This window comes from Hibiscus syriacus, unplaced genomic scaffold (genome assembly GCF_006381635.1).
Source record: "Hibiscus syriacus cultivar Baekdansim isolate YM2019G1 unplaced genomic scaffold, ASM638163v2 tig00109926_pilon, whole genome shotgun sequence".
In the NCBI taxonomy this organism is placed as follows: domain Eukaryota; kingdom Viridiplantae; phylum Streptophyta; class Magnoliopsida; order Malvales; family Malvaceae; genus Hibiscus; species Hibiscus syriacus.
The window spans coordinates 69,523-213,701 of NW_024062532.1; the positions used below are offsets into that span (position 1 = coordinate 69,523).

At 36.3% G+C, this 144,179-nt stretch overlaps 5 protein-coding genes, 1 long non-coding RNA gene and 3 pseudogenes across 7 annotated transcripts; 4 read left to right on the top strand and 5 right to left on the bottom strand.

Annotated features, from left to right (window-relative positions):
- Positions 1-10,485: 10,485 nt before the first annotated feature.
- Positions 10,486-20,985, bottom strand: LOC120210595 (annotated as a pseudogene).
- An 11,661-nt stretch (positions 20,986-32,646) lies between these two features.
- On the top strand, positions 32,647-33,385 carry LOC120210727 (subtilisin-like protease SBT3.10; the record flags this gene model as incomplete). The annotated part of the gene is given in 3 exon segments (XM_039209429.1): positions 32,647-32,669; positions 32,671-32,753; positions 32,820-33,385. Coding segments are annotated over 3 exon segments (672 nt in total), but the record flags the coding sequence as incomplete, so codon positions are not given.
- Positions 33,386-38,129: 4,744 nt separating this feature from the next.
- On the top strand, positions 38,130-44,401 carry LOC120210726. The gene is made up of 3 exons (XR_005524522.1): positions 38,130-38,325; positions 41,383-41,384; positions 44,391-44,401. It is a non-coding gene; the product is annotated as an uncharacterized LOC120210726 (long non-coding RNA).
- A 10,076-nt stretch (positions 44,402-54,477) lies between these two features.
- LOC120210603 (two-component response regulator-like APRR5) lies at positions 54,478-58,149 on the top strand. Of its 2 annotated transcripts, none has more exons than XM_039209297.1 (8): positions 54,478-54,947; positions 55,248-55,409; positions 55,497-55,609; positions 55,730-55,885; positions 56,119-56,284; positions 56,375-56,684; positions 56,824-57,598; positions 57,814-58,149. In XM_039209297.1, the coding sequence occupies exons 1-8, from the start codon at positions 54,704-54,706 to the stop codon at positions 57,949-57,951; spliced, it is 2,064 nt and encodes a 687-aa protein (XP_039065228.1). In that variant the 5' UTR covers positions 54,478-54,703; the 3' UTR covers positions 57,952-58,149. The 2 variants fall into 2 exon arrangements, with proteins under 2 accessions (XP_039065228.1, XP_039065227.1); XM_039209296.1 differs by having other exon boundaries at positions 54,481-54,947; positions 55,497-55,627.
- A 4,740-nt stretch (positions 58,150-62,889) lies between these two features.
- On the top strand, positions 62,890-65,742 carry LOC120210728. Its single transcript, XM_039209430.1, has 6 exons — positions 62,890-63,203; positions 63,276-63,600; positions 63,671-63,802; positions 64,290-64,389; positions 64,474-65,116; positions 65,640-65,742. Exons 1-6 carry the CDS (start codon positions 62,890-62,892, stop codon positions 65,740-65,742), a joined length of 1,617 nt encoding a protein of 538 aa, XP_039065361.1.
- Positions 65,743-83,204: 17,462 nt separating this feature from the next.
- LOC120210604 (heavy metal-associated isoprenylated plant protein 9-like) lies at positions 83,205-85,326 on the bottom strand. Its single transcript, XM_039209298.1, has 3 exons — positions 84,922-85,326; positions 84,588-84,851; positions 83,205-83,851 (listed from the first exon to the last, which is right to left on the bottom strand). Exons 1-3 carry the CDS (start codon positions 85,121-85,123, stop codon positions 83,406-83,408), a joined length of 912 nt encoding a protein of 303 aa, XP_039065229.1. The 5' UTR covers positions 85,124-85,326; the 3' UTR covers positions 83,205-83,405.
- A 5,220-nt stretch (positions 85,327-90,546) lies between these two features.
- Positions 90,547-92,689, bottom strand: LOC120210605 (IAA-amino acid hydrolase ILR1-like 3). The gene is made up of 5 exons (XM_039209299.1): positions 92,313-92,689; positions 92,111-92,236; positions 91,673-91,987; positions 91,393-91,521; positions 90,547-91,002 (listed from the first exon to the last, which is right to left on the bottom strand). Exons 1-5 carry the CDS (start codon positions 92,661-92,663, stop codon positions 90,613-90,615), a joined length of 1,311 nt encoding a protein of 436 aa, XP_039065230.1. The 5' UTR covers positions 92,664-92,689; the 3' UTR covers positions 90,547-90,612.
- A 3,516-nt stretch (positions 92,690-96,205) lies between these two features.
- On the bottom strand, positions 96,206-102,285 carry LOC120210572 (annotated as a pseudogene).
- A 26,234-nt stretch (positions 102,286-128,519) lies between these two features.
- Positions 128,520-135,672, bottom strand: LOC120210729 (annotated as a pseudogene).
- Positions 135,673-144,179: the final 8,507 nt, after the last annotated feature.

Genomic DNA, 144,179 nt, shown 5'->3' on the forward strand with positions numbered 1-144,179 from the left:
GAAAGATGATTGTTTTGATACAAAGGAAGACTTGAAGATAACTTTGTATACGAAATGTGTGGAAGATGGCTATCAATTAAAAGTTAACAAATCAAGTAAAGATCGTTTCGAAACAAAGTGTATGATTGACAAAAACTGTACGTGGCGTATGATTGCAAAGAGGAAAAAAGATTGTGAAATGTTTCAAGTTAGGACTTTTATTGATAAACATACATGTTCAAGAACCCAAGTTTTTCCTCACCATAGACAGGCAAACAAAAAGGTGTTAGGTGGTTTTCTGGATGAGTTAATGTTTTTGAATGACAGGGTATATCGGGGACATGAAATTATGACTGGCATGAATGCTCGGTTCAAGATTAGTATCTCATATTCTCAAGCTTGGAGAGCCAAATGTTATGCCTTGGAATTGTTGAGGGGTCGCCAGAAGCATCGTTTGCCCAACTGTCGGCTTATTGTAACAATTTAAAGCTGAAAAATCTTGGGTCGGTAACTTATATCAAAACAGATAGAGATGGACGCTTTGAGTTGTTGCTTATCGCCATTAGTGTTGCAGTTAGTAAATCAATATAATTTTGTTGAGTCATTTTTGTTAGTTACATGCATTTCACATTTAAATGATTATATTTCTTGTGTATATTATTTTGTAGATTTGTTCGTTTATTACTTGCATGCACCCAGTTATTATAGTTGACGGAGCACATTTGAAAGGTCGATACCTTGGAGTAAACATATTAGTAGTAGTCATGGATGCTAACAATGTGATACTGCCAATAGCCTACGGGGTTAGCAAATCTGAAACCTCTGATTTATGGACATGGTTTATGGGGCATCTTAGGGATTGCATAGGTCCTATTAGCAATCTGACAATCATATCCGATAGGGCAAACTCAATTGACAACGCTGTTAGAAGGTGTTTCCCATATGCTTTTCATTAGGGGTGGGAATAGGCCAGGCCAGGCTTTAATAGGCCTGAGCCCGGCCTACGATGATATTTGTAAGCCTGAGCCTGGCCTGTAGCCTGTCAAAGGCTTTTATTTCGGCTCGGCCTGGCCTTTTTAAAAGCCTGGCCTGGCCTGATAGCCTTTTTAAAAGCCTACATAAAATATCTTCAATCCCCCATGTTTATCTTCACTGATCCATGTTTATATTTCCCCTCCCTTTTTGCCGTTCACCTAGGGTTTTAATTTTTTAAGTATGAATATCCCAACCAACTATTTCCTTTTATTTGATTTGGTATTACTTTTCCAAACTTTGGCTAGTAATATACTATACATTCATTTTTAGCGCCCCAAAAAATATTATAATAAATGAATAAATATATGACGCGTTATCTTCAAAGCATATAAAAGAATAGTAATAAATGAATAAATATATGTAGATGCACTATCTTCAGTTTAACTTGACATAAATTTGGTACATTCGTATTCTTTAAACCAACTGAGATTAGAAAGGTAAACAAGGGTGCATGAAAAGAATAGTGGGTGGCCGACAGATATGGATGGGCTCGGTAGATTCGCGCTCCAGTGGCGCACAGTTTCGGTCAGAGTGCCAGCAGGGTCTGTCTGTACTGTTCAATGCAATTATAACAATATATATCGGTACCAAAAATATAATATTAGTATATAATATATACATAAGTGTATATAGATATCTATATAGGTTGGCCTATCAGGCTTATAAGGCTTTATAATAAGCCTAAGCCTGGCCTTTTTAAGTTAATAGGCTTTTAAAAAAATTTGAGCCTGATCTTTTTATTAAATAGGCCAGGCCAGGCTTTATGTAGGCCAGGCCATAGGCCCCTGTAGGTCGACCTAGCCTATTCCCACCCCTACTTTTCATGGACTTTGTGGTGTTCATTTGTACAGAAATCTAAATTCAAGGTCTGTTGGTATAAAAAATCACAAATAGACATACTGGAAGGCTGTAAAAGCTTATCGAGAAGTGGATTTTAATAAGCATATAAATTGTTTAAGACGTGTTTTGCCTCAATGTGCTCAAATACTAGAAGATGTTGGGTTTGAAACATGGTCAAGAGTACATCAACTTGGAGCAAGATATGGTTTCATGACGTCTAATAGTGCAGAATCAATCAACGCTCTAAGTCGTCATTCCCAAAAATTACCCATTACTATGTTAATGGAGTTTTTTCGAGCCTTTATTCAACAGTGGTACTACAAGAAAAGAAACCATGCAGATATTATTTCTTTAAATTCGTAACTTATCATATTTAATATATTTTACTAAGTATTATTTATTTAAATTTACAGGAACATTGGAACGTCGTGTTACACCATGGACTGAAAAAAAAAATAACAAAACGTGTTGTGAAGTCAACGTCATGGAGAGTTGAACCATGTTCAAACACTTTGTTTGAAGTATTGGATAATAACTTAAATGGGCTTGTCGATCTAAATGCAAAGACGTGTAGATGTATGAAATTGCAAACATCTGGTTATCCGTGTGGCCATGTTATAAAAGTTGCTCTTCATCTAAACCAAGATGATTCAAGCGCATACGCTATGGATTGCTACACTACAGAAGTATATCGACAGACTTATGTCGAGATTGTCTACCTTATTCCACATCCTTCTGAGTGGGACATACCAGATGACTTACAAACAGTTTTGCCACCAGTCATGGACAGCAGGCTACCTGGCCGACCAAAAAATATGATCGTATACCGTCTAAGGGTGAAGAGAAGACGATATCGACATGTAGTCGGTACAAGGAAAGTGGTCATACAAGGTTGACCTACGGATCACCAGTGCCATCACAATCATCTTTTCCTCTACCAAAATATGGATCCTAATCAAAATCCAAAGCTCATATGGTGTCAAGCAAAAGGAAATCAAAATCAAAATCGCAATCAAAATCAAAATCCCAATCACAACCGGCTTCACCTTTTGGGACTTATTAACTTAGGTGATTTTTACATGCAAACGTTGTATTTTGTGTATTTTATGTGTGAATGCATACATTTTCAGTTAGACATGCATTAGTAACTTGAGTTTGAACATTGCTATAATATGTTCAGTTGTTATCACTTATCAGATTGTTGTTTGTTTTTTTGAAGGTGTTTTCATTGAATTCGCAACGCGAAAGTCAAATTCGCAATGCAAAAGTCAAATTCACATTGCGATTTTCGCGTTGCGATTGTTGCAAAAGTCAAATTCGTGTTGCGAAAGTGTACATTCAACATGTCTTTTTTACCTTCAACAAGTCTTTTTTGCCTTCAACATAATGCAGAAGATTGTTCATTAAACAACAAATCAATTAAACAAAAAAAAATTATTATTTACACTTGACAGCACATTGATACAATTAGCCCCAGACATTACATCCAAATGCTCCTAACAATAGGGAGCTTACATCCAAATACATCAATTTCACGTAGCTCACTTCAGGATTAACCTGCAGAAACGTTATGGCCATTAGATTTTCTACACATCTAAAACCAACAAACAGCAAATTATTGAATTCTAGGTACTTAACCAAACATTTTCAAACCAACAAAGAGTATATATGTTAACAACACTTGCTCAAACTTACCAATAACAAATGGTTGTTTATGCACACTTTCAGCATGCGGATGCAGGTAGGACACGTCTCGCATATATCTCTCTAGCCATAAAATGCCGAAACCACAACCCTACTGCACCTCTATCTCTATTTGTGGGAGGTAAAAACTGTTTACCTCCTGTCGTCATACGTTCCAAGCACATGCATACAAGAGGACCACAATCCCCTCTGGCTCCCATCGTTTGTTGTGGCGTTGTCTCGTCTCTCATCATTGTAACTTTTAACTTATTTGGCTTCTTGTTTCCTGAATTAGTCCAATAATCAATCGCATCCAAGTATTTAGCCAAATGAGCGCTCCATCCCTTACAAATAATATCTTTCAAATCAGACAATGGTATGCAATTCAACATGCTGTCATATACTATCGTCTTCAGGGATGGGAGCTGAAGCTCGACGAGAAGCCAATGACGACGTTCCATAACAGGGATAAACACCTGCAATCATAAATAATTAATAATTCAATTGCGTATATCAAATAAAATTTATGAACACCTTTAAATATGTAAAAATAAATACTAACCTTATTGACCTCCCACCACGCAGGATAAAGGATAGCTTTTCCATTACCCAACGCATATGAAGCGTCTCTCTGATCCTTCAAGTGAGCTACGTGAAAAGACGAAGGCATAATAGTCCATCGTGTCTTTTTTATTTTCTTCAATTTCCTTATAATCAGAAGACGTGACACCCATGCATCAATATATTGTTTTATAAAAAAATACATATATTAGTGAATTTAATAAATTTAAAAAAAAATCAAAATGCAATATAATAATAATATAAGACTTACCCCCCATTCGAAATAGCAATTCTCTTCAACCCCTAATAAAACACCTCACCAAGACCGATCAAGAAACAAATGCATATTATCGTCGATTTTGCATATGTCAGCATAGCACCCCTGGCTCCGCTCATGTAGATAAAAATCAACTGCGGTCTTAGCTCAAAGGGTATTATCCATAATTGTGTCCGGTAGTGTTCTCCTCTCCTGCTGAGGAATGGTACTGACCGATAACTTATACGAAAGCCAACTTTGATCCATCATACCGGGCACGAGAGGGGGTTTATGAATATGTCGACATAGTATGCCATGTGAATCGGGCTCTTGAACGGTGGGAGGGGGCTCTTGAACGATGAAAGGGGCCTCTTGAACGATGAGAGGGGCCTCTTGAACGATAGGAGTGGCCTCTTGAACGATATGAGGGGCCTCTTGAACGATAGGAGGGGCCTCTTGAACGATGACAGGTGAATCGGGCTTCTTCTTACGCAGTCTTGGAACTAATGGGGTGAAAGGAGACGTAATGACACGTGCACGACGTCTTATGCGTGAACCCGTCGTGCAAGAAAAACCCGACGTAAAGCATCTACCTTATCGGGCCGCTAAAAATAAATTAATACATAAATCAATAAATAAATAATACCGAAAAAAGGTTATTTGCATTTTTAGTATAGTATTAAACAAACTTACCTCATTGTATAGAGTATGAACCTCATTTTGCAACGATGAAACAATCTCACGTAGAGCAGCTACCTCATCACGTAAAGTAGATACCTCACCACGTAGAGCATCACTGTCATCGCGTAAAACATCTACCTAACCACGTAAAGATCGTACCTCATCACGCCATGCACCATTGTCGTCACGTAAAGTACCGACCTCATCACGCAAAACACTGACATCATCACGTAACTCCCCTAACTCATCCCGTAGAGGTGGATAACGGGGAGATAAATGTCGTGGCATCTTTGATGGTCGTCTATCATGAGGTGGTGGTGGAGAAGAGGCTCGATGATGTGATGGAATAGGTGATGGCTCTCGGTGTGGAGGTGTATAATCGGCTCGATCAGGTGATGGCTCTCAATGTCGAGCTGTAGAATTGGCTTGATCAGGTGATGGCTCTCGAAGTGGGGGGTACTCATCATCCGTCCCATAAAAAAACGCTTACGAGCTTGCCACCAATCAGTGGGTGTCAACCTCTGTAATGGATAGTTTGTCTCCTAACAATATAAGAACTCAAACAAAGTCAAACGTCTACTAGTAATAACTTGTTTATATATGGTAGTATTTATGTTAACTTACATCATTCATCTTCGTATATGGTAGTAAATCTTCCTAATCCAACAGCTGGATCCTCCTCCAGGTAATAGCCCTAGGAATATCATTTGATTTTTTGATTGCATATGTCCGCATGCTGGGAAAAGCCTCAAATATCCAAATCTACAAACAATATAATACACAAACATTAATTTTAGTAATTGTTAAATTTAATTATAATTTTTGAAATATTATATAGAAATTCTTACCTTAAAGGCCCAAATAAAGCATACCAAAGTATATTTGGAACCATGGCCATGCAAACTACGACGGTCCTCAAAGGCAGACGACAACTTTTTTCAGGTAGCTTTCCATAGATATGAACCCCACGGAAACACGTTCCATGCATTTAGGTCATCTACCAATAATATTAAATCCTCAAAAATAGGTTGTTTGACCTCTTTGCCTAAAAAGTTGACATTAAAAAGTAATAAAAGGCATACTCGGACAACATCAAGGTCATCCATCCGAGTAAAACCATCCTTAAGAAGTAATCTTTTCAAATCGTCGACGTGTAAACTAGTCTTCGCCTTTGCCAGCTCAGGAAAAACCTGAAATAACCATGATGGGCGGGCGATATGACTAGTGTACCGACCTACTTCATCGTGTCATCCAAAACGTAGACCAGTGATTAAGCAAAACTCCTCCCGCCCAAAAGAAGTACACACTGGTGGAAAATGAAACCATATCTCTTCATTACCACGTTGTATCCTCTCGGTAGATCGTTAGTCATGGTCTGAAGAAACAAATGGGTCAATATAGCATCTCCACTTGGATGTTGTACTTTCAGCCATGGCCCGAAACAAGTATTCTCAAACAATTTTCTTTGTACAGGTGTAAGTGTCGACGCACTTGTAGTGGCTAGGCTTAATTTATTCCTTAAAGTCAATGAAGTCGAAAAAAATTCCTAACAAAAACAATAAACATACCAAGTTAGATATACCAAAAACTACAAATTATACACTATAAACAGACATGATATTAAACAGGGAAAATATAGCCAAATATGTTTCAAACTAGCACGGTATTCACCCAAGTCATAGTTCACAAAATGCATCAGATAACATTCCAGAAGTAAGCACTTATATAAACATTTAAAATGACAACAATGCAGGTTCAAGGACAACATAAAGAGTAGTAGTTTATTCTTGAAACTTAAATTCGAAACACTGTGAAGTTATTATTTGTCTTTGTTTTTTGGTTGAAGTAATGCAATTCATTCAAGTTTCAATTTGCAGAAGAAGAGTAGTTTTTGAAACTTAAATTCGTAACACGAAAATGAAAATCGCAACGCGAAAATGAAAATCGTAACGCGAAACTAAAATCGCGTTGCGATTTTTATTTTCGCATTGTGATTTTCGTGTTGCGAATTTAAGTTTCAAAAACTATTCTTCTGCAAATTGAAACTTGAATAAATTGCATTACTTCAACCAAAAGACAAATACTAACTTCACAAGGTTAAAGATTAAACAGTTTAGCAATATTGGCATCAACTGAATGAATTTACTAAGCAATCTAAGTGAAATGGTTAATCTATATATTGAAATTACCAGTAAATTTATCATCAATTTAAATATGAAAAATCTAATAATAATACAAAAATTTCAAAATAAAAATAATTAAAAAAACTAACCCTCGGTGGTTGATTTTCCATTTGTGGTCGTGAATGGTTGTGAGGGTGGCTCTGAGAGATGGAGATAGAGGGGGTCGTCGGATATGGGGATGGATTTCGTCGGAGATGGGGACGGATGCCGCCGTAGAGAGTGAGAAATGGAGATGGGACTGAGTTGTGATTTAGGGTTTTAGGTTATAAGTTATGATTATACTGTTTACATTTGTGTTGTGAAATTAATATTGTGTTTCGAATTCGAAAATAAAATTCGCGTTGCGAAAATAAACACGCTTTGCGAATTTGACTTATGTGTTGCGAATTACAAATTCGCGTTGCGGAAAAGAAATTCGAGTTGTGAATTTCAAAACTGAGTTGCGAAATTGGAGTTCACATTGTAAATTCGAGATCGCGTTGCGAATTTGTTGGTCATTTTCGCAAATCCAAAAAAAGTTGGTTAAATCGTATATTATAAGGTATTTTCGGTCACTGAAGTTATTTTCTCTTCATATTAATCCGTTAATAGTAATTAATGCTGAAAACATTGTTGTCAAATTAATGGAATGGATTGAACAAGGAATCCCTTTTATCGTCCCACTCTATTTGATTCATGACTATGTGTTAAACCTAATGCTATAGCATTACTAGGGATGGGCATGGGACTTGAAACCCGATGGGTTCTGACCTGACCTGACTCGATTTTTTTTAAAAAAATGGGTTCGGGTCAGGTCGTGTTGGATTTTTTAAAGGTGATGTTTGGGTCAGGTCAGATTCGAGTTTAGGGTGAAAATACCCAACTCGACCTGACCCAAAAAATATAATTTTACATTATATATTTAGAAATAATTACAATAATACCCCTCTATGTATTATTTTTCAATTAAATAATTATTTTTATTGAATAAAAATAATATTTTTATTATTATTTTGAGTCAGGTCGGATATGGTTTGAATTTTATCTCAAAAAATCAGGTCGGGTACGGATCGGGTGGAGGGTATATATTTTTCGGGTAGGGTCGGGTCTGATGAATGATGTAAAACTTTCGGGTCAGGTCGGGTTGACCCAAACCCGACCCAAACCCAACCATGTCTATCCCTAGGCATTACCGTGCCTCTATTCCATTATATTCTCTCTTTTAATATTTGTTTCATTTATATGTCAATTCAATCAACACTTAATTTTCTAACTCAATTGTAAACTTTCTACTCCACTTTATTAATTGGTAACGATACGTATACTTGTGTGATTGCTATAGCATATTTTAGAGCATCCAGTTTTTGATGTCGTTGTCAGGGAGCAATTATTTACTTTTGAGTTTTATTTCAGTTTACTTACTCTTTTCTTTTCTTTTTGTAGGCATTTTCTATTGTATGTCCGATAGTGAGGACTAAGTAAAATTTGATCCTGAGATTGAGAGAACCTTTAGACGTCATCGACGTGAAACTAATCAAAACCGAATTGAAATGGGTGACCAACCAGAAGGTCGCAATGCCTTACCACCGCTGCAACATGTTGCGAAAGGAGAAATATCACACAACATTGGAGCTGAGCAACAACATTATTTCAATATGGATGATCGCAAGTGATCGATCAGGGAAAATGTTGTTCATACATTAGATGATCTACACCGTGGAATATTGCGATTAACCTTTAAAGCCACCAATTTTTAGCTAAAGCCGGTGATGTTCCAAATCATGTAGTCTATGGGGCAATATAGTGGATTGTTCATTGAAGATCCAAGAGCACACCTTAAAGCATTCATGGAGGTGTGTTATTCATTCGTTCAGCAAGAAGTCCCTAAAGAGGTGTTGAAGCTGAAGATATTTTCGTATTCGCTATGCGACATAACTAATGGCTCAATTCACCGCCACCAGGTGCTATAGCATCCTGGAATGAGCTTGCACAATTTTTTAATTTATTTTAATATCTTTAATGTATAATATTTTTAATGATTTAGTTTAATTTTTTAATGATTTAATTTTATTTTTGGTATTTTCATATTTATTTTTTAAATATTTAAATATTTTTATATTAAAATTTTAAAATAATTTTTATTTTTAAAAACATTAAATAGACCTTTAAATCTAAAAAAATTATTTGGCCCTCGAATAAGACTAAAAAATCAATTTAATACATTTGTTATATCATTTGTCATCGTAGATCGTAACGTTAACATCATGAATTATCACATCAATATCGTAATAATCAACAATTATAAACGTTGGTCAAAGGACTATGCCGAATTTGTTTTGAGTTGGAAGGCTAAAATAGTTCAACAGCTACATTATTTTTTTTAAAAGTACAAGAATCTCATATATATATATATATATATTTTCCTTTATTTTATTTTACGTAAAAATATAAAAAAATATGACTTATAAAAGAGTAATATTTAATAAATTTTTAATTTATTATAAATTTTAAATCCTTGAATCAAAATTTTAATTCAACTTTAGAAGATTATTAGTGTGAAACAAAAATAATAATGAAAACAATTTACGCAGAAAAATAAATATCATAAACTTCAGAAAAAGGGAGGAATAGGGACATGGAGAGGGCAAAGGATACAAGAAATTATAATCTAAAGAGTATTATTTTTCATAAAGGTTTTAGATTTAAAAAGTTGTGTGTGTTGTCGATTATTAAAGAAGATTTTACCAAATAATCGTTAGTAGAAAATAGTTTAGTAAACAGGGGATAAAGTATTATTTTTCATAAAGGTTTTAAATTTAAAAAGTTGTGTGTGCGTTGTCGATTATTAAAGAAGATTTTAACAAATAATAGTTAGCAGAAAATATTTGAACAATTCTGATTTTCAATCATATTTAAATTTAAGATTTTTGATAATTTACAATATGTTAATAATTATACGAATAACACACACATAATAAAGTATACAAGAAATTATAATCTAAAGAGTATTATTTTTCATAAAGGTTTTAGATTTAAAAAGTTGTGTGTGTTGTCGATTATTAAAGAAGATTTTAACAAATAATCGTTGGTAGAAAATAGTTTAGCAAACAATGGATAAACTTGCGACTCATTGTATCAGCATTTTCTTTCCAAATTCAGAAAGAAAGAAAGAACATTTGCATGCATAAGTAGCTCAAAAGTGGGTGTTTTAATGTCACATTTTGTCTTGCAGTTTAGCACATTCCTGGAGTAAAATATACATACTATATATATAAAACTGGGGTCATTATTGCCTTGTGTTTTGGGGTTCTAGTATTACACTACCATCAATCTGTTAAGAGTGCCAAAACCTCATTTTCATTGATACCTGATGCCAATGCCAGCTGAAGTGGAGTTTTACCTTCCCCATCTACAGCATGTGGGTCTGCTCCCCTGCAATTTTTGGAACATCATTCATACCACTGGGGTACATAACATAACCACTATGCATCATCAACACAAAAACATAAATCACCTTGCAATAAGCAGCTTTGCTATTGCGAAATTCCTGCCAACGATACAAAGGTGGAGTGGCCCCCGGCCTCTTGAATCCGATGCATTTACATTTGCGCCGTACTGAAGCAGTAGCTCCACCATGCTGATATCCGTGTTTAAGCAGGCGAGATGAAGCAACGAACAACCGTCAGAATGCTCCTCCTTGATCTCCTCTTTGCTTTCGTTTTTTGAGTTCAAGGATCTTGAGGACTGGTCCAGAGAGTAAACTGCGAAGCAATCAAATTGGTGTAATTAAAGGGTTTCTTTGGTTTTTCACATTAATCTGGATTAAGGGACAGGGGAGAGGGTGTACAATATGATGCATGACCAGATATACTGTTGACATCTGCTCCATAGCAAACAATGTGGCGGTATACGGCCTTCGGATTATTAGAACGAACACTTTGCCACACCTCTTCGGCTACTGAAAGCGGACTCGGATTATCTGTTATCTTAGAAACAAAAGCTTTCTCTGCATACTGAAATAATCGCAACCAAAAAGATTACACCTCTGCAGACATCATCGATGCAGTCTTATTTTGAAAGAAAAAAAAGAGAGGAAACAATAGGGAATTGCCTTTGCATGAATGAACAACTCCTTCACTGAAATCGGGTCATCCTGAGTAGGTTTCGCTTTGAGAAGCTGCTTTTGTCCTTCAGGCTTCGAAGAACTACAAGTAAAAAAAGTATCATTATAGGAAGATTACCCAAATGGAATCGAATAGTTTTACTTACCCCATAGGTATGACAGTTCTTGTATGTCCCGACTGCAACAAGTCCTCCCAGATTGTATTCACATAGATATTTCCCAGTGATTCAAACAAAGCCAAGACAGACGGTTCCCACACTTTAACATCAAGTGTCAGAGATCTTACCTGAGCAAGAGGTTATTCAAAAGCTGCATGAATACTCGACCGAAGAAAATAAAATTATAACAGAAATGAAAGATTTCTGTTAAGAAAATATTAAAGAATTTCCAATACATTTCTTAGTAGCACATAAGGTTCCTAGAGCACATTTCTAAGGCATACCTTGGATACATGTACGCCAAGATTGCGGTGAACTCCAGAACATTCAATGCATATGAGTAGACCAAGGTTTAAAGATGCCCAGTCTGGCTCTGGTGCTCCACAATCAGCACATTTATCGTTCCCAGCTACTTTTCTTAATATATCGATTGGCTTTTCACTCTTTGCAGAATATTCTTGATGCTGCGAACTTTTAGACATATCTAGCAGACTTCCAGTGGAGGGAACCTTAGGTATATGTTGTCCGGTTGCTGTCTGATAAGCATCAGGGGACTCCGCCTGTGAACTATCACTCTGAAATACACGTTGTAAGGTCATTTGAATGGAAAAAGAAGTCAGTGAGGAAAACTTGATCAATGCCTCCTACCCCTCCCCCAGTGAAGAAAATGTAATCAATTTACCTTTTCAGGTGTTTGTGAACTCAATAATGATGTAATCACCCCAGTTATTTTTTCAATCCAATTCCTCTGGTCTAGTGCATTTTCTGCCTGCATTGCCAACCTAGTCCTTTCAATAGTTTGCTCTTTTCCAAACTTAACCACAAAACATTACCCCCCCAAAAAAAGTCTCGAGTCAGAAATGAAATTGAAACATTGAACAAATACCTGCAATGTATAGATTTTGGTTGGCGAGATAATTCTGAAACAGAACATTAAATCTGACTGATCTGCGTCCACTTTGATTGTTGATGTCAACAAGTTTACTGTGTGACGTGTAACAGATTTTTCATCATGTACAGCACTCTGGTAATGGTTAGAAAGCCATCGACTCAGCAGCCCAGGACCATTTTCATAACTAGTCCTTTGTGTTGCACACTGATTTCCAGCTGCCTGAAAAAGTAACATTTAGCATGGACCATGAATAAAAAAGGAAAGAGGAAAATTTACAGCCTGTTGATCTTCATTTAGTTACTTACAGAAGAACAGACAAATGGTTTACGATAGTAGTACAGCATTCCTCGACTGTCAAGAACAAAAAACCTTCTCTTCCAATCACCTCTCAGATTTGAGGAACGTTTTGATAGATAACCTTGTCGTATGGTTTGGACCTATGTGAATAAACTCATTAAGAATACATAACCATTTAAATACATAACCATTTAAATTCAAACCAAGATTAAGAATTGTTAGGAAATAAACCGAGTACGAGTAATTTCCCTGTAGCCAGATTAGTGAAAATACGAAATAAAAGCGGAAAAATAATACTCGAAAATTGATAACGGAGTTCAGCCAATTGTGCTTACGTCTCCGGACTGCTGCAGATCTTTTACTAAGAGAGAAAATTTACAGGTGTTTACAAAAACTCACTACTCACAGGAAACTCTCTAGTATTGGGAGAAAGAAATGATTTGGGATTTTGGGATGATTTTGAAGCTAAATGAGCTAGGGTATTTATAGTTGAAACTTAAGGACTAATCTTTGAAAATACCCTAAAGTGCAATGACTAAAGTGAATTTACTCATTCATATTTTCAACAAACATCTACCAAATTTTACCAAACTTTGAAAAACATTTTTCAAACAAACATTTACCAAAATTTGAAAAACATTTTTCAAAGTTGGTTGCCAAACTTTGAAACTAACTTTTAACAATCTCCCACTTGAAGACTGATTTTAATCTGTCTTCACATCTCGATCAATGCAGCAGTATTTCTGGTATTGTTATTCTAGTATGCCAACTGAAGTTGAACACAACTTCAGTTTGTCTGTAGTCACCGTCTTTGTCAACATGTCTGTCGGATTTTGAGCTCCACTAATCTTTTCAAGTTTCAAAATCCCATCTTCCAGAAGAGATCGGATAAAATGATATCTCAATTGTATGTGCTTCGTCCTGGAATGAAAAGAAGGATTCTTTGCTAGATGGATAGCACTTTGGCTGTCAAAATACAAGACATTGTTTTCTTGTTTCTTGCCTAACTCTTCCAAGAAACTTTGGAGCCAAACCATCTCCTTGCTGGCTTCCATAACAGCGACATATTCTGCTTCAGTTGTGAAGAGAGCAACTATCTTCTGTAGTTGAGAAACCCAACTCACTGCAGTTCCTCCTAGAGTATAGACATACCCTGTAGTGCTTCTTCTGATGTCGACATTTCTGACTAAGTCAGCATCTACATAGCCTGTCAGTATCGTATCTCCACATTTGAAACAAAGTGCTTTGTTTGTGCTACCCCGCAGATATCTGAGGATCCATTTGACTGCTTCCCAGTGTACCTTACCTGGATTATTCATGTACCTGCTAACAGCTCCCACTGCATGAGCAATATCTGGTCTGGTACAAACCATGGCATACATTAGACTTCCAATTGCAGAGGCATACGACACCTTCACCATGTGTGCACATTCTTCCTCCGTCTTTGGTGACTATTCTTTGGAGAGTCTAAAATGAACACCTAAAGGTGTACTCACTGGTTTAGCATCTTGCATGTTAAACCTGAAGAGTACTTTGTTGATGTACTCAGCCTGTGATAACATCAAAGTCCTCGACTTTGTGTCTCTCTTAATCCTCATCCCAAGAATCTGCTTTGCAGCGCCCAGATCCTTCATAACAAACTGCTTCGACAATTTTTGCTTCAAGTTTATAATCTCTTACATATCTGAGCCTGCAACGAGCATGTCATCAACGTACAACAATAAAATAATGAAGCTATTGTCGAACCTCTTGATATAGCAATAATGATCTGCTTGGCATCTGGTAAAACCACTGCTACTCATGAAACTATCGAACTTCTTGTACCATTATCTAGGAGCTTGTTTTAAACCATACAAGCTCTTCTTCAACCTGCATACCAGGTTTTTCTTGCCTGCCTCTATAAAGCCTTCTGGCTGCCTCATATAGATTTCTTCCTCCAAATCACCATGAAGGAAAGCTGTCTTTACATCTAACTGCTCAAGATGTAAATTCTCTACAGCTACAATTTTCAACACCAGTCTGATTGTGGACAGTTTTATGACTGGTGAGAAAATTTCATTGTAGTCAATACCTTCTTTTTGTTGAAAACCTTTGACAACCAATCTTGCTTTGTAGCGTTTGCTCCCATCATGCTCTTCTTTGATCCTGTAAATCCACTTGTTGTGGAGCGCTTTCTTGCCTAGTGGTAATTCAGCTAATTCCCACGTCTGATTTGACATAAGCGAGTCCATCTCATCTTTCATGGAAGACTCCCACTTGACTGAATCCTCCACTTGCATTGCTTCATCATAGCACTCTGGTTCACCATTGTCAGTCAGCAACAAGTAGTGCAAAGAAGGATAATACCGTTGGGTTGGTTTAGGAATTCTGGTGGAGCATCTTAGTTTCGGTGTGCCTGGTTCTTCTTGAACTGCTTCAGGACTGATCTGAACATCATTTCCAGAAATCTCCTCGAACTCAATAAATTCCTTTGTTTCAGCTTCGATGTTTGAGCTACTTGATTCTATGGTTGATCTGTCTTTGTACATCACATTCTCATTGAAAATGACATCTCTGCTTCTGATGATCTTTCAATTTTCGTAGTCCCAAAACCGGTAACCGAACTCATCACCACCATAACCAACAAAGACACATTTGTTGGACTTGGCATCAAGTTTACTTCTTTCAGCAGAGTTTATGTGTACATAAGAAATACAACCAAACACTCTTAAGTGTGAAAGGTTTATTTCTTTCTTGCTCCAAACTTCCTCTGGTATTCTGTCATCCAAAGGAACCGAGGGCCCACGGTTGATCAAGTAAGCTGCAGTGTTGATAGCTTCAGCCCATAGAAATTTGGGAAATCCGGCATGTATCCTCATGCTTCTGGCACGTTCATTCAGAGTTTTGTTCATGCGCTCTGCTACGCCATTCTGCTGCGGTGTCATGGGAAATGTTGTCTCCATCTTGATCCCATTGTTTGCGCAGAAATCTCTGAATCTACGATTTCTGTACTCTCCTCCATTGTCAGACCTCAACCGCTTGACTTTCAGACCAGTCTCATTTTCCACCATGGCCTTCCATTTTCTGAAGGTATCAAAGACTTCTGATTTCTTCTTCAGAAAATAAACACACACCTTCCTTGTAGAATCATCGATGAAGGTGACATAATATAATGAGCCTGCAAGAGATAGAACTGGAGATGGTCCCCATACATTAGTATGAACCAACTCTAACTTTTCAGCCTTGGGTGTCTTACCAATCTTTGCAAAGCTGACTTTCTTTTGTTTGCCAAAGATGCAATCCTCGCATAGTCCGACATCTACATTTTTTAGATCCCGCAACTTCCCCTTTGACAAAAGTGTCTTCATCTCTTTCTCGCTCATATGGCCAAGCCTTTGGTGCCATAGGTTTGATTTTCCATCAGCATCTGCTACTGCAATGATATTCTCTAAATTTGAGGTTATATAGAGAGTACCAATTTTCTTACCACGAGCAATGACGAGTGCTCCTTTATTAATCTTCCATTCACAACCTGGAAAGGTTGTGCTAAATTCTTCACCATCAAGCTGTCCTACAGAAATCAAATTTCTTTTGAGGTCGGGAATATGTCTCACTCCTTTTAGCGTCCAGGTGGTCTGGTTTGGCAATTTTAATCGGATGTCTCCTTTTCCGACGATCTTCAAGGTTTCATCATCGGCTAGATGAACCTTCCCAAAATCACCATTGACATAATTTTCCATGATTTCTCGGCATGGGGTGGTGGAAAGATGCCCCTGAATCCAAGATCCATGATTCAATCGGACTGTTGACACTTAGAATCATGGCATCACCTGTCTCCTCTGTCACGTTGGCAGATTCTTGTGCACCGGTATTTTTCTTCAGTGCTCGACAATCTCTTTTAAGGTGACCCTTCTTGCCACAATTATAACAGGTAAAATCTTTCTTTCCCGTTCTGGATTTTCCCCGTCTGGATTTTGATCTGCCATGATTTGAATTTCTTTCTGAAGTTCTCCCTCTGGACTCCGTGTGCAAGGCTGAGGAGATTGATGCTTCACCCGATTCTCTCCGTCGAATTTCTTCGCTCAGTACCAGATCCCGAACATCGTCGAATTTCAATTTACTATTTTCCCGACGAGCTGCTAACTGCTGTAACAGTAGCATTCCAACTGTCTGGTAGAGATGATAAAAGAATTAAAGCTCGAACTTCATCATCAAATTCAATTTCCACTGAACTCAACTGAGTTGAGTTCATTTAGGTGTTGTGCCATCGATGCCCCTTCTGCCATCTGCAAATTGAATAATCGCCTCATCAAATGAACTTTGTTTGAGGCCGATGGCTTCTCATACATACTGGAGAGAGTCGCCATAAGACCCGTCGTGGTCTTTTCCTTTACTATGTTGAAAGCAACATTTCGGGACAACGTCAGTCGGATAACTCCGAGGGCTTGTCTATCGAGAAGAGCCCAGTCTTCATTCTTCATGCCCTCTGGTTGTTTTCCTGAGAGAGGTTGATATAGATTTTTCTGGTACAAAAAATCTTCAATCTGCATCTTCCAAAAGCCAAAGTCCGCACCATCGAACTTTTCAATTTTCACATTCCCTTCGTCTGCAGCCATCGCTTCCACTCGAATCTGGCTTCTTCAGATCGTTTCTGACAATTTGTGCGAACCACCGTATATTATAACACCTCCGTCGACAAACTCGTATCGCCGACAAAATTTTTACTATTCACGAAATTCACTATTCATGTGAATAGTAATGAATAGTAACTTCGCAAAAATTGACAAAATTCACAACCAAAAGCTCTTATTACCAGTTGTTAGGAAATAAACTGAGAACGAGTAATTTCCCTATAGCCAGATTAGTGAGAATACGAAATAAAAAGCGGAAAAATAATACCCGAAAATTGATAACGGAGTTCAGCCAATTGTGCTTACGTCTCCGGACTGCTGCAGATCTTTTATTAAGAGAGAAAATTTACAGGTGTTTACAAAACACTCACTACTCACAGGAAACTCTCTAGTATTTGGAGAAAGAAATGATTTGGGATTTTGGGATGATTTTGAAGCTAAATGAGCTAGGGTATTTATAGTTGAAATTTAGGGACTAATCTTTGAAAATACCCTAAAGTGCAATGACTAAAGTGAATTTATTCATTCCTATTTTCAACAAACATCTATCAAATTTTACCAGACTTTGAAAAACATTTTTTAAATAAATATTTACCAAACTTTGAAAAACATTTTTCAAAGTTGGTTGCCAAACTTTGAAACTAACTTTTAACAAGAATCTCAAGATGAGATGTCACCTTTCCCTTTGCGGCAGATTGCATAACAGCCTCAATAGCTTTTTGGGAGCCCCTTGTGATAGGTTGCATACCATCCGAAACAGTAGGACCGGTATAGCCCGTTAAGGACAGTTTACTCTCTCGATCAATCTGCCTGATATGTTCCTGCATCCTTTCACTTAGAGATTCCTGTTCATAGTTTGAACATTCCCTATACTGTTGTGCATAAGCTAAGACCTGTAACCCACATACACTAGTTTCTGAAATCCTCTGGATTAAGTGATATGAAAGATAGAAGAAACAAGTTTCTAGGGCAGAAAACTCGAGACAAACCTGGTTAACAAAGGGTTCCATATTATGTAAGAGTTCATATCCCTGCAAAGAAGAAAAGATCCAGACTCCAGAAGTTGAAAATATTAAAACGACACAAGTGGAAGCATATCAAATGTTCCAAACCTGTTTGAAGAATCGCAGGTGAGCACTCATCATCCCACTAACAGCCTCCACAAATTCAAACCTCCTTTTGGCTTCAAACTTGGATAGAGCACTAACCTGGAGGTGGCAGAACATGCACACTTACAGCTTCAAGTAAACAAATGAATGCCTTTGTTGGCAAAAGTACCTCACCAGATTGAAGCGGGCTAGCTCAAATGAGGTTTTAGCAGCAAGCAATTCCTGGAATGTTCCTCTACCAAATTAGATTTCGAAAGATAATGGTTAACCATAACAAAATGTTCAACAGTTTCTGCACTTGTAGGATAAATCTTTGGGTCAAGAAAAAGGTTAATATTATATATACCTCCTCTATGGCTGCAGCTACATCAGTCTTGGTGCTTTTCCTTAAAGACATAAACTTCTCCCGTGCCTGTATACCAAAACCAAATGTAATTATTTTTAAGAAAAACATCCATCCATTCTTTTATTTTAAACCTTTGTTTTTTAATTTGTAATTATTGATTACACAAACATGCCTTTCTAGCATGTAGCAAAGGAAACAACCAAGCAGAGGCTTTATGATAATATAGTACCATATTGTGGGGAAAGATTTTAACACTGTATACGAATCTTGAATCAACTATAAGACATGTTTGCATGGCCCTCGTCTTCCTTCTGGTTTTTTAGTGCATCATCAATAATCAACATCAGGGAAGTTTAGAAATGAGATTCTAGAATATTGTTGGTAACATCGTATTTTTTTATTTTCAACAAATTTTCCGAATTGTTTATCAACAAATTTAAATTAGCAATCATGATGCTTATAGATTAAAGGCATCCTTATTGTAGTAGAACTGGAAATCATGATGAAGGTTAAAAGAAGATTTGAAATTCACCTGATCATATGCAAGTGAAGCCTTGTCAAAAGGTTTTCGGGCATCCTGAAACAATGGTTTAACAGTGGGTCAGAAAATATGAGAGGCGCCACTTAACATACCGACACTTTCTCCTTTCCAACAGAAACAAAGAGATACATTCTGTTAAAATAAAAGTTAGCATTAATCTCTCCCAGTGTTGTTACATTAAATCATGTGAAAATAAATCCAGAAGAATGGAGAAATTCTAAATGATATCATATTATTGTTTCATAACAAAGAAAATACTCCAACTTCAGAGCCGAAACTAGTGATAACTAAGAAAATATAAAGTTGATGTCCCTAAAAAGTACAAAACCCTTAATTAAGATGACTGGAACTTCATTAAACATCTATCATATGATAAATAGTACCTTAATTTCTTGCAGATCAACATTGACAAACTGAAGCAACCTGTCATTTAGCATGCGCTCTATCTGAAAAAGGTAAAATACAAGTGTCAGGAGTGGGAAAATTAATTCAAAATCTTTCACCAGACCTCTTAAACTACTTTTCTAGGATGAAGAAACTTAGAAGTTTTCCGGTAAAAAATAAAAACACCTTATTGTAGCAGAAGAGCTCAGGCATATTTCTAGAGAATGGCCTACCTTATTGTAGCAGAAGATCTGCAGTATCCTTTTTGTTTGTAATTATTCATAATTTGCACTAAAACTGCTCAAGATGAAACTGGTTCTACAACTACAGATCTTAACAAAGAGCAGTTCTTACACTAAGGGGGGAAAAACGTACACCATTAAGTTATATCACCATATTCAGTTGTCAAATGTCAAAACCCTAAGGAAAATGTAAAGATCATACATGATGTTTTAGCAAGGCATCTCTAAAATCATAAAGTCACTACCTCTGAGCGAAGAACTTCCTTGTATGAGGCCATTTCTTTCAGTGCAACAGTGAACTGTGTCATGATTGGGCCTGGATTAAGAACACCAACTAATATGTTGAGAAATTTATTGCATTTCCAGACCTTACAAACCAAATTATCCCCTAACAAATCCAAGAGGGTATAGGAAGGCAGAACGTGTACCTCCAAAAGCAACACATGTAGGATCGTTTTGATCCCCTCCAAAAGTTTCGAGGGCGCTTACAAAAGCAATGTCGCCAGAATGCCCGTCTTGAAGCCCCTCTCTGGTATTTTCAAGGGTAGAGACCATGTGAGATCTCAATTAAAAGAAGAGTGTTTCATCTTTAGAAAGGGTGTGTGCAAACGATTGAAACAACAACAAAAATGTAGACCTACGTGTATTTTCGACATCCTTTATAAAACTTTAAACATCTTCCTCTCATCAACTCAGCATTCTCTTCCACGCATTGTATCTATTATTAAAAGAACAACGTTACGCAAACGAAAAAAGATGCAGCATTGCCATATGAGTGTATAAACAAGAAGAATAAGAAGAAGAAAACGAACCTCTTGCCGGAACATGGGCGTATCTTCGAGTTTGGAGAAATGCATCATTGGTGAAACGCAGATGTTTTCCTTCACGTAAAGGAAATTATATTTGATAAAGGAGAGTGAAGAATGGATTTGATTTGTGTTTAGTGCTTGGGACGGGAGGCTTTGAGAGAAGGGCGCAAACCGGAGAACTTCCATGGCCTCTCTCACTATTCTTTTTTAACAGAAACATAACCCCGCCTTTTCTGCTTCTCCCTCCGATTCTTCTCCTATAGGAGACCAATACCATTCGTCTTTTGATTTAAAATGGCTTAATTACTCATCTGGACCTTCTACTTAGCACTTTCCCTCAATTAGTATTTTTTACTTTCTTTCTTTTAGGTCCGCTGACATAATTTCAACCAGTTTAATCCATGAAAAAAAATTAATTTAAACTGGGTAGACAACATTTTGGTTAAATGGTCGGGTTGGTATACTTTTTGAATCAATGGGTCGAGTGGTTCGTTAATTAACTAACTTGGATTTGGATATTTTAAATTAGGGTAAATTAAATAGTTGATCACTTTAGTTTTATTTTTTTTAAAACGTATGGTCGTTCGATTCAAAAAAGTTAATTCGTGGTCACTCTCATTTTGTTTTAATTAAGATGTGATCAATGAAACATTTACTTTCGTTAGTTTGATGACATGACACGTTAGTGAAAGTGTTTAATTTTTACTTTAACTCTTGAACTTTAAATAGAATACTAATCAATGATCAATTTATAAATTCAAAGTAATTTAGGAACAAAGTTATAATTTACTCTTTTTTTAATAAACTATCTTCTTCCCCTACTTCCCCACTTGCTCGACAAAGTATTGGTCACATCTAAAACCCATGTTCGTTCGTAACGCCGATAACGGACTCCTTAAAGTTGTAAAACTCCGATGCTCTTTGTGCAACGGTGTTTTCTCAGCGTCTAATCCTTCACAAACAGCTTCAGAACATCTAAAGAGAGGAACATGTCCCAACTTTAATGCTTTTGCTAAACCCATTTCTTCTGTTTCTCCATCTCCGACGAAGGTAGTAGTTGGAACTCCTAGTGATAGAAAAAGACTTTCTTCTTCGGTCACGGTAACTGCCACTGAACAGGTCCTTGTCACATCCGGTTCTAGTCCGGGTTGCTCTTATCAAGCTGCTCAGTTGGCTATCGTTGATCCTTCAAGATCATTTGGGGAGTTAACTTACTCGTCGTCACCTGGGGCAGTTGTGACTACTAGTGATGAGGGTTTGGCGCCACAAAATCAACTCATTTGGTTTTATCTAGGGGTACAGAGGATTTAGGTGCTTTGGCTATGTTGGAAGATAGTGTAAAGAAGCTAAAAACTCCCAAAACATGACCTGGGCCAACATTAAGCAAATCCCAGATTGAGTGTGCAGTTGATTTGTTAGCTGATTGGATTTATGAGTGTTGTGAGTCGGCTTCATTTTCGAGTCTTCAACATCCAAAGTTTAGAGCTTTTCTTAATCAGGTCGGGTTGCCGCTAGTTTCAACCAGGAGCTTGCTGGAGTAGAATGGATGTTAACTATGAGGAAGTGAAAGCAGAATCCGAGGCCAGGATTCGAGATGTTATCTTCATCTGATGGGTGGAAAGTTAGGGAAAGACATGGGGTTGGGAAGCCATGGAAGTGTGCGGCACAAGAAAATGGAGTTGAGGAAGATAACATTAAAAAATGGGTAAATTATAACTCTGAAAATAAAGCTACCACTTTTATTTGAAGGTGGACGTGCTTTGCAAGATGGTGGGTATTTTATTTTCTTGTTTTGGATTTTTTCTTTCTTTTTTTCGTTTTTTTTAATGAAAAATCTCTTTTTCGATTCTTTCTCTCTTTTTTTCGTTACACCAAAAAACTTTCCCTTTTCTTTTTATTTCCTTTTTCTTTTTTTTCCTGTAATTTTTCTTTTCTATCCTTTTTTTTTCTCATTCTTTTCGAAAAACCGAATCTCTGCTTATATATTTCTCTTTACGTGTTGGTTGATCTTTTGGTCGGTGAGGAAAATCGAGACATTTAATGTCCCGAATTTTCCGGTATTAGGTAGGTTTAGGTGTTTCTTTTAAAAATGGATTTAGTAGGTTTTTCTGATTTGGTTTATTGCTTTCACTGTTTGCGAGATGATGATGATGATGGTTGAAACAGAGGCTGTCGGATGATGGGATCAATCGACTAGAATAGTGGCGATGACGGAAATGAACGATCGAAACAGTGGCAACAGAATCGGCGACGACGAACGAAGCTCTTGGCTACCAGCGGTGGTGGTTGGATCCTTAAGGTTTAGAAACCCTAAACTATATGGCCTAAAGTTTTACTATTGGGCCTGATTTGGGCCCACTGGGTCACTTGGTTTTGGGACGGACCAGTTGGGTTAGCTATGTTGTAATCATGGGTCGGGCCTATTGTAAAGGCCATCAAAAAGAAAATTAATATAAATAAAATAATAATAATATAAAAACGTCGGAACGAAAACCACTTTCGACAGCTACCCCTGTTTGCCCATTCTTGTGTTAACAAGAATAAGGCAAAGACGAAGAGACCATGAGTTTTTGTTTGGTTGACTTCATGCTTTGAAATATGATGAGAGATATTTTCCATTATTTCTCCAGGGAAAATTGAATCGAGGTAGACTTGTTCCACTATCACTTAGGGAATATCAAATCTTGAAAGAGAGGGATCTGTTCCGCTTCTTCTTAATGGAAAATCAGATATAGGGGCGTTGATTCATTCCACTGTCACTCATGGAAGATTGAATCGAGTCAGACTTGTTCCACTGTTACTTAGGGAATATCAAATCTTAAAAGAGATGTATATGTTCCACTTCTTCTTGAGGAAAAATCATATTTGTGGGAGTTGATTCATTCCATTGTTCTTCAGGGAAGACTGATTCGAGTTCGATTCTCTTCTCTTGTCTTCGAGAATAGCAAATCTACAAATTAAACATTATAAGTTGTTTGTATATGTTTGAAAATTTGAAAATCATACTTGAAGATTTGGATTTCAAGATAATCTTTGAAAATTGATTTTTTTGTGGAAACTTGTCTCGCAACCACCAAATATGAGTCTTTTTCGACTTGAGTGTCAATTGAATCTCTCGTTTTTTTTTTGTCTCTGAATCGGATACTTTTTATAAAAAAAAAATCATTTTTCAAAAATGATTTAAATGAGAAACTTTGGAAATTATTTTCTCATTTTTCAAAAAATCATGCGAAAACATATTGCCCGAAGGAATTATGGATGGCCCGGAAGACTTATCATCTTGCTCATGATACTTACTGATGGCCCAAAGGACTTACCAAATTTGAGAATAGTTTACTAGGTAAGAAACATTTCTTACTTTTTCAAAAAAAATCAATTTTCAGATTTAACTGAGAAACTTTTCTCATTCATTTTTTCCTTTGAAAAACATTTGAAAAAATCTCGCCCGAAGGTCTTATGGAAGGCCTGAATGACTTATCATCTTGCTCGAAAGACTTATAGATGATCCGAAGGGTTTAATCATCATGCTCGAAAGACTTACTGATGGCCCGAAGGACTTATAAATTTTGGAAATAGTTTACTAGGTAATAAACTTTTCTTACTTTTCAAAAATTTCAATTTTCAAATTTAAATGAGAAACCTTTCTCATTTTTCGAGAGACATGTTAAAACATCCTGCCCGAAGGTCATGTGGATGCCCCGAAGGACTTATCATCTTGCTCGAAAGACTTACTGATGGCCCGAATGATTTACCAACTTTGGAAATAGTTTACTAGGTAATAAATTTTTCTTACTTTTCAAAAATTTTAATTTTCAGATTTAAATGAGAAACCTTTTTCATTTTTTTGAAAGACATGTGAAAACATTATGCTCAAAGGTCTTATGGATGGTCCGAAGGACTTATCATCTTGCTCGAAAGACTTACAGATGACCTGAAGGATTTAAGCATCATGCTTGAAAGACTTACTGATGGCCCGTAAAAATAATTTACTAGGTAAGAAACTTTTCTTACTTTTCAAAAATTTCAATTTTCAGATTTAAATGAGAAACCTTTCTCATTTTTTGAGAGACATGTTAAAACATACTGCCCAAAGATCTTATGGATCCAATTTTTGAAATAGTTTACTAGGTAAAGTGCTTGGCATGAACATTGTCCACCATGCCTACTCAATAAGTCAAAGCGTTTGATGTGAAATAGAAACAAAGAAACTCAAATCATATGCCAAAACCAAACCATTTTTCTCTGATACGAAGTGTCATGAACATAACTTTTCTCCCCTTTTGTTATGTTGTGCGATACTCGAATAGGACTCATCCTATTCCACTCAGCCTTTCCCTTAATTATTCACGCCTTGGCTTTATTCATCTTAAAGCCTCGCCACACCTCATACGAGTCATCCCCTCGGAGTATAAGCTAATCCCACATCAGCATGTCCAAATAGACAAGCCTCGTATTAGTCCATAAGCAATAATAATTTCAAAGCCATAAGTTCTCTTGGAAAAGAGATCTCGCGAGGCATAGCAAATGCTAGGTTGCAATCCCACTCCTCTACCAAGTGCGCGATATGTGATCCACTGACCCCAAATCATCTCTATGTATCATCCTAGAGAGACATCGTACCATTCGCTTGGTCCCAATGCCACACACCTAGGTTCCACATGAACCTAGGAGAATGTCACTTACACCATGGTAACCCCACATGCTAGCTCAGGGTGAAGGGATGGTGGAGACTCAACACCAGTTCACTTCCCCTTAAAGAGCTAAATAAACTTACCAACTATAACACCAGTACAAGTTGGAATGTCTGAACTGAGGCCATTACCTTGACAGCCCCTCCATCTTCATTCTTCAAGCTTCTCCTTTGTTCACAGTCGCATCTATTAGGCTCATCAGGTTATTGTCAGGGTTATCTCATTGAAATGAGACGTCTGTGACACCTGACTCACTTAGATCAAAATGGAAGGACGTGGATTTCGATTCTGTCATATTCGTCCGTTTTACACTTCCCTGTCGTGTTTTACTTTATAACCAAAAAAATTAATTAAATGCTAGTTTTGATTTTTTTTAAAAAGTTTAAAAATCATTATAAAATATAAAAAAATAGAAAACTATAAAAAAATATAAAATCATTTGATAAATTACAATAAATTACAAAAAATGAAAATTAACTACTACTTGACAACCCATTGGTTAATTTCTTTAATTTTACATGTATCAAACTTAAAATATCTTACCAGGACGTTTTCTCTCTACTCTTAGGAGTACGTCTTCTCTTCTTGGTCTCTTCTCTGGTTTATTTTCCTAGTCCTTTCCATGGCCGGTGTTGAACAAGACTTGGCAAACCTCTCTATAGACAACGATGAGGAAGAAGGATTACTATTGTGTTATGTATGGCTCATAAAAAGTCTCGTTGTGGGGTTACGAATTATGTGGGTTGGGGGTGTGGGGGCGCAGCCCCCGCGGTACGGTACAGGGTTGATTTTGTAATTATGTACCAGGGTTTTCTATTATAAATAGAGATGTAACATAGACCTAAAATATCATTGAATAAAACTTCTAGCGCCGCCTAGGCACCGAGGACGTAAGCACATTGCCGAACCTCGTAAAATTCTCGTGTTCTTTCGTTTTCTTTACCCGTTTTCGTCAACTTTGCGACCTACAAAGCCGGCGTCGATAGATGAGGAAGATTGGGAAGAATTGCAGCAGCGAGCGGCAGGAACCATACGATTATGCTTGGCGGACGAGGTCATGTATCACGTCATGCATCTATCGTCTCCAGACGAAATTTGGAGGAAGTTGGAAAGTCAGTTTATGTCCAAATCCTTAACGACAAAACTGTATCTGAAGCAGCGGCTGTATGGGCTGAAGATGCAGGACGATCACGATTTGGCGCAACACGTGAATGTCTTCAATCAAATCGTTTCTGATCTGGCTCGGCTTGATGTGAAAATTGAGGATGAAGACAGAGCGATGATTCTGTTGTGTTCGTTGCCTTCCTCTTACGAACACATGGTGACTACTCTTACATATGGGAAAGACACTATCAACGTTGAGGAGATTACTGCAGCCTTGTTGGCTCACAACCAGCGGAAGCAGAATGCAGGGGAAAGCTCTCAAGCCGATAGCTTATATGTCAAGGGTAATCGAGATCGTGGACGGAAGCCAGAGAAGGCAGGGTCCGGGAAGCGGAATTCCAGATCCAAATCCAGGGATAAGAAGACGATTCACTGTTACAAGTGCAAGGAGGCGAGACATATGAAGCGAGACTGTCCGAAGTTGAAAAAGCAGACTGATGAGAAGCGTGATGGCTCATCCAAGTCTGTGAACGTGGTCGAGGATGATACTTCTGATTGCAGTGAGGGTGATATGCTTTCTATTTCAACGACACAATTGACGGATGCTTGGATTCTTGATTCTGGATGTTCTTATCACATCACGCCAAATAGGGAATGGTTTTCGACATACAAGCCGGTTAATTCTGGTTCGGTTTATTTGGGTGATGATCGATGTTGCAATATTGTTGGTATTGGTGATGTCAGAATTAAGATGCACGATGGCTCCGTTCGGACGTTGAGTGGTGTTCGACATATCCCAGACTTGAAGAAGAATTTGATTTCCTTGGGCACTTTGCACAAGAATGGTTTTATCCCTAAGGCTGACGAGGATAGGGAAACCATTCGGATTGTTAAAGGAGCATTGACTGTGATGAAAGGCAAGATGACTGCAGGGAATATCTACAGATTGTTAGGGAGTACCGTTGCAGGTGGAGTTCACTCTGTTGAGTCCTGTGATGATACGACAAAATTGTGGCATATGCGCCTTGCTCATCTTAGTGAACGTGGTATGGCAGAATTACACAAGAGAAACTTGTTGCATGGTGTCAAAAGCTGTAAGCTCGATTTTTGCAAGTATTGTGTTCTTGGTAAACAGACTAAAGTCCGTTTCAAGACTGCGAAGCACACAACTCAAGGGATTCTTGATTATGTGCATTCTGATGTATGGGGGCCTTCCACGACATCGTCTTTGGGTGGATCTAGGTACTATGTTACTTTTATTGATGATTTTTCACGGAAAGTTTGGGTGTATTTTTGAAACAGAAATCTGAAGTTTTTGAGAAGTTCAAGCTGTGGAAAGCTGAGGTAGAAAACCAAACAGGACGAAAAATCAAGTGTTTGCGGTCTGACAATGGTACGGAGTACACAGATTCACAGTTCCTACAATTCTGTAAGGAGCATGGGATTCAGAGGCATTTTACAGTGCGCAAGACACCACAACAGAATGGTGTTGCGGAACGAATGAACAGGTCGTTGAATGAAAGAGCCAGATGTTTGCGGTTGAATGCGGGGCTTCCCAAACACTTCTGGGCTGAGGCTGTTAACATGGCGTGTTACCTTATCAACAGATCGCCAAGGGCATCGCTGGCTGGGAAAGTTGCAGAAGAGGTATGGACTGGTCATGATGTTAGTTTTGATAACTTACGGATTTTTGGTTGTCCTGCTTATGTGCATGTACCTGCTGATGAGAGATCCAAACTTGATGCAAAATCGAAGGAGTGCATTTTTCTGGGTTACAAGAAAGGTGTCAAAGGATTCAAGTTCTGGGATCCAGTTGCGAAGAAAGTTGTGATTAGTAGAGATGTCGTTTTTGATGAACAGTCTATGTTGCAGCAGAAGCAAGACACGACAGTGGTAGATTTCGAGCAGTTTCCAGTTGAGAAACCAGAAACTTCTCAACCGACTTCTGGTGGTTCCACTACGGATGATTTGCAGGATTATAGTCTCGCCAGAGACAGGGTGAGACGGACGAATATAAAGCCTCCGAACAGATTGGGTTTTGAAGACTTGGTATCTTTTGCACTTATTGTTAGCAGTGATGATCCGGTTACTTTTCATGATGCCGTTACTAGTCAGGAAAACGACAAGTGGATGGCAGCCATGGTTGAGGAGATGGAGTCTTTGAATCACAATCGCACATGGGAGTTAGTTCCCCTTCCTGAGGGTAAGAAGCCGATTGGTTGCAAATGGGTGTATAAGAAGAAACCAGCAGTAACAGAAAAAGAGGGGAAGAAGTTCAAGGCTCGTTTGGTAGCGAAGGGTTTTTCACAGCAGAAAGGAGTTGATTATGATGAAATCTTTTCTCCTGTGGTCAGGCACACTTCAATCCGAGCAGTACTTGCATTGGTGGCTAGTTGGGATTTGCATTTAGAGCAGATGGATGTTAAAACTGCTTTTTTGCATGGTGATTTAGAGGAGCAGATCTACATGCGGCAACCTGAAGGTTTCACTCAACCTGGAAATGAGCATTTAGTTTGCAGATTGAAGAAATCTTTGTACGGGTTAAAACAGTCTCCGAGACAGTGGTATAAACGGTTTGACTCCTATATGATCAAGATTGGCTACAACCGATGTGAGTATGATTGTTGTGTCTATGTTAAGAGCCTTGATGATGGTTCTTTTATTTTTCTATTACTGTATGTTGATGATATGTTGATTGCTGCGAAGAACATGGATGATGTTATCGGTTTGAAAACTTTATTGAGTCGGGAATTTGATATGAAAGATTTAGGTGCTGCAAAGAAAATTCTTGGAATGGAAATTTGCAGGGACAGAGACTCAAGGAAACTGCGGCTATCTCAACGGGGTTATGTTGAGAAAATGCTAGAAAGGTTTGCGATGAGCAGCGCGAAACCAGTTAGCACTCCATTGGCGAATCACTTTAAGCTCTCATCAGAACAGTGCCCTAAGACAGATAAGGAAGCTGAAAATATGGCAAAGGTTCCGTATTCTAATGTTGTTGGCTGCTTGATGTATGCGATGGTATGTACTCGTCCTGATTTAGCTCATGCTGTTAGTCAAGTTTGTAAGTACATGTCTAAACCTGGTAAGCAACATTGGGATGCAGTCAAGTGGATCTTTCGGTACTTAAAGGGTACTGTGGGACATGGAATTGTTTTTGGGAGTCAGCGGGATAATCCTTTGGTTGTAGGATATATGGATTCAGATTATGCAGGTGACTTGGATAATAGAAGATCTACGACAGGGTATGTGTTTACTCTTGGTGGAGGGCCTATTTGCTGGAAGTCTACTGTTCAATCTGTCGTGGCACTATCTACAACTGAAGCTGAATACATGGCAGCGGCTGAAGCTGCAAAAGAAGCTTTATGGCTTACTGGTTTAGTGAAGGAGTTGGGTGTTCAACAAGGTGGAGTTCAGTTGCTTTGTGATAATCAAAGTGCTATTCACTTGGCTAAGAATCAGGTGTATCGTGCTAGAACTAAACATATTGATGTAAGGTTCCACAAGATCAGAGAGTTGGTTGCATCTGGAGAGGTTTTGTTTCAGAAGGTACATACTGATGAGAATGCCGCTGATATGTTCACCAAGCCAGTTACGACAGACAAGTTCAAGCATTGCTTGGACTTGTTGAATGTTTCGAGTTGTTAAAGAAGCAAGGTAACCCAACCCACATTGAAGTTTCCAAGGGGCAGGATATTCGCCAAGGTGGAGATTTGTTATGTATGGCTCATAAAAAGTCTCGTTGTGGGGTTACGAATTATGTGGGTTGGGGGTGTGGGGGCGCAGCCCCCGCGGTACGGTACAGGGTTGATTTTGTAATTATGTACCAGGGTTTTCTATTATAAATAGAGATGTAACATAGACCTAAAATATCATTGAATAAAACTTCTAGCGCCGCCTAGGCACCGAGGACGTAAGCACATTGCCGAACCTCGTAAAATTCTCGTGTTCTTTCGTTTTCTTTACCCGTTTTCGTCAACATGTTGGATATTGATTCCGAGACATCGGATGAGGATTATAAACATTGCTTTGTGGGGACTTTTCTTACATCGAGCGTTATCAATTTTCAGTCCATGAGGACTATTTTGGCTAACGTATGACACCCCATTGGAGGTCTATAGATCTCAGATTTAGGGGAGGGACGGTATCTATTTCGGTTTTATCATTCTGTAGATGTGGAACGTCTTGAAAGGGGAAGCCCTTGGAGTTTTAACTCTCACCTGCTCATTCTTCATAAGCTATTGGAAGGGGAAGATCCTTTGCAAGTGCCTATTTTTCATGTCAATTATTGGATTCTCGTCTACGATATTCCGTTTGGTTTATTGTTCGAGAAGGTGGCGAGAGTATTTGGTAACTTTATTGGAGTGTTCATAGAGTGTGATTCCTCTGCTATTCAACTGGTTTATAAACAAATAATGAAAATCCGGGTTCAAGTGGATATTCGTCAGCCATTAGAAAAAAGGAAGAAAATTTTACTCGCAAATGGCAAATCGCAATATGTTCATTCTGAATACGAAAAACTGTCGCTTTTTTGCTTCCTCTACGATAAATGGGGACATGGGGAAAGCTTTTGCCCCATAAGATTGAACAGTGATAAGCAAGATTTGGATTTGGCTTGGGATGTCTCCCTTCGAACACCGACCAGGCGATCAACGCAGCCAACCAGCCGATGGCTTCGAGAGAAGAACAGTAGTGGCTATACTAACCCATGGAATCAAGGCGAAAATTCAACAAAGTTCCTTAATTTTAGGAATGTGTTGCCTGAAATTCCAGTCAACACTATAAGGAATAATAACGAAAGAAATTCCTTAATTGGTGACAGTTCCAAAATTACGCGAGGTGAGGAATCAAGCAAATCTGGTGAAAAATTGCCTTCTTTTGCATCCCAAATTAATTCCAATCAGGAGCGGGTAAAAAGCAAAGAATCTAAACTGGAAATTAATAATTCCTTAATCGATGGCGATATGATGATAAGTGTGGAGGATGAAGACAATCCAATCACCCAGTCAGACGACTAAAAAACCCCCGTTTTCAGTCTGATATACCAGAATTTTCCAAGCACAAAGATTTGAATGGTAACTTCAGTGAACTATCGGCAGGCCCCGCTTAATGGGCCAGTCAGTCACAATGAAAATATTAAGATGGAACATTCAGGGGCTGGGTCTATCCCGGAATGTTCGTCGTCTACGACACATGGTGCGAGACATAGACCCTATAATTCTTTTCATTATAGAGACAACTTCCTAATTCTAAAATGGAAAGGATTCGTAAGTTATGTGGTTTTCATAATGGCGTAGATATCGGTTCGTCAGTCACCCTTGGTTCGTTTTCCGATAGGCACATTGATGTTCTGATTAGTAATGATCTCGATGGGAAATCTTGGAGATTCACGGTTTTTATGGGGGCCCTGAGGTGAATAATAGGGCTGATTTTTGGAACCTTCTTCATCTCAATGACCTGTCCCAAACTGCTTGGTGTGTGATGCGTGACTTCAACGAGATTCTAGAGTCCTCTGAAAGGCAAGGCGGTCTGCTACGGAATGAAACTCAAATGCTCAATTTCAAGAATGCTCTGATGGATTGTAATCTAGATGATATCGACTTCAAAGGTACTTGGTTTATTTGGGAAAGAAGCAGAACGGAAGTTGTCTTGACCGAAGGGTTGCTAATGCTGCTTTGGGGGAACTTTTTTTTTTGAATTAATCAATGGTATCTGATCTATTGACTGAGTAATCCAGATCGGGTACTAAAAAGGTGAGGGCGACCCTCCTAACCTAGTTTACTCCATCGGGAACTTCTTTCTAATTACCAACTAGAACACAAAGTCCATTCAATCTCGGAAAGGGAATTTTGAGTTTTGCTGCAATTTTGCGGTAATCCCCAAGTAAGGTTGAGCCCCTCAAGGACCCATATTGGCAAGCCTATTTTGACCTTCTCATCTCGAGGTCCGACTTCGAATGCCCCTGCTATACTTGAGGTTGTTCAGCTCAGCCTGTCCAAATAATTCTTTCACAATTATATCGATATGCTAAAAACTCATCTGATCTTTGCCAGGCACAGCCGGATATAGCGGCTCCTAGCGTGCAGATATTAGCAGCAATCCCTACTTTCGATGAAACAACGAATGGTGCATTCGTTTTTCTCTCAGGAACATCAATGGCTACTCCACGTGTCAGGAATTGTTGCTCTGTTGAAATAATTGTACCAGGATTGGTCACCTGCTGCTATTAAATCAGCTATTATCACCCCTGGTATATTCATTAAACTGTATTCACTTGGTTTGCCTTCTTGAACTGTTTTGATCTCTTTAACTACAGCATTGACTGCACAACAATCAGGAGGACCACTTTTCGCCGAGGGGGAACAACCGAAACTCGCCGATCCCTTCGATTTTGGAGGTGGAATTGTAAACCAGAACAACGCAGCAGATCCTGGCCTTGTTTACGACATGAATACAGATGATTATGTGCTATATCTTTGTGCCATGGGTTATAGTAACACTGATATAGTCCAGCTCGATGAACACACAATAAGTTTTCCTTCAAAACAACCCTCTATTTTGGACTTAAACCTTCCATCCATAACCATCCCAAGCCTTAAAAAACCAACCGTTCTTACCAGAACAGTCACAAATGTCGGACCTGTCAACTCCAAGTACAAGGCCAACATTGAGTCCATATCAGGCATAAACATAGCAGTGAAACCAGACAAATTGATCTCCAACTCCAAGACAAAGACAATCTCCTTCTCCGTGATGATTACATCAACCCACAACTTCAATGCCGGGTACTACTTTGGAAGCCTGACATGGTCCGATGGTGTTCACGCCGTAAGAAGTCTGATATCCGTGAGAACTGAGGTTGCAGAATGTTGTGGAAGATGACTATCGGATAGAGCAAAATCGCAACTGATAATTTGATAAATAAAAATGAATATAAAAGAGATACAAAATTTACTTGGAAAACCCCTAAATAATATAGGGTAAAAACCACGGGCAACGGTAGAAGAATTTCACTATGAGAAAATAGGAATTACAATTTCTCTCGATCTACCAAGGAGAAAACAATGATAATTATCTCTTAATAAAAAAAGAGAAAACAACTCTCAAGAAATTCTCTAAATTCTCTAGTATTGGGAGAAAGCTAGAATGATTTGAGATGGTTTTGAAGCTAAATGAGTTAGGGTATTTATAGTTGAAGCTTAAGGACTAATCTTGTAAATACCCTAAAAGTAAAGTGACTAAATTGGGTATTTTACCCTTACACATATCTTCATACCATTTTTTCTATCTTGTACCAACATGTTGCTTATGTTTCTGTCAGACCACAAGAGGATCGACACCAAGTAAATTTATCAGCATTGATCGGTTCGTCATGAAATCTACTATGTTGTCTTTGGTATGGATCTTCTGTATATTTATCATCCCTTCTTCCACCTTTTCACGAATGAAATGGTACTGAACTCGTATGTGCTTTGTCCTTGAATGAAATGTCGGATTCCTTGCTATATGCTAGGCACTTTGACTGTCACAAAACAGAGAGACATACTCTTGATTGTGCCCAAGCTCTTCCAATAACATCTTCAACCAAATTGCTTCTTTACTGGCTTGTGTAGCTGCTACATATTTTGCTTATGTTGTGGATGTAGCCACGTCTGACTGCAATTTTGAAACCCAACTTACAGCTCCACCAGCAACTTTGAACACATATAATGTAGTAGATTTACTTTTATCCAAATCCCCTGCATAGTCAGAATCGACATACTCATTTATAAGTAAGTTTGATCCTCCGTAACATAATGCAACATTTGAGGTCTCTTTGATGTATCTCAGGGTCCTCTTTACTGTATTCCAATGCTCTTTTCCTGAATTCGCCATGTACCGACTAACCACTCCCACTGCTTGTGCAATGTCTGGTCTTGTGCATATCATAGCAAACATTAAACTTCTCACTGCTGATGCATACGGTACTCGAGACATCTCCATCCTCTCTTCTTCACTGCTAGGACTCATACTGGAGGATAATTTGAAGTTAATAGGAAAAGGGGTAGAAATTGGCTTACAATCCTGCATGCTGAATCGTGACAAGATATTCTTCAAATAATTCTTTTGTGAAAGCCAAATCTTTATATTACTTCTGTCTCGGTGAATTTGCATCCCTAGAATCTTGTTTGCTGATCCCAAGTCCTTCATTTCAAATTCCCTAGCCAGATGTGCCTTCAATTCTTCAATATGATCTTTGTTGGATCCTGCAACCAACATGTCATCCACATACAACAGCAATATAACAAAATCGTTATCACTAGACCTCTTGAAATAAGCACAAGGGTTTGCATTAAGTATGTTATATCCAAGGCACATAATGAAGGAATCAAATCTCTTATATCAACACCTCGGCGCCTACTTTAGACCGTACAGAGATTTGTTCAACCTGCAAACCAAGTTCTTCTTTTCTTTTTCTTCAAAACCTTCAGGCTGGAGCATGTAAATTTCTTCTTCAAGATTTCTATGAAGAAAAGCTGTTTTAACATCTAGTTGCTCTAGATGTAAATTCAATGTATCACGCATTGCCAAGACTACTCGAACTGTTGTTAGTCGAACCACAGGAGAAAAGATTTCATTGAAATCAATACCTTCTTTTTGAGCATATCCTTTGAACACCAGTCTTGCATGATACCTCTCCACTTGATCGTCACCATTTCGGTTGATTTTGAAGACTCATTTGTTACAAATTGGCTTCCTTCCTTGTGGTAGTGGCACAAGGTCCCATGTATTATTTTTATGAAGGGCTTCAATTTCTTCTTGCATCGCCATTATCCATAGTGAAGCATATGAGCTGTTTATTGCCTCCTGGTATGTTGATGGCTCACCGTCCTCTGTTAAAAGGCATTATGCAACATTTCCTTCTATAACATAATTTGAGTGCCAATTGGGACGTCTTCTCACACGATCTGATTTTAGATCCATCTTTGAAATTTCTTGAGAGTTGTACATCACGTACACTATACTTCCAAATACATGGAGGTTTGAATAATTAGCTGGTTTACCAGTCCACATCTTCATTAGTGTCTTCAGCTCTATTGCAGTTGATGGAGCTCGATTCACCAAATAACAGGCAGTATTGATTGCTTCTGCCCAAAATAATTTTTCTAGGCCTGCATCCCTCAACATTGCTCTTGTTCTTTCTAACAAGGTTCTGTTCATCCGCTCTGCCACTCCATTTTTTTGAGGAGTGTTCGCCACTGTGAACTGTCTTTTGATGCTTTCTTTCCTACAAAAGTCATCAAATTCTTCACTTGTGTATTCTCCTCCATTATCTGTTCTGAAACACTTGATCTTATTTCCAGAATCAAGTTCCACCCGCGCTTTGAAGTTTTTGAAAGTGGAAAACACATCTGACTTCTTCTTAATAGGGTACACCCAACATCTCCTGGAGTAGTCATCAATAAATGAGACAAAATATTTTGCTCCGCCTAGGGATGTAACTGGTGCTTGCCATACGTCAGAATGAACCAATTCTAGAACACTTTTACCTCTAGAATTTGATGTGTTGAATTTTAACCGGTGCTGCTTTCTTGTTATGCAATACTAACACAAAGTAAGTGATACCTTTGTTAAGCTTGGAAGTAGCTTTTGCTCCACAAGGACTTTCATTCCTTGTTCTGACATATGTCCAAGTTTCTGATGTCATAGCATTGTAGAATCTGAACTACATGAGGCAATAGAGGCTTTTGCTTCTAGCAAAGTCTCTCCCTTCAGCATGTACAAGTTTGCAGCTATCTTTTCACCTTTCAGCACCACAAGCGCTCCACGAAACACCTTAATGATTCCTTTTCGTGTTTCAATCTTGCTTACTTTATTATCCAACAGTCCGTAGGATAATAAATTTTTCTTCAGGCCTTTCACGTGCCGTACATCTCGAACAACTTTAATTGTTCCATCATACATCTTCAATTTGATGGTTCCCACACCACCGATCTCTAAGGCATGATCTTTGCAACTATACACAGATCCTCCTGAGACAGGTTCATAATGATGGAACCATTCTCTTCTTGAGGTCATGTGATATGTTGCTCCCGAATCAATGAGTCATATATCTGCAAATCTTTTTCTGCCTTCCACGATGGTTGACGCTTCACAACATAGAGCATCTCCATCATCTGAAGTGTTTGCGATATTGCCTTATGGATTGGAGTTTTTATTTATACTCCAACAATCCTTCTTCAAGTGACCCTTCTTTCCACAGTTGTAGCACTTTAAATTCTTCTTGCTTCTCGACTTTGATCTACCATGTTTGTGACTGCTACTTTGGCCACGTTCTGTTGATCTCACTCTCATCGTTGTCAACGCTTCTGCTTGTTGCAGATTTACTTGTCTGTCTTCCTTGTTATTGTGCTGATTTTCTTCTTGTAGAACAACAGCTGCAACGTCATCGAAGACTAGACTGATGACATTACTGTTTGTTAAGTTGATGATGAGTTGATCATACGAATCAAGTAGACTTTGATGTATAAGTTCAGCACGTTCTTGTTCTCCTATTGTACATCTTAAGGATGTAAGCTGAGAAAATAAAGTGTTCAGCGTATTTAAGTGCTCCGTCATTGAAGTAGATTATGGCATCCGGAGAGTGTACAATTTCCTCTTAAGAAAAATGTTATTGTGCAACGATGTGGCCTCATACAATTTGGTGAGATGATCCCATATCTCTTTAGCTGTCTTCTTCTCATCGATGCTTGACAATACTTCATCTGCTAATCCTAGATGAAAGTTTGACATAGCATTCCCGTCCATTTCGATCCATTTGTTGTCATCTATGAAATCCACCGGTCTTTCACTGATAGCTACTAGACAACCGTCTTTCCTCAGGATTACCTTCATTTTTAATTTCCACAATGAGGAATTTCTCCCATTGAATTTTTCAATATCAAATTTTGTTGCCATAGCTTCTAATACCGATAGCTCCCACTATTTCATTATCGTGAATAGTTCTTTGGAACCTTCAAAGAATGGGTAATACCTTCTTACTTTCTTATGTTGGAGGATCCACCTTTTAATGGCAACCACAAAGACAATAAGCAGATATTACACACTCAAATCTGGCTCGGATACCAATTGTTGCGGAAGACGACTATCGGATAGAGCAAAATCGCAACTGATAATTTGAGAAAATAAAAATAAAGATAAAAGAGACACAAAATTTACGTGGAAACCCCTAAATAATATAGGGTAAAAACCACGGGCAACGGTAGAAGAATTTCACTATGAGAAAATAGGAATTACAACTTCTTTCGATCTACCAAGGAGAAAACAATGATAATTCTCTCTTGATAAAAAAAGGAGAAAACAACTCTCAAGAAACTCTCTAAATTCTCTAGTATTGAGAGAAAACTAGAATTATTTGAGATGGTTTTGAAACTAAATGGGTTACGATATTTATAGTTGAAGCTTAAGGACTAATCTTATAAATACCCTAAAAGTAAAGTGATTAAATTAGGTATTTTACCCTTGTACATTTTCAACAACAAAAAACAATTAATTTTTTCAGTGTCATTAATTTTACACCGAAAACACCCATTTACATCAAAATGGCCAGCCACTTTTGCTGACTTTTCAACACAGAAAGCATTTTCTGATGAAACATGTCGACTTCAAGCAGGGGAGCCTGTCCAACTGTTACAGCAATTTATAAAAGTGGTGATAAATAAAAGGAATAATTTATGGTATTTCCAAAGAATCTAAATGATGGAACAAATGAAGATGTAAAGCAAAACCCTATTCAACCATAAGCTTGCAATTGTAAAATATTGAACTTTAAGCCTTCACCAGTTCAGTGCCTGCTTGAAAAGGTTAGACATTGTAACAATATCAAAGGTTACTCTCCACAACCTGCATCAATCAAATAATTGTAAACATATATTTATTTATATAACAACCAATATCGTTTCAATTTATATTTCGATGTATTAAATATATTATTTAATAGGGTAAACTACACCTAATACCATCAAACTTTAAGCATTGATTCATTTATGCCATTAAACTTTTAATTTTGTCAATTTAACTCTAACATTTATTTTTTAGCTGCAATTATACCACTCCACCTTTTAATAGCTTAACGAGACATTGACATGGCAACTCGGGACCGTAATGTTGCTGTTGTGGTTGCTTAATCAAAACAACATCATTTTGGTGCGATTATTTTTACGTTCAAAAAGTTCAAAACGTTGTTTTGCTTGAATTTTTTCCCCTGAAAAGTTGTGTTTAGGGAGATAAGAACTCTAAAACATGTGGAAGTATAATTTATAGTTTAACCATTAAATCAACTTGAATTTTTATTATATTTTTATAAAATTATTAAAAATTTAAAATTGCATTTAAGATTAATTCTAAATTTTAAATACCCTAGTAACTAAACCTAAATTTTTGGATTGTACTTTTCTCTTCTTATCCTTTATCTTCATCTGTACACCCATTTTTCTATTCATTCACAAACTGATAATACATATTTCAATTCTTCTATTCATTCACAAACTGACAATACATATTTCAATTCTTGTTTACCATATAAAGAAAGTTTCTTATCCCGAAAAAAATTGTTTTCTTCTGATCTTGCTCAATGCTAGCAACAACTTCAACTTCTTATATCAACTCTTCGCCTAAAGTTCATTAGAAAAAATATTTAAAAAATTATCTCCAAATGAAATGAAATTTAAAGCTAAATATCTGATAACTTGATTGAAGTTCTCAACCCAAATAATATAAACAACTAAAATAATTTATTAAATAATTTTTTATTAAATACTATCAAATTTGTATCTCCTAAATATTACAATAATTATTCTAAATATTTTAAATTTTGTGATATTCATTACTATTCATGACCAGAGGTACAAATAAATATCATGTCTCACAAAGATGGGATCAAATAAGTATAAAAAAAAATAAGTATCCTGGAATATATTTCTTTATTTACTCGGTTGATAAATAATATTATTTTTAATAATGTAATATATATTTAAAGATAATTTTTAATCATTTAATATTGAACATTTACACCTTTAATATTCTTTTCATTGAACTTGAACCTAAAATATCAAAAAATAATAAAGATATCTTTTTGAATTAATCAACGGTATCTAATTTACTGACATAATAATCCAGATCAGATACTGTAGAGGTGAAGACATCCTTTTCAACTCAATTTACTTCATTCTCAAACGTCAGGGTTCTAACCCTTAAACTTATTTAAAAAATTTAATATCTCATCTCACTAAATTAACTAACTATCAATAATAACAATAATATTTTTATCAACTGAAATAATATTAAAGAAGTTATAATGGGATGTGATTGAGAGACTATGTTAAATAAAATGAAACAGATCCTGACACGTGACAAGAACTTAATGTAATTTCTTTTTATTGGTTGGGAATTCAAATGGATTTGCTCCATCTTATCCTCATATTAATTTATTATTTAATTTTTTTGTTATTTAAGTTTTTGAATTTCGTCATCATGCTTTCCGTACGAACCAATCAATAAATGATATGTGTTTATTATAAAAATAAAATTGTTATTGTACTGTCTTAGGGTAGGCGAGGTTAGGCTTTCGGACTTAAAACTATTTCAGTTACGTTATCTAATCACACAAACTTTGCTTAACTACTAATTTATATCAATAAACTAAAGAAATGTATATCAAAACTAAATAATTTATATCTTTAATTATGATTAGAGATAAATTAATTACTATTTACTTTTATAATTTAAATTAATATTTGAGACATGTGTATTAATAATATATATATTTTTATGAATAAATCATGAATTTGGTTGGAAAATTGTGTTTGAAACAAATAAATTAAAATATGATTGTACAAATACATTTTTACTAATATGTATTTAATGGTTAAATTTTTAAAAATAAATTTTATATCTTTTTCCTTTAATTAACGGTTATTTAATTAATTTATCAATATGCTTTTGTTCATGCCTCTCAGATTAATTTTCATTTATCGTCATAATCATCCTAGATATGTTACACTTGAATTGTAATAAAACTATTTTTTTTAATGACAAGGAGGCAAAAGCCTTGGACATTAGCAATAAGCTTCATGAAAGGAGGGTTGAGAATGTCCCTCTCAACTAGAGGCAAAATGGAAGCAGGGGCGTTAGAGAATCTATGTAGCATGTAGTCACAAGTAACAAGAAGTTTAGACATCCCGTCTGCAACCATGTTCCCTTAGCGAGGAACCCAAAGAAGATCAGTAACCCAAGAGTGATTGCGGAGAGCTGAGCCGGCACGCACGAGGGGAATCGGATCACTGGACACATTTGAGCTTTCAAGAAGCTTTGTAGCTGCAGATTATCAGATTGAATAAGCAGCAGCTCGGAACCATTAGGCCAAGCTTCTTGAAGCTCAATGTAAACACCTTAGAGCTCGACGTAAAGCAGAGAAGAAACACCAAGAGCCTTGTAAAAGCCAGTTTAGCCACCCTTCTGCACTAAAACGAAGCACACCACCCACAGAGCTAAAACCAGTTATTGGGTCAACTGCTGCATCCATATTAAGGTAGCACCATCGATCAGGAGGGGCCTTTCACATGATCGTTGTTTCATGGTAAGGTTTGGCTCGAGTTGAAAAGTGTCAGAAAGGCGCGAAGTACAAGGACCAATACACGCTCAGACGTGAAACATCCATGAAGATGCAAGAATCCGTAAAGACAAATTCCTTCATTTTCCGATTTTCCAGAGAAGCGTAGTAAAGAGAATTCCCTAAGGATGGACGTACCTGAGGCGGAAACAATGTGAAATAGGTTGGACTGTATCTAATCAATGAGTGAACTGGAGAAAAATGACTAAGAAGTAACATGAGGGAGAAGGCGTTCACAGGTGGTTCTGATTGCATGACAATCACGCAGGACGTGGAGTGAGGTCTCAAAATCCAAGCTATAAAAACGATAGACAGCATCGATAGTTAAACCACGACGATAATGATCATGGTTAGTCAAGATACGATAGCGGAGCACAAGCAAACCCCGTATGCATTGTGGAACCTACAAAGACCAAACCATTTTATAAAAAGGATAAACAACATCCCAAGAGCCTAAGTTCGTCTTGCAATAGGTGGAACTGACACTAAATCTTTACAGACTATCCCATTTCCAGATGCAAGAGTCTTCACTATGCTCAGCAGTTGGAGGAATGACACCCAAGACATAAGAGACCACAATGCTGGGAAGAACATAAAAAATCTTTCCTTCATCCAATTACCATTAGAGTCGAAGAGACTATAGAGATTATGGGCGTAGTTAAAAGCTTGAGGTGAAAGCACAAAGTCACAGAGAGGACCGAGCGAAGGAACCCAATTATCCTCCCATAAATGGAAGTTGCTGCCATTACCGAGGAGCCAGATCGAATTCTAAAGAAAAGGGGCCAAGAGTGAGTCAGAATCCTCCAAAGGGGTGAGGAAGCCGAACGATAAATAGAATGCGAGCAAAGATCAAGCATTGTGCACAATCTGATGATTAGCGCATGACCGAGCAAAAAACCGAGCAACCCACCGAAGGACTTTGATGCAGGGGATCCGAGACAGATGATGCTGAGCTGTCAGATTGCACGTTGATGGCGCTGAGATACCATGAGTTGGCAGATCAGCGCAAAGACGGGAATTGATTGTGACATGTTCCTCATTGGGGTCGTTTTGAGTATGTTTCAGTCTTTTGGCCATAACTTTGATACAGGTGTCAGAATCGCACATAAGACCCAATCCGGAAAGCTCTTTTCGACGCGCACGCTCTCCACATAGCTACGCTCCATGGCCTTTTTTTCAACCTCAAATTCTGCCGTTTTCCCCTCCGAATCACTAGATTTAGTTATTTTTTACTATTTATGGTAATATTTCGATTGTTAATTAGGAAGTCAATTTAAATCCGATTTAGGCCGGATTTTTGGGAGATTGCTTATTTTATTTCGAATTTCAATTTAGAGTGATTTTCGGGATTTTGCTATTTTTGGCAAAATTCGAATAAAGACGTTTTTGTTTGCTATAACAGTCCGGCTTGTGGACTGCTTTTTGACAGTTTTGATTTTATAATATTTTATTAAACCCTAGAGACTTTTTCTCTGGTTTTTGGGCGAATTTTCTCTTGTGAATCGTCTGTCTGAGCTAGCCTACAGGATAATCACTATTCTGTCTGGCGTCAGTTGGTGCGCTTCACATCTTCTTGGGAAATTTCACCAGTTTCAATGGCTGGAGGTCGTGGTCGTGGTCGTCGTGAGCAGGTTCCGAATGAGGAAGCCCAACGCCGTGATCGCAGCGTTCAGGATGTGATGATTGCGGATTTGCAGAGGCAAGTCGCAGAATTAACCCAGCGCCTGGCGGTGCAGGATTTAGAGGATCGTGAGGCCTCTGATCACGATACCAATTCCACTTTCGAAAACCCATATCACAATCACGCAGGATTCCGGGGCGCAGGATTCCGGGAGCACCGTGGTCGCGAGGAGCGTCATGGAGACCTCGGTTTTCGGGTCGATCTCCTGAGTTTTCTAGTACATTACAGGCCGAGGGATTGTGGATTGGATTAATGAGTGGAGCGTATTTTGAATATAAGGAAGTCCCCGATCGTGTGAAAGTGAAAACTGATCGCCATCAAACTCAAGGGCAGAGCATCTGCGTGGTGGGAACAGTTACGACGTTCACGAGAAAGACAGGGCAAAGCCAAGATCACTGATTGGGAGAAGATGAAAAAGAAGATGAAGGGCCACTTCCTTCCCTTCGGCTACACGTAAACCTTATTTCAGCGACTTCATGCGTTGAGGCAGGGCGCGCGATCAGTCAATGATTACACGGAGGAGTTTTACCAATTGGTCGCCCGGAACGATTTATCTGAGACGGAGGAGCAGATGGTGGCGCGATATTTGGGGGGTTTACGCCAGCCCTTGCAAGATGTCCTCAGCCTTCATTCATTGTGGAGTGTTTCGGAAGCATACCAGCGTGCACTTGCTGTTGAAAAACAGCAAAACAGGAGACCAGTGATCAGGAGCGATCACAACAGTCGACCAGTTCGCCCTCAAGAGTCCCGTCCTGCTCAGCAGCCACCGCAGGGTAATTCTAACCTACTATTAGATGTTTTCGTTGTGGTGAACAAGGGCATAGGGCGACTGATTGCAGGAAGCCTGCTAGTCAAGGGCAAAAATTTGTTGATTGAGGAAAACGGGAAGACGAGACTGAGGAGATTGGCGAACCCGTGTATGACGATGATGAGACTGATGATTGGCTGTATGGAGATGGTCATGAGACTCTGGTCGTTCGCAAGAGTCTACTTACCCCCAAGGGCGATTCAGGGGACGATTGGTTGAGAACCAATATTTTTCACACGACTTGCACAGTTGCAGATAAAGTCTGCAAAATGATCATTGACAGCAGTTGTGAGAATGTAGTGTCCGAGGAGGTTGTCCAGAAATTGCAGTTGAAGACGGACCGTCATCCTAAGCATACAAGTTGTCATGGCTAAATAAAGACAGTGAGGTAACAGTTGATAGGCGATGCCTCGTGTCTTTTTCAATTGGTAGAAAATATTTTGATAATGCCTGGTGTGATGTTGTGTTATGGATGCGTGTCATATTGTTGGGTCGACCTTGGCAGTATGATCGTAGTGTCATTCATGATGGACGGAAGAATACTATTCCCTTAGCATCAAGGGAAAAAAAAGTTGTGTTGGCACCCCGGCGGGAAGGACTTACTCCTACCCCAGTAACCCATAATACTAATCTGCTTTCTATGTCCAGGTTTTTAGATGAGATTGAGCATGGCGACGTGGTCTATGCCTTGCTACCTTGCGAGAACAATGCAGTAGACGTGGATACAGATTTACCAGTAGAGGTGCAGCGGTTGCTAGCAGAATTCTCTAACTTGATGCCAGAGGATCTTCCTCCTGGACTACCACCTATGAGGGATATTCAGCATCAAATTGACCTTGTTCCTGGGTCAAGTTTGTCAAATCGACCAGCATATCGCCTCAGTCCCATGGAGGCCGAAGAGTTGCAGCGACAGGTGGAAGAGTTGTTGGAGAGGGGCTATATCCGAGAGAGTATGAGCCCATGTGCAGTCCCTGCTTAGTGCCAAATAAAGATGGTTCTTGGCGTATGTGTGTTGACAGCCGAGCGATACAGAATTACAATGAAGTACCGGTTTCCAATTCCCGTCTAGATGATATGTTGGATCAGCTATCTGGTTCTAAGATCTTCTCAAAAATTGACCTTAAGAGCGGTTACCACCAAATCAGAATAAGGCCTGGAGATGAGTGGAAGACGGCGTTTAAAACGCCACAAGGGTTGTATGAGTGGATGGTCATGCCTTTTGGGTTATCCAATGCGCCCAGTACATTCATGAGATTTATGCATCAGGTCTTGCGGCCTTTTATGGGGAAATTTGTTGTAGTTTACTTCGATGATATCCTCGTTTTAGTCCGACATGGACTTCACACTTCGATCACCTCCGTGCTGTTTTTGAGATGCTGAAAACGGAGTGCTTGTTTGTCAATCAAAAGAAGTGTTCTTTCTTCACTACTTCTGTGACTTTTCTTGGTTTTGTTGTTTCTACTGATGGTGTTCATGCAGATCAGTCAAAGATAGATGCAGTCTTGGAGTGGCCCAGACCAAGAACCTTACATGACATCCGAAGTTTCCATGGCTTGGCGTCTTTTACCGTCGATTCATTAGAAATTTCAGTACTCTGATCGCCCCTATCACAGAGTGCCTCAAGGGGCGTGATTTCCAGTGGTCTGAGGAGGCAGAGGCCAGTTTTCAAATGGTCAAGCAGAAGATGACCGAGGCTCCAGTTTTGGCACTTCCAGATTTTGACAAAGTGTTCGAGGTAAATTGTGATGCATCTGGCGTTGGCATTGGTGGTGTTCTGAGTCAGGCAGGTCGTCCGGTTGCTTTTTTCAGTGAGAAGCTATTGGGATCAAAGAAAAATTATTCCACTTATGATCTGGAGTTCTATGCCATAGTTCAGTCCCTGAAGCATTGGCGTCACTACCTAGTACAGAAGGAGTTTATTCTGTTTACCGATCATGAGGCCTTGAAGTACATCAATGGCCAACACAAGCTGAGTAGACGTCATGCCAAGTGGGTAGCATACTTGCAAGAATTCACTTTTACGCTGAGGCACCAAGCAGGGAGTTTGAACCGCGTCGCAGATGCCCTGAGCCGTCATACCTTACTTCTCACCACCATGAGTACTAAAGTTGCAGGATTTGAGACGTTCACAGATATGTATGCAGTTGATCCTTCCTTTGGAAGGATATTTCAGGAGGTAACAGAGGGTCACCGTCATGATTTTGTTTTGCATAATGGGTATCTGTTTCGTGGATTACAATTGTGCATTCCAGATTGTTCATTGAGGCAGCAAATTATAAGTGAACTCCATAATGAGGGACACTTTGGTCGAGATAAGACATTGGCCCTTATCTCTTCTGAATTTTATTGGCCCAAGTTGACTAGTGATGTGGCCCATTATGTGGACCGTTGTTATGTGTGCCAGCGGTCTAAGGGAGTTCTCACCAATGCGGGATTGTACACTCCCTTACCTGTTCCTGAAGCTCCTTGGTTCGATGTCAGCATGGATTTTGTACTAGGCTTACCCCGCACCCAAAGGGCCTCTGATTCTATATTTGTTGTGGTTGACAGGTTTTCCAAGATGGCTCATTTTGTAGCCTGCAGAAAGACTATGGATGCTGACCGGATTGCCCATCTCTATTTCAAGGAGATTGTGCGTTTACATGGTGTTCCTCGATCCATCACTTCAGATCGTGATACTAAGTTCATCAGTCATTTCTGGAAGAGCCTGTGGGGGAAACTGGGAACGCAGTTGAATTTCAGTAGCGCCTACCACCCCCAAACGGATGGCCAGACTGAGGTGGTGAACCGAAGTTTGGGAAACCTTTTAAGGTGTTTGGCAGGAACGAAGCCGAAGCAGTGGGATTTGGCATTGCCTCAGGCAGAATTTGCCTACAACAGATCAAAAACAGAACCACAGGTTTAAGCCCATTTGAGATTGTCTATGGTCAGAACCCATCCGGGGTGTTGGACTTAGCCCCTATTCCACGTATAGGACGTTTCAGTCCTAAAGCAGATGAGAGGCAAAGTATCTTCGGGGTATCCATGAGCAGGTGAAACAGACCATTCATGAGAGCAATACCAAGTACAAGACTCGGGTTGACAATCATCGTCGTCAGGTACTTTTTGATGTTGGTGATTTTGTTTGGGTTGTATTAACTCGTGATCGTTTTCCTGTTGGTGAGTATAATAAGCTTAAGGATCGGAAGATTGGACCTTGTGAGGTCGTGCAGAAGATCAATGATAATGCTTACAGGTTGCGACTTCCCAGTCACTTGAAGACTCTGATGTCTTTAATGTGAAGCACCTGAGTCATTGTTTTGTGGATCCTGATGACACTACTCTGAACTCGAGGACGAGTTCTTTCCAACCCGGGGTGACTGATGCAGGGGATCCGAGACAGATGATGCTGAGCTGTCAGATTGCACGTTGATGGCGCTGAGATACCATGAGTTGGCAGATCAGCGCAAAGGCGGGAATTGATTGTGACATGTTCCTCATTGGGGTCGTTTTAAGTATGTTTCAGTCTTTTGGCCATAACTTTGGCTACAGGTGTCAGAATCGCGCATAAGACCCCAATCCGGAAAGCTCTTTTCGACGCGCACGCTCTCCACATGAGCTACGCTCCATGTGGCCTTTTTTCAACCTCAAATTCTGCCGTTTTCCCCTCCGAATCACTAGATTAGTTATTTTTTACTATTTATGGTAATATTTCGATTGTTAATTAGGAAGTCAATTTAAATCCGATTTAGGCCGGATTTTTGGGAGATTGCTTATTTTATTTCGAATTTCAATTTAGAGTGATTTTCGGGATTTTGCTATTTTTGGCAAAATTCGAATAAAGACGATTTTTTTTGCTATAACAGTCTGGCTTGTGGACTGCTTTTTGACAGTTTTGATTTTATAACATTTTATTAAACCCTAGAGACTTTTTCTCTGGTTTTTGGGCGAATTTTCTCTTGTGAATCGTCTGTCGGAGCTAGCCTACAGGATAATCACTATTCTGTCTGGCGTCAGACTTGTACCTGAAAAAGAGTGGGACGAGAAATAAGAGCATGACCGAGCTTCCAAAAGAAAGCCTCATTGCTATCACGTACGCGATGAATACCCAACCCACCATTGTACAAAGGTTGGCAAATCATGGACCAATCCACAAAAGAGATTTTACTGTCCTGAAGAGAGGACTCACAAATAAATTACCAAATAATTTTGTCAATTTCATTGTAAACTCCCTTCGGTAAACTAGTAATTTACATAAAGTAAGTATCAATAGTTGCCAAGACAAATTTGGCAAGAGTAATCCGACCTGCCAAAGACAAAGTATGAACAGACCAGCCATTAAGCCTTGCTTTCATCTTATCAAGAAAGAAGTCATAATCGGTACATCGAACCCTTCTGTGATTGACGTCCCTAGTGTGAGTGTGTCTAGGCCCCATCTAAAGTAATTTTGTTAATAGATTTGTAGGGTGTAAGTCCTGCAATGCTATGTGACCCCTAACTACACCATAAAGTCTTCCTGTGTAGTTAAATATGAGTTTGAGTTCTCGACCCCAAACTTTGTCCTCATTATCTTCGTGTTCGTATTAGAGCGTGATTTATATGCATGCCTAGTTTCATACGATGTCAAATAGCCACATGGATTTTAGTGCTTAAGGTTAAAGGAGACCAAGTACCTCAAGTGTTGTCTGACTAGAATTAGTTGACCTCAAATAGCGTGGTTGCAGTAAACTGTCGTGGGTACGTATGTAAAGTCATAGAACCCTTAAGTCAGAGTGAAGTTACGAGATATATCTTGTAATACCCAACCCGTACCCGATCCGGATACGAATTTGAGGTGTCACAGTGACTTTTCAACGCTTTTCTTCTTTGAAAATCTGTTTAAAATTTGAATTTTTACTTTTATTTTTGTGGTAAAGCCCTCATACAAAAGTTATTATCGAAAATTAATATTTCACGATGAAAATAAATACTTAATATATTTACATAAACTTTCAATAGTATAGCTACAAAATAGATCACAACATTTGCTATTTAAACTTTTGTAGTACATCCCAACAAAACTTCAAAATAACAAAACCACCAACTATTCAAATCGGTATGATCTGATTTGATCTTCACCAAAGATATGTTGTCCCGACCTAGTTTTACTCTTTTGTATTCTTTGAACATACGTGTGAAAACACTCAAACGCTAAGTCTTTGACTTAATGAGGCATAAATGAGTATAATAAAATAATAAAACACTTGATTAAATATTTCGGAGAAAACATTGAATACGGAAATCAGAATACATTTCATATAAATAACATATAATGTTATGCACTTTCAATCCATATCAATTTGCTTAATTAGCCCAATTCATATCACTGAGAACTCAATGTATGTGAGTACTTTGAGGTTGTGCACTATAATTGCAGTCGAAACTGTCACGTAGAATTTGCACCGATGTACCACGTAGAATATGCACAGAAGTGCCACATAGATTTGTCCCGAAAGACCACGTAGAATTGTTCCGAAGGACCACATAGAATTGTTCCGAAGGACCACATAGAATTGTCCAGAAGGACCGCATAGAACCCTTGACACTTGGCATGACAATTATACTTATAATTCTCATAGCACATACTTTAGGCTTTAAACACATAAGTATTCACATAGCATTCTTCAAATTATCATTCATTCGCACAGAACACATATACTCATAGTCATGAAATCAAAACAATGCTTATGAAGTACAATTTAAATAAAATAATAAAATTTAACATAAAATAATTTAAATAGTTTTTGATCAAAAACTTTTGAGGTTGGCTCATCGCAAGCCATCCTCATATATAATATAAAATAAGTAAATTGCACTCACCTAAGTAAATTTCGAGGATGAAATATCTTTTTAGGAGGATAGAGTTGTAACACCCCAATTTCTGGGCTAGTAGGTTCAAGTTTACCCGAGAGATTTGTAGATCTCGTGGAGTTCGTGATTAAAGTTGTTGGGCTGAGCGTGGGCTTAATTGGGTTGGATTTGAGCCCAATCAATAATAAAAATGAGGTTTTTATATTTTAGAAAGATGAGGAAGGATCTATAGTGCGATTATCCCATTTTAAACAAGATGAACGCTTTTATCTCTTCCATTTCATTATTCTCTTCATTTCTTCTTTTCCTTCTCATTTCTCTCATTTTTCCTTTCTATTTCCCATAGCTCAAATGTAAGTTCTTGAGACTTTTTCATACTTCAAATCCATCCACAATCCCTCTAGCAATATTGTTTTAAGGATTCAAGCTTTGAGTTTTTCATTTTTGTTAGAGAAAGTGGGGGTTTTATCATCCAAGACTAAAAGAGAGTGTTGGGTGGTTAAAGGAACTTTATTTCGGGATTCTAACATCAATGTAGTGTATTTCTAATCCTTTGTGGTGTTAAGGTTTTCATAATCATGAAGTTTTATTGAGATTTGGGTTTTAAGCATTTTTAGGGTTTATGTTTAATTTCATGATTAGATGACGAAATTAATGTAAACAAGGTATTTTATGGCACTTTAACACCCTAAATAACTTCTTAAAGATTTATCACATGTCTAGAAATCAAACTAAGACCCTTAGAGTGGTTTTTGGGTGTTTCTCGAGCTTAAATAAGACATTTATAGGTTCGAGTATCAATAATGGTTGAATAGTATCAATGTTGGATGAACTGGGTCGACTTTTTGGCATTTTATAAGGGGAATATCGATACTCTAGGGTGGAGTATCGATACTGCAACCCTGGTATCGATACTAAGGGTAATAATATCGATACTGGGGGTAAATTTTGCAATCCAATAGCCTTTTTGGTATTGATACTCAAAGGGCTATCGATAATGACCTAGAAGTATCGATATTGCATGTAGGGTATCAATACTACTCATTTTGGATGGTTAGATTCGACTTTGTTGATGTCTGTAAGACCTAAGGATGATCTAAAATGGTGACACTTAGTCCTTTAGGGACTTAATTGGCTAAAGAGGCCCAAAAACACTCATAGGAGTAGGTTACAACTGAATTAACCATACCAAGAGTAATACCTCCGAGTTTTTTCAATTGAACATGTATTGGGTAATCGTGAACGAAGGATCGTTTTGAAAGATGTACCAGCTGATGAGACGATGAACGATGTGACTAGCATGATAGAGGAAAATTAGTACCCCATGAATACCTATAATCAAATATGTGTAAGTTACCTTACCAGTTCAGTGGTGAACCGATGAAAAGTGCGATGGGAACGACTAGGGAGTTGTTGTCAATGAACTATACCGGAAGTGAGTGTTGGGCAAGTTATAATATACCAAGTGGGTAGCAATGGTTATGAATTGCCTTAAGAGCATAAAACACTAAAATACTAATAAGCTCTTGTATAACGTTATAGGAGAGAGAACGAATCAGATAGTAGTGAGTGAGAAAATGATCTCACCTACTTGTGTTGTAATTGATAATGTTGGGATTTTCGGAAGCTCGAATGGACAACCGGAACGGTTTGCAAATAGGGGTCGGAACGGTTTTTGAGTTTAGGGAGTAAGGAGATTGAAAGATAGAAAATTGCACAGCGATTTAGAGTGGTTCGACTTTCTAAACCAAAGTCTACGTCCACTACCTTAGCTCCTCACCAAGGATTTTCCAACAAATTCACTAATTTGTTCTTTCTTTTGAGGACAAAGAGATAACCTTACAACTCCCTAGTTTTTCCGGGCTAAACTAGAACTTTTCCCTAGCTTTTATACGGGATAAGCTAGAACCTTTCCCCTTTACAAAAGGATAAAAGATGTAAACAAGAAAACCTCTCTAAGGTAGGTGTTTACAAGATTGAGCTCACAAGAACAAAATATTTACAAGAGAAAGATGAAATAAGATTGAAAAACTCTTCTCTTGTGTTTGATTGCTTGGATAGTTGTTCCCTTACTTCTTCAAGTGTCCTTAGCTTGTATTTATAGCTTGGAATGTGTTTGATGTCGTATATAACCGTTGGGGATGTTTTGGAGTCGTTTGGGGATGATTTTTCTACTCAAAAAAGGCTGCCCATAACATGATGCATCGATGCATGATCAAGGTGCATCGATACCCCTTCATTAAATTCAAATAAACTAGCTGTTACTAGCCGTTGCAGCCTTGATGCATGGATGCATGGCAGGATGCATCGATGCATGACAAGGATGCATCGATGCACTAATTGCATTCGATGTTTGGATGCATGGATGCATCGATGCATTAGTGCAGATGCATGGATGCACTGCAGGGATGCATGGATGCACTGCAGGGATGCATGGATGCACTTTGACACCCTTTAGCATTTTTGCTCAAATCTGATTTTAATGGACTTTGAATTATTTTTGAAACCTTTTAAAACTTTGAATAAATTCAATTAAGTCCAAAAACATTTTGTAAATTCAATTCAAGTCCAAAAACCATTTTGTCTTAAATTGTTATATCAAAACATAGTTCAACAGATAATAATGACAAGATAACCATGTGATAATAATGTTACATGTGTGATAATCATAATAATCTTATGAGGTAAGATTCCATAAGACTTATGCCTTTGTTTGACACTCGAAAAACGATGAGGACACTCGAGTTACTTGTGTATGTGAGTGACGATCGTCTAATTGTTTGAGAAATATTTAGATATATCTAAGTCAGTGCGAGAGCATTTTAGTCACTAGTTAAACGTTGTATTGATGCTATATGACTCAGACACGTTCCTAGTACTTTAGAGTAGTAGACTAGCTTGACAAGGTGTCAATGTTGTGTAACCCGGACCTAGCCTTAGGTAAGAGGGAGATATTGATGTTGTGTGACCTAGATCTCGCCTAAGTTGTCAGTAGTAAGCAAATATGGGTGTGAGTTTCGTGATGCTATATGACCTCGAACTACATTATGATGCTTATTTGTTGTTGTATAATTGTACCTAGCATCTTTGTGATACCAGATACTATCATTGCGTGTTGCATAATGATGCATTGTAGGATGATATTGAGGTTAGAGACCTAGTATATGTTTGTTCATGGTGAGGTCCTTCATAGAGACTAAGGGAATCATGAGACTTACACTAAAAAGGTAGAACTGTCGAACCATAAGTAGGTAACAATTGATTAGGATCATGCATGTACCTACTACTTATTACCATGTCTTTTAGTATGCTTATGTTTATGAGATTTATGTTGCTCTAAATTAGCTATTATACTACTGGTTTTGTAAGCTCATCGTTAGGATGTTTTCTATTCGCATGTTAGTATATTGAGCAGTTCGAGGAGCTCCATCGCAACAAGATTTCCAACATTCCTCACAAAGTATTGTATGGTTACTTGTAGTGGGCATGTGTATCATATGACCCTTATGTATTATGATTTGTAAACATGAGTTGTATTAATTAATTTAAATTGTGTTATTAAGCTCCGATTTATAAAAGTATTTAATTACTGTTTTGAACTACTGATTTTTAAATTGTGATTATGAGTATTGATTTAAAAAATGGTTAACCACTTCAGTGGTTTCGTGTGACATTCAAATCTTTTGAATTTTAGATTGGATCGGATTATAATGTTACATAATAAAAATGACTAGAATAAGAGTTTTCATACGGTTAAAAACTCTTACAACCAATGATTAATTTCCTCACCACCCACTCACCAATGAGGTGATGATAATACTATAACTTCAAAAACAAAAATAAATAAAAAGATAATAAAACAAAAGGAAATTTATTGTAAGACATTAGGACAAGGTTACATTAAGGACTAATCATATGAAATATAATTAAGTTGATAAATATGAAGTGTATATAAGATAATATTTATATTGTCAAAAAAGATTATACATGTTTAAAGATTTTCAATTATTTGAGAATGAACGTTTATATTTTTTATATTTGCAGTGCTCAAATTTGAGACTATAAGATATAACAATAAATCTTTTAATCACTAAGATCGTTTAATTTGTATTATATTTTTATTATTAAAACTTGAGAAAATGTTTAGGAAATAATGGATTGACATTAGACAAAATAGGTGGAAATTGGAATATGCTTCATCACATTCAATGGTGAAAATCTTCTCTTATTTCCATAAATTGCTCTCACCCTCTAGAAAATTCCGTCAAATATTTGACACCGAGATTAAAGGAATCTGAATAACCCGTGATTTTATTCCCACAAGATTATGACAACCACACTCGCACAACTAGAATCTGACAACCAAACGCATTGAAGCAGATGCCCACGTGGACAATGTGTAAAAAGCATACTGCCACTGCCATTCAACAGAAGAGAGAGTAGAAGCTACGTATCTAAAATTAGCGCGTAGAGACCGAAGTAAAAGGGAACTGCTACTAAGTTGCCAAAAAATAAAAAAAAAAGCGACCAGTTGGGATGCCCCCACGTGTCGGGTTCCTGTCCAAGAACTAAATCCACTGGCAAGAGCACTCATGAAAAGATATCTTGCATTTGCACCTACTAGATTTTTAGCTACCGGGCCCCACACACAAAAATATCCCGATCTTAAAGTAAAACCAATCTCAAGGTCTTGCCTTTGTTTCTGAACCAAACCTTTGTTCAGCGTTGGGTTCGAATTGAGTTAAAGAAATGGTTTATTTAAATTGATATTACTTATTTTATAAAATAATTTTTATTTAAATAATTTTGAGTTGAATTTATAAAATTTAAGTTGAATTGATTTGAATTGAATTATTCGAATTTATATCTAGATTTAATAGTAGATAGTTATAATAATTATAAGATTAAACGAGAGCCCCAAAATGCAGTGACTTACAGATAGGTAGCTGACATGGCTTCCATAGGCCATACAAAACATGCTTCAAGAAATTTTCTTTGATTGTAAAGATGAGATATTTTTTCACCCTTTGATTGCAATTCAATTGCCGTCCCATGTAAGGGACTAGTTTTAGATATTTTTTTTATAGGTAGCAGCTGCTGTCCAAAATAGATTTTTAGCTTACCATGGTAATAGGTTTTCCATTTCTTTTGCTCTCTTTTAGCATTGCTTCAATTTCGGAGCTTCAAGCGAGGTGAATATTCTAATACTTGGGCTGATTCTGATTATAAAATATGGGTGAGGTTGTGGTGAGTATTGAGGAGGTGAGAATTGGGAATGAAACTGACAATCAAAACGGGGAGTCGGAAGGGAATATGGAGACGACGGCGACTGCGAAGGGTGGGGGTTCTTCTTCCGGAGCTGTAGTGAATTGGGGAAGGTTTTTACCCATACGGGCTTTGAGGGTTTTGTTGGTGGAAGCTGATGATTCAACCAGGCAGATTATATATGCTCTTCTCAGAAAATGCAGTTATAGAGGTTTGTTCTAATTCTATTTTCTACTCCAGATTATGGCCTTTTTTAATGTTGAATTTGTTTGATCCATTAGGAGTTCCAGCTAAACCTTTTTGTTTGATTCAATTTATTCCATCTGAGGATATCTTCATCATATATAAGATGTCCTACTTTATGACAGTTTATGATAAACATAGTTGTGGACTATGGTTCAAATTACATGTTGATTCTTGCTTCAAATGAGAAATCGTTTATGATTTTATCATGCTGCAGTTGGGAGTTGGCACTGAAAATAGTTTTGGTTCTCCTCTTTCTTTTGAGCAGTTGCTGCTGTTCCTGATGGCTTGAAGGCATGGGAGATGCTGAAAGGAAGACCTCATAACGTAGATCTCATTTTGACAGAAGTGGATTTGCCATCTATATCGGGATTCGCTCTTCTTACGCTAATCATGGAGCATGATGTTTGTAAAAACATCCCTGTTATAAGTATGATACGAAAGTTTCTATGATGTTTTCTACTATGTATCTACAAAAAGGCAATTTAGATAATTTTCTTTGGGTGTGATTGTGCAGTGATGTCCTCACAAGATTCAGTTAGCACAGTGTACAAATGCATGTTGACAGGGGCGGCCGACTACCTTGTTAAGCCGATAAGGAGAAATGAGCTGAAAAATTTATGGCAGCATGTATGGAGAAGACAATCAGTATGCTTACTTATGCTTTATTTCCCTCTCCATTTTACAGTTCTTTTGAAGATATAATTTACATCTTTCCAAATACTGATTTATATCTGTTTTTCAAACCAGTTAATAGCTGGAGGGAACTCCCCCCGGGATGAGAGCGTTGGACAGAAAACGGTTGAAGCTAGCTCTGAAAATGATGCTGCAAGCAATCATTCCATTGGTTGCTTGGCTGCCGTCCGGAAAAATAAGGAACAAACTGAGAAAGGTAGTGATGCTCAGGTCAGTACTCTTCATCTGTCATCTTTGTTTTATGTCGATGAGTGGATTAACCATATAGAAGATATGCTTGTCCTACACCTGTGTACCTTTTCTGGATTGGCGACATTTTTTGTGTATAGACAAGTTATGTTTATCTGGAATTACCAATTCTCATGGTCAAAAGGAGTTTTCTTCCGGTTTTAAGTTGGCTACTTGGAGTTTCATATAGACTGCATGTTTTATGTCTCTAGCAGAGCTCCTGTACGAAGCCAGATATGGAAGCTGAGAGTATCCACAAGGAAAATATACAGGAATTCTCGCACTTGATAAAGAGAAAATCTCTATCGATTGAACTGCAGGAGCATGAAGCTCATGCCAGTTTCAACCAGAACCTGCTCATGCATCAGACAGAAACTGAGGGTAAGTCTATTTTGAATGTTTGCATTGTCTTTTCTGTTCATTAGAGAGCAACTAACATTCTCTCAATGTCTCGGTCAACCTTATGAGTAGTTGCTGATTACTGCAAGGATGCTTACGCCACAATTGTGCACCAGGGCTTTGAACTGGAAAACCAAAAAAGGGATTCTAATATCTTGGTCGAGGCTGGTGAGGCGCTTCTTGGTTCACCAAGACAAGCTATCGACTTCATGGGAACATTTAGTAAAAATTGCATTTCTTCTTCAATAAATAGCTCAAGAAAGCTTGATTCTTCTCCATACTTGGATCTTTCCTTGAGAAGAAGTAATCCTAGTGTATTTGAGAATCATGTTACTCAAGAAAGGCCTACCCTCTGGCATCCTAATTCATCAGCCTTCACAAGGTTGGTTTCTGTTATATTTGTTGTTACCATCTTCAGATTCTTGCACAAAAAGGTTGAAGTGTTTTTGACGAAATGGATATACGATCATATTTGATACTTGCATTTTTTTTACTGATCATACCAATTATCGTTAATGCAGGTACACTAGAAGAGTATCACAGCCCTTGCAATCAACATTGATGAGTGCTGGTGATCAGAAGAAAGACTCCGAGACTAATTCTGAGAAGATATTGACCAATATTATTTCCGAGTATACTCCTACTCCTACTCCTACTCCTACACTAACTCCTCAAAGAAGCATGATTCCTTCGACCACTGGAGCTACTAGTGAATTGAAGCAAACTGCAGTAGATGCACCATGCACACAACAGAAAGTATTTCCTGTCCCAGTACCAGTGAAGGGTATACGACCGAATAATCCATGCAATGGTTATAACACTATAATTCCTCCAATCTTTTGTTCGCAGTCAAGGTCATCCATGCCAAGTCGAAGCTCAGCCAACCAGCAGGAACCTGCCTTTCGCGTGAATCTGTTTCGCCATTCCAGTTTTGAAGCCAACTCCTCTGGACAGTTGTTTGAGCAACTTGCCTCCAATACAAATCAGTCAACCAACCAGCCCTTGAGCGCGCTGGATTCAGTTGAAGATAGAGGACATATTTCTCCCACTACTGATCAGAGTACAAACAGCAGTTTTTGTAATGGCTCCTTAAGTCAACTTAACGGTATTGCATATGGAAGCACTGGTGCAAGTAACGGCAATGTTGATCAGGTTGCAATCCCCCGGGCTTCCACAGAGAGCAAGAACGATGAAAGTTTTCCTAGTCCTAGTGTAAATTCATGCCGTTCTATCCAAAGGGAAGCAGCTCTCATGAAGTTCCGCTTGAAGCGAAAGGATAGATGCTACGAGAAAAAGGTAAAAAGATTCCGTTTCCAACATTATGTGCTTACATGTTAACAGTTCACTACTTTGCATACAAGAAAAACTATACTGAGATCCTTTAACAAGATACTGATGTTACATTACGGTGCTAGTTTCCAGTTGCAATGTAACAAGTAAGAATCATGTGTGGATAACACACACATAGGTTGAGAAAGCAGCTAATGTCTCGTTTCCAATTCTTTTGGCAGGTCCGATATGAGAGCAGAAAGAAGCTCGCAGAGCAGCGCCCACGAGTAAAAGGTCAGTTTGTCCGTCAAGTGCAGGCTAATCCCACGCATACAGAAGCTGAGCGTCTTCATGGAAATTCAACAGATGGATATGCTTAGTTGCATTCCAACTCTATAAACAGAGGAGACCAGGCACTTGCTTATGCAACCTTTTGTTTTGTAAAGCTGAGGAAACGGAGAGGAGGCTGAATTTTATACATAGAATAGCACATATCCATACTTATTATGATATTAGTGGTTAATGACACAGGTTGCTATGTACTTTTATAAAAAATAATGTTTTGATGTTTTGTAGTCGACAGAGCTTTTCACCGGGGTTGTCTGAATCATTTTTTATTTGTTCATTCAGTTGATTTGTATGCCTGTTGCAATTGCCAACTTATACCTGGTGTAAATTCAAATATAGTGCATTTCTCCAAGAAGAGCTTGATTTTGGTAGATGACCATAATTTACATTTATTATTATTATTATTTTAGTTGTCCACTCAGTTTCAAGGCTTTGCCTTAATTAATCGTTGTTTTAGTAGGTGAGTCTTACAACAAAGATTTTATGTATACATAAAGACTCGAATTTAAAAGTTTTCTTAAACAATATCAAATTGTTTACTACTTGAACTAATCCTTATTGGTTAATTTACATTATTTTTATTTAAGGTAAACTATCAAAACTTTTAATTAGATGACCATTTTCTTTAATGAAATTATGCTATCCCAATTGATAACCGAAATACCAAGAGTGGTGAATTGACTTTAAAATCAAATAAAAAAGAATTAGAGTTTGATTTAAAATAAAATTTGATCAATTTAGTGTGTTTATGGTGTTGGTATTTGATCATTTTAATAACATGTTAAAAAGTAATAAAATTATTGACGTGATATTTTTGAAAAAAAATTAAAAACGACATGACATTAGTTTTAAACACGTCAACATGACATTAATTTTAACAGTAGTCGACCAAAATAAAACCAAAACGTAACATTAAGTATAATTTGAAACAAAAATAGTTGAATAACTAAAACATAATAAACTTGATACTTGTAGTACTAAATGTGTAGTTTACCCTTTTTTGGGTTGAGAGAGTGAAAGTTAATCTAAAAACTGGAAAATGAAACAGGAAATGGAGAGGACTAAATATGGCACGTTGAAAAAGATTATTGGAATGTATATTTAACTAAATTGTTTTTATTATATATTTGTTTTTTTAATAAGTTGAAAAATATTTATATATTTTCTTTAAAAAAATTAAATTCATAAAATTTATATATTTTTTTTACAAAATTGAAAATATAAAAAGGTTTAATGAAAGGGTAAAATTTTATTTTAACCCCTGAACTTCATATAAAATATTAATTATAGATTTTTTTGTAAATCTAAAATAGTTTCTGGATAAATTTGTAATTTAACCTTCGTAAAATTTTTATTAGTCAATTACAGAAGAATGATAGTTTTGAAAAAAATAATTAAGGGCATTTTAGTCCAAAATGCCGGTAATCTAACAATACCTAAGGAAAGGGAGGCAATGACATTCCCGGTAATATACCCTAAAAAATCTACTATTCGTAATCTTACATTATCGAGAATGAGATTCCCAGGTTAACTAAAAGGAGGAATATGGATTCCATTCCCATAAAAATCCACATTCCCCCATCCAAACACCCACTAATTCTTTGTTTTGGACCAACAGTCCCGAAACGGGCTTTTTATAAACAAAAGAGATGTAGCCAAACTTGGAAAAAATTGGTGGAATCTACATTGTACCAAACCTTTAGCTTTTGTTTTTTTTTTAATATCTTTTGCTATTTGTTTCATTTTCATCCATGAGATTGTTATCCATAATAGTAATGATAGATTAATAGCTTGTTTGAGTTAATGATGAGTTCCATATTGGTTTTCACATGACATGGTCTGCCTACGCGTTCATTTGTAACCATTTACTTTTTAAATAACCATGTTTACCAAAGCACATAGACACATTTCTAAAAGTTTTCTTACATTGTATGTTGTTATCTCTTTTTCTTTTCATCTTTGTTAATTAGAGGCGATACCAATTTTAATGTTGATTATCGATTGTCGGTATTCTTTATTGTTATTTTATTTTCTTATATTATATCTTTATTTATTTTTTATTTTAAAAAATTGTCTGTATGACACGTTTTTATTTGCCTTTGTGACACATTTTCTATGTCTTTTAACATGTTTTTCGGTCATTTGACTGTTATTTTTTATTTATTTATTCTAAATAGTTAATTTGACATTTCACCACTGATCAAGATGACGTTTATTTAATATCTTATTGATATTCTCGGCTTCGGACTCTAAAATTATATTTTTGATACCCGTTTTACGTTCGTGGATAGCTTTTCACGTCACTCGAGTCTGATTCGCGGGTTTTATCGATGGTATTTCAGTAGCTTGATCCCTATTTGTGATTTGTCTGTCGATGCGATCAGATATATTTGTATATATCTTTGTTTGAGTTTCTTGGTTTGTTTTTAATCTTTCTTTGTATGGTTCTTATGTGATCTTAAATTGCTAGTTTTACTTCAATGATTATAGGAAATTATACTAATTATGTGTTTAATTACGATTATAAATATAAATATTTATTACAATTTAAAATATTTCCTATTTTGAATAAAATTAATGACTTCTATAAAAAATCACGTTTTCTAACTCCTCAATAATCTATGTTTTATTCATTCTCTCCAAAAAGGAAAACTATTTTATCGGCTTCTACAATAACTTTTTAATAATCTGTGTGATTTTAAGAGTGATATATGTTCAAAATCTTTTTTAATTATTGATAATGCACACACTCAATAAATATAAGTGCTTGAATTTAAGGTCTTAAAAAAGAATAATATTTCATTTAACTACTTAAACCCCCTGATGGGGTTGACTTTAGGATATTTTATATGTCAAGAATACTTCTTTAGATAATAAATGGAAAAAAATTTTTTTTGTTTAAATCCATCCTTCTGTTCTTAATTTCTTAATAAGACTGGATTATTATTAATTAGGGTGGTGTATGGAGTGACTTTAAAGGCTTGTGAGGGTGCGGGGATGAATTGGTACCATTACGGACCCCGTTTTCTTTCCTTCATAGGAATAAACAAACAAGAAACATGCTTTCCTTCCCATTAAAGATTCAGTGCATTCCTTGCAAGCTTCCCATGAGTTTTAAGTTATGGCTCAAAGAGAATATATATATATATATATATATATATTAGTTTTACACCCTTTTAGAAATATATTAGTTTTACACCTTTTTAAGGTCTTTAGACGAGAAAAAAAATTAAATGTTGAGTTTAATTACTTGTTTTTTAAGTGAATATATTTTTATTTCCTACTGATAATCTCAGTCTTTGATTTTTTTCTTCATCCAGCGATTCTAAAAGAGTGTAAAATTTAAAAGTTTTACAGTAAACCAAAAAATTTAGGATTACAGAGTATACTAGAAATTATTTTAAGAGTTAAATTATGATTTTACCATTTATTTAGCTTACAATTTTGCAATTTTTAAAATATTACACTGAAACTTTATCATGTATTAGTAAAATATAATTTTATTATATCTAAACAGAGACGAACATAAGATTTTATGTTAAGAGAGCAATTTTAAACTTATAAAATTTCAGGGGAAACAGATTTTTAAATAGAAAATACATAGTTGAAATTTAAAACATATGATAATTTTAAAACTTTAGGGGAGGCGACTGCCCATACCCGGCCCGTCACTCGTCGGTCCATCCTTGTATCTAAACATGGGATTTTAGAAATTATAGGGACCAAAATAGCATTTTTTTACCATTTTTTATTTTTTAAAGAAAATTTTGGTTCATCTTGGATAGAAACTTAGGCAGAAACGACCGATAAACTCCGTAACTGACATTTTATAGACGGATTTATTGGAGTTTTCTGGCCATTGTTAACTAATACGGCAAGAAAGGCAAAACACGCATGACGAATTACTATTAATTTGAATGACATTCAAGAAATATAGTGATGATGAAGATATATATTTTTTAAATTAATCATTGATTTTCGATATATTTACTGATTAATTCTGAATCTAGGGCTACTGAAGACCAAAATCATATTGTTACTGTTGAAGAAATTGAACCTGATCACAATGAGATTATGTCAGTCCCTAAAGATAAAGTTGATCAGATTGAACAAATTGCATTCGATCCTATAATCACTGATCCTAAAGACCCAGTTGATGAGAAAGAACATCCCTTAAATGATTTTACTGAACCTATTGAAGATGGAAAAACGGACACCCAAATAGCTGTACAAAAACGGGGCAGAGACAGGCCTATTAAGGACACTTTTAAAACATCATTAGCAGGATCTAAAAACAGGTTTGAAGTGCTCAACTCAATTGAAGAAAATCCTCAAAGTTCAGATAGACAGCCAAGAAAGATTCGAACTGCTTCATTGGGGGTTACAAGTTTGGTGAATGAGCTAAAATCCAAGAATAATGAACATTTGGACAAAGCTAAAAGTATCTCATTAGAGAGTAATGGGGATATCGTGGGATCCTCCTCTAAATGATAATTAGCTTTTGGAATGTTAGAGGTCTCAATAGACCTCTAAAACAAGAAATGGTTCTTCAAAGAGCTAACCACTACAAAGTTGATATTTTATGTTTAATGGAGACTAGAGTCAAATCTGATAAGTCAGAGGTTATTCTCAAGTCAAAGTTTGCTAATTGGAATGTTTGTACAAATTATGATTATGCTTTGAATGGGAGGATTTGGGTGCTATGGAGGAAAGGAATTGATTTTTCTATCATCTAAGTTACTGATCAGAGTATTATTGTCAAAGGTTCCTATCTTTATACTCCTCTATTCATCTCGGTTATTTATGGAAACAATGAAGGCACAGTTAGAAGACAGTTATGGAACCAGCTTCGTGATATGGAAAAAAATATTATGTATTCCCCTTGGATATTATGAGGGGACTATAATATTATTCTTCACTCTTATGAAAGTTCGAATCATGATTTACTTAGCCCTTACCTTACTTCTGATATGAGAGATTTCGAAGACATCACTCAAGAGCTTGGCCTTCAAGATCATCCTTATTTTGGGCCTTCATTCACATGGAGCAACAAGCAGCATGAAACTTTTCTAGCAAGGAAACTTGATAGGGTCTTGATCAACCCCTATTGGTTTAGTTCATTTCATCAATCATTTGTTGAATTCACTACTCCAGGCATCTCTGATCATTGCATGGCCATTGTTTGGCTTTCTAAAGAGATTTCTTGTAATAGATCGAAGCCATTTAAATTCTTTAACTTTTGGACCATTCACTCGAGCTTCATGAACGAGGTTAAGCAATCGTGGTAAGGTTCTGTTCAAGGCAACCCAATGATAATTCTCTTTATTAAATTAAAGAGACTCAAATTATGCCTAAGGAACTTAAATAAAGATAGCTTCAGCGATCTCTCGGCTCGAGTAAGACAAAAGGGACTTGAGTTGGAGCTTCAACAACTTCTTACTTTAAAAGGAGAGGATGTTATTGAAAATGAGCAAATCTTACAATCTGAGCTAAGCACTCTTGAAGATGAAGAAGTAATGTTTCTCAAACAAAAAGCCAAAGTGCAGTGGCTTAAGGAAGGAGATAAATGTTCTAAATTCTTCTACTCGCGGGTTGTAATTAAGAATAAAAGAGATACCATTCGGGTTCTTGTAAATGATCAAGGTAACAGACTTGAAACATTTGATGGAATGACAGCTGAAGTTACTGATTTCTTGAGATAACAATCCTCTTATTCTGAAAGATTTGCTCCAATACTCTTTACCTGCACAGGTATCTTCTAGTCTTGTTAAGGAAGTAACCAAAGAAGAGATCAAGGAAGCCATTTTTAGCCAAGGAAACGATAAAGCTCCTGGTCCTGACGACTTCACCCCTTTTTTTTCAAGAAAACATGGCCTATTATTGGTGATGAAGTGGTGGCTGTTGTCCAATATTTTTTCCTCAATTCCCACATACTGTCTTCTTTTAATGCTATTATCCTAGCTTTGGTTCCTAAAGTTTCAAACCCAAAATCAGCAAAGAATTTCGACCAATTTCTTGTTGCTCAGTGATCTACAAGACTATTACTAAGATTCTGTTACAAGATTGACTAATTTTCTTCCTGATATGATATCACTGAACCAAACAGCTTTTTTTTAAAGGAATGAGCATAGTCGAAAATACTCTCCTTGCCCAGGAAATGATAAAAGGCTATGGAAGGAAAAATATCTCCCCAAGATGCTTATTGAAAATAGATCTCCATAAGGCTTTTGATTCCCTTCACTGAGGGTTCATCTTATCTATTCTTATAGCTCTTGATCTTCCTAGGAGTTTCATTGATTGGATTGAAGCTTGTTTTACTTAAGCTAGGTACTCAATTTTGTTTAATGGAAGTATTATTGGCTATTTCAAGGGAGCTAGAGGAATAAGACAGGGCGACCCTTTTTCACCCTTCTTATTTGTCCTTACCATGAATATGTTATCTAGAATGCTCAACTTGGCAGCTACAAGAGGTATGTTTGACTTTCACCCTAAATGTAAGAAGATTGGTCTTACACACTTAACATTTGCTGATGATTTACTGATTTTTTGCAAAGGAAATGTGGATTCTATAGTTGGAGTCATTAGTGTTTTAGATCAATTCTATGATATGTCTGGTCTCAAACTCAATGCATCCAAAAGTGAATTTTTTGCTGCTGGAATCTCTTCAAGAACTTTAGATGATATTAAGCAGATTTCTGGATTCAAATATGGTATCTTGCCAGTAAGGTACTTAGGAGTTCCATTAGTCACTCGAAAGCTCTCCGAGAAGGAATGCAATATTCTAATTGAGAAAATTAAAGCAAGACTTCATCATTGGGCAGAAAAAACTCTGAGTTATACGGGCAAACTTGAACTCATTCGTTCTGTTCTATTCAATATGGCGAATTATTGGTGTAGTCAGCTAATCCTTCCCCAATCTATCTTAAACAAGATTGATCAACTATGTTCCCAGTTTTTCTGGAAAGGAACAAATAAAGCTGCTTCTGGAGCTAGGATAAGTTGGGAGAAAGTCTGTCAATCAAAGTCAGAAAGGGGGATAGGAATTAAGAATACTAAATCCTGGAATAAAACTTGTCTTTTGCACCTCATTAGGAAAATTATCTCGGGTGAAGGCTCATTATGGGTTGTTTGGCTAAAAGAATATGTTTTGAAAGAGACAAACTTTTGGAACCTGCAAATTCGACCTAATACAAGCTGGTATTTTAACAGATTATTAAAATTACGAACTGAAACTCATCCTATAAATTTCTCGACCTAGTCTATCATGTTGAAGCCATATGTGCTGAGGGCTGAAATTTTATCTCATAAGACTATTCTGCTTTTGAACTTGTCATGGTATTTTTGTTTTGTTTATTACTATCCATTGCTTGAGGACAATCAATAGTTTAAGTTTGGGGGTGTGATAACTCCGTAAAAAACCACATTTTGGGGCATTTTAACTTAGGTTATTGAATGTTTAAAGGCTCATTTAGGACCATGTAGATGCATTTAGAAGCATTTAGTTGCATGTGGTGGATTTCAGTTTGTCGTGGCATTTTATTTTTACTACGGTGCTGCTTTATGGGAAAGGTATTTGTCTGACGATGTGCATGTATTGAGAGCAAGGAAAAGAGGAAAGAAAATGCCGTGACATAAGGAGATTGCTGAGCGAAATGAATTTGCCATGTTCATCCGGCATTTCGAAAGTGCTTAAAGTGTGAGAATATATTTTTGAAGCCAGCTGTATTCGACTAGCCGAGAGCTCCGCCCTAGAAATCCTCCTCGAAGATCCGCCTGGAGGGACTTGCACTGCAACCGCCGATCATGCTGACCACGCTGCCTGACCCTGCAGATCTTATCTGTCATTTGAATCTGCAAATGTATTATGCCGGTCACTCATACCAGCTACCCAGGCTGTATCATCACCTGTCTTGCCCGACTCCCAAGCAAGTTAACCATAGTTTGGGAAAGTCAACTCTTAGTTCAAGGGTTAATTTTTCCCCTATAAATAGAGGATGAAGCCAAAATGTTAAGGACTTTAGTTCCACCTAGATTTGAGCTTAAAAAGTTAGAGAGAGAATGTCTCATTTTTCTCCATCAATCTCACTTGCCGTGGCATTTCTCCTTGACAAGTCTGAGGGAGTGGCGGTCTGAGCGTCCGAGAGGAGTCAGTCTGCTGGGAACAGTTCTTGGTGGCCGAAGGAAGCACTGGGCAGTGCACGTCGAGGGTTTTCTCTCCTCCACTTAGTTCTTTGTTTTCATATTTTGTTAAAGGGTTGTAAGGAACGAATGATACTTGCTTTGTACTTGTTTATTTCGAACCCTGCCATGAACTAATCCTATTTAGTGGGAGTTCGCTTGGATGTTTAAGTTTTATTTCAATGAATGGTTGTTTTTATATGTCTTGATCTATTTTGTTTATGAAACTTAATGCTTTAAGGTTGTAGGAGCTACGAGAGTAGCCTTTCCTTAGAAGATGCTTAGGGTTCGAGAGAATGCCTAGGCAAAATATCTTTAGTCTTCGAGAGAAGCTAGGGAGGAACTACTTAAACAAGGGGTTCTAGATAGTAACTAGGCATAATCCACCTTAGAGATAAGGCTAGGATTTCATTCGACTAAAAGGAGTTGTACAAAAACGGTAGGTTAGATGTTAATGCTACCGCAAAAAGGTATTGCCGAGACATATCCTGTTATCTGGACCAATAGGATCACTGCAGGGGTTTACGCCAATCGGTTTTGCAGGGAATCTTTAATCTGTCGAGTCCCTTACTAGAGATAACATAGGGCACCTCTGTAGACTCTGTCGGGCAAGTTAAGCATAGAGGAAATACCATTTAGAGAAATAGATTTAGATTTTCCTTGTGACTCCTACCTCTCATTCCCATATCAGCTTGTCGTGTGAGAAAACTAAAGTCCTATATATTAAATCTAGCATTTGCAATTTTATTTTGCCTTGGCATTTACATTTATTTGCATGCATTACATTTTAATTTACCACGAGATATCCATTTGCTACCTCACTGCCATCATCCATTTCCACATCAGTCAATTCATATTGCCACAACATTTTCATTTGTATATACCATTACTAAATTTACTTAGGTGACAAAGTAAAGTGCCTTGACAAACCTATTTGACTTCCCCAATTCCCTGTGGAGACGATACTCTACTTATCACTTTATTACTTGTTCGATTGTGTATACTTGCACACATATCCGCACCCATATTTAGTACCCACAAAGAGCGGATAGCTGCCCATGGAGTTCAAGACATCATCCTATGGTTACAACCTCACCAAAACATTGCAAGAAGACCCGTGTGCATTCATGTAGGCTGCCATGTGCATCATTCAAGCATGTGTACTACATGTGACATCAAATAGGCGCCAAAACACCAAGGGATGCTTTCTATTTGGCCAAAGACTCATTCCTCTCCATTTTGGTGCCCAAATGACTTCCAAAAGCATTTAAAACATCCTTAGGCCGAACCAACACCTTACCATTCAGCCAAGAGCATGTATATGCATTAAAATCATGTATTTTCATTAAAAAATCATGTATTTTCAAAGGGCTTTCAACCTTGGCCAAACCATCAAGTGTTTATTCGGCCTAAACCCTTTGAAAACTATAATAGGCTATTGCATTTCATTTGTAACTCAACCCTTTGATAATATAAAATCCTTGTGAGATTATTCTCTCTTCAAGTTCTTTTTAGAACTATATCGATTAAGCAAGCTTTTCTAAAGTTTGTGGCGTCAATCCCTTCCTTTATACTTCTGGTTCCTAGTTCATATAAATAGTGGGTCAAAGTCCTTGCTACCATCCCTTATAAGACTTATAAGAAACGGGTCTTTGTTCTTTATAACATTGGTTCCTTCTTAGTTTTATAAGATATTATTTCCATCACCATCTTTCCATCACCATCCTCCATCACCATTCACGCCCATATCATCATCCTTCCATTACCATGTCTTCATCATTAAATCATCCTTCATTCATCAACAAGGCATACTTCATTACCACATTTGGAGGCCGAAGTCAACATCACTTGAAGGAGATTTATTCAACATTTCCGCACCCTACTTTGATATCATTTCTTGCCATTTCCTTTCTTATCATTTCCTTTCTTCTTCCATATTTCCATTTTAATCATTTCTTTCTTTTAATTTTTACAGAATACTTATCAATTCAAAGTGTAGCATTTGGTGTCTCTCCTAGATCGGGAAACAACAAGGTTGCCAACTTCTCCATCATTGAAAAAGTGTGGTTAGCCTTACATCAGAGGCTCTCGCAAAAGGCGTGGGCACGGCTTAATCATCCCGAGCTAATGCAGAAGAAGTCTTCAGTTAAGGCGTGGGCACGACTTATCCATCCTAAGCAATCGCAAAAGAAGTCTTCATTTAAGGCGTGGGTATGGCTTATTCATCCTGAGCTATTGCAGAAGAAGTCTTCAGTTAAGGCGTGGGCACGCCATCTATCAACTCAGTTCGGTTTTTTTCGGTAATTGTTTTTTTGGATTGGTTTTCGGTTATTTTATTGGATTGGATTGGATCTGATCACATTTATTTGATTTGTAGCAGACTCTGCTTCTTTGGGTAATAAAAGAATCTAATTTATCCAAAAAAAAAAGAAGGCATTTATATTTATAAAATATCCAGGAAAGAGTCGAAAATCTTGAACCAACGAATAAATAAGAGTAGAAAACGTATGATATCAAATTTACAGTCTTTTTCCAGTTGGTTTGGAAAACGTCAATGCAAGCGTGCATATAGAATACTAATGCTTAAAGGGTGAAAAACAAAGAAAACAAGAAAGAAGAGTATAATTATAAAATGTTCAATTTTGCTCATATGGAACTAATTCTATCCCATGTATTTGAATTTATCGAATGATTTTAGCGGTGAAAGAGAAATTTATTTTTCTTAGAGGATTCAAATTTGACCAGTTGCATCTGTAGAGTGTGTGTTGTCAATAACAGACATATATTACTTTGTAATCACCACTACTTAAAAAATGGATAAAGTATACAAATGATCCCTCGAATATAGAGTTCTTCTTTGTTGAGTCCCACGACTATTAAAAGTTATAAAATGGTCATCTAACTATTAATATGTTCCAAACTCGTCATTTTCCGTTAAAATTTTGACAACAGTCGGAGGTGAACGTTAACATGCTCAAAATCGATGACATAATGTAAACAAAGAGTCGATAAAAAAATATAGCTCAAATAATTCTAGAATAAGATTTTATCATATGTAAGTTTTTAATGGAAGAGGACGAGTTTGAAATATATTAATAGTCGAATCGTCAATATGTAACTTTTAATAGTTAGGGAACTCAACAAAACAACACCTTATAATCAAGAGATTATTTTATAACTTTAATAATAGGACACAACAAAGTAAAATTTTATAGTCGACCATTTACATACTTTACCCAAAAAAATTATCCGATGTATTTGATAACGTCTATATCCTCGTTTACGATTCAATGGACCAACAGGAGAACCATTGGTAATGAGATGTCGATTCAATGGACCAACAGGAGAACCATTGGTAATGAGATGTTGGTTTGTGGACAAGGCTCCAATGGATGACATTATTTCGAAATACTAGGGTTTTGCGCTAATAATCTTGTCGTAACGTATTAAAAGTTTTTTATGCTTTTAAAGAAAATTGATTTACGACTTATTATTTAAAATTATTTAATTTGCTCTGGAGTCGCCATCGACATTTAAGTTAGGTAGGTCGAATACCTAAAAACGTCTTTTAAAACAATTTAAAAAATCATTTAAAAGACAAAAGTCAATTCGCGTTTACCAAAAACTCAATTTACAAGGTTCGAGAGTCGATTACGCGTAGAGAAAAAAACTCACCGTCACAACGCCCAAAATTAATATTTAATTGCTTATACATTGTCGTAAAAGTAGAATTATGAAATCAAATATAAAATTAGAACATGATCCATTTGTTGGGGTTTATTTTATAATTAATTTACTTCAAATGAATTATCAGGGAAAATCCTTTTGCTTTGAAAAAAATCTTAAGATTCGTACATCCTCCAACGGGTAGGCTATCATATCTATTTCTTGTATATAAAAGAATATTCCTTCCTCACTTTATTAAAAATCAATGATTGAATAAAGTTCTAGTACTAGTAATTACATAAAATAACTTATTATTTAGAGGAACATATGTTGCAAGTGTTTAAGTTAGAATTAAAGAAACAAATTAATTAGCCTTACTTTTATAAAATATAATCGATTTATTTTGAGTTCATGTTTCGTTCGAATGTCGTTTTGAATCACACTTTTTCTATAAAGTAGTGTTTTTCACGTCCATTCTACGACAAATGTTCTCGAAAGTAGTCGAGTAAACTACTAAAAATATTAACGATCAAATATAAGAGATTCACAAAAGATTGATAAAGAAAAGTCCATAAATCAAAACAAAATAAATAAGATAGAATAAAAACATAAAGAAGAATAGTGTATAAACATACAAGGTTAAGAAGTATTATATATATATATATATATATATATATATATATGTTCCTGCTCCACTGGACCCCTCGGTTCATGCCATTAACTAAGCCCACATATCATGAAACCAAGTTGCTAGGGTTTTCACCATAGCAATCTACCGCCGCCGCCAGCAGAAGAGAAAATATCATCTCTAGTAATCCACACCCGAGCCAGCTCTCGCTAGGGATGGCAAAAAAACCCGAACCCGACGGAGAAAACCGAAAACCGAATTAAACGGGTCGGGTTCGGGGATGATAAACGGGGACGGGGACGGGGACGGGGAAAACCCATTTATTTTAAACGGGGACGGGGACGGGTTTGGTAATCCCCGCCCCGATTACCCGATTACCCGCCCCGATTACCCGCCCCGATACCCGACCCGATAAATATTAAAAATAATTATATATATATATATATATAATATTAATAAATTTAATTTAAATAAAAAAATATATATTTAATTTAAATATATATATATATACCCGGCCCGATTCCCGGCCCAATACCCGTTTAAATAACCGTTTATGCTAAACGGGGATACCCGTTTCCCCGCGGTTTTCCCCGATTACCCGACGGAGATCCCCGTTTAAATCCCCGCGGTTTTTTAAACGGGGACGGGTACCGGTTTTTTAAACGGGGACGGGGACGGGGGGACCAATACCCGGCCCGAACCCGGCCCGTTGCCATCCCTAGCTCTCGCCTCCGCTGACCGAGCCCTCCCATCACAGCCACCACTGTCGATCATTCCCATCACTTTGACGCCGCCGCTATTTCAGCCATTCATCACCAATCAATCGAGCAAATCAAAGTCAAAACCCCTTAAAAAAAATAAAGAAAATCCTGATAAATCTGGGATTATCAAGGATTTAGATCAGGTAATCATACCCTATGTTAGAGGCTTCACAAGTTATCATCAAATCAATCCATCAAAAAGAGAAGAAAATAAAGAGGGAATGAGAACAGATCGAGATAAGAGGAGAGAAGAAGAAGGAGATTCGAGGGGGCATTCGAAGAGAGCAAAAATATAAAAATAAATAAAAAGGCAGAGAGAAGGGGTTCAAAAACAGAGAGAATTAAAACACAAAAGCATTCAAAAAAGACGAAAAAATAAAGAAGGAGAAGTTTACCGTGTACGACGTTCATCGAAAGCCAAAGGGGTTATCGAATTTCAAAAAAATTGAGAGGTATATGGTTAGATCTAGAACTCTAGGGTGGCTAAAGGGGATTAGGATTCGGGTTAAGGAAGACGAGAGAAATGTTTGAGGGTGTTTTGCTCCCTCCGGCAACCGTGAGTGGCTGTAAAATACTGTCGGTGAACAACGACCCCCTCTCCCGACGAGGAATAGTTGAGAGAGTTTGTGAACTCTCCCTTCCTTTTTTTGAAATAAAATGAGAAAATGGCTAGGCTTTGGAAATTAAGCCTTGATCTTGGGCTTAAAGACCCCGTGCAAAACGACGTAGTTTCACACTCCCTTCACCCATGTTTTTTTAATTTTTCAGGGGTAAATAATAGTTTGGTCCCTAGATCTTTTGTAATATCCTACTTCGGTCATTGAATGAAGTTTTATGATATTCTATTTCGAGCAATTATTTTTCAATAGTTACATTTAAGTCACCAGTTTATACATTATGCCATGTTTGCTAATATTTGATTATGAACATGAAATTTATGATTTTTTTTATTTTGGTCACTGTTTTGTATGGATGCCTTTAGTTAGATTTATTATTTATCCTTCTATGTTTCTGGTTTATTCGATTTTAGTCCTTAACGTCATTTATTGTTTATTTACATTTTTAGTGTCTTTGATGTTTAATATTTTCGATTGTTACCCTGATTACTGTTGGTTTTGTTGTTTGGCCCTTCAAGTCATCGTTAATATCCTTTTGGTCCCTTGAATCACCAAGTGCTTAACGTCCTTTGTTTGTATTTTGATATGTAATATTTCCTCGTTTTTATTTTAGTCCTTTCGGTATATATACATATTTGTACATGTGCGTAGTATTACATGTATATTATGGTTCTATATGTTTTTGGTGGAATAAATGTCATTATCATATTTGCATTAGATTTATTTTATTTTTATATATTTATTATGTGTATGCTTAAATTATTTTTATTTCACAATTAATTTTATTATTATTTTATACTTCTTTATTTATTGGTAATTACTCAAATATTTTCAAGAACACTTATTTGTAGAACGAGCATGGAAAACACTACTTGATCAAAGTAGTGTATTCCGATACGATGTTCGAACGAAGTATAGACTTGAAAAATGCGAGTGTTTTTATGTATTTATTAAAATGATAATAATATTTTTTTATCTTTTATTCTGTTTTATTTAAGAGAAAATAACCTCAGTGACCAAAAATCACATATAATATACGATTTTAACCAACTTTTTCCGGATTTGCCAAAATGACCAACAAAATCGCAATGCGATCACTAATTCGCAACGCGATCTCCATTATCGCAAATCAGTTTCCAGATTCGCAACGCGATTATGACTATCGCAATGCGATTTTCCAATTTCGCGTTGCGATTTTCCCAATTCGCAATGCGAATAAGTAAATCGCAATGCGATACTGACTATCGCAACGCGATAATACAAAATCGCAACGCGATACTGACTTTCGCAACGCGATTCTGCCTATCGCAACGCGATTCTGACTATCGCAACGAGATAATACAGAATCGCAATGCGATTTTCAAAGCGCCATTAGTATCGCAACGCGTATTTTATTTTCAAATTCCAAACACGAATATTAATATATTAGAACACTGAACCTTCCATAGTATATCCCGTAATCGCAACTCATAACCTAAAACCTAAAATCACAACTCAGTCCCATCTCCATCTCCCACTCTCTACGGCGACATCCGTCCCCATCTCCAATGAAATCCGTCTCCATCTCCGGCGAAATCCGTCTATCTCCATCTCTCAGAGCCACCCTAACAATCATTCACGGTCAGAAATGGAAAATCAACCAAATCAACCACCGAGGGTTAGTTTTTTTAATTATTTTTATTTTGAAATTTTTGCATTATTATTAGGTTTTTCATATTGAAATTGATGATAAGTTTACTGGTAATTTCAATAATAGATTAACCATTTCATTTAGATTGCTTATTAAATTCATTCGATTGCTGTCAATACTGCTAAACTGTTTAGTCTTTAACCCTGTGAAGTTAGTATTTGTCTTTGTTTTGTCTTTTGGTTGAAGTAATGCAATCCATTCAAGTTTCAATTTTAGTATTTGAAACCGAGAATCGCAACACGAAATGAGAATCGCAACGACAAAATGACTATCGCAACATGAAAATGACTATCACAACGCGGAAATGACTATCGCAACGAGAGAATCGCAATACGAATTAAAATCACAACGCGAAACCAAATTCGCGTTGCGATTTTCATTTCCGCATTGCGATTTTCTCGTTGCGATTTCAATTCGCATTGCGATTATCTCGTTGCGATAGTCATTTCCGCGTTGGGATAGTCATTTTCGTGTTGCGATAGTCATTTTCTCGTTGCGATTTTAAGTTTCAGAAACTATTCTTCTTCTGCAAATTGAAACTTGAATGAATTGCATTACTTCAACCCAAAAACAAAGACAAATACTAAATTCACAGTTTGCAAATTTAAGTTTGAAGAATAAACTACTACTCTTTATGTTTATTGTTCTTGGTATATCTTCACAGTGTAGTTTTTGGTATATCTAACTTGGTATGTTTATTGTTTTTGTAGAACTTTTATTCGGCTCAATTGACCTTAAGAAATAAAGTAAGCCTGGCCAAAACAATTGTGTCGAAGCTTTCACTTGCACAAAGAAAAATGTTTGAGGATACTTGCTTCGGGCCATGGCTGAAAGTACAACATCCGGGTGGAGATGCGATGTCGACACACCTGTTTCTTCAAACCATGACTAGCGATCTACCAAAGACTATACAACGTCGTGATGAAGAGATATGATTTGATTTTCCACCGGCGTATACGTGTTTTGGGCGAGAGGAGTTTTACTTAATCACCGGTCTACGCTTCGGACACGATGATGTAGGTCGGTACACTAGACATATTACCCGCCCATCATGGTTATCCCGGGTTTTTCCTGAGCTATCAATGGAGAAGCCGAATCTACACGTGGAAGACTTGACGAGATTATTGAATAAGAAAGATGGTTTTACTCGGATGGATGACGTCGATGTTGTCCGAGTATGCCTTCTAATACTTTTGCATGCCAGCTTTTTAGGCAGAGAGGCCAGACAACCTATTCCTAATAATCTAATTAAATTGGTAGAGGACCTAAATACATGGAACCTATTTCCGTGGGGTTCGTATTTATGGAAAGCTACATGAAATAAGTTATCGTCTGCCTTTGATGATCGAAAAAGTTTGCATGGCGATGGTTCTAAATACACTTTGTCAGGCTTTATTTGGGCCTTTAAGGTAAGAATTTTTATATAATGTTTCCAAAATTATAATTAATTATTTAACAATTACTAATGTTTGTTATTATATTGTTTGTAGATTTGGATATTTGAGGCCTTTCCCGCCATGCAGACATATGCATTAAAAACTTCAAATGATATTCCCAAGGCTATTTCCTGGAAGAGGAAACGAACCTTGCAATGGGAAGATTTACTACGGTATACGATAATAAATAATGTAAGTTAACATAAATACTACCATATGTTTATAAACAAGTTATTACTAGTACACGTTTAACTTTGTTTGAGCTTTTATATTGTTAAGAGGCCAACACTCCATTACAGAGGCTGATACCTACGGAAGCTGAGCCTGCCACTGATTGGTGGCAAGCTAGTAAACGTTTTTTTGATGGCACGGATGATGAGCAGCCTCCACTTCGAGAGCCATCACCTCACCCAGAGCCATCACCTGATCGACCCGACTATACACCTCCATAACGACAGCCATCACCTATTATGTCACATCATCGAGCCTCTTCTCCACCATCACCTCAAGATAGGCAACCGGCAAAGATGCCACGACGTTTATCTCCATATTCTCCACCTCCACCTCCACGGGATGAGTTAGGGGAGTTACGTGATGAGGTCAATGCCTTGCGTGAGGAGGTCGGTACTTTACGCAAAGACGATGGTGCATGGCGTGTTAAGGTGTCTACTTTACGTGGTGAGGTAGCCGCTCTACGTGAGACGGTAGCATCGTTGCAGCATGAGGTTCATACTCTACGCAACGAGGTAAGTTTAAGATTTTTCATATTTAACTTGATGATAAATTTACTCGTAATTTCACTTAGATTAACCATTTCACTTAGATTGCTTAGTAAATTCATTCGGTTGCTGCCAATACTGCTAAACTGTTTATTCTTTAACCCTATGAAGTTAGTATTTGTTTTTGGTTTTGTATTTTGGTTGAAGTAATGCAATCCATTCAAGTTTCAATTTGCAGAAGAAGAAGAGTATTTAGTTTCGCGTTGCGATTTGTGTTTCGCGTTGCGATTTTCATTTCGCATTGCGATTCTCTCGTTGTGATAGTCAAATTTGCGTTACGATAGCCATTTCCGCGTTGCGATAGTCATTTTCGCGTTGCGATAGTCATTTTCGCGTTGCGATTTTAAGTTTCGTGTTGCGATTTTAAGTTTCAGATTCTATTCTTCTTCTGGAATGTTTATATATGTTGTCCTTTTAAATGTTTATATAAGTGCTTACTTCTGGAATGTTATCTGATGCATTTTGTGAACTATGATAGAATAATGACTTGGGTGAATACAATGCAAGTTTGAAACATATTTGTCTTTGTTTAATATCATGTATGTTTATTTACTGATTTATGTATTAATTTTTTTTAGCGGCCCGATAAGGTGGATGCTTTACGTCGGGTTTTTCTTGCACGACGGAGTTCACACATCAGACGGCGTACACGTGCTATTATGTCTCCGTTCACCCCAATAGTGCGAAGACTCCGCAAGAAGAAGCCCGACTCACCTGTCATCCCTCAAGAGTCCCCTCCCACCGTTCAAGAGGCCACTGTCATCGTTGAAGAGGTCCTTCCCACCATTCCAAAGCCCGATTCACATGGGGTAATATGTCGAATTATTGAGAAACCCCCACCGTTGCCGGACATGATGGATGAGAGTTGGCTCTCGTATGAGTTACCGGCCAGTACCATTCCGATATCTGAAGTGGAGAGGAGACAACTACCGGAAACAATTCTGGATAATACCCTTTGGGCTAAGACCGCAGTTGATTTTTATCTACATGAGCGGAGCCAGGGGTGTTACACTGACATAAGCAAACTCAACGATGATATGTATTTGTTGCTTAATCGGTCTTGGTGGGGTGTGTTATTAGGGGTTGAAGACAATGGCTATTTCGATTGGGAGGTAAGTCTTATATTTTTCTTATATATGATTTTGATTAATTTTTTAAAAAAATTATGTAATTCACTAATATATGTCTTTTTTTTGTAAAACAGCATATCGATGCGTGGGTGTCACGTCTTCTAATAATAAGGAAACTTAGGAAAAATAAAAAAAAAAATTGCGATATATAATTATGCCGACGTCTTTTCACACAGTTCACTTAAAGAATCAACGAGATGAATCATTTACGTTGGGCAATGGACAAGCTAAACTTTATCCTGCATGGTGGGAGGTCGATAAGGTTAGTATTTATTTTTTAAATTTTTAAAGGTGTTCATAAATAAGTGCGCAAATAAATGAATTATTACTTATGATTGCAGGTGTTTATCCCTGTTTTAGAACGTCGTCATTGGCTTCTCGTCCAACTTCAGCTCCCAACCCTGAAGATAATAGTATATGACAGCATGATAAATTACATATCATTGTCTGATTTGAGAGATATTATTAAGGGATGGAGCTCTCATTTGGCTAAATTCTTGGATGTGATTAATTATTGGACTCATTCTGGACACAAGAAGCCAAAGAAGTTCAATGTTACAGTTGTCAGAGACGAGACCGCGCCACAACAATCGCCGGGAGCCAGAGGGGATTGTGGTCCTCTCGTATGCATGTGCTTGGCGCGTTTAACGACGGGAAGCATAGAGTTTCTAACTTCCACCGATAGAGATAGAGCTACAGTAGGCTAGTGGTTTCGGCATTATATGGCTAGAGCGATATATTCGAGACGCTGCCTACCTGCATCCGCGTTATGAAAGTATCCATAAACAATTGGTAAGTCAAATGCAAGTTTTGTTAACATATATACTCCTTTTGGTTTGAAAATGTTTGGTTAAGTACCTAGAATTCAATAATTTGCTGTTTGTAGGTTTTAGATGTGTAGGAAGTCTTGTTTGAGCAAATGTTTGGTTTCTGTAGGTTAATCCTTAAGTGAGTTGCGTGAAATGGATGTATGGGTGCAAAATTTGATTCAATAATTGATGAGGAAATAAGAATTATTATTATTTTTTGATTGTTTAATTGATTTGTAAAAGATGATTTGTAAATGTTGATTTGTTTAATTGATGTGTACATAATTCTTATTTGTGTTTGTTTAATTGATTGAAATGTAATAGTTGATTTGTTGATTTTCAATCTGCATTATGCTGAAGTTAAAATAGACTATCGCAACACGAAACTGACTATCGCAATGAGAGAATCGCAATGCGAAATAAAAATCGCAACGCGAAACTAAATTCGCTTTGCGATTTTCACGTTGCGATTTTCAATTCGCATTGCGATTCTCTCGTTGCGATAGTCATTTCCGTGTTGCGATAGTCATTTCCGTGTTACGATAGTCATATTCGCGTTGCGATAGTTAAATGAATGACTAATAAGTGATAACAACTGAACAGATCATAGCAATGTTCAAACTCAAGTTACTAATACATGCCTAACTGAAAATGTTAAAAGTGCACACATAAAATACACATAATACAACGTTTGCATTTAAAAATCAACTAAGTTAACAGTCCCAAAAGGTGAAGCCGGTTGTGATTGAGATTTTAAAGATGATTGCGATTTTGATTACCTTTTGCTTGACACCATATGAGCTTTGGATTTTGATGAGGATCCATATTTTGGTAGAGGAAAAGATGATTGTGATGGCACTGGTGATCCACATGTCAATCTTATATGACTACTTTCCTTGCACCGACTACATGTCGATCTCTTCTTCTCTTCACCCTTAGACGGTATACGATCGTGACTTTTTGGTCGGCCAGGTAGCCTTCTGTCCATGGCTGGTGGCAAAATTGTTTGTAAGTCATCTGGTATGTCCCACTCAGAAGGATGTGGAATAGGGCAGACAATCTTGGCATAAGTCTGTCGATATACTTCTGTAGTGTAACAATCCATAGCGTATGCGCTTGAATCATCTTAGTTTAGATGAAGAGCAACTTTTATAATATGGCCACACGGATAACCAGATGTTTGTCATTTCATACAACTACACGTCTTTGCATTTAGATCGACAAGCCCATTTAAGTTATTATCCAGTACTTCAAACAAAGTGTTTGAACATGGTTCAACTCTCCATGACGTTGACTTCACAACACGTTTCGTTATCTTTTTTTCAGTCCATGGTGTAACACGATGTTCCAATGTTCCTGTAAATTTAAATAAATAATACTTAGTAAAATATATGATAAGTTACGAATTCAAAGAAATAATACCTGCATGGTTTCTTTTCTTGTAGTACCACTGTTGAATGGAGGCTCGAAAAAACTCCATTAACATAGTAATGGGTAATTTCTGGGAATGACGACTTAGAGCGTTGATTGATTCTGCACTATTAGACGTCATGAAACCATATCTTGCTCCAAGTTGATGTACTCTTGACCATCTTTCGAACCCGACATCTTCTAGTGTTTGAGCACACTGAGGCAAAACACGTCTTAAACAGTTTATATGCTTATTGAAATCCACTTTCCGATAAGCTTTTACAGCCTTCCAATATGTCCATTTGTGCTTTTTTATAACAGCAGACCTTGATTTTAGATTTCTATACAAATGAACACCACAAAGTCCATGAAAAACATCTGGGAAACACCTTCTAACAACGTTGTCAATTGAGTTTGCCCTATCGAATATGATTGTCAGATTGCTAATAGGACCTATGCAATCCCTAAGATGCCCCATAAACCATGTCCATGAATCAGAGGTTTCAGATTTGCCAACCCCGTAAGCTATTGGCAATATCCCATTGTTAGCATCCATGGCTACTGCTAATAAGTTTACTCCAAGGTATCGACCTTTCAAATGTGCTCCGTCAACTATAATAACTGGGCGCATGCAAGTAATAAACGAACGAATCTACAAAATAATATACACAAGAAATATAATCATTTAAATGTGAAATGCATGTAACTAACAAAAATCAGTCAACAACATTATATTGATTTACTAACCGCAGCACCAATGGAGATAAACAGCAACTCAAAGCGTCAATCTCTATCTGTTTTGATATGAGTTACCGACCCAGGATTTTTCAGCTTTAAATTGTGACAATAAGCCGACAGTTGGGCAAACGATGCTTCTGGCGACCCCCTCAACAATTTCAAGGCATAACATTTGGCTCTCCAAGCTTGAGAATATGATATACTAATCTTGAACCGAGCATTCATGTCAGTCATAATTTCATGTCCCCGATATACTCTGCCATTCAAAAACATTAACTCAGCCAGAAAACCACCCAACACCTTTTTGTTTGCCTGTCTATGGTGAGGAAAAACTTGGGTTCTTGAACATGTATGTTTATCAATAAAAGTCCTAACTTGAAACATTTCGCCATCTTTTATCCTCTTTGCAATCATACGCCACGTACAATTTTTGTCAATCATATACCTTGTTTCGAAACGATCTTTGCTTGATTTGTTAACTTTTAGTTGATAGCAATATTCCACCTCGTATACAAAGCTATCTTCAAGTCTTCCTTTGTATCAAAACAATCATCTTTCTTGATACGAATAACTTTTGTGTAACAATCAACTGCTTTCTTTACCAACTCTTCTTCCGGTATCTGAAGTAATTTTGGCATATTCCAGTTATACTCCCGTGGCATTTTCTTCTTTTTCTTTTCTTCGGGGACTTTTTCTTCTTTTTCTTCTTCAGGATTATATGAATTACAGAATGGATGTTCAACATGTTCATTCACAGTCGTAACTTCCTCCTCATTATCATCAACAACATCTTCCTCGGCAACGGCTGTTTCATCATCAAAATTCGGGTATTGACCAATATCAAAATCATTACACGCAAGGTATATTTCTTCTTCTGAAACATCATTAAAATCCGAGTATTGACCAAGATCAAAGTCCGGGTATTGACCAAGATCAAATTTCGAATACTGACTAGTACTCACAATTTTTTCTGTTGGCTCATCATCGTCTAACTGGTCAATACGAAAACCGGAATTTGGTGCTGAAAGTTGATTGGGATTTGGATTAGAGAAAGGTTGTGGGTTTTGAGAAAAACTTAGTTGATTACTACCCGCTACTGACCCAACAATACTACTTCTAGGTTCAACAACATACAATGTAATATCATCACTTGAAACACTAATGTAAGCAATGAATCGTTCAACATCTTCATTGTCAGTTAACAAATAAACTTTACCATTTCTCTGATAAGATAGCCTAAATCCACTTAGGGCTCTAAATTCAATTTCTTTGAAACACGTAACATTAGAGTTTCATAAGTTAATTTTTTTAATGACAGTTTTAGTTGAAGATTCATGGGTAAAGGCATATATTGTAAAACACCATGAACATTCTCCCATGACCCTCCAAAACACAAATCTATCCAAACATGATCAACATTAGATGATTTCATGGTTGTAAATTAATTTACTAAACAAACGAGCTGTGAAACTAAAACCTGTTGCCGGATGGGGAAGGATGTAGGAACGGATGTCGCCGGAGAGAGTGATAGATGGAGATGGAATGAGTTGTGATTTAGGGATTTAGGTTATGAGTTGTTGCTGCTGCGTAGATATATACCCAAAACATTTGTGTTGCGAAACTAAAACCTGTTGCGAACTTTGAAAATCGCATTGCGATTCTGTATTATCTCATTGCGATAGGCAGAATCACGTTGCGATAGGCAGAATCGCGTTGCGAAAGTCAATATCGCGTTGCGATTTTGTATTATCGCGTTGCGATTTTCCAAATTCGCATTGCGATTTACGTATTCGCATTGCGAATTGGGAAAATCGCAACGCAAAATTGGAAAATCGCATTGCGATAGTCATAATCGCGTTGCGAATCTGGAAACTGATTTGCGATAATGGAGATCGCGTTGCGAATTAGCGATCGCATTGCGATTTTGTTGGTCATTTTGGCAAATCCAGAAAAAGTTGGTTAAAATCATATATTATATGGGATTTTTTGTCACTGAGGTTATTTTCTCTTTATTTAATTTTAGTATTAACTAACGATGTATGTTTTAAAAAAATGAAATATAAATTATTTCATGCCAAATTTGATATTAATTTAATATTTTTAAAAAAATCAAAGATAGAATATTCTTTTACATATAAGAAATATGTGAGATAGCTTTCTTGATGGAGGATTGCAAATCTCGAGATTTTTTTTCAAGTCAAAGAATTTTTTTAATACTTAATTCGGAATAAATTATTCAATATTCAATAAAATGATTGTACTTTAAATATTGATTCAAATTTACGATGTCCACCATTTACGACAATGTATAATCAATTAGGTACCATATTTGAGCGTTGTGGTGGTGTTAATCATTCCCCACGCGTAATTGACTCCCGAATCCTAAAAAATGAATCTTTGATAACGCAAACCAATTTTTGGCTTAAAAATGATTTTTCTTAAAATTATTTTAAAAGACATTTTTAGGTATTCGACTAACCTAACCCAAAAGTCGATGACAACTTCTATTCTAAATAATTCAAAATCCCTATTGTTTTAAATAAGTCATAATTGTTTTTAAAATATAAAGTTTCTAAAAAATGGTTATGACAATAATAATGCCACTATATATATATATATATTCGATGTTTTGTTTTGTATCATGCATATTGCATTATGTCATCGTTTGAAATTTAGGTTAGAAAACCAATATATGTATACTCATGGTGAATCTCTTAGTAGAAGACTAAAGGAAGCATATGGCTCAAACTGTAATAATATAACCGTTGAACCCTATGTAGGTAGCACTTGATTATAATCATGCATGTACATACTATTCATTGTCCTGTCTTATAGCATGTTTATGTTTATGAGATTTATATACTGCTCTAGATTAGCGATTATACTACTGAGCTTTTTAAGCTCAGCGTTCGCATGTTAGTATATTGAGTCGTTCGAGAAGTACCATCGCAGTAGGATTTCCAACATTTCTCACAAAGTATTATTTGATTACTTGTAGTGGGCATATATATTCATAGGACCCTTACTTATGTATTTGAATTTATAAACTTGAATTGTATTATTTGATTTTAAACTATGTGCCATGGAGCTCCGGTTTGTAAAAGTATTTTATGACTATTATTGATGTATTTTCTTAAATATATGATGCTTTAAATGAAAAAGAAAATGATTAGTCACTTTGGTGGTTCCATATAATATTCTAATCCTCTAGATTTTGGATCAGATCGGACTAAGTAGTTATAGATGTATTCATTTCTAAAATTGTGTATGTTAAATAAAATATATATATATATTCATTTGATTCATGTGTAATATAACATTCTGAACCTGACCTGAAAGATTTAATGGACACGAAAGTATTACCTTTTTTTTGGTACAAAAAAGTTTAGGTTAAGGGCGATTCTTTCGTACAAGGTCTGGGCATACCTAAGACCATCTTGAGATTTACATAGAAGTTTATATATTGCTCATCAAGAGTGACAGTGGTAAGATTCAAACTTAGCCTTACAAACTCTAATTCATGAATCTCAACCAACCCTCTATATACTTCTCCACCATATACTAAAAAAATTAAAGGAGAGTGACAAAAAAAAAAAACGAAAACATAGCTATAAAGTTTGTTTGTTATCATTTGATGATGATGACTATGAAATGCAGCAGGCGTTGGGATTTTCATCGCTGAAGACTTGAGGAGCAGGCGGCATTCGCTCGATAACGTAAAGCGGCTGGTAATAGTAAATCATTCTCTTCATGGATTCCTCCTCGTTAATAATATTACCTTCTGCTTCTTTCTTCTCCTCTTGTTTGTCTTCGTCGCCATCTTCTTTTTTGTCTGTTTGATCTTCCGGGGGATTTTCTTCTTTTTTCTCTGCGTTTTCTTCCGGTTTGGGTTCTTCCGTTGGCTTCTCTTCGCCCTCTTTCTTATCTTCTTGTTTCTCCGGTTCCGGTTGAGGCTCTGGCTCCGGTTGAGGCACGATCCTCGCCTGCTTTTTCGTGCGTCGGTATACGTAATCCACCAGCTTGTCCGCATCCATGGTTCCCCTCACTGTGACTTTCCCGGTGATATGCTCGGTTTCCGCACTCTGTACACCTGTAATATGTACACAAATGGTTTTGTTTAACTTCTACGCCGTTAAAAATTATAAAATAATTATTTGTGTATTCATACATATTAAATTTGCATTTTTTAATTTAAAAATTTAGTTTAAGATGAACATTAATATATTAATTAAAATATAATAAAATTTAATTTTATTACCATTTGAGGTGTTTTTGTCGATTAATTCTTTGTTTATATTATCTCGACAATCTAGTATTTGAAATATTATATCATCGAATCATTGTTTAAAAACAAAGATGATATTAATAGGTGTTATTAAAATACAATTTTATTATATTTCAATTAACAAGTTAACATCAAATTTAATAGATCATCAATTTTTAATAAAAAAAGAATAATAATGAATAACATTTTATACCCAATAAAATAACAATATGTAATTAAGAAATTATTTTATAACTTTTAATATTTTAATATGGGACTATCGGTATATTTAATTGTCACGTTGATAAGACCCCACGCCATCGTCAGCTAATGGGATTCCCTTTTTTTTTCTTCACCGCATTCCAAGCAGTTGATCAATCACATTCACAAATTATCGTGTAGCTTTCAGCTGGTTAAGTGGCCAAAGGCTATTGTTCTTGAATCGGTATGAAACTTAACCAAACTAAGTTTTTTCATTGGACAAAGAAGGATTAATCTGATCATTATTATAACCAAGTGCGTGCAAGCAATAATAAACAACCAGTTGCTAATATATTCATACCTCTCATTTTGAGTATCTTTCTCTTGAGCTGCTCGGCACAGGCTTGGCAATGCATATCAACGTTAAGCTCCACAGTCGCTAATCCACTGACCTGTGAGGCGACGACTTCCGGTATCGGTTCACCCTCAGCTGCAGGCAAAGGGGATACTACTTTAGCTCTTCTCTTTGTTTTCTTCATGATTTTAGCACATACTGCTTGGGGTTCGATTACTCCCTTTATTGTCACTTGGTTTTGGCCCATATCGATCACCAGTCCTTCCACACCTGTTAACCATCTGAGTATTTGTCACAAAATAAATATTAATGTACATGTACAAACATATGGTTTGTCTACCTCTGATCCTCATGATGGATTTCTCAATCTTCTTTGCACATCCCACACAATATTGCAAGTCCACAAACAAGACAAAAGGAGGAGGAGGAGGAGGTGGCGGTGCTGATGGTTCCTCTTTCTTTTCTTCCGCCGGCTTCTCCTCCTTCTTCTCTTCTGGTTGAGCCTCCACCGGCGGTTGTTCCTGCTTGGTTTCCTCGCCCATTTCCTCTATGAATTAACTTGAACAAAGAAGAAGCAGAAGGGAGAAGAATGGTGTTTAGTTAAGCAGTGGCAGTAGCAGAGTAGTTTATATATATAGAAGAAGAGAGGGAGATGTTGATGGGATGGACGGTGGGGTTAATAGCATATAAAAGCAAAACAATGGGATTCCACCGCACATGTAGTGCCACTTAACATACAAAGAACCTCTTAGTTTCACTTAACATACAAAGAACCTCTTAGTTTAATATTTCTTCTGGAAATCTTTCCAATCTCCGGGGCACAGATGTTAAGGAAAACCAGTGGAGCAGAGTTGGCAGATTTATAGACAAGATTGGCGGTGAAAACGGTAAAAGATAACCAAATTGACGATGATATTGCAATACTTCCATCATCCACCGACCTTGTGGGTTCAATTCCCCCTGAGGTGCTGTTTTGTCAGACCAGTGTTTACCCCGATTAGGCAACTTGGAACCAAAGATTATAATTTTTTTTGTTGTATATACAAAAATTTGAATTTTAGATATTGTTTAAACGTTATCAAATTATTTATTATTTGAACTAATCTGTGTTGGTTATCAAAAATTATAATTTTAATTATAAATTAAACAACACAATTATTATATTTTTCTATATTTTTTCGAAAAAAATTAATCACTTTACATCATATAAAATATTAAAACCTCAAATAAAAAATACGGATTGATTTATCTGCATCCACAAATTAATCGTAAAATAAAATTATATTTAAAGATAAGTTGGAATTTTACCTTGGATTCCTTGGTGGGGGGGGGGTGTGATTTGGTCCGCCAGCTCACATGCTTTGTCAGCTATCTAAACCTTTCTCTTTCCGACGCGTTTGCACTAATGATGATTGTTATTTAATTATTATTAGAAAAAACTCAATTTATTAAATTTAATGAGTAAACTAAAAAGATTTAAAGTATAATAAACAAAATTAAAGATAATAAATTTCAGTTGCAAAATTTATATTCTAAACTTATATATAAAGAAAGATCATATCAATTTTTAAGAGGAACTCTTTCACTATTTCAATTTATTTAAAATTTGCATGTGTTTTTTTTCTTCTTATTTGCAGTTCCACGTACAGTTTAAAATTTAAAGTTTAAAAACGATGAAAATGAATTATGACTGAAAATATTATAAAAATTATAATATTTTAAATTACATTTAACTTAAAATGTTATCTTAAAATATTATATTTTTTAATTATAATTTTTATCGCGTTTCATTTATGTCGTTTCTTTTTAGACTTTGGCAATCTTTTGAGGTAAGATCTTGATGGTTAAATATTCATGAAAATGAGGATTGTTTTTCTTTGACATTCCACCTACTAATAAGGAAAAACGGTCCATAAGAGTCTGATCACATAGCGTCATGTGTTTGGTATGTTGGGAGGAAGCATTAGTTTTTGTCGGATGGATGATCCATACTGGCCATGAAAGCTCCACGTAACTGTTAACCTAGCTTTCGGTTGGACACACATGGAGGAGAAGACAATGTCCACTCATTTCAGCCTTTTATTTTGTACTTTTTAACTGCTTCAGTTTTGTCTCCTGCTGCGTTAAATTCCCAGGCTTCATGTTACTTCTTTGTTCCCATGGAATCTTTTTTTTTTCAATTATGGTTTATCAAAGTTGTCTTAATTAATTAATACCTATTCCCGTCACATATCCGAATTTAATGGGTGAGTCTTTCGACATGATTTTTTTACATATAGAAAGATTTGAACTCACTCAAGATCTTTTTAAATAATATCAAACTACTTATTACTTAAATCAACAGTGTATAATTTCTTCTTTTCTGTCAGATAAAAACAGCAGAAATTACTAAACATGCACGTACGTGTACTGCTTTGTTATTGTGTCCAAAATTAATGTGGTATATTTGTCAAAATTATATAGCTATGAATGGAATAGATCGTGAAGAAAAGACATATCATTTTGGATAAAAAGAAGAAAAAAGAAAGTTGGGATGAATGAAACGTAGGATCAAAGAATGTATCAAGTTTTTGCGTGTAAAGTTGATAGCACATGGGATGCTGACCTTGAAATTACAAACCTTTATCTTCCTTTTCCTTTTCCTTTTCCTTTTTTCAACTTCTTCTTCACTTCCATTGCTTCTTTCTAAGGTTTCCAAAAGGCCCCTTCTTTAAGAATATTATAAACATACCATAAGTTTTACCGTTGTTTATCCAGAGGCGATAGTAGGTAGGAGGGAGCGTTCAATTCAATCAATTCGAATAAATTTTTTTTGCGTCATTTAAGTTGGTGAGTCCAATTTTATAATTTTAATTTAATTTTAATTTTTTCGATTCTAGTTTTCGGATTTCTATTTAAACTTAATTGTAAACTTTTATAATATTATGATACTATTTGATTTTAATTTAAATGATTTTTATAACCATATATATATATATATATATATTTATGTGTGATATACATATGTCATACAAATTCAATAGACTCGACTCAAACTTGAAAATCAATTAACTAATTAATAAAAAAATTGAGTTATTTGAGTTACTATTCGAGTTATTAGAGTTGTATTTTAAAACTTAACTTGAACTCAAAATTTTTTCAAGTCGAATTTAGTTTATCAAATTACAACTTAATTCAAATCAATTTTTTAGTCAAATCGAATTTTATTCAACCCTAACAGTAGAGATGGACCGAGGGAGAAGTAGATGGAGGAAAAACGTTACAAGAAAATTTGAAATTATAATATATGTTAGATATTTTTTTTGTCTTATTATCTTTTTAAAATTTTATAAGTTTGTTTTTTTTAAATTTTAAAAAAATCATCATTATACTATTAAATCATGTATTTGTTTTAAGTCATAAATCATTCTAGATTCAAATCTGTCAAATCAAAACCCAGCCCACGATAAAAGGAAAAGGCTGAGAGGTGAAGCAACTACACATTGCTGTGTTGGTTTGGTGCTCCAGATTAGACTGATTAAAAGATTTTTTTTTTTTTGAAAATTGATAAAAGGAAATTTTAGAGCAAAGAGGGTCCGACTTGCACTTATGGTAACACGTGGGGATGATTCAACAAATACTTGGGGAAACCCTAAACCACCCAAATTCTTACTCTTGTTTCCTTTCTGCCCCATTTTCAGTCTTACCCGATCTCACCCAACAAACATATCTCATATTGATGCAATGCTCAGCCAGGAAAATCAATATGTAAACGTAGGTTTTTTTTATAATTCTATGTGTTTGATTTATTAATAAATTAATACGGATCGGATAATATAGAGACAAGAGTGATATCAATTTACTCCATTCGTAATTGTTAGGATTCAAACAATTGACATTGCTTAAGGAATTTATTGACTCATTCTGGTAAATCAACTGATTGTTAGTTAATTGTGGGGTTTTAACTAATATACAATGATAGAAATAATTTAAATTTAATCAAAAGCGTTTATTAATTTTAGTGTACAATTAAAATCAAAAGAATATTTTATATTCTAAAACCTTAAGATAAGAGATACTTTCTAAAATTTAATTAGATAATCACTTTGATTTATATTCTCGTAAGAAAAAGTCTTTTCATGAATGAAAATCTTTAATATTTACGTTTCAAAATAGATATATTTTTCCTTAATCCTATCATTCTTCCCAAGAATTACGAGATAAAAATGAACGTGTTAGTGGTTTGGAGAATCTTGGATGATTGATTAATAAAGCAATCAATTCCCAACCACCCATTACTTTTGTCTTCCAAATCCTTGGTTCTAACTAAATTCTAGTACTGTATCTTCATAATTGCATGATCGCATTCTTTTTATAAAATTAATAAATCATTACCACTATTTCATTTTTTTTCTAAACACATGCCATGTTCCTAATGGTGATGCCCAAAGTTTCAATTATCCCAAAAAGTGAATCCTAATGTTTAATTATGTTGTATATAGTATTCTTGGCTAACGCATATATACCATTGAATTATTCCTTTGTCTCAATTTAAATGATATCCAAATCATCGTATGTCAAAAAATTAGTTGACCCTATTCCCATATGTATGTAATGGGGTAAAGGGGGAGGTAGGATAGTAGGCTGCCCCCAACGCCAGGTTGAGAGTAGCTTCTATAGAAGACCTCCGCTAGTCATAATTATGAATTGCCCTCCGTGAGACTCGATCCCACGACCACAAGGTTAAGAGCCTTGCGCTCTACCAACTGAGTTGGACGAGCAATTCAAATCGTCATATGTCACATAATTCTATTATTATATAAGAAACAATACCATGAAGAATTAGAACCTGACTCAAACATTAATGCGTAAGATTTAATTATATTTGTATGTTATTTTATTTATTTATTTATTACATTAAAAGTTTAAATCAGGGTTGACTCTCCCAGTTTAAGGCTAAGATATACCTAAGACTCAATTGGGATTTATATAAGAATTTACAGATTACCCACAAAGAGTGACAGTGGTAGGATCAAACTTAACCTTACAAACTCAAATTCCTGAATCCCAACCATTTGTATTAACACTCGTATTGAAAGTTATTCAAAAATTAAAATTAGGGTAAATTATACATTTAGTACATAAACTATCAGTTTTGGTTTGTTTTAGTGTTGAAACTTTTAATTTTTTTAAAATATACCGAAAGTTTAGTTTTTGTTTAATTTTAGTACCACTGTTCAAAATTTAACGTTAAGTTTTGAGGAAAAAAATGAAAGTTTAGTTACTAAAATGGACAAAAACTGATATTTTAGGTACAAACATGTTAAATTTTTAATGGTGAGATATTAGAATGAAACAAACACTAAACGTTAGGTATGATTTAAAAAAAATTAAAAATTTATATACTAAAATAAACCAAAATTAATAATTTAGGTACTAAATATGTGGTTTACCCTTAAATAAAAGGTCATGTTCAATATTTTTAAAAGTAATAATGATGTAAATAGATATTGGAATTTGGCAATTGAATTATATTTGACTTCTAAATCGTTTACCTAAAGTATAATAACATAATAATTTACAAAAATATTAATTTAAAAATTCAATATATAAATAAATAAAATATTATGATATTACAACTTGACACCTTCTTTTCCTTTAGGTTAGGGATTGAATCCCCATCAGAAGTAAAATTTCCCTTTTCCCTCCCCTAAGTAGAAATTGTTTGGGGGAGGGGGTAAATTGAACTTTTGACTATAGTGCAATAATACATGGACTGGCTATATACAATACAAAAATGATGAAATGCTCACGGCCCTATCCTTTCTTCCCGAACATTAATCTCTAACAAGATACTCATTGTTTGTTCCGAATCTATGCCACATCAGATACAAACATCACCACCAGAAAAGAATGTAAAGGGATTCAGAATAAGACCTTCTGCAATAAAATAAAGTATACAAATGGAAAGCTTCACTACTTCCTTTCACGGCATATAAAAACAAGAGAAGTATATCGGTATAACAGGAACTTATCATTACAGTCGAATCCCTTAAAAGGCTTCATCTAAAACAGAATGTTCGTGTTCATTCAGGTATAGTTCTGCAAGGGCAGTATTCAAGGCTGCACCAATAGGAAGGACATCTTCGTCCAGAAAGAAACATGGGGAATGTGGTACATGAATTGAGCCGAGTTTCTCATTCCTAATTCCAACGTGTGACATGTATCCAGGTATTTTTTCTTGATAGAAGGCAAAGTCCTCTCCTGCCATAACTTTTTTGCTCTTTTTGACATTCTCAGGACCAAACAAAAGGCTACTAACCTTCTCAGCATGCTGATGCAAGCCATCATCATTTATGACAGCAGGATAGATCGGGTGCTCTTCTTCTTTCATGTCGATAAAAGCATTACATCGGTGTACAGCTGCTTGCCCTTTAATGACCTACAGCAAGTTAAAAGTACATAAAAATGAAGCAGAAATATGATAGTAGAGAACTGATCTATCAATAAGTTTGTCTAATAAAAATAGTAAAAGCATTTCGAAATTGCCAGAGCACTAATACAGCAGTCCAACAGGACAAAATCATAGCAGACAAGATCATTTTGTTCATGGGAATAGCATCTTAGAAAGGGAGGAAAAGAAGAAAAACAAACAAGAAGGGTTACAAGGAAATGCAACATATGTAATATGCTGGTAAAATAGTTAGCTTGAAAGGTAAGAATTAGATAAGGGCAGAGAGCATGCTAAGAGTTCTCTGACTATCAACAGGAAATCATGATTCTCATGGTTATCAGTTACTAGAACCTATCCAGACTCGATAATGCTGTGTACCTCTTTCATCCTTTGTTGTAGTTTATACAATCCCTCAGTGGTGAGACTCCTCAAAGAGCCCCCAAATTCAACATACGATGGGATCACATTGAATGCTGATCCACCTCTGATGTAAGTAATTGACAACACCTTACAGAAAAAATACATCAGGCGTTAAGTTGCATTAGACGGGCATACTTTAACCAGTATATATGTGTTGTTTGTGTGTAGCAGTATACGACGGATGTCCAATTTTCCAGATGATAGCCATGGACTATTCCAATATGAAAATGGATCTTACTTGACTGTGGAGAGGATCAGTTTCTCTAGAGGTTAGCTGTTGCAATGCCAAAATTACAAAGGATGCGGCAAGTATCGGATCTACGGCTGAATGAGGCCCCGCGGCATGCCCTCCTACTCCTTCAATTTTGGCTTCAAAGATAGATGTTGCAGCTAAGAGTGGTCCTGAAAGCAGCCCTATGCTTCCTGTCAGAATTGTGAAATCAACGTGCATTCCAAATATTGCTTCAGAATCACCTAAAGCTCCTTCCTTTATCATGTGAGATGCACCGGCACGCGCTTCTTCTGCAGGTTGGAAGAGTAGTCTGACCGTTCCCTTCAGAGGCATATAAAGGAAATTTTGATATTGAATAAGCTTGAAATTAGTGAACCTTTAAACAGTAGTAATACTAACATAAGCAGATGGATTTAAAATGTTAAACAAAATGTCAAAGCTTACCTTAAGCTTATCTTTGCGTTGGTTAAGCAACTTGGCAGCACCAAGAAGCATAGTGGTGTGAGCATCGTGGCCACATCCGTGCATTTTGCCATCTATTTTGCTCCTATGTTCCCATTCCACAAGCTCCTACAACAGCCGAGTCATTGGAAACAATTCAAGCAGAAGAACAGAAGGAAAAAAGGGTTATAGAAAATAGGATGACCTGAAGGGGAAGCGCGTCCATGTCGGCACGTAGAGCAACGATTGGTTTAGAACCGGAGCCGATTTGGGCGACAATACCAGTCTTGGCAAAGGGGTAAGAATAAGGGATACCGAGCTGGTCAAGGTGTTGGCGGATAAGAGCGCTGGTGTTGTGTTCTTGGAAGCCAAGTTCAGGGTTCTCATGGATCTGCCTCCTGATGGAAACCAACCATTCTTTTTCCTGCTGGGCTGAGCTGAGGAGTTCATCTTTGTAAACACGGTCGAGTCTGCCATGTGTAGCGGAGAGGCAGGCAAGAGAGACGAACAGACTGAACAAAACAAGTATGCTCATGTCAGTGGCGATGCCAACCATTCAACAGTTGTCCCTGAAATTTAGCAGCAGATTGGTAGCAATCAACCGCCAAGTCTACCCAATTAAATTTCTTAAATCACAGGGTCTCCTCCATACCTTCGTTGAAGAATTAGATTTTTGGGTAAATTATACATTTAGTACCTAAACTATAAGTCTTGGTCTGTTTCAGTACCTAAATTTTTAATATTTTTCAAAATCATGTCTAACGTTTAATTTTTATTTCATTTTAATATTCATGTTTAAAATTTAATATTAATTTTTGATTTTTTTAAAGTTTAGGTACTAAAATGGATCAAAACTGATAGTTTAAATACTAAACGCGTTAAATTTTAACGGTGGGTACTAAAATGAAACAAAAACTATTAAAAATGAGTTTTAAAAAAACTAAAAGTTTAAGTACAAAACAAATAAAAATTGATAGTTTAGATACTAAAGATATACTTTACTCTATTTTTTAGTCAAGATGAAGAGAGAAAGAGAGGTAGATCTCTATAATCTTCTATTTCAATTAATTTTGTATCTACTAATAATAAAAAATATATAAAATTTATCAAATTAGTATTTAATTGTAAGATTTCTATTAGTGATTTTTTTAATTTTAAATTCTTTTATTGAACTTAGGTTTAAAACCCTTTTATGTCTAAATGTAGAATAAGTGAATTATTTAAAATTATTTAAACAATTATATAATTATATTATTAGAAATGAAAGTATGATAGTCATATCAACGCCAATTATAAAATTGAGTGATCATTTGAGTAGTGTGTCATTTTATATATGATGAAAATAAAAGGTTTGACATATTTGGGTACATTTTAATTGATATATCCATTCCTAATCACAATTTTTTAGTAATTAGGTATGTAATTAATTGTAATGACTTAATATTTTCTTTCAGCCTAATTTTCTTTCAATATTTTTTAATTGTCTTATTCTTTCTCTTTAATTTTTGTTTAGCCGACGGTGACACCAATCTTAATGTTGGTTGTCGATCGTCAGTGATTATTAGTTCTCTTGTTTTTTATATTATGTTTTTTATTTTCTTTTTTTCTTAAGTCTTTTTAATTTTGAATAAGATTATATGTCATTGTCACACGTTTTTTCCTCTTCTCTTGTGATACGTGTTTTCTCTTCTCTTGTGACACGATCCTTATGGTTTTGGTACGTTTTTCGTATACCTTTGTGGTCGTTTTGGTTCTCGCACAAAAATCATCACGACATTTATTTTTTGATTAGTTTGTCGGTGGTCACATATAGTAAGATCACCTCTTTTGGTAAAAGGTTGTTTACCGATATAATCATAATTGTGTAGCGAAGCAACCTGCCAAATTATTTGGTTTGCTCACCACTCCTTTATCACTTCGTAAAGTGTCTCATTCGACAGAGAAAATGATTTTTATGGATTTTATTGGGTTTTGATGTTGGTTGTCATTCTCAATGGAATGTTTTATTTTGCTTCGTATCTTTAGGTTGAATATTTTACTTTTGTATGAGTATTTTTGTGACTATCGTCTATAAATTTTTTCTACATTTTGATGCGTTATAATTTTGATTCCTTCCGTTATTAATAAAATTCAGTTGTCATTGGTTTTTTTTTATAGAAAACTGCTAGTTTTATTAAAATAGAAAATATCCAAAATTACAATGAAGATTTACGAGTGTAACCCTAAACGTAAACTAAATTATAATTAGGACATTTTCCTCTAACCATTAACAAAAAACTAGACACCTATATCACACAAGGACAAAAAGAAAAAACTTAACCATTGCTCGAATAAAATAAAGATACGAACAAATATGGCTGCATTGGCAAACGAGCCAAAAAGGGGATGAAACTACTGAAAGACCATCGACAAATCGTAAATTAGAGTCAAGCGACGTGAGAAAACTATACACGAGCGCAAAACGAGTATCCAAATCAAGCTGAGGGTCCAAAGCAAGGAATATTAACAGGATAACAAATAAGTGTCATATTGATATGTGGTGGCGATGTCAAATCCAACCATGTGAAAAAGATAAACGAAAAAAAGGAAAAAACCATAAGCTACCAAAAGGCAGTGAAAATGTGCCTCGAAGGATAAACATGCCATAAATGTATAATTATTCTTATTAAAAAATAAAAAATGAAGAAAAAAGATAATTGACGGGTGGTAATCAGTATCAAAACCAGTACCGTCGCCGGTTAAACAAAATTAAAGAAGGAAAAATTGGATTGATCAATAAAATTGACAAATGGTAAAGAAAAGAAAAAAAATGGGAGAGAGATTAGGAGAAAGAAAACCGCTAATCCAACTGTCATTGTTAAAAAAAATATAATGGCTTATTATATTTTTCTATTTTTTAATTAATAAATCTTATGAAATTTAGATTTTTCCAACTTAACCTATACAAAAGTTATAACTCAATATAACTGTATGGTCTAACTACAGCCCTAATAATTATATTTTCTTATAACTCTACAGTATCTCAGCACAAGTACTAAATTATACTAGTAATCATTAACCTATTATTTGTTTCTTGTTTTAGTCATCAAACTCTATATTTTGAGAAAGTAATACTAACGTTATATATTTTTTATATTTTAGTCATTGACTGTCTAATTTTTAATGACATTAACGTGTTATTTACTTTGAGTTTGAGCAGCCAGTTGAAGAAGAGAAAATTTTGAATAGTATAGAAATAGATATTTGATTACAAAAAAAAATTATAAAATAGAAATCTATTCAAGGTACGTTAGCTATATAAAAGAAAAGAAAAGAAAATTTACACTCTTAATCAAATTAGGTTTCATGTTATCATAAAAGAAAAAATATGCATAAATTTATTCAATTTTTTAGAAATATATTGTGACTCCTATTATGAATTTATATATAATCTGTAAGCCAAGCGATTCACCACAAAATAAAAATCCGTATTTAGTATCTAAACTATAAATTTTAGTTTGTTTTAATACCTAAACTTTTAATTTTTTCAAAATCATACATAAAGTTTAGTTTTTATTTTATTTTATTACCCATGTTCAAAATTTAACGTTAAAATTTGAAAACAAAATAAAATGTTTAGGTACTAAAACAGTCAAAAACTGATAGTTTAGGTATTAAACGCGTTAAGTTTTTAACGGTAGGGTACTAAAATAAAATAAAAACTAAACATTATATATGATTTTAAAAAAAAATAGACTAAAATTGATAGTTTATATACTAAATGCTTAATTTAACTTTTTAAATGTTAGTCTAGCTCTAGTCTAGTAGTTTACAAAACAACGCAGTTGCAATTCCCTGATGCACTATTCTACAATGGTGAACTCACCATGACTGATTGCTACTGTGACCTGTCTACCACTGATGAATATATATATATATAATGCATATCTCCACTACATTTTCCTTCTCATTTCCCATTTCTCCTGAACTAGCCCAATTATCTGCCCGAAGACTGACAGAATGGCATGCCGATGGTCTCGTGTTCCTGAGATGGTCGGAGTCTCCTGCTTCATAGTATGAGAGGGTACATGTTCTTCTACTTCAAATCTGAGATTTTGGTCACGATGTTAACTGGGAATAAGGCATTTGAATCGGCGAGAACACCACCGTAAGCCGGGCGTGATCGGAGAGAAAATAGTTTTCAGGCCACATTCCCTTTTCCACTTCTGGAGGGAACAACACTGCATTCTTCACACTGAAACCAATAGCTTGCTTCTTTCTACTATGTTTTTCGCCACCCTTATGGCCCCTATCTTGGCCTTCTTTTCCGTCTCCGTCTCTAGACTCCGACCATGTAGGCTTCCAGATTCGCTGCTGCAAAGCCATTACTCGATGGCATTAGCAAATAAGAGTAGGCAATGCCTGTTGTTCAAGCTTCATATAAGAGTTACCTGAAATTCTTTATAGTCAACAACACCGTTTCCATCAATATCTGCCTGAACCCACAGCTCCTTTGTCTCTTCAACACTTAGTCCATGGCGATGACCGATTATGTTGAACTGTGGGAAAACGGAACATCGTCCTACTAAGCAACAAGATGATGGAAAAATGGGAAGAAAAAAAAGTTGGAGGAAGTTGTATGACCTGCCTAAGTGCTTCACAGAAACCCGAGTAGGTAATATAATCACCATCATTGTCAGCCTTGAGAAAAGCAAACGCATCATCTTCTGTCAATGAAGCTTTCCTTAGTTGGTTCTGTAATACATCTTTGCACCGTCAGATTAAAAATGTTCCAAAGGATTTTTGCTTTACGGGATTAAGGAGCCATATAAAATCCACACCGTATATATTTCCCCGATGATTAAGGTGGCTAACCCACTGTTCTTAAAATACACAAGGTGTCAAAAAATTTCTAGACATTTAACTCAAAGTTTTAGCAAAAGGTCAAGCTAAATATCAAGATATAGTGATAAAATTACCTAATTATTTGTACAAATGGTTATTTTATTAACTGTTTTAGTCTTCAACATTTTAATTTTTAGGTTGATATGATAGGTCCTATGTCAATAATTGAATATATATGAAAAATGTCACGTTAGCAATATGAGTTGATCATTAGTCAACTAACAGTTTCCATCCAAATGGACCTATTTTGATAAAAAAAAATGAAGTGTTGTGGGCTAAAATGCTCCAAAAAGATAATAGGGGACAAAATATCCACTTGTTCAAATGTTGGGGTTGTTTTGTCATTATACCAAATATCTAAAGGCGGAGGTATGTGTTATTTAGGGTGGACAAATGTGATTTTCTTTATATTAGTCTCTTATTATATTAATGGTGCTCAACCTTAGAATTTTACTTATGTCCGTCTCATACGAAAAATTTATATTATTAATATATACAGCCACTCTAAAAAATATTTTTAAATTCCGCTACAACAAATATCAACGAGGTTAAAGTATTACTAGTACTAGGAGCATAAAATATTCACCTTATGTGCATCTGCATCGGTGTATCTATGCGCAGTATCATACGATGATACAAATCCTTGGGACCTAAGGAACTTGTAAACATGTCCCCGTTTGCTCCCATTCCAGTCCCTATACGAAATGAACAAGAGAGAATCAAGGAACTAATTGGCAGTATCATATGTTTGCCTCAAACTAAAAAAAGGAATCATATTTTCACCCGCAAAGCATAATTGGCAGAGGATTAAGGTTATAATCCTTCTGATAAGATTCAACATACTGCAGTATTTTGTACACCTGCCAAAAGAATCAGTGTATATCAATGATAAGAGAAAGGAACTAATGAAAAATATTGGAGCTTAGCTATAAAAAAAAGAGAGGGTGGGTTGTTTCACCTGGTGCAATCGAACTATACACAAACTTGAATCGTGAGGAAAAAGCAAATGGGTGTTGACAATGAGGATTTCTCGGCAAGGATCATTGTTTCTGCGTTGTGAAGGAGTAGTAGCTAACTCAACGTGTAGCAACTGTGCAACTCGGTCTCCACAATCGTTGAAATGGAGCTCCCTGTAATTGATAACTCTTAAATAGTCCTTGTGCACAGCAGTCAACAGAGCTGTTGTCTCCAACAGAAATAGGGTTAAGTTAGAAGGAATCAACGTAACTGTGATTTTAACTATTGGGTGATCAATTTGACTCTTATTTTTTTCTATAACATTTTAGTCTCATCGTTTTATTTTAAGGCAACAAAGTCCCTATTTTGAAACGTTAACTATTTATTAGTTAACCCTTTTTAACTACTTAAGATATTATTTTTTAAAATGAAATGTTGAAGGTCAAAATACTTTCAAAAGAAATAAAGACTAAAATTATTCTTTTAGTAAATGTAAGGATTAATTTTGACATTATGCCTTTTATTTACTATTTTTTTTCAAAATATTTTATTTACTAGTAAGATGGTTGAACGGTGGCATGTATTTTCTTTGGGTAAATTACAAATTTCATCATTGAACTTTACTCTCTTATTTTGTTCACTAAACTTTAAAGTTTTCAATTTTCTCACTGAACTTAATACACTGAGTTTTTTTGGTACTAAATTTTACTCTCTCTCCTATTTTTAGGCCTGTAAACGAACCGAACGCACACGAATGGAGGTATGTTCATGTTCGTTCATTTAATAAATAAATGAACATAAACGAACGCGAACAAAAACGAACAATTTTTTTTTGTTCATGTTCGTTTATTAAGGAATATAACTTGTTCATGTTCGTTCATTTAATAAATAAACGAACATAAACGAACACGAACATAAACAAACACGAACATAAATGAACACGAACATAAACGAACATAAACGTTGGAGACCCTACCTTCCATTGTTCTTTTATGAAAAATAGTCGACAATGCAAATCAACCAAATCTACAGTGATAAATAACGTAAGAGCTTATTAGCAGTGATGAAATGTTTGAAGATATCAAATATTTCGATCGATCTTTTAAATATATTAAATGATTCACACGACTTTAATTTAACGCTATAACATTTATCTTAGTGGTTCATGATTACATATGAACAATCATTTTCCGCTATTACACTCTTTTTTAGAAATTGCATAGAAACCTTTGTTTTGTTTTCTGACAAATTCTATATATTTTTCTCTTTACTGATGCTCATATACTTTCGATTATTACCTTTATCTTCCTATTTATTTCTAGAAATAAGTATGATGTTTACTTAAGTTTTAGATGTGAAGATACCCGCAATAACTTTACATATCAACTATTAAGCCAAGTAAAACAGAGAAAGAGATGAAAACAGATCTGTAAAACTTCAGATTGCACTATAATATAACTTGTTTTGAAGCTTTCAACGATCGTCTCCACTCTCCGGTGAACACTAGGGTTTGGGGAAAAAGGGGGGAAATGAATATAGGTGCGAGGTGCCTCACAGGTTAACATATTGGATTTAATCTCCAAATAAAATTGGGTTAATTATGGAGTTGGTCATCAGAATATTATATTAATTAATATTTTTAAGATACTTACAAATTGGTCACCAAAATTGATTTAAGAAGATTGGGTTAAACATAAATGAATGAACATAAACGACAATAAACGAACGAACATAAACGAACATAATCGAACGTAAATGAACGAACGAGACATATGTTCATGTTCGTTCATTTAATAAATAAACGCACATAAAAGAACTTCCCGTCGCACGGTTCGCTGAACGTTCAATTCATTTACAAGCCTACCTATTTTGGTCACTCTGTCATTAAATAGTTAACGGCGTTAAAAATGACATCGTTTTAAAAAGAACAATAGAACATTCACCAAAATGATTCCATCTGCATCTATATAACAAGCCATTTTAACGACATTAACTATTTAATATTTTAGAGACTAAAAAACCCTAATGTATTAACTTCAGTGAGGAAATTGAAAAGATTTAAAGTAAAACAATGGAAATAGGAGAGAGGGTAAAGTTAAATTACCAAATTTATAATTTACCCATTTTCTTTAAACATTGATTCCCCCTTCCCCTTGACAAAAGCATATCGTTCTATATTTCCTTAAACTTTTATTTTATTCTTCATCCTTGAACTTTATAGATGCACCACATCAAGACATTATGCGGAAGAAAATAAGTTCAGTGACCGAAAATGCCTTATAATATACGATTTTAACCAACTTTTTTTGGATTTATAAAAATAACCAACAAATTCGCAACGCGAACTCCTATTTCGCAACACAGTTTCCAAATTTGCAACTCGAACATGAAAATTTTCGCAACGCGAATTTCGTTTTCGCAACGCTAATTACCGATATAGGTAAACACAATTACTCGCAACGCGAATTTCACTTTCACAACGCGAATTTCGCAAATTGAATTCGCCAATTTCGCAACTCAATTACCGATATAGGTAAACACGGTAGAAAAAATAATTCGACAATTTGAAAATTGAGTTGCGAATTTGGCAAATTCGTGTTGCGAAATGTAAAATCTCGCATCTTAAAGAAAAAATTAAAAGACATAAAATGCACTGGAGTGGTTTTCAACCTGTGACATCCCAATTGCTAAGTCCACCTCTGAATCACTCAGCTAAACCTATGCATGTAAATGAATTGAACAAACACGAACGAGGGTATGTTCATGTTCGTTCGTTCGTTTAACTTTAACCAAACAAACGAACTGTCGAAATGATTTTTTCTTTAAGATGCGAGATTTTACATTTCACAACACGAATTTGCAAAATTCGCAACTCAATTTTCAAATTGGCGAATTCGTATTTTTGACCGGATTTTTTCTACCATGTTTACCTATATCTGTAATTAAGTTACGAAATTGGCGAATTAGATTTGTGAAATTCGTGTTGCGAATAGTTGTGTTTACCTATATCGGTAATTAGCGTTGCGAAAATTTCCATGTTTAGGAGCTCGCATTGCGAATTTGTTGATTATTTTTGCAAATCCAAAAAAAGTTGGTTAAAATCGTATATTATAAGGCATTTTCGGTCACCGAAGTTATTTTCTCTTTTTCTTTTCTTTCTTTTATTAATTTAGGAGGTTTAAAAGTAATATTATTCAATCATTTGACAATGAATTCTTAAATTTGAATACTATATAGTTTATGATGTTTGAATATGAGACTTTTTAGGAATAACAATAATTTTTTTGACAACTGAGGTAATTTAGTTCGTGTCGACATCGGCTATTCTAATCGAGACCCATGCGGTTGGTGAGCCATGGCCGATATGCCTAGAGAGAATTTTCATATATTCGAGAAAGAAAAAGTTAAAGCTTACCATCACCGCGGTTGTTGGTACGGCCATGCTTGAAATTAAGGTAACCAGCAACACCGAGCCTCTTCTCATACATATTTACAAGCTCTTCATTCCCAACCCAGAATTCCTACACAAATGCAAATCATGAAAAGCGAAGCAATCAATTATATCGGAATGGTTCGAAATTGAAACGAATACCTGCAGACAAATTATTGAAGATCTCTCGTCTAATAAAGAATCCAATATTCGTTGATTCCTGGCCAACCAATACGCCCTATAATCGCTTTCACGGCAATTCTGGTCCTGTATCCATTCAGTTAATTCACTTAGATAATGACTCATATGGGGTATACGAGAAATTATTCTATCATCATCAGACGCCTACCCTAGACTGTACGTAGTGTGAACGTCAATCTTAACAGTGTATCAACCGAAAAGATCACTCGCTTTTTCTCATCTAGTGTCCGTTTCACCTACTTGAGAAAATAATTTCTTTAATACATCGTACGAGTCGATTTTTTGTCACATTATTCAATCAAAATTTTCAAAGATGAAGGGTAGTCGAATATGATTTTGGAAAAAAGAAGTAAACCTTATGAGAAAGGCGCTTGTAGATGGGAGCAAGGATGTTAAAAGTGGTGCAGGTAATGCATGGTTCATTAGTATGATCCTTCATGGAAGAAGCAATCGCATAGCTTCCAATCCTCGACACTCTTCCCTTCATCTTTGGCCTCCTATCCTTTCTCATTTCCGATTTTTAAACAAATCCAATGGGAAAAAATGATAACAGAGGGGGGGGGGGAACAAGGCAGATTCCTGTCCGAAAGCTTTTGAGAAAGAAAACGAGCATAAACGAGCGATCATGAAGCCGAAGAGTCCCCAAAAATGAAAGCAGAAGCACGACCACTCGGACGACGGTCTTTGGTCGCTCTGCTTTCAACTAAAACAAAGCCCAACCTCATATTTACCTTCGTATTCGTCTTGTTATATATACAATTCGTTTTCTGACTCGCAACTCCCCTCCCCTTATTTATACTATTTTTTTCTTTTTAATTTATATATGGGTAAATTGTGCGTTTAGTACCTAAACTATTAGTTTTGATCCATTGTAATACTTAAACTTTCATTTCTTACAAAACCATACCTAAAGTTTAGTTTTTGTTTCATTTTAGTACTTTGCCGTTAAAAACTTTAGTTTTTTTCCCATTTTAGTACCTCGTTCAAAACATTAAGTTTAAAAAAATAAAAGTTTAGGTACTAAAACGGACCAAAACTGATAGGATAATTACTAAACGCATTAAGTTTTTAATTGCGGATACTAAATTGAAATGAAAACTAAACGTTAGGTATGATTTTGAAAAAAAAATGAAATTTTAGATACTAAAATCGACCAAAATTGATAGTTTAGGTATCAAATACATAGTTTACCCTTTATTTATTTATGAAGTTGGCATTTATGATCCTATCATATATTCCTTATTGTCCTATTTCGACTATTAGAATTAAGGTAAAGTGCACAAATAGTCCCCTTACTATAGGTACTGCTTTATTAAGTCCCTAAAAATTATAAAATAGACCTCTGACTATAGAATGTTGCTTTGTTAAGTCACTCAAATATTAAAAGTTAAGAAATGGTCACCCGACCATTCTTTATGCTCTAAATTCGTCCTTTTTCGTTAAAAATTAGTGGTTGTCTAAGTTGGACGTTAACATGGTGACTGAGATATGATAGTCATTTGAGATTCTGGGATCATGTTTTATCATATCACAGTCAGCAGATTAACGTTCAACTCAAAATACCTTCAATTTTTAACGAAAAAGACGAATTTGGAACATAATGAATAGTCAAGAGACAATTTTTTTAACTTTTAATAGTTGAGAAACTCAACAAAACAACACTCTATAATGGGGGATTATTTTATAATTTTTAATAGTCGAGATACTTAATAAACTAGTACTTTATAATCGGGGACCATTTGTGTACTTTACCCTAAAATTAATTAGAAATTCTGAAAAGTTTTTAAACGTATATTAATCACATAAATTTATAATAATAATAATAAAATTTGTCTGCCACTATTTGTGCTCCATCGGTCAAATTTAGACACGTTTTGCACTCATCTATGAATTAATTCGGTTTAATTTTAATATTTTGAAAGATGGTTGACTAATCATTGAATTTAAAAAGAGTAAATTACAAATTTCATCACTGAACTTTACTTCTCTCCTATTTTGTTCACTAAACTTGAAAATTTTTCAATTTCGTTACTAAACTTGATATATTGAGTGTTTTTTGTCACTAAACTTTACTCTCTCTCCTATTTTGATCACTCCGACGTTAAATAGATAACATCATTAAAAACGATTTCGTTTTAAAAAAATAATTTTCACCAAAACGGGGTCGAATGACCAAAAAACCCAATGTATTAAGTTCAGTGAGAAAATTAAAAGTATTTAAAGCACAATGAGTGAAATAGGGGAAAGAGTAAAGTTCAATTATAAAATTTATAATTTACCCTTTTAAGAAATATATTCCGAAGAGAATAAGATAGATATCAACGCAACTTTGAAACCTTTATTCTTTTTCAGTTTGAAACTTTTAGACAATAGCTTTGTTCTTCGGTCATTTTCTTTCACTCTTCGTCAACAATTTTTCGCAACCTCTAAAATGATTCTTTTATCCTCTTCTACCGTCTAAAATTTAAGGCTAAAAAATTATTGCGATCGAAAATATTACAAAAATGTGATATTCTTCGTAACTTAACTCTATAGATTATGGGACTTCTTTCGCCAATTCAACAACTCCCTCCTTTGACTGGGGCAAGCACTTCATTTTCCCCCACAAAAATTAGTACAATCCCACCATTATTATAACCGTTCCGAGCACTCTGAAATCATGAATCCATTGTAATAATGTGAGAGATTGTAATCAAATTGCACAATGATAAAATTTATCTCAACGATTCAATTTTTAGTTAAAAACAAATATTGTTAGATGAAAATCGTTAGTTCACTAACGATACTAACGATCAACTCATGTTATTGACATAATAATTTTTTGTGTACAAGTGATGACGACGTTTTTAAGAAAATAGAAGATAAAATAATTATTTGTGCAAATCGTTAGTTAACTAAAGGTATTATTGAAGAAATTCAACTAAAACAAAACTGGTAGAAGGAAAGTGAACATACATTCCGAGCCTCTTTGTTCACCAAGTACTAAAGCTGCGGGTACGGCAACAAAAACTAGGGTCAGAGGATTGAACATAGGGCATAAGTGGGACCACGCTTAGCAATCGACCATGTAAGTAAGCAGAATGTTGCCGCAGTACTCCGTGCTCCCTGCAAAAAGTAAATATATTTAAAATTTGGGTTCAGATAATTGTGTCTACGGATTAAAAGGAGATGAAATAGAACTCAACAATCGACATCGGTAGTTGTGGTTAAAAGTAGTGTTATTCTTATTAAAAGTTTTGGGTTCAAGTAACTGTGTTTGCGGGTGTGTATTCTTGCTGGCTAATAAAAATTCTGAACAAATATTAACTTACAATCGATCCAAACACAGTAAATTTACCGCGGAGACTATTGTGATCAACTCCAAATTCCACTGTAATCTCCATGCTGCCTTGCTCCTGTCCATGAATAAGCCTATTGCTGCTGATTGTAGGGACGCAGTGATGCATGTTATCAGCGTTGCCGTGTACTTTGATGGAAATACTTTGAGCAACTTCACCTGTTTGAAAGCAAAAGCAAAACCCGTCATTTTAATAAGATAAAAACAAAGAGAACAATCCATAATTAGATGGTTGGATGGATCAAACCTGTAATATATACCAACTAGCGTAGCAGACGCAACTGCCGACAAGCATGAAAGTTCCACGAGTCAAGTGAGAGTTGGAAACGTGCAAGGGCTGCTGCTATTAGAAAATGGTGACCATCAGTTAAATGAAACGCTTTACCTTTTGTAGACACTCGTTTTTATCCGGGTCTATAAAAATATTATATTATATTATTTATTTATTTATTAATATTATTATTAATATTTTTTATTTTTTATTTTTCGTAAACCCCATATTCAACCCACTAAACCACTAAACACCTAACTACCAAACCCACTCACCACTAGGGATGGCAAACGGGCGGGTCGGGTGCGGATACCCCCTCCCCCATCCTCATACACACCTAATATTTTTGAATCCACCACCCGCCCACCACTCATGATAGGTACAAATTTTCAAATCCACACCCGCCCACGCGGGTACATTCTCAAATCCATCCCTACACCCACTACCCACTAGCGACGTACCCGTCTAGACCCGCCTGACAACAAACTTAAGTTATACATAAGCAACAAACATAAAAAAAACATGTCCATTAAGAAACATAATAAAATAATCCAAGGATTATATGAGTTAAGTGTTAATATAGATCTTAAAGTACATAAACACACCATAATAAAAGACATAATTAAAGTCTAGAAACATAAATGACAAACACATAATGTTTTTGTTCTTTGGCACAACATGTTATATCTTATATAATATTAGAATTTATAAATTTATCTCTAAAATTACACCTAAATTCATAATGATCCAAAATTTAATGGATATTTAACTGGGAGGGCGGATGTGGGGCGGGTAATGTCTCAAACCCATTACCCGCCCACCACCCGCGACGGGTACCGCTTTCTAAATCCACACCCGCCTACTACCCGCTAAAATTATACCCATCCCCACCCCAATTGAAGCGAATACGGTGCGGAATCCACGAAACTGTACCCGTTTACCATCCCTACTCACCACCTTGCACGTCTCTCCTAAAAATTGAAAGTGGGAGTCTTTGGCTGCCTATTTATTCAAATCAATTTTTGACTTTTTGGGGAGATACCAAGGGCAGCTTTAGCGTGGGCCCTTGAATTTAACCAAATAAATAAAGCGCGGAAGCCCCACCTTGGTTGCCACATTCCTTAATTTAGGAATTGAATTTTGTTGGATATCCTGTCTTTCTGAAACGTGTAATGGTGAGGAGTGAGATCACTGCTATGGAAGCTGAAATCGGGAAGGGGTCTCTCTCTCTCTCTTTTTACTTCCAAAAAAATCGTTGATTCCCAAGGGTTTTGCCAGGAGAATGACACCAAGATTCTAATACCAAAAGCAAAACGAACTTCGTGAACAAGGAGGAGATATAACCATGGGTGATATCAGAAGCACCTCACACCCTATGTCATTGAAGTTGTTCGTGCTGCAACCTCAGATTATTCAACAATAACAACAATAAAGCCTTCCTCTTCCTCTTCAGGTTCTAAGAAAGTTTCACCACTCGATATGATGTCAGCGCTAATCAAGACCAAAATGAACCCAAACTGCCTCCACCAAACAACCATTTCCCGACAATCACCAAACGGTCTCCACCACAAAAGTGATTGTCGAGCAACCTCCGACCACCATCACGCAACCAAGCCCTCCTCTATCGAACCATCATTGCCTTTTCCCCCTCAACCATAACCAAACACCAAAATTACCAATTGTAAACCTAAAAAAGGGCATCCCCAAAACCAATTTCAAAAGATATAAAAACGGAAACAGCCTTATCGTAGGTTTTCGCTGGCAACGGTTCTGATGGGTGATTTGTAGATCCCAACGGCAAGCAACAAGACAAGTGTGAGGGTAACAACATAACTCGATTATGCGATGATCTGATGGAGGTGGAGTTAGAACGGAGTGGTGAAGAGTCGAAAGGTCTTTGGCCTTTTATGTGATGCTAGGGGCCATTTCTCGAGAAACTAAGGACGGATCCAAGTTCCCGATGTTAAGGCGGACCTCCCTTTGATGTTTGAGATCGAATGGTCACTGGAGAACGACGACACTCCTTTTCTGGTGAGGAGATTGAGCGTTCTCTCCCTCTCTCTGTTAACTATTGGGGGTAAAGGTAAAACAAAATGTTTTATTTTAAGAAATTGGGTTTAGTGGTTTACATTTGTTTTATTAACACATTTGGGTAAACTATGCATGTAGCCATCATAGTTTTGGAATGAAATCAACTTGGCCACTGAATTTTCAATTTATTCAATTTGGTCCCTATTTATAGTTTACATTTTTTATTTTTAACCCCTCAAACTCTTTATTTTTTCTCTTACAGTTCATTTTTAGTTACGATTTAAACCATTAATCTCGATTTGTTTCAATTTGATCATCTAATTTTATATTTTTTAAATTTATTATTTTCTCTTTTTTTATTGTTTTTAGTTTATTACTTTTAAAATTTAACACTGTTTTTTTATTATTTTTCTTTTGACTTATTTAATTTTTTAAATTATTTTTTATTTTTATTTTTATTTTATTTCATGTTTTTTCTTTGGATTTATTTATTTTTATTTATTTATTATCTTAGTTTTTTTTCCTTTTGATTTATTGTTATTTATTATTATTTTACAACCAACCAAAGGTAAGCAATTTGAATCGGGTTTTAAATTTTAATTTTAATTTTCGCGATAAAGACAACCGATAAATTAATTGGTATCAAAAGGGCAGTACAAGGGTGCTAATCTTTCCTTGACTGTAACCGACTCCCGAACCCGACATATTTCTGGTAAAATGCAGATCATGTAAGATGGTGTCCGATCTACCTAAATGTTTTTAAAATGATTGGTGGTGTCTCTAACCCAATTATTCAAGTCGAAGCCCAATTCCGAGTCTAACCAAAAGACGGTCGCGACATATTGGCGACTCTGCTGGGGACAGGTAAGTGAGTCAGGCCGAAATTAATTTTCGGTTGACTTTTTGAGCGAAAATTACAAACTTAAGTTTTAATTTATTTATTCAATTCTAATTATTTATCTTTGATTATTTTTTTAAATAAATAGTTGTACTGACGTTTTTTTCAATGATTTCAGATTTTTAAAATTTTCATCTCAGGCTCTATACCCGAGCTCTGAACCCTGTTTAAGTGGGGGTGAAAGCGACGCCTTCGTGAGAATTTATTCTCCGTACGGGCCTAGCAAGTAACCTTCGGGATTCATATACCATATGTCTTCGTGAGAATTTATTCTCCGTGCAGGCATAAGGGTATGTATCCTCTTGAGTTTAACTTAGTCCATATAAGGTTGTAATGGGCTTAGGACTAAGGGTCTGGCAAGCCCAAGGGGGCACCAGCAAGGAGAACTCGAGTAGCTTCTTTAGAACCTAAACCAGGAGACTGCAAGGAATTAGAGCCCACCCAAAACCTCATTTCAAAACCTAGGATGCCTAGATTATTTCCTGCTTTATTTCATGTTCAAAGCATGTGAACTAGAAATTTATGCGGTTAAGACTGGTTCAAAATTAACATGTGAGATAGAGATAATGTTCGGGTAGGAATAATAAGCATTTGGGGTAGATATCATGTGGGGTAGGTCTTTTATTTTCATGATTGATTTGATTATTATCTTTACCTCACTAACTCTTTTCATTTTTATTCTCTTTTATTTTATTTTCATCATTTGCATCATTCAAAAGAGGTGTTGATCCACCAAAAATGTGTCCGTCGTTAAACGTAAATAATATGCTTTAATGGACAAAGGGGTTATAATACAAGAGATGAAAAGCTCAGAAGTCCAACTATGGTCAGAAAAGACTCGGAATTGACCAGATTTACACCAAGCACGCCAAAAGTCAATTTTTCCAAAACGGGATGGCGAAAGCTGCAGGGGCAAGACAAGAAAAATGTTACTGACCCGGAGAGTCCTTTCGAAGATTACGAGAACAAGATGACAAAACCCTAGTTGAGCTGGATGTCATTGCTGACGAATTCAAGAAACAAGCAAATGAACTTCAAATAGCTCTTAACGATGAAGGGCTTCAATGGTGTTTCCGTTAGGGAACATACTAACCAGATACTGAAAACTGAAGATGCAGTTATTCGAGACTTCTTGGGATAAGTACAAAAAATAGCTCTTCACCTGCACAGTTTAGCCAGAGAAGCCGGAACAGTTCGACAGGGTATTCAACCGATAACAGAAAAAGGCGGAAGACGAATCATCCTGTCAGAAGCTGTTCGAGGTCTATATCTTTAAAATGTTTTTGTCTCCTAAGACGTAACACTTTTGTCCCCAATAAGAATTATTTATAATAATAGACACATTTTTGGATCAATGCCTCGAACATTTCATGCATAATGCATTCTTGCATATTTCGCATTTTTTTATTCACATTAACTAACAAGAGTTGGACACACCTCATCCACATAACACTCGTTCAAACAAAAAGAGCGGGAATTTTACGATGAAAGCAAGAACATTTTCGAAGTAGAAATTTGTGCATCTGAGGGTACATTAAAAGGAGTCTCAACAAGTGAAAAGGTTGAAAAATGGGGAGCAAGTGCAGATGAAGACCCTAATCTTCGACATTCTACAAATAATGGGGTATCCTATTGAGGCTTTATTCCATTTGCAGCATCCTGTTTGAACTTTGTTTTTTACTTTCTCATATTTCTATTTGTAACTTGCTTTTGAACTTTATCATATTTCATTTTATAAGTATATTTCAATGAATTTATGCTGAGCATCGAATCAAATTTACAACTTGAAATTCCTTGAATATCAACTGAATTAAAAAAACTCTGTAAACGATTCAGAGTTACAGATCTTTGACAAAGTAACATGATTTTGACCTTACCCAAGAAGATACGCTCAAACACCGTACTCTTCTCTCGCAAATAACCAATATAGCCTTTTCCTCTCATAAGGTAATGAAAAAGAGACTTGGTATTTAGACGTGCATAGGTACAGACAACATGGGGCATCTTTTGCATATGACATTACTATACTTTTTGTTTAAGATGTTCAATGATGATCATGATCTTTACAGATGGAATAGTCGAGTAGGTGAATCTAGTCTAGGTAAGTTGCGTGGAAATTGAACTCTAAAGATGAAATTTTTGACTTTCAACAAACACCTATACTATAACAGGTTCTTCTTGACAATCTTAAGAAATTAAATCCGTAAAGCTGAGCTATTCCACTAAGGCAATTGGTTATAGAGGAAACTCGAAAGCCCTGGCTTTATGAATAGATTGCATTCAAACCATGGTATTGCTCAGACACTTGGCAATTCGGTGTTTGCTCCACTGCTATTGTCCGGTCGAAGACTTTGTGATGAGATAAACCTTTCAGTTAACCTGATAACAATGATTATAATATTAAGTTGTCCCTCTAAAGCAATTGGGTAAACGCCTCGGCTTTATGGATTCAGCTAGCCAGATAATGGTAGATTAAATCAAATTTATCTAAACAAGAAATTTTCGGTAATGATGGACTAAAGGAGTTAAGAAACACCTGTTATAGTCAATTTCACACGAGCACTCAAGAATTTCATCTTTAGACCGATATTTTTGCACTATCTTTATTAGAGGAGCATACGAAGCTTGAACAAGTGGAGGATTTCAAAGGACCAAAATAGAAGGTCTAGTAATTGATCATGCTAGTTGCGTCATTTTGTCAGCATCCGATTAAAATACCAAGCCAAGAAAAAGACATGTTTCAATGAAAGAGAAAAATGAAATTTTTTATGGCGGAAACCTTAGAAAACAGGAAGCCAACCCGAAACCAACTCATCAACTTGAACATTTGTCAAAAAGCTATAACTCTGAAAGGTTTAAAAGAGATATTGATTACTTTGATATTCTTTGAACTCATGTTTTTGATTTGATTCGTTTGTAATCCTGAATTAAGGGGCAACGTGTTACAGAATTTTTATTCTCATATCATTTTCCCTCTTAAAATAAGAGAAAGAAGAAAAACATTTTCAAACAGGACAATATCAAATGTGAAAAGTCCTGAAAGTTGTTGAGGCTCATTTTGTCTTTATTGAAGAAAGAACGAACAATGTCAAATTTCGAGCATTTCATATTCTTGAAAACAATCAGTCCGAGAGATCATATAGAACTTGCGACATTGTCAACAATCTGAGAAGAAAATGGGGCATGGTCATTTCTAAGGACAAGATCGGCAGACAAAGCACGAGACTCTACCCAGGAGATAAAACAAAAGTTAATTATATTACATACATATTAGACATACTTAAGAGCATCACATTCATCATTTTTTGCATATATAATTTTTTACAGCTTTTAGAGTCAAGTTTCAACTTCAAGACGAAAGATACTCGATTCAAAAGCACATTCAGAAATTGATTGTGGTAGTTCAACTTCACAGCGAATGAGCGTCTGTCAACAAATAAGTTTCCAATTTCATTCAGAGTCAATTTCAACTTCATAGCGAATGATATTGGACTCGAAGCGACACAATTTACTCGAGATTGGATTTCAACTTCACAACGAAGGATATCCAACTCAAAGCCAAACAAGATTAGATTTCAAATTCACGACGAAGGATATCCAATTCAAGGCTCAACTTCACAACGAAGGGGCCATCCACGATTTCAAATTCACGACGAATGATATCGTGCTCACAACCAGCATTAGATTTCAACTTCACGACGAAGGATATCCAATTCAAAGCTCAACTTCACAGCGAAGGGGCTTCCCAGTTTGATTCAGAGCCAATTTCAACTTCACGGCGAATGATATTGGACTCAAAACAATACAACTTACACAAGATTGGATTTCAACTTCACGGCGAAGGATATCCAATTCAAGGCTCAACTTCACAACAAAAGGGCCATCCATGATTTCAACTTCATGACGAAGGATATCGTGCTCACCAATAACATTCATCTTTAGATTGGATTTCAACGTCACGATGAAGGATATCCAATTCAAGGCTCAACTTCATAACAAATGGGTCATCCACTATTTCAACTTCACGACGAAGTATATCGTGCCCACCAGCAACATTAATCTTTAGATTGGATTTCAACTTCACGATGAAGGATATCTAATTCAAGGCTCAACTTCACAACGAATGAGTCATCTACGATTTCAACTTCACGATGAAGGATATCGTGCCCACAACCAACCATCTCAAGATTGGATTTCAACTTCACGACGAATGATATCCAATTCAAGGATCAACTTCACAACGAATGGGCCATCCATGATTTCAACTTCACAACGAAGGGGCCATCCACGATTTCAACTTCACGAAGAAGGATATCGTGCCCACAAGTAGCATGCAACTCTAGATTGGATTTCAACTTTACGACGAAGGATATCCAATTCAAAGCTCAACTTTACAACAAATGAGCTTTCCAATTTCATTTGGAGCCAATTTGAACTTCACGACGAAGGATATTGGACTCGAAACAATGCAACTTACATAAGATTGGATTTCAACTTCACGATGAAGGATATCCAATTCAAGGCTCAACTTCACAACGAATGATCCATCTACGATTTCAACTTCACGACGAATGATATCGTACCCAAAAGATTAACCCAACTTCACGACGAATGAGTCATCTACCACAACAACACCGAAGTCTTCAGGTCAAGTTCCAGGCTTCACGACGAAGTATCTTGAGCTTGAAGACAATCGAGGAGCTACTTCCCAATACTTTGAGCTCAACTCAACTTCATAACGAGGGTTACCGCGCTAAAGAGGTCCACGATTTCAACTTCACGACGAATGATATCGTGCTAAGGATTTTACAGTTCAACTTAACTTCATAACAAATGAGTGATCCATGATTTCAACTTCACGAAGAAGGATATCGTGCCCAATTGATCGACTTAGTGTCACAACAAACACTATCAAGTCTCCAACCAAAGTGGATCAGACAAAAACTTGTTATCTTTTTTTATCTTTGTCCTATTCTTGTTAACACAAAAATGTGCAAAGATGTGCAACTGTAGACACCCGTTTTTATCCGGGTCTACAAAAACATTATATTATTTCTTTATTATTATTTATTTTTTTTATTTTTGTAGGTCCCATGTTTAACCCATTAAACCACTAAACACCCACTAAACCACTAAACACCTAACTACTAACCCTACTCACCACCTAGCACGTCTCTCCTCAAAAATGAAAGTGAGAGTCTTTGGCTGCCTATTTATTCAAATCAATTTTTTGGCTTTTAGTGGGGAGATAACAAGGGCAGCTTCGGTATGGGCCCTTGAATTTAACCAAATCAATAAAGCTAAGAAGCCCCACCTTGGTTGCCACATTCCTTAATTTAGGAATTGAATTGTGTTGGATATCCTGTCTTTCTGAAACTTGTAATGGTGAGGAATGAGATCACTACTATGGAAGCTGAAACCGGGAAGAGGTCTTTCTCTCTCTTTTTTTAGTTAAAAAAAACCGTTGGTTCCCAGAGGGTTTTTCCTGGAGAATGACACCAAGATTCTAATACCAAAAGCAAAACGAACTTTGTGAACAAGGAGGAGATATAACCTTGGGCGGATGAACTATAAAACCATGATATCAGAAGCACCTCACACCTTATGTCATTGAAGTTATCTGTGCTGCAACCTCAAATTCTTCAACAATAATAACAATGAAGCCTTCCTCTTTCTCTTCAGGTTCTATGAAAGTTTCGCCGCTCGATATGATGTCAGCGCTAATCAAGACCAAAATGAACCCAAACTGCCTCCACCAAACAACCATTTCCCGACAATCACCAAACGGTCTCCACCACAAAAGTGATTGTCGAGCAGCCTCTGACCACCATCACGCAACCAAACCCTCCTATGTCGAACCATCATTTCCTTTTATCCCTCAACCATAACCAAACACCAAAATTACCAATTGTAAACTTAAAAAAGGGTATCCCCAAAACCAATTTCAAAAGAAATAAAAACGGAAAAAGCCTTATCTTAGGTTCTCGCTGGCAAGGGTTATGATGGGTATTTGTAGATCCTAACGGTGAGCAACAAGACAAGGACAAGGGTAACAACATAACTCGATTATGCGATGATCCGACGGAGGTGGAGTTAGATCAGAGTGGTGAAGAGTCGAAAGGTCTTTGGCCTTTTTTGTGCTGCTAGGGCCATTTGTCGAGAAACTAAGGACGAATCCAAGTTCCCAATGTTGAGGCGGACCTCCCTTTGATGTTTTAGATCGAACGATCACTAGAGAAAGACGACACCCCTTTTCTGGTGAGGAGATGGAGCGTTCTATCCCTCTCTCTGTTAGCTGTTTGGGAGTAAAGGTAAAACAAAGTGTTTTATTTTTAAGAAATTGGGTTTCGTGGTTTATATTTGTGTTTATTAACACATTTGGGTAAACTATGCATATAGCCATCTCAGTTTTGGAATGAAATCAACTTGGCCACTGAATTTTTAATTTATTCAATCCGATCCCTATTTATAGATTACATTTTTTATTTTTAACCCCTCTAACTCTTTATTTTCTCTTACAGCTCATTTTTAATTCCGATTTAATCCATTAATCTCGATTTGTTTCAATTTGATCCTCTAAGTTTCTATTTTTTATATTTTTAAAATTTATTATTTTTCCCTTTTTTATTGTTTTTAGTTTATTACTTTTAAAATTTAACAATGTTTTTTATTATTTTTCTTTTGGCTTATTTAATTTTTTTATTTTTATTTTATTTCATGTTTTTTTCTTTGGATTTATTTTTATTTATTTTTTATCTTAGTTTTTTTCCTTTTGATTTATTATTATTATTACATTTTTTTTTATTTTTATGTTTCTTCTTTCATTTATCCTTTATTTTTTTTATCTTACATCTTTGACACTTTTTTAGAAGAATTACAATCAATCAAAGGTAAACAATTTGAATCGGGTTTTAAATTTTAATTTTAATTTTCACGATAAAGACAACCGATAAATTAATTTGTACCGAAAGGGCAGTACAAGGGTGCTAATCATTCCTTGACTGTAACCGACTCCCGAACCCGACACATTTCTGGTAAAACACAGATCAGGTAAGATGGTGTCCGATCTACCTAATTTTTTTAAAATGATCGGTGACGACTCTAACCCAACTATTCAACTCGAAGCCCAATTTCGAGTCTAACCGAAAGATGGCCACGACACCTTTACACAGGCTCATTGTCGGTGCTCCTCCCACGCACAAAATTGCACCCGCCGTCATCCCAAACTACAGCATGTGTTAATCACATCCCATGTTGATAAAACTATTAGCCCAAATCATATTATTATATGTTTGGAAAAAATAGAATTCAAGTTAATACAACTGTTAGTCCAAATTATACTATTATATGTCAGTATTTGGAATGATGCTGAAAAGGGTAATTATACATCATATGCTAGACCTTTCATGATAAATTGATAAGTATTAATCAGTTAAACGTGCAAAACAGTAAAGTAAGAAAATGGTGGTTGGAGTAAAAAAAGTTCGTAGTTTCCACCAATCATTTCTTTTCATAGTTTGACGGAAATCCAAAAAGGGAATAAAAGTGGGTTACCCTCTTATTGTTAAGGCATTGATGAAGAGCCATAACCAAGTCGACCACGTCATCTTCTTCGAATTTTCTCTGCACAATTTACCCACAAAAAAGTGCAAAACTCTAGTTTTTTTTGGATAATTAGATTTTATTACCCATGAAAGCAGAGAACTGCTTACAAAACAATCCAATCTTAGGATACAAGAATAGGGGAACCTATATACAACAAAATTAAACTATACCCCATTGGTTACATAGTAGAAAATTTGTGCTATCATTTCTGTTAATATTCCTATTGCTTAAAACAGTTCCAACAATCGACTTAAGGATGCTAATAATTTCTTCTTCGCTTCTGCATTTCCCTGTGAAGGTTCTTCGATTTTTCCCTCCCATATTGCGTAATTAAGAGCACACCAAGAAATTTTCAATATTGAAGAAATCAGAGATTTACCTTTCCATTTTGTAGCTGCCCATTCCAGCAAATTGCACCATGGCAAGGGTGATATGTTCAAGCCTGAAAGTTGGAGAAGAGACTTCCAAATTGAAGTTGTCCATGAACAACTGGCAAAAAGATGATCTCGTGTTTCATTTGCTTCAGAACAGAAAATACAGTCTGTATTAGTAACCAGACCGAAGCGTTGCAGTCTGTCCTTAGTGGGGAACCGATCCAATACAACCATCCAAGAAATCACACTATGTTTTGGAATATGAAAGGGAAACCAAATCAGTTTTTCCCAAGTGATTTTGCTGTCTTTTGGCCGAATACCTTCCCAAATTTCTTTCGTACTAATTGCAGAAGAAGAAGCAATCAGCGGTCTGGCCGTGTTTCTCAATTTCAGCATGCGTCTGAAGCACCAGGAAGAATTCATTGGTTCAGGCATAGTCCAAAAATCATTATGTTTGATGATATGTTTGTGCGTCCAAGCTACCCACATTGAACCTTCCCCTGCAAGCAGTTTTCGGATCTGTTGAATTAAGCATGCATAATTCCAGGACTTTATATCCTTCAGGCCAAGTCCTCCTTCGGATTTTGGTTTACAAATTTTTACCCAATTCACTCTAGCTCCAGCAGCAGGAGAATCAGAACCCTTCCAAAAAAAATCTCAAACATAATGGCTCCATTTTCTTGATAATGGATTGGGGCAAGACAAGTTGCCTACACCAATAGTTAGCAACACTGAATAAAACCGTCTTAATAAGCTCAATCCGATATGTGTAACTCATCTTTTTCCTAGACCACTCATAGAAGCTGTCCAGAACAGAGATGACTCCCATTACCGACTGTAAATTACCTTTGCAAAAAATTAGTAAGTCATCGGCAAAAGATAAATGAGTTAGCCCTATTTTCTTGCAATTCGGATGGTAGGCAAAAATCCCCTTATTAGCAGCAGTGTTGAGCAGAATGGACAGAAAATTCATTACCAGAACAAATAAAATGGGAGAAAGAGGATTTCCTTGTCTAATCCCCTTGGCACCTTTGAAATAACCAATCAAACTTCCATTGAAATCAATGGAATATCAAGCATCCGAGTAGCAAGTAGTAATCCATACAATGAATTTAGGGGGAAATTTCATGGCCTTTAAAATAGAATAAATCAAGCCCCAATTGATGGAATCGAAAGCCTTTTGAAGTTCAATTTTCATTGCACACCTTGAAGAGATTATTTTCCTCCCATAACCTTTTACGATCTCCTGGGCTAGAAGGGTGTTGTCGACGATACTTCTACCCTTGACAAAAGCAGACTGATTTGGAGCTATAAGCCTCGGAAGCATAGTAGTCATTCTATTGACAAGAATTTTAGTGATGGTATTATATATCACGGAGCAACAAGATATAGGACGAAAGTCTAAAACTTTGCTCGGATTAGGCATTTTAGGAATTAAAGCAATAATAGTCGAATTAAAAGCTGGATGAATAAATGATTCTTGAAAGAAATATTTAACGACTTTAATGACATCTTTACCGACCACAATCCATGCTTTTTTGAAGAAGAGAGAAGTGAACCCATTGGGGCCTGGAGCCTTGTCGTTGCCTTGACTAAAAATGGCATCTTTAATCTTGTATTGGTAACATCTCTAGCAAGAATCTCCTTATCTTCGATAGTGGAAATGGGATGAATCAGGTCTTTTAAAAGAGAAGGTGAGCTTGCTTTAACATTAGGATCAGGGGATCCAAGCAACATTTTGAAATAATCAGTAACTTCCAAGGACATATCTCAAAAGATTCAAGTTTTTCCCCCTGGTTGTTGACCAACATCCGTATGGTTTGCCTTTTGTTTTTAGTAGCAATGACTGAGTGAAAAAATTTGGTACACTTGTCACCTTCTTTTAGCCAATGCACTTTGACTTTTTGTTTCAAAAACATTGACTCTACTTCTTATAACGAATTGAACTCTCTCTGCATTTCTAACTCTTTCTCCATGGGCTCATCTCCTTTTAAAGTAAGAATTTGTTGAAGTTTAAGTTCTTCTCATTTTTTGTAAGACGCGAGTCGAAATGTCACTAAAGTAGTCCTTGTTGAGTTTTTTAAGACTTACTTTGAGACGTTTGAGTTTAATGAATAAAATTGTCATTGGGTTGCCTTTAGTCTCCATATTCCAAGATTGACTAACAGTTTCAAGAAATTTTGGGTGAAGGTTCCAACAATTGAAAATTTTGAACGGTTTGGGTCTGTTGATTTGGACTTCTTTACTAAGTTCCACTATTTCCATACAATGATTGGAAGGTTCGGGTGCCATGAATTCCACATAAGAGTGAGGGAAAATTTCAAACCACAACGGATTGATAAGGACTCTGTCAAGTTTGCGAGCTAGGAAATTATCATTTTGTTTGTTAATCCATGTAAAAGTGGGGCCAAATAAAGGATGATCTTGCAACTGAAGATCCTGAGAAGTCTCTTGAAACTCTATCATATCAGAGGAAGAAATCATTCCCATATGCTCATGATCCGAGCTCTCAAAATTATTCAAGATGATATTGAAATCACCTCCCAAGATCCACGGGAGATTACAATAGTTTGATTCAATAAATCTAAGATCATTCCATAGTTGCCTTTGAGTGGTTCCATTATTACTGCCATAAATTGCAATAATAATAAAAGGATCTTCATGAAACATTCCCTTTGTTGTGATGCTTTGAGCCGAAACATAACATAAAGTGAGGTCATTATCTTTTCTCCACAAAACCCAAATTCTACCATTCTCCACGTGATCATAATTATTGAAATAATTCCAACTTTCAAAGGATGTTGCTAAGATGTCAGCTGATTTTTCAGATTTCACTCGAGTTTCCAACAAACATAGGATATCAACTTTATATTTGGCAGCCCTTCTAATGACTTTGCCTTGTTTGAGAGGGTTGTTTAACCCTCTTATATTCTAGAAGGAGATGATCATTTACCTTGTGAAGAGGAGGCCAAGTCCCCTCCTTTACTTTATGTTGTAGAACATTTGGACTTGTCAAGGTGAGTTTTCTTTTTGAGTTTAAGCTCTTTGATCAGTTCAGCTACACCTGAGGCTGTTGCTCTAGGTTTTTTATCTTGATGCTCTACTATTGAATGGACCTCGTCAATCGAATTCAGAATATCGAAACGGTTGGCAGAACCTGTTAAGCCTTTGGTTACTTTTGATGGCCTTCCTCTTCCTTTCTTAGCATTTGCTGGAATTGAATTGCTATCAACTTCCTTACCTAGCCGATCATGAATCACAATTTTTCAGCCACATCCTTAGAATTAGCAGATAAATCGGCAACTGCAAGATTTAGGTTATGTTCTTTCTCAATAAAATTTGTCTTGGAAACTAGGGTAGAAGCCGAGTCAAGGTTTCCTGCTACATTATCCTTACAAGGATTATTCTCAGCCACTTCAATTGCAGTAGAATTAAGAGCTTGTTTTTCAGCAGTACTATTTGTCTCTGGGGCCAAAGAAGAAGAGGTGGCGAGGTCTTTTTTCCTCCAAACAAGATTAGAGGTTTGGGAAGAACTTGAATAATGCTTACAAACTTTAGTACTATGACCAAACACTTTACATGACTTACAACGGGGAGGGAGCCACGGAACTTCAACAACAATTGTAGCTTTTAGATCGTTGTTGAGGATAACGTCAATGTGCTTAGGGATTGTATCAGTCGTCCCAATTTCAATACAGACTTTCGTAAATTCAAGTCTAGATTTAGTCGCAGTAATAGAATCCATAGATAGAGGGAAACCTATGGCACTTGCGATATAACTAAGACCTACATTTGAGAACAATTCTAAGGGAACATTGAACAAGTGGACCCAAATAGGGATTATGGATAAATCAAAATTCAGTTTTGACATGTTTGGTTCCCATTTTCTAAGCAGCAGAGGTTTATTGTAAACATGACATGGACCATTCTCCATTACCCAGTCCCTATCTTTCTCAGAATTGAAGGAGAAAAGATAAAGGTTATTACCTACGTAGCTGATTTGTACAGAAGCACCTTGCAAGGATTTGTTCCATAGATTTCCGATTATCTGTTGAAGAATAGAGAGTTTTGGTGCTGCTCCAAGAAAATGCCCAACAAGAGAGAGTCTCCATTCAGTTGTACCTTCCTCGAACACTTCGGGCGGGGGGTGAACGGTCGGAGTCCCATCTCGCGAATTTGGGGGAAAATATTGCAGTTGATTACCAACAGAACAAGAGAATAACTTTCGCCAATCCATTTGAAGATCGAAAGAATCTTATACAGCTGAAGATGAATGAAAAAGGAGAAAATCGAAGAATCGAAGAAAGATCGATCAGTTCGTTGTGAGCACGGCTGCAGAATCTCAGTTTCCATCAGACCTGCTAATGTACGCCGAGAGGAAACTGCAAACGTGCACCATATTCGAATTTTTCTAGTTTGTTTTGTGTTGGAATTCGTATATATATTTTCTCTTTTGATTCCCAGTAAACACACAAGAGTCCAGAAAAGAGGTTGAAGACAAGAGAAATGAATGCAGGGGACACTGAAAATCCAAAGAGCTAGAGCTTGTTGCAGTTGCAGTTGCAGTTGCCCTGCATTTTATATATAATATAACCCCGGTTTCAGAATAGTAAGCAATATACTAGACTGAATCGAGATAAGATTATGAGTTATACTAATTTAAGGTATGCACTGGATATTATATTTAAAGATATTTTACTATATATTGTATCCTTCTTAATTCAACAATTTCTCTTATCATATTAATGATACTTTCTTTTAATAATTTGATGTGATTAAGAGATATCATTTATTTAATAATGATAGACTTAGAAATAATAATAATTATCAATTTTTTGTGTTTTTTAGAATAAACAGAGGGAGAGATATTATTATTTTGGTGTTTTTAGAGTATATTTTATTTTATTTTGTTAGTAATTAAACCTCTTACTATTCTTAGATTATCTCACAAATTCAGTAAAATAAAAAAAATACACAAAAGTAGGACTCACTTATTGTGTGCACGAACCAACTTATTTCAGTGACTAAAGGAAATATTGTTGTTCTTAGAGGTTACAGGTTCGAGCATTGACGACTATAGCATAGTGTTTAAGCGTTTATTATCAAATGATTGAAAGTATTTATAACAAATACTATTTTGGTCCACTCCTTGTCTTCTAATGCAACGACTTAGATCCATTTGGTTATGCTTGTATTGGTTCTATGAGAAAGCATGCATTACTTTCGGTTGTCGTTCTAGTCTCTCGGGTTTTATTCTGATTAATTTAGATCGACTCGTGTCGTATATATAATTTTAGTGGATTAATCTTTTAAAAAAGATATTTTGTATGTGTAAGACTCAAACTTAAAAACTACTTAAATAATATCAAACTACCTACTTAAACTAAACCGTTGGTATAAAGCATGCAACTCCGATTGGTCCTCCATCTTTTTCACTTAGCCCGAGTCTGCTAGATCAGTCCTTTCTTTTATCATCGAAACACTGTCGTTTCTTTCAAATTCTTCTTCCCCGTATTCCCGGTCTTTCTCGTCAATAAAAAAAAAGTTAACTTTAAGAGTAAAATACACGATTAGCCACTAAACTATGATCAAAAACCGTTTTAACCATATATGTTTCAGTTTGATCAAAGAGACCACCCAACTTTTTAAATTGTTCAATCAAGCAACCCTCCCTTAATTTTTAATAAAGATACTGACGTGGATGTTAACAAAAATGGCATAATTATACATTTGGTCCTCAATATTTACACATTCTATCAATTTAGTCACTATTTTAACTAATTTAAATAAATTTAATCCTCCAATCTGGAGGTGTCACATGTCACTATATGATTATAGTGTGAATTTTATTATTTTAATAATTTAATTAAATAATTTTTTCTACCAGTCAAAATATATTTCAAACCACCGTACAAAGGGAAATCAAAATATCCTAATTGCTTGAGGGTGGATTCAAATAAAACTTAAAAAAAAAACTAATTTTAATATTTTTTAAAGTATTTTTTACAATTATTTTTTAAAAATAATATTTAAATTATATTAAAAAAATTATATTATAATTATTTAGAGAATCCAGAAAATTATTAAACTTATTTTTATTTTGTTATTTGAATTCTCTAAATAATTTTAATATTATTTTATTTTATTTTCAAGTATTTGTTTTCAAACATTTTTAATTTATTTTTTGTCATTAACTGCTACATGTTATAGAAAATGTCAAACTTTTCTATAACATGTAGCAGTTAATGACAAAAAATAAATTAAAAATGTTTGAAAACAAATACTTGAAAATAAAACCATGTCGAAGGGTTATCATAATGGTTTACTCGTTGCTTTGGCATTTGGTAGACCCCAAGGGATTCTTTTACCTTCATACTCTCTCTCTCTCTCTATATATATATGTATATAATATGCATTTGACTTAAACACAATATATAAAACGTTGCCACTGCAGGCGTGGCTCAATTGGCAAAGCAAGGGCTCTTGGGATTATGAGCTGGTCTCATGTCCTAGGTTCGAACTGCGCTGGCTGGGAATCCTGGAAAAAAACGGGGGACAGAGTGGTGGGTTCTTTGAGCCCCTCCGGAGGTTGTCTTGTAGGGTCGGGTTCTTCAGCCTGGCCTTGGGAGGTCATACGTTATCAAAATATATATATATATATACATATAAAACGTTGTTTAATGTTAAACCAATTAGATAGTTTGGTCTGGTGTTAAAGCCTTGTCGGGTCCCTAGTTCGAGTCTCCCCAAATCCCTTTATATTTCTAAAATGTTTTCCCTTTGCACCGGTGGTGATAGGGGTGTGCGCAAGAGAAGGGTATGGTGTTCTAGTGTATCTTCTGGGGTAAGGTCATGAGTCCTTGTTTTATCAGTTTTCAATCTTGTCACTTTGTCAAAGATTTATAACTCAAAACATTTAAAGAGTTTTTAATTCAGTTGATATTCAAAGAATTTCAAGATTGCAAATTTGATTCAATGCTCATTATCTTTAAAGTAGCATAAGTTTATTTAAATATCCTTACAAAAAAAATTGAGAAATGACAAAAAACAAATTCAAACAAGATGATGCAAATGGAATAAAACCTCACGAGGGATGAAACAATTTCTTCCTAATTAGGATGCCCCATTACTCATCAGATATTTGGGCGCTCGACTATTATTTCAAAATAATAACATCTAAAATAATTTTAAGAGTGAAAACGATAATATCTAATTATTTCCAATCGAGAATAAATGACCTTTTGTGCATTAAAACAATCATTTATTTCCCCAATTGAAATAAAAGGATATCACTATTTCGCCTTAAAATTACAAAACGATTCGAATGAAAATGATAATATCTAATGATATCCAATCGATAATAAATGAGCTCTCGTACCTTAAAGCAGTCATTTATTACTCGAAACAAAATGAAAAGATATTACTATTCTCAATGACGATTTGAATGTTATTGTTTTGAAAATCTACCGGAAAACACATGCAAAAATAAAACAAATAAAAAGTTCGACAAACAAGGAATTAATTATTTACTTTACCGATATTTAATGAGAAGAGGGATGCTCAATTATTTAAATATCTCGAGATGAGACCTTAGATTCGTTCTAACAGTCTTTTCTTGATGAATTTAATTAAAAGAACAATTTTCGGATAGTTCAGATCGGGTATCCGAATTTTTTTCGGATTATCGGATTGGATACGGATCGGTAAAAACCATTTTCGGTTTATCCGAAAACCCGAAAAAAATTTGGGCTATAATCGACCCAGAGCTGTTTCTCTTCTTAATCGACCCGAAAAAAATTAGGACAGATTAACCCCCAAACTTGGCATGAAAGGCAATCAATGCTAGCATTTTTTCTAACCTGCAATTTTGATCGATCGAAAGACATGCTGCATGAGTATCACTGGTTAACCGGTTCATCAAACTTTTTAGAGTTACATGATACTAAAACTGTCCAGCAAATTAATGAACAAATGTCTGGTTACAGAAAAACAGTTAACTGGTTTATCACTAAATAGTTGCTTGGAGCGTTGATAACAGAACTTCACTTTAAAACTGTTGACGAAAACAGGTAAAGAAAACAAAAGAACACGAGAATTTTACGAGGTTCGGCAATGTGCTTACGTCCTCGGTGCCTAGGCGGCGCTAGAAGTTTTTATTCAATGATATTTTCGGTGCCTCCGCTCCATCTCCTGTCCTCTTTACTGGTATATTTATGAGCCATACCTAACAAATCTCCACCTTGGCGAATATCATGCCTCTTGAAAATTCAATGTGGGTTGGGTTACCTTGATTCTTTAACAACTCGAAACATTCAACAAGTCCAAGCAATGCTTGAACTTGTCTGTCGTAACTGGCTTAGTGAACATATCAGCGGCATTTTCATCAGTATGTACCTTCTGAAACAAAACCTCTCCAGATGCAACCAACTCTCTGATCTTGTGGAACCTTACATCAATATGTTTAGTTCTAGCACGATACACCTGATTCTTAGCCAAGTGAATAGCACTTTGATTATCACAAAGCAACTGAACTCCACCTTGTTGAACACCCAACTCCTTCACTAAACCAGTAAGCCATAAAGCTTCTTTTGCAGCTTCAGCCGCTGCCATGTACTCAGCTTCAGTTGTAGATAGAGCCACAATAGATTGAACAGTAGACTTCCAACAAATAGGCCCTCCACCAAGAGTAAAGACATACCCTGTCGTAGATCTTCTATTATCTAAGTCACCTGCATAGTCTGAATCCACATATCCTACAACCAAAGGATTATCCCGCTGACTCCCAAAAACAATTCCATGTCCCACAGTTTAGACATGTACTTACAAACTTGACTAACAGCATGAGCTAAATCAGGACGAGTACATACCATCGCATACATCAAGCAGCCAACAGCATTAGAATACGGAACCTTTGCCATATCTTCAGCTTCCTTATCTGTCTTGGGGCACTGTTCTGATGAGAGCTTAAAGTGATTCGCCAATGGAGTGCTAACTGGTTTTGCGCTGCTCATCGCAAACCTTTCTAGCATTTTCTCAACATAACCCCGTTGAGATAGCCGCAGTTTCCTTGAGTCTCTGTCCCTGCAAATTTCCATTCCAAGAATTTTCTTTGTAGCACCTAAATCTTTCATATCAAATTCCTGACTCAATAAAGTTTTCAAACCGATAACATCATCCATGTTCTTCGCAACAATCAACATATCATCAACATACAGTAATAGAAAAATAAAAGAACCATCATCAAGGCTCTTAACATAGACACAACAATCATACTCACATCGGTTGTAGCCAATCTTGATCATATAGGAGTCAAACCGTTTATACCACTGTCTCGGAGACTGTTTCAACCCGTACAAAGATTTCTTCAATCTGCAAACTAAATGCTCGTTTCCAGGTTGAGTGAAACCTTCAGGTTGCCGCATGTAGATCTGCTCCTCTAAATCACCATGCAAAAAAGCAGTTTTAACATCCATCTACTCTAAATGCAAATCCCAACTAGCCACCAATGCAAGTACTGCTCGGATTGAAGTGTGCCTGACCACAGGAGAAAAGATTTCATCATAATCAACTCCTTTCTGCTGTGAAAAACCCTTCGCTACCAAACGAGCCTTGAACTTCTCCCCCTCTTTTTCTGTTACTACTGGTTTCTTCTTATACACCCATTTGCAACCAATCGGCTTCTTACCCTCAGGAAGGGGAACTAACTCCCATGTGCGATTGTGATTCAAAGACTCCATCTCCTCAACCATGGCTGCCATCCACTTGTCGTTTTCCTGACTAGTAACGGCATCATGAAAAGTAACCGGATCATCACTGCTAACAATAAGTGCAAAAGATACCAAGTCTTCAAAACCCAATCTGTTCGGAGGCTTTATATTCGTCCGTCTCACCCTGTCTCTGGCGAGACTATAATCCTGCAAATCATCCGTAGTGGAACCACCAGAAGTCGGTTGAGAAGTTTCTGGTTTCTCAACTGGAAACTGCTCGAAATCCACCACTGTCGTGTCTTGCTTCTGCTGCAACATGGATTGTTCATCAAAAACGACATCTCTACTAATCACAACTTTCTTCGCAACTGGATCCCAGAACTTGAATCCTTTGACACCTTTCTTGTAACCCAGAAAAATGCACTCCTTCGATTTTGCATCAAGTTTGGATCTCTCATCAGCAGGTACATGCACATAAGCAGGACAACCAAAAATCCGTAAGTTATCAAAACTAACATCATGACCAGTCCATACCTCTTCTGCAACTTTCCCAGCCAGCGATGCCCTTGGCGATCTGTTGATAAGGTAACACGCCATGTTAACAGCCTCAGCCAGAAGTGTTTGGGAAGCCCCGCATTCAACCGCAAACATCTGGCTCTTTCATTCAACGACCTGTTCATTCGTTCCGCAACACCATTCTGTTGTGGTGTCTTGCGCACTGTAAAATGCCTCTGAATCCCATGCTCCTTACAGAATTGTAGGAACTGTGAATCTGTGTACTCCGTACCATTGTCAGACCGCAAACACTTGATTTTTCGTCCTGTTTGGTTTTCTACCTCAGCTTTCCACAGCTTGAACTTCTCAAAAACTTCAGATTTCTGTTTCAAAAAATACACCCAACTTTCCGTGAAAAATCATCAATAAAAGTAACATAGTACCTAGATCCACCCAAAGACGATGTCGTGGAAGGCCCCCATACATCAGAATGCACATAATCAAGAATCCATTGAGTTGTGTGCTTCGCAGTCTTGAAACGGACTTTAGTCTGTTTACCAAGAACACAATACTTGCAAAAGTCGAGCTTACAGCTTTTGACACCATGCAACAAGTTTCTCTTGTGTAATTCTGCCATACCACGTTCACTAAGATGAACAAGGCGCATATGCCACAATTTTGTCGTATCATCACAGGACTCAACAGAGTGAACTCCACCTGCAACGGTACTCCCTAACAATCTGTAGATATTCCCTGCAGTCATCTTGCCTTTCATCACAGTCAATGCTCCTTTAACAATCCGAATGGTTTCCCTATCCTCGTCAACCTTAGGGATAAAACCATTCTTGTGCAAAGTGCCCAAGGAAATCAAATTCTTCTTCAAGTCTGGGATATGTCGAACACCACTCAACGTCCGAACGGAGCCATCGTGCATCTTAATTCTGACATCACCAATACCAACAATATTGCAACATCGATCATCACCCAAATAAACCGAACCAGAATTAACCGGCCTGTATGTCGAAAACCATTCCCTATTTGGCGTGATGTGATAAGAACATCCAGAATCAAGAATCCAAGCATCCGTCAATTGTGTCGTTGAAATAGAAAGCATATCACCCTCACTGCAATCAGAATTATCATCCTCGACCACGTTCACAGACTTGGATGAGCCATCACGCTTCTCATCAGTCTGTTTTTTCAACTTCGGACAGTCTCGCTTCATATGTCCCACCTCCTTGCACTTGTAACAGTGAATCGTCTTCTTATCCCTGGATTTGGATCTGGAATTCCGCTTCCCGGACCCTGCCTTCTCTGGCTTCCGTCCACGATCTCGATTACCCTTGACATATAAGCTATCGGCTTGAGAGCTTTCCCCTGCATTCTGCTTCCGCTGGTTGTGAGCCAACAAGGCTGCAGTAATCTCCTCAACATTGATAGTCTCTTTTCCATATGTAAGACTAGTCACCATGTGTTCGTAAGAGGGAGGCAACAAACACAACAGAATCATCGCTCTGTCTTCATCCTCAATTTTCACATCAAGCCGAGCTAGATCAGAAACGATTTGATTGAAGACACTCACGTGTTACGCCAAATCGTGATCGTCCTGCATCTTCAGCCCATACAGCTGCTGCTTCAGATACAGTTTTGTCGTTAAGGATTTGGACATAAACTGACTTTCCAACTTCCTCCAAATTTCGTCTGGAGACGATAGATGCATGACGTGATACACGACCTCGTCCGCCAAGCATAATCGTATGGTTCCTGCCGCTCGCTGCTGCAATTCTTCCCAATCTTCCTCATTCATCGACGTCGGCTTTGTAGATCGCAAAGCCTTCAAGATCCCTTGCTGCGCCAATAGATCCTTCACCCTCATTTGCCATAATCCGAAGTTACCCTGACCATCGAATTTCGTGACTTCGAATTTTGCTCCTGACATCTGATACCAATTGTTGACGAAAACGGGTAAAGAAAACAAAAGAACACGAGAATTTTATGAGGTTCGGCAATGTGCTTACGTCCTCGGTGCCTAGGCGGCGCTAGAAGTTTTTATTCAATGATATTTTAGGTCTAGGTTACATCTCTATTTATAATAGAAAACCCTGGTACATAATTACAAAATTAACCCTGTCCTCTTTACTGGTATATTTATGAGCCATACCTAACAAAAACGTTGGGGAACATTAATCAGAACACAGTAGCTACCTTTTCTATTTTTAACATCACTCTAGATGGAATCGGACGGAAAAGTTGATGACGGTGGACACATCATTGTACTTTGAAGCATAGAGAAGCACCACATTTCCCCCTGCAAGACCCTTTTCAGCATTATAGAACATAAAAAACAATTGATAGATGAATCATAACATCAAATTCTCTATTAAAACATAAGAGGAAATATGCGAAAGCAACAAAAGTCGTCATCCGGCTTGAGAAACCTAGATCATCTACTGCAATTTGCCTTACCTTTTTAAGCAACAATCCCTTTCTGTTTTCATATAAAGACTGATTAATAGATTCATATCACAATTGTATACTGAACAAACCTTTACTGTGGCCAACAATTGCAGTTATTAGACGTTGCTTCTCGCGAAAATGTTGAACAATTGATAAAACTCTTGTATTCTATGGTAGTTGTTGTCTTTACATTCGAGAATTTAGACCCTAAAGCTGCTAAACGATGGTAATGATGGGAATTAAACGAGTAATTTCCCTATAACCAGATTAGTGAGAATGCGAAATAAAAGCGAAAAAATAATACTCAAAATTGATAACGGAGTTCAGCCAATTATGCTTATATCTTAGGACTGATGCAGATCTTTTACTAAAGAAAAAAAATTTACAAGTGTTTACAAAGCACTCACAAAATAACTCTCTAAACTCTTTAATATTGGGAGAAAGAAATGATTTGGGATGATTTTGAAGCTAAATGGATTAGGGTATTTATAGTTGAAGCTTAAGGACTAATCTTGTAAATATCCTAAAGTGTAGGGACTAAAATGTAATCCATCCATTACCATTTTCAACAAAAATTAAATGCACTGAATTCGGTGCCCAATCCACCGAATTCGATGCCCCCTTTGTTGAAAACCATTCGGCCCCCTTTGTTGACTTTCACTTTCAACAATCTCTCACTTGAAGACCGATTTTAATCTGTCTTCATATCTCGATCAATGCAACAGTATTTCTGGTCTTGTTACTCTAGCATGCCAACTAAAGCTGAAAACAACTTCAGTTTGTCCGTAGTCACCGTCTTTGTTAACATATCTGCCGGATTTTGAGCTCCACTAATCTTTTCAAGTTTCAAAATCCCATCTTCCAGAAGAGACCAGATAAAATGATATCGCAATTGTATGTGCTTCGTCCTGGAATGAAAAGATGGATTCTTCACTAGATGGATAGCACTTTGACTATCGCAATACAAGACATTATTTTCTTGTTTCTTGCCTAACTCTTCCAAGAAACTTTGGAACCAGACCATCTCCTTATTGGCTTCCGTAACAGCGACATATTCTGCTTCAATTGTGGAGAGAGCAACTATCTTCTGTAGTTGAGAAACCCAACTCACTGCAATACCTCTTAGAGTATAGACATATCTTGTAGTGCTCCTTCTGATGTCAACATTTCCGGCTAAGTCAGCATCTACATAGCTTGTCAGTATCGTATCTCCACCTTTGAAATAAAGTGTTTTGTTTGTAGTACCCCGTAGATATCTGAGGATCCATTTGATTGCTTCTCAGTGTACCTTTCCCGGATTATTCATGTACCTGCTAACAGCTCCCACTGCATTAGCAATATATGGTCTAGTACAAATCATGGCATACATCAGACTTCCAATTGTTGAGGCATACGACACATTCACCATGTGTGTACATTCTTCCTCCGTCTTTGGTGACTGTTCTTTGGAGAGTCTAAAATGAACACCTAAATGTGTACTTACTGGTTTAGCATCTTGCATGTTTATCCTGGAGAATACTTTGTTGATGTACTCAGCCTGTGATAACATCCAAGTCCCCGACTTTGTGTCTCTCTTAATCCTCATCCCAAGAATCTACTTTGCAGCGCCCAGATCTTTCATTGCAAATTGCTTCGACAATTTTTACTTCAAGTTTATAATCTTTTGCATGTCTTAGCCTGCAACGAGCATGTAACATAAAACAATAAAATAATGAAGTTGTTATCGAACTTCTTTATGTAGTAACAATGATCTGCTTGGCATCTGGTAAAACCACTACTACTCATGAAACTATCGAACTTCTTGTACAATTGTCTAGGAGCTTGTTTTAAACCATACAAGCTCTTCTTCAACCTGTATATCAGGTTTTTCTTGTCTGCCTCTATGAAGCCTTCTGGCTGCCTCATATAGATTTCTTCCTCCAAATCACAATGAAGGAAAGTTTTCTTCACATCTAACTGCTCAAGATGTAAATTCTCTACAACTACAATTTTCAACACCAGTCTGATTGTAGACAGTTTCACGACTGGAGAGAAAATTTCATTGTAGTCAATACCTTCTTTTTGCTGAAAACCTTTGACAACCAATCTTGCTTTGTAGCGTTTGCTCCCATCGTGCTCTTCTTTGATCCTGTAAATCCACTTGTTATAGAGTGCTTTCTTGCCTGGTGGTAATTCAACTAATTTTCACGTCTGATTTGACATAAGCGAGTCCATCTCATCTTTCATGGAAGACTCCCACTTGATTGAATCCTCCACCTGCATTACTTCTTCATATCACTTTGGTTCACCATTGTCAGTCAGCAACAAGTAGTGTAAAGAAGGCGAATAGCGTTGGGTTGGTTTAGGAATTCTGGAGGAGCGTCTCGATTATGGTGTGTCTGGTTCTTCTTGAACTACTTTAGGATTGATCTGAACATCATTTCTAGAAATCTCCTCAAACTCAACAAATTCCTTTGTTTCAGCTTTGGTGTTGGAGCTACTTGATTCTATGTTTGACTTGTCTGTGTACATCACATTCTCATTGAAAATGACATCTTTGCTTCTGATGATCTTCTGATTTTCATAGTCCCAAAATCGGTAACCGAACTCATCACCAACATAACCAACAAAGACACATTTGTTGGATTTGGCATCAAGTTTACTTCTTTTAGCAGAATTTATATGTACATAAGAAATACATCCAAACATTCTTAAGTGTGAAAGGTTTATTTCTTTAATGCTCCAAAATTCCTCTAGTATTCCACCATCCAAGGGAACAAAGGGCCCACGGTTGATCAGGTAAGCTGCAGTGTTGATAGCTTCAGCCCATAGTAATTTGGGTAAGCCGACATGTATCCTCATGCTTCTGCCACGTTCATTCAAAGTTTTGTTCATGCGCTCTACTATATCATTTTGTTGCAGTGTCATGGGAACTGTTGTCTCCATCTTGATCCCATTGTTTGCGCAGAAATCTCTAAATCTATTGTTTATGTACTCTCCTCCATTATCAGACCTCAACCACTTGACTTTCAAACCAGTCTCATTTTCCACCATGGCCTTCCATTTCCTGAAGGTATCAAAGACTTCTGATTTCTTCTTCAGAAAATAAACCCACAGCTTCCTTGTAGAATCATCGATGAAGATGACATAATATAGTGAGCCTGCAAGAGATGAAACTGGAGATGGTCCCTATACATCAGTATGAACCAACTCTAACTTTTCAGCATTGGGTGTCTTGCCAATCTTTGCAAAACTAACTTTATTTTGTTTGCCAAAGATGCAATCCTCACATAGTTCGACATCTATATTCTTTAGATCCGGCAGCTTCCCTTTTGACAAAAGTGTCTTCATCCCTTTCGCGCTCATATGGCCAAGCCTTTGGTTTCATAAGTTTGATTTTCCATCAACATCTATTACTGTAATGATATTCTCCAAGTTTGAGGTTACATAGAGAGTATCAATCTTCTTACCACGAGCAATGACGAGTGCTCCTTTGGTAATCTTTCATTCACAGTCTAAAAAGGTTGTATTATATATTTCTCCATCAAGTTGTCCTACAGAAATCAAATTTTTTTAAGGCCAGGAATATGTCTCACTAATTTCAGCTTCCAAATGGTTTGGTTTGGCAACTTTAATTGGATGTCTCCTTTTCCGACGATCTTTAATGTTTCATCATCAGCTAGATGAACTTTCCCAAAATCACCACTGATATAGTTCTCCATGATTTTTTGGCATGGGGTGGAGTGGAAAGATGCCCCTGAATCCAAGATCCATGAATCAATCAGACTGTTGACGCTTAGAATCATGGCATCACCTGTCTCCTCTGTCATGTTGGCAGATTCCTATGCGCCGGTATCTTTCTTCGGTGCTCGGCAATCTCTTTTAAAGTGACCCATTTTTCCATAATTATAACAGTTAAAATCTTTCTTTCACATTCTTGATTTTCCCCTTCTGGATTTCGATCTGCCACAATTTGAATTTCTTTCTGAAGTTCTCCCTCTAGACTCTATGTGCAAGGCTGAGGAGCTTAATGCTTCACCTGATTCTCTCTGTCGAATTTCTTCACTCAATACCAGATCCCAAACATCGTCGAATTTCAATTTACCGTTTCTCGACGAGTTGTTGACTGCTGTAATAGTAGCATTCCAACTGTCTGGTAGAGATGATAAGAGAATTAAAGCTTGAACTTCATCATCGAATTCAATTTCCACAGAACTCAACTGGGTTGTAATTGTGTTGAGTTCATTTAGATATTGAGCTACTGATACCCCATATGTTATCCGCAAATTGAATAATCGCCTCATCAAGTGAACTTTGTTTAAGGCTGATGGCTTCTCATACATACTAAAGAGAGTCGCCAAAAGACCCGCTGTGTTATTTTCTTTTGCTATGTTGAAAGCAACATTGCGGGATAACGTCAGTCGGATAACTATAAGGGCTTGTCTGTCGAGAAGAGCCCAGTCTTCATTCTTCATGCCCTCTGGTTGCTTTCCTGAGAGGTTGATATAGATTTTTCTGGTACAGAAAATCTTCAATCTGCATCTTCCAAAAGCCAAAGTATGCACCATCGAACTTCTCAATTTTCACCTTCCCGTCGTCTGCAGCCATCGCTTCCACTCGAATATGGATTCTTTTGGATCGTTTCTGACAATTCTTGAAACCACCTTGAATTAGAACACCTCTGTCGACAAACGCATATCGCCGACCAAATTTTACTATTCACTATTCACGTTAATAGTAACCTCACAGAAAAACCGACAAAATTAATCACCAAAAACTCTAATACCAGTTGTTAGGAATTAAATGAGTAATTTTCCTATAACCAGATTAGAGAATGCAAAATAAAAACGTAAAAATAATACCCGAAATTGATAACAGAGTTCAGTTAATTATGCTTACGTCTCCGGACTGCTGCACATCTTTTACTAAAGAGAGAAAATTTACAAGTGTTTACAAAAACTCACAACTCACAAGAGAACTCTCTAAACTCTTTAGTATTGTGAGAAAGAAATGATTTGGGATGATTTTAAAGCTAAATGGGTTAGGGTTTTTATAGTTGAAGCTTAAGGACTAATCTTGTAAATACCTTAATATATAGGGACTAAAATATAATTCCCCCATTACCATTTTCGATAAAAATTAAATGCATCGAATTCGGTGCTCGTCTTTGTTGAAAACCATTCGACCCCCTTTGTTGAGAACCAATTGCCCCCCCCCCTTTGTTGACTTTCACTTTCAACAGGTAAATCGAGCATCAAATATTCTCGGTTTTTCTCTTCTGGCATCAGGTTAACTAGATTCATATGTCTCCGACCCTCAGACCGAGCGACTTATTCGATGATAAAGTGAAGAAGTGACGTCTTGCCGTTAGTGCTTTTGACGTCAAAGAGTTTTTGAAGGGCACTAAGGTTGAAACCCAATGCATTTCCTCTTGTTGTTCTAGCATTCATCATGTTACCGGCTTTCAGGATAGCCTTCAGGTGTTTCAAGAATAGTCCCCGGTTTCAAAGCTCATTGCTGGCCAACTCGAGTGTTTGAAGACATTCCTTGAGGCTCAACAATTCCGAATCGTAATTTGATCTGAAAAGCATTGGTTTGATATATACAAACGTTGAAGGAATGACTTTCGGGACATCATAAAAGAATGTATCTGGACGTCTCATAGGGTTGCAATTGAAATGGAGGATTTTAGCTTCTTCTTCATGGGTGGGAGCAATCTTGGTTAGTTTTTCGAGCACCTCTGCACCGAGTCCCTGGCCTTCGATGAGTGCGCCGATGATTTCCGTCTTAGATATCCCAAGAGATTTCAACACAATTACACTGCTCTGAGACTTGCGGGGCTCGATAATGAAAGTCTTAGCCGTCGTGGTATTACCGGAACCAGTTGAAGTTGACGATATGTTATTACCGTCGGGCGATTTACGATTTGCCGTTGTGTATATGAACAAAGTTTCTATTAGTTCGTCATCAAATCTGAAGATAGATTAACAAATTAACAACCAATAAGAAGACAATGGAACAATAAGCATGTAGTATATATATGTTTTTAAGCCGACATAATTACCTTAGAGATCCATCTTTGATTTGATCCCAAACCATGGAATGGTCAGAATCAGCTATAACCTTATCCTAGTGCAGAGGCCTCAACTTCAACCCAACCCCTCTCCAGTTCTCAGGCGACGTGCTTGGTTGATCCTTGTTGTTTGTTGTACCTCTTGGCGTTGTTGGGGGCTTTAGTACTGGAAAAGATATGCTTGCTACTGGCCGTGACGGTGGCGCTGCAGGTGGCGTTATTGATGGAGGAGGAGGAGGAGGTTTCAGTGTTGTTCGCTTCATTGAAACCATTTCCGGTAATGGTTCTGGTGGTAGTGTTGTTGAAACTAGAGACTGATTGAGGAACTCATAATCCTCTCGAGATTTCTATTTTTTCGATCTCTCAACCGTATTGTCCATCTTCTTCTCTCCTTCATCTTCTTCATAGCTAGGATTGAACATGACCTTTGGGAACTCATTCTTCAATCGTAGATCATCAAGTTTTATCATCCGAAGGGCATCTCTCCCGTTTTCTTCAACAACCAATCCTTTCACTTTTTCACCATACTTCATGAACTCATCGGGGATCACCATTGCTTCTCGACGAAAGCTTGATTTATACTTACCTCTCAGCCACCATCTCCATCTCCCAATCTTTCTGAAGAAGAAGAAGAAGACAATCAATGCAATAACTAGAGTAGTTGTAACAGTTGCAACAATGGCCTTCACAACTTTGGCTTTCGAAGACGCTGCTACATGAGCCTGTTGTATTTCCATGAGAAACGGTGAAGGTTCAGATAGTGCCATAACATAAGAGGAGGAAAACAAGAAGAACAATAGAGTACATGGAAAAAGCCATGGCTGAACCATGATATCCTGAGGGAAAACTATAGATCAAGATGCTAAAGTAGTAGAAAAGTGGTCTGCTTTATTTATTTATTTTCATTTTTGGGCAAGTTAATGTGAGTAAATCCAGTCCTATTAATTGGTAGTCTCTTGCTGACAAATTCAATGAAGGTAATTGCTTGCCGATCGATTTTTTTTCTCTCCAGATATCCTCCTTTTTTAAATGCTACAATGCCCCTTTTCAAATTTGCATTTGTGTATTTTATGTTAGTTGTGAAATATAAATATAATAAAAAGTATTAAAATCTTGTGTAAAGTACACAAATAGTCCCCTAACTATAGCACACGACTTTGTTAAGTCCGTCGACTATTTGAAAGTTACAAAAACAATTCTCTGATTATATGGTGTCGCCACCGATCATTTACTTTACGAAAAGTGGGTTGATCGGATACCTTATTTCTTACCTGATCTGCGTCTTACCAGTGATATGTCGGATCCGGGAGTCGGTTACGGTTAAGGAAGGATTAGCACCCTTGAACCACCCTTTCGGTACTATGTAATTTCCAGTTGTCTTTAATTAAGAAAGTTGAAAGTTTAAATTGAAAGGTAAAATAACGATCCAAAACTTATATTTGATTGATTGAAAATGTACCCTTAAGAAAGTAAAAAAGCCATGTTAGATAAAATGGTAAGAAATTAATTAATTAATTAAATTAAAATGAAAAAAAAAGAAAACAAATTAAGTAAAATGATAAAATGAAGAAAACAAAGATAAAATAGTAAGTAAAAAAACAAATAATAAAATATATATAAAAAGAAAAAGAAAATAAATAAAACAAATAAACAAACAAAATAATAATAACAAAGTACGAATAATATATATATATATATATATATATATATATATATATATATATATATATATATATAAGTAAATATATAAATTAATAAATTAAATGACGAAAAGAACATATACACATATAATGGTAAAAAAACAAATAAAGATAATTACAATATATATATATATAGTAACAATACTAATAATGATAATAAGTAGTTAAAAAAGACAATCACACCGAAAAGGGAAGAAAAGAAAGTAAGGTTTGGTGAAGTATAATTGACGGGAAGAAAAAAATGATGAGGGGTGGGGACAAAGTAGGTAGATATAATTAACTTGTGTAGAATATATATATATATAATAATAATAGTAAAATGTATATATAACAACAATAATATCAATAAAAAATAAATATAATATAATGATAATAAAAAATATAGAAAATTAATAGAAAAATATATGTATAATATTATAAAATATAGCACTTAAAATAAAAAACCAAATATATATTAATAATAGGTATAAAAACTAAAATATTTAAAAAAGAACATACGCATATATATATATATAACAAAATAAATAATATAAAAATAATACAAGTAATAATACAAGAATAATAAAAAGAAAGAGAAAGTAAAAAAAATATAATAATAATAAAATATAAAAAATAAACATATATAATATAAATAAGTAGAATAAAAGGAAAATATAATAGTAAAAATAATAATAAATATAATAGTAATAATAAAAATGCAAAGAAAATATATATATATATATTGGTAATAACGTATATAAATAGAGAAAAATTAAAAAAGTGATAAATTAAAAATAAAATTAGCAAGTATGTATATATATATAAAAAAACTAATTAAGGGATTAAAATGAAAGGAATGTAAATTAAGTGGGTAAATGTCAAAGAACATTGAAGATTAAAACCGGCAAAAATAAAAAAGTTTTCATTTTTTGATAGATTTTCGTACTCTCATTCCAAAAATGTAATTTAATTTTGCGAAATAGCCTCTAGGGAGCGTAGATCTAAAATCAAAGTTTCGAAAAAATTCCCTCTGGGTCATCGGCTAAAACATTTGTCTTTGGGGTTCTCCAAAGAAAACACGATTAACAACGCATGCAAGTGAAGAGTAAAGAGAAACAAACGAAAGATAAAAAAAAGCTTTCACCTTTATTACTTCGAATCATTTACAATAGCCTCGAAATCACTTTTTCTTTGCTCGTATTTTTCTGGCGTTCCTTTTGTATAACTCATGTCTGTAAATCATGTCTTCCAATAGTGAGTTACAATGGCTATTTATAATGCTTTGTGGATCCTATCTTTAGGAGTTTAAATCATAGTAGAACTCTATCCTATTTTTAGGAGTTTGAATCCTAGCAAAATTCTATCCTATTTTTAGGAGTTTGAATCCTAGTATGACGAAAAAGTGTGTTGACAGCTGCCCCTCTTTGCCCATAGTCGTGTAACGGGGATAGGGTAAAGATTAAATGACACACTTTTCGTTCGGTGGAGTTGAAAATTGACTCTGATGTTTCAATAACTCCTTGTCGAATTGAGTTACGGACTCCTCCTCCGTCGTGAAGCCGAGTCCATATTGAAATGATATGAAATTGAAGCCGTAGTTTGAAATTTGAATCAGCACGTAGCTTCTCGTTGCCCTTCGGTCTTCTTCTCGGTTTAAATACCTTGGATCGGAATCGAACTCAGAAATCTTCATTGACATATAGCTTTTGCTTGAAAATGGTTGCTTGTCACTAAGGCACGATTAACCCAGGTCCTCTTCTCGACTGCAACCGGAAAGTAGTGCGATTGATGTGTCATCGAGCTGAATGGAATCGAACTCGACAATTTTGATGGCAGATAACCCTTCTAGCCTTGAGTTATGCTGTAAATGATGTGCCTTGGAGCTGAGCGTAGTCGAACTTGAAGGTCTTTCTTGACAGATACTCCTTCTTTGAGTTGGATATCCTTCATCGTGAAGTTGAAATCCAATCTAAAGATGGATGATGCTTGTGTGCACGATTCCCTTCGTCGTGAAGTTGAAACCGCGGGTGGCCCCTTCGTCATGAAGTTGAGCCTGAAATTAGATATTATTCGTCGTGAAGTTGAAATCCAAGAAAGTAGCATTGTTCCAAGTCCAATATCCTCCGTCGTGAAGTTGAAATTGGCTCTGGAACCGGGAAATTGTTTATTGACAACCAGCCGTCCTTTCGTTGTGAAGTTGAACTTGTGTTGTCTCGAGTCCAATATCCTTCACTGTGAAGTTAAAATTGACTCTGAATGAAATTTTGTTGACAATCAGCCGCCCCTTCGTCGTGAAGTTGAGCTTGTGTTATCTTGGATCCAAGATCCTTCGTTGAGAAGTTGAAATTGGCTCTGAAATTGGGAAGTTGTTTATTGACAACCAGCAGTCCCTTCGTCGTGAAGTTGAACTTGCGTTGTCTTGAGTCCAATATCCTATGCTGTGAAGTTTAAATTGGCTCTGAAATTGGGAAATTGTTTATTGACAACCAGCGGTCCCTTCGTCGTGAAGTTGAACTTGCGTTGTCTAGAGTCCAATATCCTTCACTGTGAAGTTGAAATTGTGGAGACCCCTTTATTGTGAAGTTTGGCTTCGAGCTAGATATCCTTCGTCGTGAAGTTGAAATCCACTCTCGAGCAAATTGTGTTGTTTCGAGAGAAACTTTCAATCTATCGAGTTGGTCGAAGTGTAGCTTCTTGCTACTGAGTTAAGCAACCAACATGAATCTTTAAAGGTGTTTTTGAATCGAGTATCCTTCGTCTTGAAGTCGAAACTTGACTCTAAAAGCTGCAAAAAAATTATGTATGTGGAAAATGATAAATATGATGCTCTAAAATGTATGCATATGATGCATGTAATATGAATTGGTTATATTTTATCTCCTGAAAAAGGTCTGATAATTTGCATTAGGATGTTGAATCCCCAAATGATCCCCCAATATTTGATGTTGAATCTTCAAAGATGCCCCGAATGTTCCTCATTTCTTACTTCAGTATTGATTCTGAGCATGAGTTTTATGTCTAAGAGTCACATGTCATTTACCAAGATCCACTCTAGAGAGACTGTCTTGTTTGAAAAAAAAAATGTTTTTCTTTCTCTTTTATTTTCAAAGTTCTGAAAATATCAATAAAGAGTTTCGAAAAATGTTTAATCAAAAGTTTTGAAAATATTGTCTTTTTCACGGTTTTACAATTGAGACGAATCATAAAACTAGAGTTCATTGGATATCAAATGTTTAATTACAATGTTAATCCTTCAATAAATTATAGCTATTTGACACGTGCCAAGATCAAAGCTATCTTTGGGAAATGGTTAAGTAAAGAAAGGATAAAAAGGTCTCAGGTTATTCTGTTTGGTCAAATGTTTGGTATTTGATGCTCAAAGGTTTGGCATTTGATGCTCAAAGGTTTGATGGGGTAGCTTGCATGCTCCTCTACTGGAAGTGTTCTCCGACTCCCAGCTTTCATGGTCACATTTGGATTGTGCGATGCCTTATCAAAGAATTTGTGTGATCGCCTCAGTTGCACAATTTTTATATTCGAGCCTCCTTTTCAGGTTTTCAACTCGAATCCTCCTTTGTTTTCAAGACGTTATTCAGGATTTACGTCTTGAACCCCCCTTTGTTATTTTTCTCTACCATACATTAATTACATTGTTTTTTGCAAACAAAGATTAATCCTGATGGGCGGGATGAAATCTGAAGATAGTCTCTTCTGTTTAGAAATCCATCTATGATTAGAAGGGACTTTTAAGGCACGTAATGTAGGCCAGGGTTCATGGTTATGAAAGAAAAGGATAAATAGGCCCAAACAAGTGTTTCAGGGTGTTGAACCAAGGATCAATTCATTCTGATGCCTTCAATCTTGTCTTGCTCAATATGTTTCTCTCTCTTGATGCTTTATGATCTTCGAATTAAGTGATTCAATGATTCAGGAATGATTGTGCTTGATCAATCTCATAGTTTGAAGCTTGATGTGCCATTTGTATTTAGGGAATCTTTGCATGTGCTTTTTGTCCCTTTTTCTTTTTGATTTTTGTTCTTTCTTTTTGTTCTTTTGTTTTTTCCTTTTTTGCTTCTTTTCATTTTTCTTTTTGCCCTTTTTGTTCTGATTGAATCTTCGTACTTGGCATTTGGTCCACCTTTGGATTGATGTCTTCACTCATGTGAGCAGATTTCTTCCACCTTGCCCCCCAGTGTGGAGGGTGATCCTTGGTTAGGGTTGAATCGAAAGAAAAAATACTATATGCTCAAAAGGGGACATAAGGGATATATATTTTCTCCTGTTGTGAAGGGATAAAGAAAGAAAGTCATTCATCATTTCATACATGTAAATCTTCACAGAAGAGGTATCCCCAGGGGGATAGATTTACAGGATTAATCCTATTCACATGAAAACAATGTAATTAACGCATGAATTATTTCGAATGAATTCTTCTTTCTTCTTTTTTGCTCCCAACATGTCTCAATGTTCAGGCTCCCTGCGAGATGCCTCAAATTGTATCTTTAGAAGAATGTTCATGTTCAATGCCTTGGGTTTTAATGGTATTAAAATGTCAATTTTGAGTCTAAAAAGACAATGGTGTGATCTTATTGACTCAAAGAAAGGTGTGGGTGTATCAAAAAGATAAAGGTAATGTTCAAGAATTTCAAAGGGAGGTAATGTCAAAATTTGGTCTTTTTGGTAATGACCATGAGTTATTTTGGGTAAATAATCAAGGTATTTTGTTTTGGGGTTTGAGACAGTATAAGAAAGGTCTAACCTTGCCATATGTCAAAAATCTATAATTCTTGAAGAATTAAAAGAATCCTTAATTCATTCAATATTCGAAGAACTAAATATTAGAATTTTTTCAATTGCTCCACCTTAGAAAGTAGCACAAATTCAATCCTTTAAAAGATTAAGCAAACGATGAAAGATTAGAGACGTGTTTAAACAAAACAATCCTCTAAGTGCAAATGGTATATGCCATGCCCCCTTCTTCGGCCGTTTATGCCCCTGAATCCATCATGTTTTGGATCTTACGCTTCAATGCCTTATAGTTCTCAGAGGAATGCTTAGGGCTTTTTATGTGGTAACAGCTAACAACTTCAACATCGTAGTCCTTAGGATATGGGGATTATTTGCTTAGATCATCCTGGCCGGCTTTGTCCTACCATCAACTGATCAGGCTCTTTAATGTTACAATCTTGCTTCCATGTGGTTAAATCCACTTCATCGAGTCCTTCATGACTTAATTTCATGTTTGTGAAAATGCTTAAAAACGTATATGAAGATGCAAAAATGCAAAAATACAAAATGCAAGGATGCATGAAATGTTCGAGGCATTGATCCAGAAAAGTGTCCATTATTATAAATAATCTTTACTTAGACAAAAATGTTTTATCTTGTAAGAGACGTAAAAATAATCAAAGGTACATTCAGACTAAATCCTTTAGACCCCGAACAGCTTCCAGCAGGTTGACAAGTCTTCTGTTTTCATCTGTCACTGGTTGTATGCCTTGTCGGACCACTCCAGCTTCCCTTGTCAGGCCGTGTAGATGGTGAGCTGCCTTTTGTACTTGATCCAGGAAGTCTCGGATGATTGCGTCTCTGGCATTCACCCATTGTTGTGCTTGCTCCCAACGGAAACGCCATTGTAAACCTCCGTCGAATGGCACTATCTGAAGCTCGCTTGCTTGCTTCTTGAACCCATCTACAATAGCTTCTAACTCATCTATTGTTTTTCCATCTCTCTCATGTTGTTTCTCCATATCAGCCATCTGGATTCTCAAGCATTGGTTTTGATGCTGACTGTCTGTTAAGCGCCTCTGGGCAGTCTTCATCTGTTCCTTCTATGCTCTCTCATCAGGCCCTTCGAACTTTCTTTTCAGGCTATGAGCTTCGTCTTTCCAGTATTCAGAAGCCACTTTCAACTTGGAATTATCCTTGACTTTATCTTGATACCCATTTCTCAAGCCTTCGAGCTCAAAACAGACTTTTTTATGTTCTTTTTCAAGTTTGTCTACTCGATCTTTCTGAGAGTCTGCATCTAGCTTCCATTGATAGCGCTCAGCTTCAAGCTCCTTTATCCTCTGCTTCAACTCGTTATTTACAGCTTCAAACTCTGTCTTGGCTATCTCAAGTTCAGAAGGGACATGCCTGAGATGTTCTTCTATGGTCCGGGTGTCCTCACAGTCTGGCACCGGAACATTGTCATTTTTTCTCAATCTTCGCCACTCCACATAGTCAGGAGTAAGTATGTTTCTGGCAGCTACAACATCCATCTGGAATACTTTCTTCCATGAATCGACTGCTTCCTTGATCATCTTCTTATAGTTGTCACCGTGATACTCAAACTCTGATCTGGCTAGTCCGCATGTTGCTAGGACAAACTGATGTGCCCCATACTGTCTAAGTGCTAACAATGGAGCATACCCAACTGCACCCCAAAGTCCAAGTAAGGTCATAGTGTTGGAGTCCCCACATCGAAAAAGAACGTCACTGAGGAACAACCAGGGGGCTCTCCAGGTAATATCCTGATCTTGGAGATGAGTGAAGACTTTCATCCACTTCTCTTTTGAAGCGCCTTCATGCCATTTCATGGTGATGAACTCTCTCAAAGGTGAATACGTAGTGCTAAATCGGCGGTAGGCAACCCCATTAGTCTTCTAAAAATGGCTGTGAATCCAGACTTGAAGGAGCTGAACACACCCAATGAATCTACCTCCGCCAGCTCTTCGGCAATGATTGAGAGACCAAAAGGTCTCGGCTAAGATGGTCGGTGCTGGGTTGACTCGTTTCGAAAGTTGTTCAAACAGTTCCACCACGGCTGTGTCAATGTACCCCAAAGTCTTCGGGAATATAATCAGACCATACAGACCCAGTGTAAATAGGTCTATTGCCTTCCACTCATCGGGATGGTCCTTCATCAGTTGCTTGATATGAAGCCAGGCAATTCCTTCCCCACTGCCTTTACATCGAGCTCGGTTTGTTACCCATCTTTCGTCAACCCCAGCAACCTTGGCTAGTGCACTCTTGAAAGGTTGACTTTTGATGTGTTTAATATAAGCTCGCTCCAGTCTGATATTTTTACAGTGCAACAGTGTAGTGTACTCTTCAATGGTGGGCACCATGTCCTCCTGATTAAAAGTAAAGCAACTGTATCTCGGATTCCAAAACTGAACCAAGGCTCTGATCAAGGGCTCATCGGTCTTGATATGAAACAACAATGCAATGTCATCGTACCGTTAGCTGAACTTCTGTTTCTGATCATTCTTCCAACTGCCCCAGATGTCCTGAAGCTCTTGCACGTCGTTCTGCTTTATGCTAATAGAGGCGTAGCTAACCAGTTCTAACACATAGCTTCCTTAAAGACTGTCTCTCTTTTTCCTTCTGAGTCTTCTCGGATCATAGTCGTACCTCGGGGTTTTTAATCTCTTGTATTACAACACCTTTGTCCATTAATGCAAATTCTTTATGGTTAACGAACACGTTTTTTGGTGGATCAACACCTCTTTTGAATGATACAGATGATGGAAATAAAATAAAAGAGAGAAAAAAATGAAAAGAGTTAGTAAGGTAAAGATAATAATCAAAACGATCATGAAAATAAAAGTCCTACCCCACATGCTTATTATTTCTACCCGGACATGATCTTTATCCCGCAAGTTGATTTTGAACAAGTCCTAACCGCATAAATTTCTAGTTCACATGTT

Coding starts and splice junctions, on each gene's coding strand:
- LOC120210603 (XM_039209296.1), top strand. CDS start 54,704: ATGGGTGAGGTTGTGGTGAGTATTGAGGAGGTGAGAATTGGGAATGAA. Junction 54,948..55,247: donor CAGAAAATGCAGTTATAGAG/GTTTGTTCTAAT, acceptor TCTTTTGAGCAG/TTGCTGCTGTTCCTGATGGC. Junction 55,628..55,729: donor ATGTATGGAGAAGACAATCA/GTATGCTTACTT, acceptor TTTTCAAACCAG/TTAATAGCTGGAGGGAACTC.
- LOC120210728 (XM_039209430.1), top strand. CDS start 62,890: ATGAGAGATTTCGAAGACATCACTCAAGAGCTTGGCCTTCAAGATCAT. Junction 63,601..63,670: donor TTGATGGAATGACAGCTGAA/GTTACTGATTTC, acceptor TTACCTGCACAG/GTATCTTCTAGTCTTGTTAA. Junction 64,390..64,473: donor CAACTTGGCAGCTACAAGAG/GTATGTTTGACT, acceptor TTTTTTGCAAAG/GAAATGTGGATTCTATAGTT.
- LOC120210604 (XM_039209298.1), bottom strand. CDS start 85,123: ATGGGCGAGGAAACCAAGCAGGAACAACCGCCGGTGGAGGCTCAACCA. Junction 84,852..84,921: donor ATCCATCATGAGGATCAGAG/GTAGACAAACCA, acceptor GATGGTTAACAG/GTGTGGAAGGACTGGTGATC. Junction 83,852..84,587: donor AAAGATACTCAAAATGAGAG/GTATGAATATAT, acceptor TACATATTACAG/GTGTACAGAGTGCGGAAACC.
- LOC120210605 (XM_039209299.1), bottom strand. CDS start 92,663: ATGGTTGGCATCGCCACTGACATGAGCATACTTGTTTTGTTCAGTCTG. Junction 92,237..92,312: donor TGGACGCGCTTCCCCTTCAG/GTCATCCTATTT, acceptor CGGCTGTTGTAG/GAGCTTGTGGAATGGGAACA. Junction 91,003..91,392: donor TACAACAAAGGATGAAAGAG/GTACACAGCATT, acceptor AACTTGCTGTAG/GTCATTAAAGGGCAAGCAGC.